The 144,179-nt window shown below is 37.4% G+C and overlaps 9 protein-coding genes, 2 non-coding genes and 2 pseudogenes across 15 annotated transcripts in view; 8 read left to right on the top strand and 5 right to left on the bottom strand.

Annotated features, from left to right (window-relative positions):
* Nucleotides 1–2,302, top strand: part of LOC121747436 (palmitoyl-acyl carrier protein thioesterase, chloroplastic-like) — a 4,652-nt gene extending 2,350 nt beyond the window's left edge. The window contains exons 3-6 of the mRNA XM_042141470.1: nucleotides 1–53; nucleotides 1,173–1,350; nucleotides 1,681–1,749; nucleotides 1,837–2,302. The exon at nucleotides 1–53 is cut by the window's left edge and continues 61 nt beyond it. Coding sequence (XP_041997404.1) covers nucleotides 1–53; nucleotides 1,173–1,350; nucleotides 1,681–1,749; nucleotides 1,837–2,097 — 561 coding nt within the window. The 3' untranslated portion in view covers nucleotides 2,098–2,302. The remainder of the gene's footprint in view (nucleotides 54–1,172; nucleotides 1,351–1,680; nucleotides 1,750–1,836) is intronic.
* Nucleotides 2,303–19,398: 17,096 nt separating this feature from the next.
* Nucleotides 19,399–21,316, bottom strand: LOC121746908 (heavy metal-associated isoprenylated plant protein 7-like). The gene is made up of 5 exons (XM_042140864.1): nucleotides 21,161–21,316; nucleotides 20,903–21,077; nucleotides 20,586–20,794; nucleotides 20,413–20,500; nucleotides 19,399–20,130 (listed from the first exon to the last, which is right to left on the bottom strand). Exons 1-5 carry the CDS (start codon nucleotides 21,167–21,169, stop codon nucleotides 19,649–19,651), a joined length of 963 nt encoding a protein of 320 aa, XP_041996798.1. The 5' UTR covers nucleotides 21,170–21,316; the 3' UTR covers nucleotides 19,399–19,648.
* Nucleotides 21,317–58,912: 37,596 nt separating this feature from the next.
* On the bottom strand, nucleotides 58,913–60,823 carry LOC121746551 (truncated transcription factor CAULIFLOWER D-like). Of its 3 annotated transcripts, none has more exons than XM_042140433.1 (8): nucleotides 60,509–60,821; nucleotides 60,353–60,431; nucleotides 60,225–60,286; nucleotides 60,038–60,137; nucleotides 59,852–59,893; nucleotides 59,731–59,772; nucleotides 59,514–59,595; nucleotides 58,913–59,255 (listed from the first exon to the last, which is right to left on the bottom strand). In XM_042140433.1, exons 1-8 carry the CDS (start codon nucleotides 60,739–60,741, stop codon nucleotides 59,209–59,211), a joined length of 687 nt encoding a protein of 228 aa, XP_041996367.1. In that variant the 5' UTR covers nucleotides 60,742–60,821; the 3' UTR covers nucleotides 58,913–59,208. The 3 variants fall into 3 exon arrangements, with proteins under 3 accessions (XP_041996367.1, XP_041996368.1, XP_041996369.1); XM_042140434.1 differs by having other exon boundaries at nucleotides 59,514–59,589; nucleotides 60,509–60,820; XM_042140435.1 differs by lacking the exon at nucleotides 59,731–59,772 and having other exon boundaries at nucleotides 59,514–59,589; nucleotides 60,509–60,823.
* Nucleotides 60,824–74,047: 13,224 nt separating this feature from the next.
* Nucleotides 74,048–78,214, top strand: LOC121747167 (CBS domain-containing protein CBSCBSPB1-like). Its single transcript, XM_042141163.1, has 15 exons — nucleotides 74,048–74,283; nucleotides 74,357–74,568; nucleotides 74,897–75,071; nucleotides 75,144–75,276; nucleotides 75,349–75,519; nucleotides 75,595–75,670; nucleotides 75,802–75,915; nucleotides 76,021–76,087; nucleotides 76,178–76,283; nucleotides 76,478–76,536; nucleotides 76,668–76,771; nucleotides 76,846–76,976; nucleotides 77,186–77,271; nucleotides 77,350–77,439; nucleotides 77,914–78,214. The coding sequence occupies exons 2-15, from the start codon at nucleotides 74,387–74,389 to the stop codon at nucleotides 78,094–78,096; spliced, it is 1,677 nt and encodes a 558-aa protein (XP_041997097.1). The 5' UTR covers nucleotides 74,048–74,283; nucleotides 74,357–74,386; the 3' UTR covers nucleotides 78,097–78,214.
* A 47-nt stretch (nucleotides 78,215–78,261) lies between these two features.
* On the top strand, nucleotides 78,262–85,747 carry LOC121749163 (annotated as a pseudogene).
* A 316-nt stretch (nucleotides 85,748–86,063) lies between these two features.
* On the bottom strand, nucleotides 86,064–86,145 carry TRNAS-UGA. Its single transcript has one exon. It is a non-coding gene; the product is annotated as a tRNA-Ser (tRNA).
* A 1,730-nt stretch (nucleotides 86,146–87,875) lies between these two features.
* On the top strand, nucleotides 87,876–91,494 carry LOC121746938 (nuclear transcription factor Y subunit C-1-like). 2 transcript variants are annotated; one of them, XM_042140900.1, is made up of 2 exons: nucleotides 87,876–88,675; nucleotides 91,234–91,494. In XM_042140900.1, exon 1 carries the CDS (start codon nucleotides 87,967–87,969, stop codon nucleotides 88,657–88,659), a length of 693 nt encoding a protein of 230 aa, XP_041996834.1. In that variant the 5' UTR covers nucleotides 87,876–87,966; the 3' UTR covers nucleotides 88,660–88,675; nucleotides 91,234–91,494. The 2 variants fall into 2 exon arrangements, with proteins under 2 accessions (XP_041996834.1, XP_041996833.1); XM_042140899.1 differs by having other exon boundaries at nucleotides 87,877–88,661.
* Nucleotides 91,495–91,935: 441 nt separating this feature from the next.
* On the bottom strand, nucleotides 91,936–92,009 carry TRNAI-AAU. Its single transcript has one exon. It is a non-coding gene; the product is annotated as a tRNA-Ile (tRNA).
* A 1,538-nt stretch (nucleotides 92,010–93,547) lies between these two features.
* LOC121748228 (acetolactate synthase 1, chloroplastic-like) lies at nucleotides 93,548–95,816 on the bottom strand. The gene has a single exon (XM_042142458.1). The coding sequence runs from the start codon at nucleotides 95,751–95,753 to the stop codon at nucleotides 93,798–93,800; it is 1,956 nt and encodes a 651-aa protein (XP_041998392.1). The 5' UTR covers nucleotides 95,754–95,816; the 3' UTR covers nucleotides 93,548–93,797.
* A 5,116-nt stretch (nucleotides 95,817–100,932) lies between these two features.
* LOC121747447 lies at nucleotides 100,933–101,747 on the top strand. The gene has a single exon (XM_042141483.1). It carries the CDS (start codon nucleotides 101,114–101,116, stop codon nucleotides 101,576–101,578), a length of 465 nt encoding a protein of 154 aa, XP_041997417.1. The 5' UTR covers nucleotides 100,933–101,113; the 3' UTR covers nucleotides 101,579–101,747.
* A 270-nt stretch (nucleotides 101,748–102,017) lies between these two features.
* LOC121746436 (elongation factor 1-delta-like) lies at nucleotides 102,018–104,446 on the top strand. The gene is made up of 8 exons (XM_042140265.1): nucleotides 102,018–102,155; nucleotides 102,245–102,361; nucleotides 102,753–102,869; nucleotides 102,946–103,036; nucleotides 103,263–103,389; nucleotides 103,485–103,598; nucleotides 103,772–103,933; nucleotides 104,206–104,446. Coding segments are annotated over exons 2-8 (699 nt in total). The 5' UTR covers nucleotides 102,018–102,155; nucleotides 102,245–102,275; the 3' UTR covers nucleotides 104,208–104,446.
* Nucleotides 104,447–105,821: 1,375 nt separating this feature from the next.
* LOC121749162 lies at nucleotides 105,822–108,236 on the top strand (annotated as a pseudogene).
* A 4,204-nt stretch (nucleotides 108,237–112,440) lies between these two features.
* LOC121746534 (SWI/SNF complex component SNF12 homolog) lies at nucleotides 112,441–115,675 on the top strand. Of its 2 annotated transcripts, XM_042140416.1 has the most exons (4): nucleotides 112,441–112,817; nucleotides 112,998–113,039; nucleotides 113,297–114,856; nucleotides 115,311–115,675. In XM_042140416.1, the coding sequence occupies exons 3-4, from the start codon at nucleotides 113,310–113,312 to the stop codon at nucleotides 115,381–115,383; spliced, it is 1,620 nt and encodes a 539-aa protein (XP_041996350.1). In that variant the 5' UTR covers nucleotides 112,441–112,817; nucleotides 112,998–113,039; nucleotides 113,297–113,309; the 3' UTR covers nucleotides 115,384–115,675. The 2 variants fall into 2 exon arrangements, with proteins under 2 accessions (XP_041996350.1, XP_041996349.1); XM_042140415.1 differs by lacking the exon at nucleotides 112,998–113,039.
* The last annotated feature ends 28,504 nt before the right edge of the window (nucleotides 115,676–144,179 follow it).

The raw sequence follows: 144,179 nt of genomic DNA, 5'->3' as shown, positions 1-144,179 counted from the left end.
GACTGGATTATCAGAGACTACAAATCCCAGAAAATTATTACAAGAGCAACAAGGTACTACTAGTAATCAATTCACATTTGTTGAGATAATTGGTTTTTGTTTTATTATTACTGTGATACAAAGATATACTAACCGGGCGTAATACAGCCCAAATAAAGAATGAATATAAAAGTACAATAAATTGAATTGAAATAATAATCAAAACTATAGACCGTAAAGATGTAAGCCGAGTTGAGAAGTCATCTTTCCGCAAGACGAGATACGTCCCGGTAGTGCTATCGGATTGGCGTGTCGTCCCAAAGATAAAACGGCTTCGTCTTGTTCGTTGCTGCACCGCAAACATAACAAGCTCCGGCGAACTGGATGATGGTGATGGCAGAGCTTCGACGGAAGACTATGCAGAGAGAAGAAGAGAGCTATGCAAAATGATATGCAATATTATTGTGTAGAGAATGCAATGGATGCATGTCTATTTATAGGCCAAATCCACTCATGGGACATTGATGGAGTCAACGGCCATTATGTGTGCCATGATGACTTGACTGTAACCGCCGGGGTTACAAGCCGTTACGAGAGCTGGAGAGACATGATGCATCTGGACACGCTACACAATGGTATTCATCGTGGACCTTTTGACACACTATGCGTCGGGGTCCATCAGGGACCTTTTGGCACCCGCTATGCATCGGGTCCATCGTGGACCTTTTGACACATGGCACCCAGCAGACGGGGCACGGGTCATGGGACACGGTGCACTGAGCACGGGTCACAAGACATGGTGCACATAGCGCGCTCTACCATTCATCTTAGTTCACGATAATTATTACAAGTAATAATTCATCTTATTAAATACATATTTAATAAGGATCTCTCCACCAATGTGGGATAATTAACTTTTTTAATTAATCCATTGGTTTTATCTCGTAGCTCATTTATAGCTCACAATTGTGACAAACTTTAATTCATAATTTCTCACTCACCGAGAATCGGTTTGGAGAAAAGGAATATATCACGGCCATCCACTCCGAAAGTAGATCGTCGCTATTGTATTTAATTTTACAAAATTAAATGTCTCGTCACATTTTTTATTGGTCAAAGACTCAAAGTCCATTGACCAAACACGATTTCAATAAGATATGACTAAATAAATTTGATTGGATGCATATATGCAGCACATGGGCAATAATGAATAGAGAAACAAGAAGACTGAGTAAAATCCCAGATGAAGTGAGGCAAGAGCTGCAGCCCTTTTACCTTGATAGGGCAGCTATTGCAACAGAAAACATGGACACCCAAAGCATCCACAAGCTTAGTGATCAAATTGCTAATCGAATTCGCACCGGCCTGGCTGTAAGTTACTACTCCCTCCGTTCCATAGTAATGAAGGCGTTTCTTTTCGGTACGGAGATTAAGAAAAATTGTATTAGGTGAGTTAAGTAAAGGGAGAATAAAGTGAAAAATGAAAAAGGTAGAGAGGTGAAGAGAGAGTAAAGTAGATGTGAAAAAATGCGTTGACTTTTACTAAAAAAAGGAAATGAATATATTACCATGAAACGTACCAAAATAACAAAATGACTCTATTGTTATCGGACGGAGGAAGTACTAAATTACTAACTCATTTCTCATCATTAATTCATGTAATGTTAACATTAATTAATTGCCTATATTTATGTTGTGGAGCCTCGATGGAGCGACATGGATGCCAATCAGCACGTCAACAACGTTAAGTACATTGGATGGATTTTGGAGGTATTATAATTATTTGCCATTTATACGCATGAGATTTGAAGGCAAAGCTTATAAGATTAGTGATGGAATTATTATACATATGTGCAGAGTATGCCTGTAAATGTGCTGGAAGATTATAAGATGAAGAACATAACTCTAGAGTACAGACGCGAATGTCGTCAGAGCAATGTGCTTGAGTCCTTAACAACCATCAAACCTATCACTAAACAAGAAGAAGAAGATGATGATGATGATGATGCACAACACTTAGAGTGCACATCTCTGCTTCGGATGGAAGGAAGTCATGCTGATATTGTGAGAGCTAGATCACTCTGGCACTCCAAGAAACAAATCTCTCCCTCACTTTGATTTAATCAACTAAAAACTTATTATTGTGCTTATTTAAACTCAGGTTTTGGAGGATTTTGTGTGGAGTTATATCTATCATTTGTTCCTACCTTCTCTATTAAACTCAAACTGTGAGAGAATCAGCATGGCATAATTATTCACTAAAATTCTTGATTGTCACATTATTAATTACTTTAAAATATTACTACTAGTGCATACTTGATTACTTTCACTACTAGTACTATAAATGTCGAATCACTTGAATTTGTTCGTGAGTTTAATTTTACTGTGCTAATCATACCAAATTGAATTTGAATGTAGAGTGGAACTAGGATCCAATTTGGTTCATCAATAAAATCTGCCAAATTCTTGAAAACTGCAATTCTGGAAAAAGGAATCACGTGGGTGGTGGAATGAGAGAAATCCAAAGCTCATCGTAACTTGTGGCTACTACGTTTATGTCCTTTTCTCTACTAAATTTCTCTTATTAATGTGTAATTTACTGACTCGAGCATCAATGAGTGTATAATTAATTTAGCTAATTTGAGCGATAGTTATTTGTCCTCCTGCCTTTCCTGTTCTACCCGAGAGTGATGCTAAATGGTCATAATGTGGTCGGTCATAAAGAGTTAATTTAGTCCATTTAAATGTATAAAAAAATTGGAATTACTGATATAAACTTATATGTGTGTGAATGGACTTGTGAGTTGATACTTATCTTTGAATTCCATTACGTAAAACACATTAATATCACGAATTACTGTATACGTTGAGCAACAATCAAAAAATGACAGTAGTAATAAGTTGAGCAAAAACTACGAAAGAGCAACACTAACATGTTGAGCAACATATAATCAAGATGATATAAAAGTAAAATCAAGTACTATTAAACTAAAAATTTGAAGAAAAAAAAATCAATTTTTTTATTATTTAATTAATTTATGGCTGGCCATAATGTGGTCGCATAGCTTTATTCTTTACCCAAACTATCAACAAAAATAAATTTGCCTCTCTGTAAAATATTTACTAGGTTATCTTATTTTACAGTTGAGTCGGTTGTAAATAGAATAATAATCTTAACAACAGATTCGAATTAATCATTTAAGACCAATTCACTGTTCCACAATATTTTCAACAAGTCATTCTGGAGTACTAATGCAACTAATGTGCTTCGGAAATTTATTTTTACATATAAAATAAAATAAACAAAGAAAAAGTTGAACTTTTTTAGTGGCGATAATGTGTAGCATTGCCATTGCCGGATTTAAACCATTTATATCAGAAGTTTTCAAAAATCAAAATTTAAAACATTGATGGCCACCTATTTTGCTGGCGATTTTTGTGTGCCACGTGTTATGTGCCATGTTATTTGGAATTTAACTTTATAAATTTGAATCCACTTTTTTCGATTTAATAATATTAGAATTACTATAAAAGAATGAGAAGCTTAGGTTCAAATCGATTGAAAGGTTTATTTAAGAGTGATGTTAAACAACCACGTTATGGACAATCGCACAAAAGTAAATTTGAGTGTTAATTATATAATAAAATATTAATTGCAGTTAGTGGATAAATTAAAAATACTTTATTATTCTTCAGCCTATTTTTTTATTTTTTGTAATCTGCATTCTTTTCATTTTCAAATTTGAATTAAAGTTACATGCATTAATTACATTTTATAGTTCAAAAAAAAGTAAAAAATCAATACACAAATCTTGAATATAAGTATTGTAGAAACAACCGTATGACAAATCGTTAATTTACAATAATTTGAAATAATGTTGCTATTACTCCCATAGCAACCACCATATAGCAATATTCTGAAATAATATTTGCTATACTACTACTAGAAGTTAAAATATTCATATACTTGAGAATTTCCATAAAGTTTAGCCGATTTTTTGGGAGAAAATATTCATATACTAATAATAATTTTTATAACTCATTTCATCATAAAAATATGAAATAAGATGCCGATAATTTCCATAGCTCATTTCATCACAAAAATAATTTTCATAACTTAAACCAGTAATTTCTTGATTCTTAACTTTCGCAACGTTACAATCAAACCTCGATGTAAAAAATAATCACACAATTTTAACTCATCTATATAATATTTTAAAGATATATTAAATAATATTTTCTTCATAAATGTTAGAGTTTTTAGATCGATTTACTTTAATACGCAGCAATATATTATCAAATAATTATTAAAGTTATAAATTGCTAAACCAACCATATATACTTAATTATTATTAGTCTCTCCCAAATAATTTAATCAAACAATAATGTTATAAGTCAAAAGTTTGGATGAAAATAAATCAATGATTGAATTTTGCAGTATTAGTTCTCGAGCACATTAACAAATCATTTAATCAAATCACTAATTGATCTATCTATTTTGCAACATTAGATCTAAACAAAGACTAAGATGTCATAAGTATTTTTTCTCACAAACCAAATAATTAGATGACAATAATTCAGTAATTAATCAATTTGTTTTACAATATTAAAAATCCCAAGCACATTAAAAATTATTTGATCAAACATTAATGTCATGGAATTACTTTTACAAATAAAATACGTAGTTAAATAAGAATAACTCAGTGCTTGATTTAATTATTTTTCTGTCATAATATATAACCGAAATAAATTTTAAAAATATTTAATCAAACATTAATTCACTACAATTGCTCCAATAAGTCAAAAGGTTGGATGAAAATAAATCCCTTGTTGAATTTTACGATATAAAAATCCCTAGCGCATTAACAAAATATATGATTAAATCATTAATAAATCTATCTATTTTGCAAAGTATGTATATATACTTACCTTATTAGTACTACTATTATCCGCTAATCGACAATAACCATGTATATTTTCTTTTGTACTCGACATCTTGACTTAAAAATTATGAAAGCTAATTAAAATTAGGGAGTGTATGATATAGTTGAAAAAATATTGTAAATAGTGATTTACATTAAATTATTTTATTATTAGACAATCTTATAATTATAAATTATAAAGTCAACAACATATATATAATTAATTTATTAATATTACTATTCAACTAGTTTATTAAAATTGTCGATTAACATTTTGTGTACTCGACATATTGAGTCAAAATTACGGAATATAATTACTTATACTATATATTTATTAGTTAATAATAATATATTAAAAATAGTCATTCACATCCGGCTATTTTATTTGTATTAGTTCTTAAAATTATAAAATCAACCACATTTATATATACCTAAGTTATTAGTTACATCTTCCGACTATTTGATTTTTATTAAGTGATTTCCTTATCTACAACTGTATATGTTTACTTGAAAATAACAAATCATAATTAATCAGATACATGAAAGTATAAAAAAATAAATTGTGAATAATTATTTGTATCCAATTATTTAATTATAAAGTAATTTTAAAAATCACAAATATAAAATTGACCACTTGTAAACATACTTAAGGAAGAGATAATGATTAATACTCATATTTCCTTACTATAAAAATACTCATCTCTAAAAGTAAATTAAAAAATATTCACATAATATATTTTTGGATAATTAATGAAAAAAGAACAAACTAAAGAATTAAAAAAATTAAAAATATAAAAAGATAACACAAAAGAAAAATACTTAATCATTATAACTATATTATCTTATTATCTAATTCACATTTCAATAATTAAAATACTTAATTATTTTTCATAGGCTAAGATAATGGATTTTATTGTTACTGCATTAATGATTTATACCTCACCGAAATTTAGTTTAAAATATATACTTCTTAATAAAGTTGTAAATTTTTTCAAAACTAAATACTATCATAATTAATTTATAATTTAAAGTAATGATATTTACTTATTATGCTAGTGTAAACAAATTATAGACTAAGATACGCTAGTTATTAGATTATATTCTAATGATAGAACTAAATTAAAGAGTAGAATTTTGCAAAAAAAAATGATTTAAAATTAATTTTTCACTGTGAATAAATATGGGCCGTAACTATTTGTGTGGAGAAGGAAATTGGAGAGAGGGATAAAATGAAAAAACAATGAAATGAGAGAGAGAGAATAAATATTGATAGTTGAGTTGGGAATGTAGAAATAATTAATAGTTGTAATTTTGGAGAGAAGGAAATGGGAGAAAACTGAATAAAGCAGGAAGTGGGAGAGAGGGAAAAACAAAAAATTAGGCGCCATTTAAGGAAGGGGCGGCATTTTTACTACAAAGGACAGAAAAGTAACTTAAGTTGTTATTAAACCGGAAATAATAAATAAATCGGTTTTTTTTGCATTTAAACCAGATTATGGTTGTTCGTAATGTGATCACCTAGCTTTTCCGTTTATTTATTTAATTCATTGGAAACATCATTTACACATTCCGAGGAAACGTACTACCGCATTTAATTAACTATTGTGAAATCATTTCGAACATGAATACTAAGATCCATGTGATTAAATAATGCAGATGTAATATTATTTCTCTATTTATTCTGTATTAGATTAAGAGTCTCCACAATAAGTCTATAATATAGGCATAGGCGTGCCGGCTGCCCTGGAGGGGGCAAAGGCGGCGTGGTCTATAATGGGCGGGACGTCCGCCCTGAAGCGGACAAAAGAAAGGGGCAGAAGGCTTTCTGCCGAGAAATGTGCGAGGACGCACCAGTCGCCGGGCGGCGGGGCGGACGATTTTTTGTTTTTTTTTTTTAAATTCAATTTAATTACCTATAAATATATTCCATTTTACTCATTATTTTTACACCATTCCAATTCTTCACTCATACTTTCTCTCACTAAAATTTGTGAATTCCATTGATATTTAAAATGGACGATTTATGGAACGAGGCGTGGAATTCTCTGATTCAAGAGGTGCAGAACGACGCCGACGCGGAGGATGCGGCGCGCGCGGCGGAGATCGCGGAGGCCGCGATCCCTCGTGCGATTACTCGTCGTCGGACCATCCAACGAGATGGCGCAGTGTGAACACCATCGTGATGTTCAATAGATTATTATTTCGTTGTATAATTTTTCCAGTACTTTAATAATAGTACTAAGAAGTTTTTTGGTGGAAAGCTGAAAAACGTACGGAATGAGATGAATTCAAAATTGGAAGGCTAGTCATAATAAAAGATAAAACTGACAACACCCACGTCCATGACATTAAAGGATTACCCTTTCCACTTACTAGTAATAAACTAATCTTACGACTATTGTTTTTACTTTTTAGTTTTGTTTTAATACGAATTGCAAATAAAAATATAAAATCAAGCGACCAAGCTAGGATATGAATTTCACGCATCCTATGTATCTCCAATTCCTGAGGTAACAAAAATAAAAATGAAAAACAGAACAATTATTTTGGAATCTTGGTCAAATCCTTTTGCATTTCAATAGTAGTACAACGTATGGTGTTTACTCCATTGTGAAAAAAATAGAGTTTTGTACATATTTTATTATAGTATTGAGATTTGGAACTTAATTCATTCTTATTGATTAACAAAATTGATTTTTAAAATTAAATGGTCCAACCTGATACTCCAACGTAAACTTCAAATACAGCTACCGTAATGACAGCTTCAAAATAGTTAATTTCGCATTTAACCTTGATTATCACGCGCTACAGTTATACTAGTATGTATTTAAGTGGATGCATACCATATCCCAACCTGATATTTTATGGCCACTTTGAAAATAATTTCCATCTTATTCACAAAATAATACTCCATGATAATATTACAAATAAAAGGCAAAAAATTATCACATGATCAATGAGATTAGAGCAATCACAGTGGAGAGGCTGGGTGCGCCGTACCATCCGTCGTATCTGTAGAGAGGTCAATTCTGTCAAGCACACTATACTTCTTCCGATTCCATAGCACACCATTAAGACCATCCACAACGCGTCTCGCGCCGGGCTCGCGTCTCGTCTCGGAGAGACGAGACCCCCGCGAGATGCATTGCAGCGCCCATCTCGTCTCTATCTCGCGCCCGTCTCGTCGCGTAGCTCGTCTCGGCGAGACACGAGACGAGATGGCTCGTCACGCGCCAGGGACACGTGGCACGTCCCCATGCGTGCGTGACGCCCACTCGCTGGCCCGCGAGTGGGCGTCGTCACTGATGACGCAATAATTCATTTTTTAAAAAAAATCGATTTTTAATTAAATTTTTTTTCAAACGGTAATATTACTGTTAAACTTTTATTTTCATTTTTAAATTTTTTTAATTTTTTTACTCTATAAATAATTCTATTTCATACTCATTTCAAACACAAACACACATCTATTCCTCTCAAATCCTCTCTATCACTCCAATTTTCATCTTCAATCAACTCAAACAAATGGATCCTTTTGAGCAAATGCGTCAATTAATGGAACAATCACTCGAAGAAGATCGACGACGAGAGGCGGAGGAAGCCGCACCACCCCCACGACGCTCCCGGAAGTACATCAATCGGAACCGGGAGGAAGCCGCCGCACGGTTAGTCCGCCGCAAAGTGGAGCGCATCCATCTATACAAGAACGGTTGGCTATTCGGGCAAGGACACGCGACTCTAGCGCCCACACCCAACTCCAAGAGGATCTAATTGAGCACTTTTGGGAAAATTTTGGCGGAGAAGATTAAATTATGTCATTTTTATTTTTTAGAATTTTAATTATGTCTTCGTTTTTTTAATGTTAAGTTGTATTGTTGTTTTAATTTTAATAAAGTGTGTTTGTTTAAATTGAATTGGGTTTTAAAAAAAATTTATAAATTAAATTGAATGAATAGTAATTAAGAGACGGTTAAGAGACGGAGCGTTGCAGGTTCCGTCTCTTAGTTAAGAGATGGAGGAAAAAAGGACAGTGGGGCCCTCAAATAGTGCTCAAATAGTAGTTAAGAGACGGTTTAAGAGACGGTATAGAGACAGCGTTGTGGATGGCCTAAATCATTCTATAGTATGTCTAGAAAATCAAACGCATACATAGTAGCTGATAAAATAAATAAAAATGATTTAGACTGATCATTTTATTCTAATTAGTGTAATTCTAGCATTATAATAAACAGTTTTGTATAGATTGAGAAAGATATAGCAATAGATATACCAATTTAATCAGATTATTTTTATTTTTTTTATAATTAAGCATAACTATGTAATATGTTGTTGAAGACTTATTAACAATCCGAAATAAGTGACAAAGTATACTGATTCTATTCTTTTCTTTGCTATTCAGGCCACCCGAAATAAGTGACAAAGTATACTGATTCTATTCTTTTCTTTGCTATTCAGGCCACCCGCAACGCGTCACGCGGGTGGCCCGTATCCCGTCACTCAGGGACGGGACGACGGTGTGACGCGTTGCCGCGCCCCGTCTCGTCCCCAGCCCATCACCCGTCCCGTTCCGCCGTGACGAAACGCGAGACGACTCGCCACGCGCCGAGGCGACGTGGCGCACTCCCAGGCCATGCATGATGCCCACTCGCCGTCCCGCGAGTGGGCATCGTCACGCTGACGCAATAATTCATTTTTTTTAAAAAATCGAATTAAATAAAAAATTAAAAATTAAAAATGTGAAACGGTAATATTACCGTTAATAGCCATTTTTCCTTTTTTTACTCTATAAATACTCCTAATTCATCCTCATTTCACACACAAGTACACATCTATTCTTCCAAAATCATCTCCATTTCCTCTCCAATTTTCATCTATCCTCTCATCACAAAATGTCCGGCGAAGGGAACTCTGGCGGTGGCGGCTCCGGCGGGTTCGACATCAACGCGTTCGGAGACTGGGGGCATGTACAATATCCTCGGTGGTGGTTCCGGTTCGTCGACGCCGGGCACCCAGGGTTTGTCGACGCCGGGGGGGTACCAACCACCCAATGTTGATGCATACGCCCGTCCCTCCGCCCCACGGTATTCGCAAGGATTATCCCATATTCGGGAGGATTATCCGGTTCAACCCACTCCGGAAGAAGGCCGAGGCAGGGGAAGCTCCAAGGCCGAGGCCGAGGCGGACGAGGAGGATCTAGGCCGGCATCCGTACGACCCCAAAGAAATGCTGGAGGTGTACAACGTATGGATCAGCGTCTCGTAAGGTCCCATCGTCGGGAATCAACAACCCCGGAAGTGCTTCTAGGAAAAGGTCACTGAGGCCTACCACGAGATTAAGTCGAAAAGGACCCGCTGCCGCACATATAAGATGCTCTGCGCTTACTTTGACCGAGTCGACAGAGAGGTCAAACGATTCTGTACCATCCACAAGAATGAAGCGGCTCATTACCAAAGCGGAGCCACGGGGAGCCGACATTCTTAGGTCGGGTTTGCGGGTCTACTTCGACGACACCGGCAAACAATTCAAATATGTAGATGTTTGGGAGGTTGTCAAGGACGAGGAAAGGTGGGCCGGAGGTGTGCGGTCCAGCAAGGGCTCGACGTGGAAGCGCACGAAGCACACGACGAGTGGCCAATACTCGTCTGGTGAGGGCGGTTCGGGCAGCAGGCCACAAGAATTTGCCTCGCAGGAGGTTGAGACCCCGGCAGACGATGCCGGGGGGATCCTCCCGTGGGGGCCATCGGCTGCAAGGGAGAAATGCAGCGAAGGCGGCTAGAGAGAGGAGGGGCAGAGCCGAATCAAGCCAGGCGAGCTCGGAGGGACCCCCCAACTCCCTTATGGCCATGTACATGACCGCCACAATGGCGGACACTTCCCGCTTTACGTCGCCTAATACCAAGCCAAGCTTAACGGAGTTGCGTTTATGGCAGCACAACTTGGCATTCCGCCTCCTCACGGCTTCAGTGCACCTCCACCGCCTCCAGGGAAAGATTCGCCGGCGGAGTAGTTTTTTTTATTTTCTATAAAATTGTATTTTAAATTATGTCATTTTTATTTTTTAGGATTTTAATTATGTGTTTTTTTATTTTTTTGAATTTTAAGTTGTATTTTTATTTTATGTTGTAATTTTATTTTATTTTTAATGAAGTGTGTTTTTTTTATTGAATTTGGTTGGAAATAAAAATAAAAAATGAAATTGAATTAATAGTAATTTAAGGGACGGTTAAGGGACAGAGTTTTGCATGTTCCGTCCCTTACTTAAGGGATGGAGTAAAAAAGTATAGTGGGGCTCGCGAATAGTAATTTAAGGGACGGTTTAGTGACAACGTTGTGGATGACCTCATGCTTAAATAAAGACATTTTGGTGTCGGACCAAATATCCACGTCAAGTGGACGTGGGTGTACGTAAGAGCATCCACAATGGCTTTCGCACAGCCATAGCCCAGCCACAAACTCCTCTTGCCACATAATCAGCACTAAAAATCCTCCTACCACATCATCAGGACAAGTAAATAGCCCAGCAATAGCCTAGCCACATCACTCCTAATTATATAAAACAAATAATTGACAATCACACAAAATACAGAATTAAATTTACGACACAGATACGGGAAAATTCAATAATATTATTTAAATTAAAAAGTACATTAAAAAATACATTAATTTTAAAAAAAGTACATTAAAAAAATACATTAATTAAAAAAATTACATTATTTTAAAAAAAAACCGACCTCCGCCTCACTCCTCGTCTCCGTCGCCCCCTCGCCACCGTCGCCGCCGCCTCCATCGCCGCCGGTACCCCCCCTTGCCCCCCCGGTCTTCAAATCGTCACGCATGCTCACGAGCAATGCGTGAAGAAAGCTCTTCTCCTCGGGGTCCTCTGCCGCCTTCCAATCGGCTAAGATCTTGACCATCTATGCACGCGTTTGTTGACGCGTGAAGGATTTGAGATCCTTCGTCGACTGGCCAAGTGGGGATGCCGACTGGACCTCCTGGGACCCCCCAGCGCCCCTCACCTCCCGTTGCGCCCGCCTTTGACCAACCGGGCGAGTTCGCGATGGAGGGGACGGGAGCTCCTGAGCACCCTCGGGGAGGTCGTGGGAACCACCGCTGCTACCGTTGTAATCACCGGTATAGTTCAGACGTTGCTTCTTCGGCTAGCCAGCGTCGACACATGCCCGGAACTTCTCGGAGTCGTTCAGCACCTCATAGCAGTTCCAGTAGGTGAACTCCTTATACAACCTGGGCTGGGGGAAGGCTTTCTCCGCTATCCTCCTGCAGTCATCCTCCGTTTGGCCACTGCTCTGCATGCAAAGAGCGTTGGCGTACCTTCGTTGTTATTCTCCATTTCACGTTGTTGATCTTGTACAGAAATTAAGATAGATAGAGTACTCGTTAAAACAAGTGGTGGAAATGAAAATGACGTGCAATGGACGTATATATAGTGTTTCGAAAATTTAAAAAAAAATTCGCTCGCTGATCGCTCACCGGTCCGGAGCCTGCAATGGCGGCGAGCGAACCGGCGAGCGCATCGCCCAGCGCTCGCGAATCGGCGTGCGCTCGCCGATTTTTTCGCCTAAATGGCGCTCGCCGGTTACAATGGTTCGGCGAGCGAACCGGCGAGCGCCTGAGATCGGCTAGCCTGTCCGCTCGCTGCTATTGTGGATGCTCTAAATTAAAAGCAGAAAGTAATTAATAGGTTTATTTTCGTACTGATTAATTCCTCAAATGATTTGGGTTTCGAATCACCATGTATAATTAGACAATACAAACCAACAAAATAAAGAAATCATGTCGGCAATCATGAGTCGTTTCGAAATAATTACCCTTTAAAAGTATCAAATTTTTAATTTGGTGAGGTTGGTAAAGTTAGTTTCCTTTACTAAAAGAGAAAAGAATAGGAGTACAATAAATCAGATGTGTGCAATGTGAGAATTGAAGAAAATTAAATTTAGATAAACGGAATCATATATGCTTTTATTTTAATTAATTTTGACATAAGATTCCTTTTCTCATGTGGAAAATTGGGGCATCAGTACGTTTGGAGAATTTCTTAATAACTTTTTTACAACATGGAGTAATAGTTTATGTGAATTTGTAAATAACGTGAACTACTAATGTTTAACGGAATGGTACTATTTTACTATTCAAATCATATGAGTGTAGATCAATTCTAAAAATAACGTAAAGTTTTATGTGAAAAATTACATAGGTAATAAAAAACGGTTCATCCACACACGGACGGGGGAGAGCCACTCGCCCCAGCAACTACATATCGGGCGAGTGAAAGGTGTCTATGTGATTGGGCGACTATGAGATTGGACGAGCATACATGCGTTTGATTTTTTTTTTTAAAAATTTGTTGATCATTTTGTTAAACATTCCTCTAACTAATTTTTTTTCATTTTCCATTTTTTTTAGAATGTAGAAATTGAAGTAGTTAATGATGTGTCACCACTTCATCATAGGGAAACACCGTAGTGGGTGACGTAAGAGCATCCACAGTGGACTTCCCGGCGGACTTCCAAAAAATACATCCTACCACGTCATAAGGACTTCCCACTGCACTGGCACGTCATAAGGATATCCCACTGCACAATGACGGACATCCACAAGCACCTCCTGGAGAACATCCACAATAATAAAAATTCACAAATTCACAAATATGTAATTTATGGAATTAAAATTTCGACACGAATATGAGGAAAATGCAACGATTTTATTTAAATAGTAAAAAAAACATACATAATTATTTAAATATATATATATATGGTTAAAAAAATAAAAAAATCGGGACGTCCGTCGTGGCACCGCAATTGCGGACGTCACGACGTACGTCGTCGGAAAGCTGCGGATCCGCGGTGTCCGCAGCTGACGTCTGCGTCCGCCCCTCGCACGCCTAATGGCGGACGTCCGATAAGCCGGTCCGACGTCTTCCGTTACGGATGCTCTAAAGAACGTTATTAAATCGTTCTTATTAAATCAATTAACAAAATCTGTTGTCAAAAAAAATATTGGTAATAATAGAAGAAGCGATAAACTACAGTAGGTCATCCCTTAACCGTCCCTTAAACTACTATTTGAGGGCCCCACTGTACTTTTTTACTCCATCCCTTAACTAAGGGACGGAACCTGGAACCCTCCGTCCCTTAAACCGTCCCTTAAATTACTATTAATTCAATTTCATTTTTATTTTTATTTCCAACCCAATTCTATTAAAAAAAACACACTTCATTAAAAAACACACAACATAAAAAAAATTTACAACTTAAAATTTTAAAATATAAAAAACACACAATTAAAATCCTAAAAAATTAAACGTTGCATAATTTAAAATACAAATTTAAAAAAAATAAAAAACTATTCCGCCGGCAAATCATCCCCCGAAGGCGGTGGAGGTGCAATAGGAGGCAGAAGGCCAAGTTGTGCTGCCATATACACAATTCCGTTCCACAAGGCTTGGTATTGGGCGGGCGAGAAGTGGGAAGTGTCCGCCATTGTGGCGGTCATGTACATGGCCATAAGGGAGTTCGAGCCTCCCTCCGAGCCCGATCCCGAGGCCGCCTGGCTTGATTTAGGAAGAATAGATGTGTAGTTGAGTGTGAAATGAGGATGAATTAGGAGTATTTATAGAGTAAAAAAATTAATTAAAAAACGGATATAAACGGTAATATTACCGTTTACAATTTTTATTTTAAAATTCAATTTTTTTTAAAAGATTTATTGCGTCAGTGCGTGACGATGCCCACTCGCGGGCCGACGAGTGGGCGTCACGCATGGCGCAGGGGCGCGCCACATCGCCATGGCGCGTGGCGAGACATCCCGTCTCTTGTCTCGCAAGGACGGGTCGCGGGACGTGATCGTGACTGGCGCGAGATGGGCCGGTGTGTCGCAACGCGTCGCGCGAACGTTCTGTCTCTCCGCGACGAAACGCGGGACGGTGGCGCGCCGCGCAGTTGATGGCCTTAGATTCTCCCAAGAGATAGTCCAAATTAGAAAGGTTGCAAATCTTGGCGGGAGATGTAACGGCTACGGATGCAGCCTCTCATTATAATATAATAAATCCTGTAATAAATGTCAGGATATCTCATTCCTAACTATGCATTGCATTACCTAGTGACAAGAATTTGGTCCAAATCTCTCTTCTATTATTACAAAAAGTGTCTAAATAAAAATGATTGGATTCCTTTAAATCAATAAATCAATAAATCAATATTCCCATGTGGGACCCAGAATGGGGGCTCATTCCATCTTTACTAGTAGTATATGATAAGATTAAGTGCATGTGACGATAATTAAAAGATGCAGTACCTTCTCAAGAGTATTAAAATTAGGAATAATTAATTAATAATTTGTGCCAATGTGATAGTAGTACTTTGTAATTAAAGAAATCAATATATACCACGAATTTTCTTTGACCGGAGTATTATGTTAATTATGATCACACAAATTACAAAAATTCAAGATGCTAGACCAATAGGTCAAATTTTAAACAAAAAAATAGTTATACGAATTTAAATAATCTAAAATGCGACTGCTTAGATTAAAAGTGGTACAGTAAGATTCCATAGCAAGTTGGATGGGATGCATAAATATGAGCGCACATGCTGTGGTACAAGAATAAGTTATGTACCCCATTAATAATGGCATGAGAAATCATTGAGTAAATGAATTGTTGAATCTATATATTATGTCACATTAGTTCAAAAAGAATATTGAATGGTTTATGAATCAGAGGTAATCAATTGATAAAGTTGGCCAATAAATTTGCGATTGGTGATCCTCTACATCTCGATCCCGATCTCCCTCGTACCTATATTATACTCCCTCAATCCCCAAATTAATTGTCACTATTTTCTATTTCGGTCTGTTCCTCAATAATTATCACACTTTATTTTTACCACAAATAGTAAGTAGGTCTCACAATCCACTAACTGACTACACTCACATTTTATTATAAATCCAATTTAAAAAAGTGGGTCTCACATTCCACTAATTTTTTCAATCAACTTTTCTTGACATTTCTTAAAACACGTGCTCGGTCAAAGAGTGATAATTAATCGGGGACGGGGGAGTAATTCACGTACATTATTCCTTGTTTGTATGCTTTAGTATACACATCACACCTACTGAAATTGAAAAATTAGCTATGACAAATTTAATTTTATAAAAAGTGGTGGAATTTTGTTAGATAAAACTTTATACCTTATGGGAAGTTCGGTTACTCATCGAAGTTAACTCTTTCATTGAGAGAGACTAAGATTAATAAATTAGGACTATTGCAATATGGTCCTTCTTGAGATTAAGTGTTGAAGTTGTAACGGCCCAACTTTCATATTGACGATCGTCCTCACATAATAAATAAGTATTCTTAACGGAGGGGCAGATCTTGCTGCAATGAGCCTGGGTTCGAATTCCACTGCTGTCGTGTAGTTGCTTCCATCTCTCAGGCACAAGTGTGAGGTCTTGGGAGATGGGTTTCTGGCAGCCAGTGGGTTAAGGCCTCCCCCTTAACTGGCTACTGCGTACCCTGATTGAACCCCCTCACATGAGATCAGGCTGGAGTGTGGGGGCCGCCAAGGCGACGGAATCACCATTTTTGCTGCAATAAGTATTTTCTAACATGTTTTGTCCTCATTCATACACTTTCTAAAAAAACTTCTCATTAGTCACTCATTTCATAACTGTAACAAACTCACAGTATAAGCACGCTTAACCTTAATATTCTTATGAGATGAACACTAGAAAAGAATATAACTTCTTACTGAAAATTGAAATGAATGACATCTATCAAATCTATTAAACTCTCATGTAGTAATACTTTGTATATTCTTGTAATCCCTCTGATTCTAGTGTGTTTCATTTTATTAATGTTTCCACTCACTTTAGAAATATGAGTCGCTCATTGCACGTGTCTACGCACCAACAACCATTCACTACATCTATATTAATTAATCATATCCGATCTATTAAACCGAGCACCCTATAAATAAACTCAGTACATAACTACTAATTAGTACTTGTATCATTTTAAAGTTTAAATTTGTCTGAAAAACAAAATGTTCGAAAAAAAATTTATTCTAAACATTAAGTGTGATAGCTTCTGATCCGAAATAATATGTTTTGATCCATATTTAACGATTTCGTCAAAAAGTTGACAATCAATAACATTGTGACCATATTAAGTGCAATTATACGAAGCAAGTATTTCAAATGATACACCTTATTTGTAAATTTTGATTCCAGATCTACCTTCTTAATTTAATGTTACCAAACATAGTCAATATACAATGGGTGATAATATTCACCAACTATATGTTATGTTGCCAAACATAGCCTAATTGATTATTTACTGGAGGAGGTGAAATGGAGTCTAGCTTTTCTTCAAACTCATAATTATTTATGTAAAATCTACCCAAAACAATTAAAATATAGTCCAAAGCTCATAATTGCTTCTCCACTTGCGCAAAATTACATAATGACAAGGTAAGTGCAGCATATCAGACGTAACAAACGTAGTGAAACTCCAAAGTTTGAAAGAGAGACATCTCCCATTTCAGAATATCCCACCATCATCAACTACTTAGGTGCCATGTTCTAAAATGAAATATCTCCATCTCATAAATGTTCAATGCATCCATTGTATAATCACATGATACTCCACCTAATTTCTAACTATGCAATTAACCAATTTTACTATCAAAATACTTATCTCTTTACATAAAGTAGCACATAAGTTAAAATCGGTTACCAACCATTGTTTCCCTATTTTTTTTATATATAACCGACTCGTCGGATAATTCAATCTACCTAAATGTTGTCACTATATGTCACTAGAGATAAATATTTGACGTGCCACAATGACACAGAACAACCGCACACCATTCAGTTCTATATTTGGATTGTGTGGCATTCAATTCCTATTGTTTTCCCCGCATTAATTCACCTTCACAAATTCACCCATTATATCTACCAGTCAGTTTCATTTTATGACAATTTATCCTCTTTTGTCCTAGTTTTCCCCTTGCTTTTAAATTCATCAACCCTCCAATGATAATCCCTTAAACAGAGCTTGTGAAGTCGGACAACGTTGCTGGCATCTAAAAGCAGAATCGGGATGAAATATCAAAGTGAACCTAAACTCCTAAAGGCTAGGGCAGAGCTGTCGCACCATGGGTCTTGATGTGGGTAGACGATAGAGTTGGTTGTGACCCCAACCCCATCTGGATCTGTCATTGCAACATGATCAATCTTAATTTGTGTTTATCAATACCCAATTTTAATTTTGGGGTTAATTACTTGCAATTTAGATCAAATCGTTATAATATGGAGTAGCAATATACTCAATTTTAACAATCTTAGCAATATAAATTTACCTAATCTTATAGGCGAGATTAGAGTTGGACAATATAATGAGTTAGCTAACAGTCCAGGCACCAGTTTAAAATTATTTAATCAATTTTGAGTTTTAATATAAATAGAATATTTAAATCTTGATCTCGTATTAAAAATTAGTAGATAGGATCTTCATAAATGAATTTTAAACAATTGGGTCCAAACCAAAATTAATGTTAAGATTGGATCTTCATTAATAAATTTCAAACATTGGGTACCCAACTTAAAGTTGAGTTTCCAATTTATACAGTGAAGACATTTTAGTCTATCTTGAAGTCTAAAAGAAACGATAAATCGAAAATTCAAGTTAAATCGGAAACCATTGTTTATTATTTTTAAAAATAAAATAAAAAAGGCGAAAAGGGCCACCAACAGAAAGTCATGTAAAAAGACTAGGTTGGTGTTTAGAGCATCTCCAATGCACGGATGTCCCACTCAGACATCCACTAGAACTTCCCAAAAATTACTCCTGCCACGTCACTAGGACTTCCCATCCCACTGCCACGTCACTAGGACTTCCCCTACACAATCCGCCCTTCCTACTAGGACTTCCCGCATTAAAAAAAATCATAAATTCACAAATAAAGCAATTTACGTTTACGGAAATAAAATTTCAACACGAATACGAACGGAAAAAATTAACAACTTCATTAAAAAAAACATACATGATTCGAAAAAAAAATTACATAGTAATAAAAAAAAATTAATCACATCAACGTCAACCCCTCCGCGTCCAAACCTCTTCGATAATATCGTGCTGAAGTCGAACATGAGCATCTGTTTGCCGTATATATAGAGTTTTTTTTTAAAAAAATTAATACCGGACGTCCGACCCACGCCACAATAGCGGATGTCCGCCCGCCTGTCACCCGGACGTCCGAGGACATCCGACGTCCTTACGGGACGTCCGTATCCTAGTTGCTTCGTTACAATGGCGAACGTCCCGGTCGCCCGTCGCGGATGTCCGACCGGACATCCGCCATTAGAGATGCTCTAACAGATGATGATTTGGCCAGTACTTGAATTAATTAACATATAGTCTTATTATGAGTGTTGTTTCAAAAGAAAGACAAAAATTACATAAAAAACTGCAGAAAGGCCATAGGTTAAACTGTTTAAGTATATTATATTGTATAGTAGTAATAGTAGTAGTAGTAGTATTGATTGATGGGTATGTAATAAAGATTAAAGAAAGTTAAAAGTAAGAATTGTAGAGAGGGAGGGGGGTATGTTATGTAGATTTAGAGGGCAGAGAGACATGGCCACATGAAGAGAGAGAACAACATATTAAGATGGGACAGTATACCCATGTGGCCACCACTATAAGTTGAATTCCCGATAATACCCCTGTATCACATCACACTACATGCTGCATTCGGATTCTCATCGCTAAACATCTGCGGCGGTGGATATTCAAGCTGGTATTCCTGCATATATCTCTGCTGCGGCGCCTGCTGCTGCTCGTAGTTGTAGTAGTAGTAGTCGTTTGGGTTGTAATAGTACTGCATCTGCATCTCGTTCTTCTTCAATTCCACCACCTTCGTCTCTTCCCCCTCCACCGCCGGAGCTGCCTCCGTCTTTGCTGCCGCTTCTCCACCGCCTTCTTCCTTCTTCTCTTTCTCTCCTCCTTCTTCTTTCTTGCCTTCCTTCTCCGCTTCCTCTGGTTTCTTCTCTTCTTTCTTCTCCTCCTCTTTCTTCGCCTCCGGTTCCACTTTCACGACGGTGGCGTGCTTCCCGGTTCTCTTGTGCACGTAATCCGTCAGCTTCTCCGCATCCAACACTCCTTTCACTGTCACTTGTGAGCTCTTCATGTCTGGCTCTACACTCTCCACTCCTGCAATTTCATCCTTAATTCTATTTTACTAGTATTAATTTTGTATATATGTCAAGATCTAATTAACTGAATTGACTTTGGGATTAATTCAAAGGGAATCTTGGACATATATTTTTTTTTCTTTTGAAACCAATCTTTAGTAGAGATGGATGGAAAAGGAGATAAGGATGGGAAAGGCTAATAGAGATGAAAAGGGAAACATAAAGTATATCTATTGATAAAAGAGGCAAATTGATTAGTCTCTTTTCTGAAAAAAGAGAATTTGGCAAAAATCAAAATCACCTTTCATTCTTAGGATTCTCTTTTTGAGCTCTTGAGCACAGGCCTCACAATGCATGTACACTCCCAACACCACTGTAATCACAGGCGGCTGCACACAAATCACATGATTTACCAATCAACATTCTCAACTAATCAACACCAAATTAAAAAAAAAAGTAATTAATTAATGAGACCTCCTCTTTCATGAGTTCAGGCTTGGGCGGCTCTTTCTCCTCAGGCTTCTTGGCTTCCTCGGGCGCAGGAGGCGGCGGAATTGGCGAGATGAGCTCCACTTGGCGGTGGCTCTTCCGCTGAACCCTCTCCAAAACCTTGACCGGATCTGCTTTCTCTCCCTTCACCACCACTTTACTCGTCCTACAATCCGTCATCACATCCTCCACTCCTGCAAATTTTTACAAAACAACAATCAACAACTCGCATGCACTATTAAAAAAATTAGATTTTTAAACAAATAAAATGAAAGATCTAATTAATTAATTAATGTAGTTACCATCGAATCCTTTGAGGCAGCGGCGGACTTTCCGAGCGCAGCCCTCACAATGCATGTAAACTTTGAGGACGATTTCCTGCGGAGGGGGCGGCGGCGGCTGCTCCTTGGGGGCATCCACGGCTGGCTTGGGCGGCTCCTCGGGCGCCGGCTTGGGCTCCTCCGGTTTCTTCTCTTCCTGCTCAAAAAAGGGAAAACATAAATGAGGAGGACATTGAAAGCAGGGAAAGAGAAAGCGCGGGAGGGGAGAGAGAAAGAGACCTCTCCCATTTGCAGAAATCAATCTCTAGCGGAAATGTAGAATTTGAGCTTTGGTGAGTGTGTTATGTAGTATTTAGAAAGAGGAATGGGGTAGGGGGAATTTAAAGGTGGGCGGATGTTTGGGGGTAATCACCTAACTCAACTTTCATTTAATTCTATTTTCTACAAATTAGTATCGACAATTTTTAAAGCCGTACTGGATATGCCTCCCCACATTTGAGATAATAATTTTCGAATTAAATAATAACGGAAAATTTACACAAAATTATATAACATGGTGTTTGGCTAGTTAAGTAAATAAAGAAAAAACAAAAAATAAAACTATAATTCTTATTAAAAAATTGAAATGGCTCTTTAATTTCTCAAAAAAATATGAATAACTTAATACGGGGGATAATATAGATTAATTAACAGTATTTTGGAATTTTATATGTATAATTTATGAAAATTACATTAAACATTTTAAAAATAAATTCAAAAAATTTCAACTGCGACTAAATATATTAAATTAATTATTCTAGGATAGTACGAGACTAAGAACATCCACATCCCTGCTCTTGCCATCAAGTACGGATGTTGGCCCGGCCCCACTTTTTCAGTCTGCTTTTAGGCAAGAGCACAACACTCACACCCGTGCTCTTCCGCAAGGACGAGCACAAGAGTCCCACCATTCTATTATTCAATTTAAATAAAAATATTTTCACAAAATTAAAATTCATTAAAAATACCCGGAATAATATTACAAATTACAATAAAATTTAAAATTACATAATTAAAATCCTAAAAAATGAAAATTACTTAATTAAAATACTAAAAATAAAAATTACATAATTAAAATCCTAAAAAATGAAAATTACATAATTAAACTACTAAAAATAAAAATGACACAATTTAAGCGTAAAAATGCCCCCGGTGAAGACTAATCATCATCCGGCAATACCCCCAATGTTCTTTGGAGACCCCGTATCATCGCCACATGTGATCGAAGTTGCTCGGGGGGGTCATATTGGACCTATCGGCCAAATTGAGTTGGGCCAAAACACCCCACAACGAGTTGGTGGGGGGTTGAGGTGGCACATAGGGAGCGGGTTCGGGATCGGGGGCGGATGGAGTCGCGGCGCGACGGCGGTTGGCCGCCGCCTTCTTCCTTCCTTGCGGTCGGCTTTGGGAACCGCTCGGGCCGGCGTCGGGGCTACCCAAGTTGGCTAGCCACGTCTTCGGAGCCGGCTTCGGATAGGGATACCGACCTTGACCGTTTGGAGGAGCCGCTAGAGGAGGATGTTACGCCTCCCCTATACTTCGGATGCGACCGCGTCTCCTGCCAAATGTTGAGGTACTTGAACGGCTTGTAGTTCATGGATTGGTAGGTCGACAAGGCGGAACTGATGATGTCGACCTCGCTCCAACCACTCCCCGCCGACCGTTCTTCCTGGAGATAATACCCCTGGAACTTTTGAATTTCTTCGTTGGCTCTGTATATGGCGTTGCGCACCATACTCTCGTTGCGTTCGATTGTTCCAGCCGGCCGGTTTTCATTGTACCGGCGACAGATGCGCCACCAATAATGATCGCCGGATTGGTTCATGCCAATCTCTGGATCTTCGGAGATTGACAAGAACGCTTTGAACAATTGCTCCATCTCCGCTGGAGTGTACGGTGTGCGGACACCGCGAGTAGGAGAAGTCCGAGTTTGGGAGGGGCAGCTCGACCTCGCTCTAGGCTCGGGTGTCCACCCGTATTGCCCTTCGGGGGCATCTTGGTCATCGATCGGGTAAGGCCGGTAGCCATCTAGAACTTCCGAACCTTGGGTTTGAGGAGGGGCCGAATATTCCGTTTCCGAACTAGGAAACGGTTGTGAACCGAACCAATCGGGGTTCCAACAGTGGGAGCCCAGGGGTGATCGCCGTGGCCGGACATTGTTTTATTGTAAGAGTAAGAGTGAATGAAAGATTGGATGAGAATTGAGAATGGAAATGAGAGAATTTGGATGATAATTGTGTAGTGTGGTGTAAATTTTTGGTGTGGAAGTGGGGGTATTTATAGATGAAAATGTGTATTTTTGGGGGAAAAAATTGAAAAATAAATGAAAAGTGGGTAGAAAACGGATATAATTATTTGGGAAGTGGGAAAATATATATTTTTTATTTTTAATCGGATTTTTTAATTAAAATCTGATTTTTTTAAAAAAAATAAATTTAAATTGCCAACGGCTATGCCGTTGGCCAATCACACGCTGCCACGTCGCCTGCTCTCTGGCACGGACGTGCTCGATGCATCGAGCAGCGCCGTGCCAGCGGCGGACAGCGTCTCCGTGCCGTCATGCTCGCCGTTGTGGATGCTCTAAAATATAGTACTACGAGCATTACTCCATGATTTATTCAACATAAAAATGATGTATTTAGCCAAATATATGATGAATTAACTAACCTAAACTTAATTAAAATCTAACTAAGCAAATGTTGATTTCTCAATTAATCAGATGGCCAATTATTTAAAGATTGTGAATTTAGACTCAACATTTTATTTATTTATTTATTCAATAAGATTGCAACGGTGATTGGTGTTTTATAATTTGATTTAATGATTTTGGAATTAGATAGTTAGGAATTTGGGTTTTATATGATTTGCATGAATTTGAGAATGAAGATTTATTGAACTTTTGTTCATTATAGTTATCTCTAATGTCTAGTAAAAGTTTTAAAGCCATTATATATAGTATAAATTAAATTTTTTAGAACTATATACTATAAATTACAACATCAACTTGTATAAATTTATAATTTCGTCACTGTATAACATAACTAGATATAATCAATTTTAATAAATGATCGCAAAACAAACTCATAAACAATACTTAGAAATTTTAGAAGAAATGAATTAGCATGGGATAAATAAGGATATGATCTCAATTCTCAAGTAATTAACTAATGAAGTAGCAATTGACACATAGTATATATTTGGACCATTAGTATCGAAGTCTCACTCCGTCTTAAAATCAAACTACCACATTCCACTTCTTTAGGGTGTCCACTATAGGGGAGGCGCGCCAGCTGCCCCATCCCGCCTCCGCCCCGCCTTGCTATAGTGGAGGAACGAACTGCCCCGAGGCGGACGCCATTTTTGGGGCAGAAGGCCCTCCGGCGAGTTTTGTGCGAGGACGTGCCGGACCGACCGCCCCGAGGCGATAGGCGGGCCGGCCTATAGTGGGGCGGTGCGAGGTGCGGCAGTTCCGGGTCGGGCGAATTTTTTTGTTTTTTTTTTAAATTCAATTTAATTTACCTATAAATACACCCCATTTCTTTCATTATTTTCACATTATTCCAACTCTTCACTCATACTTTCTCTCACTAAAATTTATGGATTGACATGGACGATTTGTGGAACGACGCATGAAATTCCCTGATTCAAGAGGTGCAGCACCAGGCCGACGAGGAGGATGCGGCGCGCGCGGCGGAACTGGCAGAGGCCGCGATCCCTCGTGCGATTACTCGTCGGCGGACCATCCAACGAGACCATAGCGGAGCGCACCACGTCTAATGGCGGACTACTTTGTGGATAACCCCCGTTATCTATCCGAGATTTTCCGTCGGCGATTCAGAATGTCGCAACGACTCTTCAACCATATAGTGACGAATTTGGCGGAGCGGTACCGGTGCTTCACCCTCCGGAGTGATTGCACTGGCCGGATCGGGCTGTCTACTCTTCAGAAGTGCACCGCTGCAATCCGGCAGCTTGCCTATGCCGGACCAGCTGATATGTTCGACGAATACCTACAGATGGGTGAGACGACTAGCCTAACGGTTCTCAGGCAATTTTGTAAGGGGATCCGAGAAATATTTGGTCAGGAGTTCCTACGAAAGCCCACCCCTGATGAGTGCCAGAGACTGCTAGATATGCACGGTTCGGTTCACGGTTTCCCAGGAATGTTAGGAAGCATCGATTGCATGCATTGGGAGTGGAGAAACTGCCCGGTGGCGTGGAAAGGCCAATTCACTACTGGTTTCAAAAGCAAAGGTCCATCAATGATTCTTGAAGCCGTTGTTGACTATCGTTTGCGGATCTGACATGCTTATTTCAGTGTTGTAGGTTCGAAAAACTACATCAATGTTCTTCAGTCATCGCCTCTCTTCATTGATGAGTGCCGGGGGAAGGTCCAGAAATCAGCTTCGTAGCCAATGGCACGCAGTACAGTGGGAGATACTATTTGGCAGATGGGATATATCCTCGGTGGCCCGTATTCGTCAAGACAATTCGCCAACCGGTTGGACCGAAGAAACAATATGTTGCGCGAAAACAAGAGGCTGCTAGGAAGGTTGTTGAGCGAGCTTTTGGTGTCTTCCAAGCGCGATGGGCCATTATATGGTGCCCGGCATGAGTTTGGCTCGAAGATGATGTCGCGAATATTATGTTAGCATGTATCATATTGCATAATATGATAATAGAAGATGAAGGATTTGCTGCAGAGCGCTGGGCACCGGAAGATGGCGCAAGTACAAGTAACGGTGTTGCCTCCGCGCCGATCCAGATGGGCGTACCACGGAGCAATGAATATTTGCTCCAACGTTTCACTGATATGCGCAGGAGTACAACACATACCACACTCCAGGACGATTTGATTGAAGAAGTTTGAGCACGTAGGGGAGGTGGCGCAGTGTGAACACCATTGTGATTTTCAACAGATTAAATTTTCGTTGTATAATTTTTTCAGTACTTTAATACGACGAAAATTTAGTGTTTAATTTTAATTTCTTCACTTATAGCCTTTTTTTCTAATTACGTATAGTCCGATAATTTTAATTATAATTGAATTATAATAAATGAAAAAATGGGGCTATTGGAAGTGTCCACCTATAGGGGCGGACAATTTTTTTTGTGGACGCGGACAAATAAACTTTGGCTGTGAACAAAAAATAGGGCGGGGCTATTGGAAATGTCCGCCTTATAGTGGACACTCTTATATGCAATGTCAACATTCTACTCAATGTATTTATAAACGAATGTGATCGTATAGTTTGTTGAATAATCAAAAAAATGTGACGAGTAAATTAAATTTTCTTTATGTGAGTTCATTATACAAAAATTCTAAAATTATAGAGTATATGCTTTCATTTAAGATAAAGTTACGTTTGGGTGATTTCAGATAAATTTCACAATAAAATACTATGTGAATTAGGACATGTGTTGTTATTTATAGGTGGTATCGCATTTGTGCCTTTCGTAGCAATTATAGTTTGGTACTGACCAATGTTTTAAAAACCGGACCGGACCGGCCGGTTCGACCGGTTCGACCGCGAACCGGTCAGTGGTCCGGTCCGGTTAGCACTATAAAACCAGCGACATGTTCAACCGCCATGAACCACCGAAACCGGCCGGTCTGGCCGGAAACCGGTTCAAATGCTTTTCAAAATTTTATTCTAAAATTTTGGCCTTGATAGAGGTCGAACTCAAGACCTCCCGATGAACTTACCAACAATTCTACCACTACACCACAAGGACTTCTTGGTAGTAATATGAACATAAATTATTTTCATATGTTAAACACGAAATATTTATCTATATAAACTAATAATTCGTGTTTAATACGTATATATGTATATTAAGAATATGTGATTAATTATATTAAAAGTTTACTACTATTTGATTATACACTAGGAGTATTTACTAAATGTATGTTTTTAATTTATGTTTATTCATATATCTTTGTGTATAATATTATTTTGCCGCATTACTTTTTGAAAATAATACTATGAACTTATTTATTTTTATACATAAATATTTATTTTTTTATTTACAATAACTTACTACTAGTATAATTTATATATTTAATTATATTTGTTGATAAAAAAATAATAAAATTCTATCATTCACTAAAAATATATTCTTTTTAATTTTATATTCTTTTAAGATAATTCATTTTAATTTTATATATTCTTTTAAGAAATTGTTAATTTTAATATATTTCTTATATTTTAATTATACTTTTACAATAACTAATGTTTTATAATATAGGAGTTTATAATTATACATAGAGTTTAATACTAGCTTTAAATATTGTGTATTATAATTTATTATTGTATTTAAACTTAACGTCATTAAATATTCTAATATAGTAGTACAAGACTTGTTTTCTATAATAATAATACTATTAAATGTATAATACTATAATATTTATTGATAAAACATTTGATTAAATTTTATTATTTACTACTAAATAAATAAATATATATATAAACAGTATTCCGGTTCAACCAATGGTTCGACCAGTGAACCGGTTGAACCAGTGAACCAATAATGACGCCAGTTCGCTTGCCGGTCCGGTTTTTAAAACATTGGTACTGACAATACAAACTCTGCCTATACGTTGTAGGTGATATATTAAAAATAACGAATTTGAATTGATTTCTCACGAGCTTTTTGAAATTTGATAGACATTCAAGAAATTTCATTTTGTTTCTAATAATTTCTTGAATTTTATTTTGTTTCTAATAAATTTTATCTGATAAACAATTTTGATGAGATAGAAGTTGGGTTGGAAGCTTGAAATGTCAACATAGACAACATATTCGACAAATTAAATTAAACGATATCATAATCACGAGTTCATCTAACACACTTACATACTCGGACTTGAAACCTTAATTTGCACATCTGTCGCAAATACTCACTAAGGGCATCTCCAACCATTTACATAAAACTCAAACTAATTTTTGAGTGTATGTCACAATAAAAAGTAATTTTTATTGCAACCATTTACACCAAATTCAAAATTTACACAATTTTTTAGTTTTTGTTTCACAGGATTTTTGCAGTAACACCATATTTGGTATTGTTTCACAAAAAATTATAAAAAATGAGTTTGAATTTGGTGTATGGTTGGAGAAATTTCTACACCAAAACTTATTTTCGGGATATGATTAGAGATGGTCTAATACTCACCAGACATACACATCTGATTTTAACAAGTTGACCAATTTTTCCCATTAATCATCCACTTCGTGCACACAATAGCCACTTCAATTTGATTTCACCGAAAATCTAAGTTGAGTAAAAAACCTAGGAATATTGAAAATTCTTTGGTTCTCATTCATATTTTGAAAGATACTATAAAGTATAGTACTACCAAATTGACATTTTGGGTAATAGTTAGATCCTTTTAAATTACCCCCTCCATCCAGCAAAGATTGTCCCATTTTTCTCAATAGGTCCATCCCATTAAATTTATCTAATTTCATTTTTTACCATTTTTGGTAGTGGACCTCATATTCCACTAACTTATTCCTACTCACATTTAATTAATAAAATTAATATATAAAAGTAGGATTCACATTCCACTAACTTTTTCAACTCACTTTTCATTATATTTCTTAAAACTCGTGTCCAGTCAAAATGAGACAATCTTTGTGGGACAGAGGGAGTATTCTATATTTATTTTGATATAGTATACCACTACTAATATTATTGCCGATAATTTGTCATTAGTCGAAATCTCTCATTCGAATTTTGTAGCCAAATTTCTAACTTCTAGTACTATATTTCATGAAGAGCAACAAAGTTAATAGTACTACTTAATACTATATGCACACATTTTCCCTCATCACATAACCCTCTGTTTGGAACTGTAATATTTAGGAAGTTAAAACGAGCTTAAACAGGATAACAAAAGGTGTGAGTATGCAAGGGACTTGGCAGTTATGGGCAACCGTATTTTAAGCATATATTTTCGTCTCTGCTCATATTCCTGCGTTATCTTACGTGTCTTCACGTGCTCCTCTATTCATCCATCTAATTATTTTTATATTAAGCTGCAATACTCTCTTATCAGATTAAAACTGCTTAATTATTTTCACAACAATACCCATAGATAAAACCATGCGTAGTCACATGTTTGATGCATCATACATAATTAATTACTCTGTTTGATGGAGTAATGGTAAGTTATATAAAAATTAAAACTCTTTTTATTTTGTTCTATACCATATAATATATAAATAATCCGTCTATTTTTAGAAACTTTTTTTTTTCTGATGGATTCCAACTCCAATAGCAATATTCTAAGTTTTATTCTCACTTCTATTTTATTTATTATATATTAAAACATGAGCTATTCTAAAAGACATACATAAAAAGGGGATGGGATCCCCTATTATGGTGGGGACCACAACAGGGACTGCACCTCAGAAAAAAATTAATTTTTTTTTTTGATAATTCAAATTTATTATTAAAAAAATTGTATGTGAGAGGGCAGCAGCGCCCGCAGGGGATCCCATCCCCATAAAAAGCCAGTAGGATACACTAAAGAGTTGCAGATATTGGAAAAATCTATCTACGGAGGAATTTTGTGCCCAATCTCTATACTTTATTCTTTAAAAATAAAAGGAATCTAAGCTCGAATTGCTAACCATATCTCCAGCCAAAACCAGTTCAAGGTATTACACCTATGACCTATGTATTATACTCGGATATTCTATTTATTTATTCCAAAAATAGTCGTAATTTATCATTTTGATTCATCTATCAAACTTTGTCTATTTTTATTATTAAAAAAATTTCACAACATGTCACACTAATATATATACTAATAAAGATCTCACTATTTCCTAATATTACAATTTTTTTCTCTCCCATATGCTTTAATGATTTCACATTAAAATCCATATAATACAGGAGACCAATGAAATATTATTTAATAGTAGTACTAGTCTTATTTTTAGAAATGAATTTGAGTTGCAATTAATTTGATTGAATCAATATCAGCTGTGGATGACGTCGTTTTTCAGTTTTAATAGCCAAAAGACAAAAACTTCCATAGCTAACATGACGAAATATATTGTAAGAACGTCCACAACGGTGCTCTTCCGCGAGAGCAGTCGTCGTGCTATGGCACTACAAGAGCTAGCCGTGCTCGCCGCTGCGCTCTTGTTGTAGGTACGGACGTGCTCTTGCATAAGATCACTGCGGTGCCGACGGCAAGAGCACGAGCAGCCGACGTGTCATGCGCTGGTTGGCCGTTGATTTATCATTTTCTTTAAAAAAATATGAAAAATTCTGAAAAATTCAGATTTAATAAAAAAACACTCATTTCAACACAAAAAAATCACACTACATCAAACAACTCTCTCAATATCAATTTTTAGGATTTAAATATGTAATTTTTATTTTTTTAGGATTTTAATTATGTAATTTTTAATTTTTTAGTAATTTGTAATAGTATTTCGGGTATTTTGAATGCATTTTAATTTGTGGAAATGTTTTTAGTAATTGAAGTATTTAAATTGAATAATAAAATGGTGAGACCTTTGAATGGTGTAAGAGCATGTTCTTGCGGAAGAGCATGAATGTGAGTATTGTGTTCTTGCGGAAGAGTAGAGAATTAAAAATAATACATGTGGGTCCGGGCCTACGTCCATGTTCTATTCCATAGTTAAGTGATGTGACAAAACGTTCAATGATGGGAAGTAATAAAATATTTTCGGTCTTCAAGCAGAGTATACCGTTCACCTATCCATTTAAGAAATTCTGAGAATATCTGGTATTAATCATTGCAACATCAAAATAGATTGAGTGAAAAACATACTATAAATATTGAATGTTCATCCTATTTTTAGTGACATTGAGTATAAATGTCTCCATTATTAAATGTCTCCATGATTAAGAGTGTCCAATATAGGCGTACAACCTCAATAGTCCAGCCATTTTTTTTATCCACAACCCCAGTTTATTTATCCCCACCCATAAAAAAAATTATCCGCCGCTATAAGGTGGACACTTTCAATAGCGCCAAAATTTTTAGCCACTTATCATTTTATTTTTTTTCCGTCTATATTAAATCAATTAAAATTATCGGAATGTAAATAATTAGAAAACGAGGTAGTTGGGACCGGATATTCGTATTATTGGAAACGTTAAAATTATACAACAAACATTTAAAAACAATACAAATAAAAAACCGCCACCGTCTACTCGGTGGCGGAATCGGATTCCTCCTCCTCTTCTCCGCGGCCGACCCCGCCAGTACAATCCTCATCAGACAAGCCTAGCCGGCGCTGGATCTCCCCTATGAGTTTCCGGTATATACCCTTGATGACCGGGTCGGTTGCGGTCTCGTAGAAACGGCAGTTGTCATGCAGTTGTTTCAACAACTGCACATCTAGGTTCTCCCTCAAAACCTTGTGGGGACCAGGGGCCATGGGATGCGGGATGCGCGATCCCGACGCGGCCGACGATAGGCGGGAAGAACTTCCAGCCACTCTAGCGCTTCGGATAGAAGCCTGATGTCCCGGAGGGCGTGGGCGCCTAAAGTGTGTAGCGGAGTCTTCAGTTTGTTCGTCGTTGAGGTCGAATGATTGCGAGCCGCTGCCACTGCTGTAGTCCCCGGCTATGTTATGTCTAGTACGCTTCGCCCCAGGAGCTCCTGCCCGCTCTTGCGCACAGATGACCCGGAATTTCGGACTGTGCTCGAGAACAAGATACTCCTCCCACATGGTGAACTTCATGTTGAATTGGGCTATAGACAGCTCCTTCACGTCGGCTTTGCTTCAGGCACTCTCAGCACTGAGCAGGTTGTTCTCGTATATGGAGTTGAACCGCTTGGTGGCATGCAGAATCATAGACCACTTTTTGCGGAGATGTTCCCGTCACGCGGTTTGGCGCCTCGAGGTTTGAATTCGTTGTATGCCAACAGGACACGCTTCTAAAAGCTCCCCTCTGTCTGATCGGTGCCCACTATGGGGTCCGATGTGACAGCATCCCATGCCCGCGCCACAGCAATGGACTCCGCTTTGGTGTAGTGCTTGGCCCGTCCATCGCCGGCTACCGCCGCCGCTGCCCTCACCGCCACCGCCGCTGCCGCCTCCACCGCCGCTGCCGCCTCTTCCGCCGCCCCCGCCGCCGCTGATTCAACCCGCCCCACCGGACCCACAGACTCTCTTCGGAACGAGCGTATCCACGCGTGCAAACGGCCGACATCTTCGACGAGTATTTGCATATCGGTGAGTCCACTGGAATCCTTTGTCTAAAGAATTTTTGCGAGGGCGTTCGTTCAGCTTTCGGGGATGAATTCCTTCGGGCACCCAGCACCGATGATTGCCAACGGTTGCTGCGTCTTCACGAATTAGTCCATGGCTTCCCCGGAATGCTTGGCAGCATTGACTGCATGCATTGGAGGTGGAAGAATTGCCCGAATGCTTGGAGGGGGCAACACTTAAGCGGTCACAAAGGCAGCGGCCCAACACTTATCCTTGAGGCGGTCGCCGACTACCGCCTATGGATTTGGCATGCATATTTCGGCGTTGCCGGAGCCAACAACGACTTGAACGTGCTCTATTCTTCACCACTCTTCAATGATGTGATGAATGGTGTAGCACCGGCGATCGACTTCACCATCAACGGAAATACATACCACATCGGTTACTATCTCGCCGATGGTATCTACCCAAGGTGGTCGACGTTTGTGAAGACGCTCCACAACCCGCACGACCCGAGGCGGGTTCTTTTTGCGCAGCGTCAAGAGTCTGCGCGGAAAGACGTTGAAAGAGCCTTCGGGGTCCTTCAAGCCCGATTTAACATTGTGAAGGCCCCGGCTCGGCTGTGGTACGTGAATAATATCGCCGACATCAAGTTCACGTGTATTATCTTACACAACATGATTATAGCCGACGAAAGGCCAAGGGCGGCTAGCTTCTACGACGAGGATGAAGCCGGAAGCTCAACAGCGAGGTCTCCCCCACGCCGAGGTGAGCATACGACGGTTGGCCAGAGGATCGAGACAAGGCACACAATGCGCGATACCCGAACCCACATTCAGCTACAAGAAGACTTAATCAAACACATGTGGGCGAAATTCGGCAACAAGTAGTGGTTTTTTTAATTTTTAGTATTTTAATTATGTAATTTTTAATTTTTAGGATTTTAATTATGTCGTTTTTTATTTTATTTGTCATTTGTAATATTATTTATGTTTTTTAATGAATTTTTGTATTTTAGAAATGTTTATGTTTAATTAAATATTAAATTAATTGTGCTCGTCCTTGCGGAAGAGCACAGTTGTGGGTGTTGTGCTATTACCAGAGAGCAGACATGAATAGTATTGCCCGGGCCCACAACCGTGCCGCTGGCAAGAGCACGGTTGTGGATGCTCTAAGGAACAAGAAGAAATTGTTTTTAGCCGGCACGCACTCATTATTATCAACTTCCCATTTCATTACTGACACATTCACTTACACCAATCTTTCATCACACCATGATTATAAAGTGAATACATATTTAATTTAGCAAAATTGAACAATTATTATATGTATATATATGCATTTATGTATAGTGAATATTGGACATTGAGAGAAGAACAAATAATTATACTTTATCCCAAGATAGATGAGTCGTATTTCTTTTTTATTGTCTTATGGTAGTTGAGTCGTATCAATTTTTAGCAAAAATTGATATTTCTCTCATATTTTACTCTTTTTTAATTTATTTCTCTCTTTCCATTTACCAAAAAAAAACTCAACTACTTTAGGACGGTTCGAAAAGAATACTTATTCAATTATCTCGGGACAAATGAAATATAAAATTAACGAACCAATAAATTAATAAATTTTCATGAAAAATGTGAATTATTTTTATCTACTTGATCACAAGATTCACGACTCACAAGTTATACGTTCAGTTTCCAAGCGTCATTTTCACTGATTGAATACACAAAAATGGGTTCGAATCTGGAATCCCTTTAGGAACAGAAAAGGTGAAAACTATATTTGATCGTTCATTTCCTGTTCATATTCCCATTTTTTTACTAAAATTAGAATTCTCTTTGAATGTATGCATTAAATATATAATTGTAATCGTATAAGATAATAACCATTAACTAATATGAGACACATAATATGAAAATCTAATAGTAGTAGATAAAAATAATTTCGCGTGATAATCTTATCCAAATAATTTTATTTTAAAAGTATATTTTAATAATTTTAACACAACATTTTCAATTTCACGTAATTTTTTTAATATAACTTATTTGTTACAAAAGGTATATATCCAATTTTATTGAATTCTAATGAAATTCTAAATGCATTGGACGATCATATAAAGATACTTTAAAATAATGTGAAAATTACATATTTAGGTATATATTTTCTGTAATTTTTGCTACAACTAACTTTTTACATCCATCTCAAAGAAACTTTTCAAGTACTACTATAAACTAACAGTTTCTGAAAATGACATTGACATCAAAATAAAGATATACTCCACCAAATAAAAACCATAAAGTATATTAGCAGGTTTAAATTTGTAATGGAATGTGATTCTGACATCTCTTTGAGCCCATGTGAATACAGCTCTTTTCATAAAATTTTGCCAAAACATATGAAATGGAGTACAATAGTTGCAAATATAAAACTGCTATAACTATATATTCTTGAATTTATATTATGTTTTTCTAAAATATGTATTGCTTACATGCTACAAATTATATGCATTTAAGTAGTATGACACCAAATGAAAATGATGTCATTAATAGTTTGGTATTTAAAATTAATAAAGTTGAAAATTAATCAGTAACATCCGACGTCAAGTCTCAAGATTATAAAGGATGGAAAATGGATATGATATTTTTATAGAGTATAAAACTTAAACTTTTTAGATACTATTATAATAATGCAGATACAGTTTGGAGTTTAAATTGATAACCTTTACTATATCATTCTAAAAATGCTGTGAAACGAGATGAGCTAAAACTCTTACTAATACTATATATGGGCTATTGTTCGTTACTAGGAACTATGATCCAAATTTCAGATTTTTTAAAAGAATTTAAAGCTTGATTTAATAAAATCATAAACTTCGATCGGATTTAAGATTTCTCACAATTGACGATTCTGATGAAATCGAATCATATGTGAAGAGTCAGATAATCTGGGTAAACTAATCAGACAGGAAAGGAAAGCCTAGAAAAGTGCAGGTTAATTATCATTTTTTATTATCAATATAATTGATTGATATTCTTAATTTTAATCTTAAAAAAACAAGGACAGCCTAACAAAGCATCAACACAATATCACTCTTCAAGCAACTCCACATCCCCGGTTCTCCCATCTTTACCAATTCGAAATGTTGTTCATGTCTGATTTACTGTAATTGGAGTCATCAATCGTGGAAAAATCCAAACTTAAAAGTTTATAATTTTTACAATTATGTATTTGAAGGTAGTACAAAACATCGAAATTTGAGTAATAATAGTATTAATTTTAATAGTAGTTTAACTGTTTAGGCCATCCGCAATGGGCGGACGATGGCACGCCCGATGGCGCGCATCGTCCGCGCCATCGATCGTCCGCGCCCATTGCGGATACGGACGATAGGTCGCGGACGATCGTCGCGGCCGATACTAAGGGCGCGGAGGATGGCGCGCCCGATGCCTATCGTCCGCGCCATCGTCCGCCCCATTGTGGCGTACACGGACGATGGCTGCGGACGATAGGCATCGGGCGCGCCATCGTCCTCCCCATTGTGGCGTACACGGACGATAGGTCGCGGACGATGGCACGCGGTTTGGTTGTTTTATAAATAGAGTTCATTCGTTTTACATTTCATTTCACAATTTCACTTTCGAAACTTACATTTACATAATACCTCCGAAACTTACATTTACACAATTTCATCGTCCTCCCTCAAGAAGTGTACCGACCCCGACGAAGCCGAATACCTCCGGGCATTGATAGATGAACTGCGTCGGAAGTTGGGAATTGCACCGACTTAGTTTTTTTTTTTGTAAGTTGAACGGTGTAACTTCTTTTTTTATTAATGTGTCCCCGTTTGTTATTTCGACCTTTTTATTTACTCGTTATTAATTGTTAGTTGAAAACATTTAAATCAATTAAACAAATAAATAAAATGATGATGTGGCGCGCCATAGGGCGCGCCTTAGGGCGCGCCTTAGGGCGCCCCACTGCAGGTGGGGAGGTAGGAGGATAAAACTGCTGACGTGGCGCGCCATAGGGCGCGCCTTAGGGCGCGCCTTAGGGCGCCCCATTGCTAATGCCCTTATATTCCAAAGTGGGGATGAAGTACAACATTTAATATCTGGCTGAGGTGTGCCAGGTTAGGAAATATTAAATGCAACTAATGAATATTGCAGGTATATAATTGGTGGTCCATCATAAATATTTGAGCAGAAAAATACAGAAATTATAGGCAAAAAAGTTAATTCAGTAGATGGTGCTGATTTTGTTATAAAGAGGACCACCTCCCAATTCCACCAATCGGATTTGACTACACGGCCCTTGAAATAATTACAAATGCAGTTATTGTATTTTGGTGGAAATTAAGATGCCCTCATTTATAATAATAATAATAATAATAATAAAATAATGCTTAGTCGTCCAAAACTAATCGATGCATTTCACAATTCGGGCATTACTGCTTGGTAAATGAGTTATTTTTTTTATTTTTGGAAAAACTAAAATTTTTATATTAATTACTCTATTTTATTACTCTCTCCGTCCCTTAAATATTGGCAACATTTGGTTGACAAATACGCGATTGTCATTAAAAGAGAAGAAGCATTATTATAAATGTTGAAATTGCCAAAATTTCTTTGTCCCACATCGGTGGGTATTAGGGAGTTGGGGAGAGTGGCTTCCTATAAAAGGAGCACTCCTCCCTCATTTGTAATGTACCTCAAATATTGTATTCTCTTCTCCGTCTAAATATAAGCGGGCTCTGCAGAGGGTGCTCGGAGACGTAGGCAATTTGGCCGAACTCCGTTATCAAAGTTTCGGGTGTGTTCTTTCTTTATTATTTATTTTGTTCCGCATTTATTTCTGGGTTTATTTTCTGTTGGGATATTGTATTCAATATTATTTGCGGGTTTGGTAGTAGTGTTTTGTACATCGACTGATAAATTCTATTGGGAGTCTGGTATTTAAGAGAGGACAGTGTCCCCACCAGTCTTTCCAAAGAATTTATTTTGAGAAGTAATTTTATCGAGTAGACCCCATTGGGTTAACTCTGAAATTACTGAATCGGTTCATTTCACTATTTGAGAGAAAATTACCCGGTTTTCTCAACAAGTGGTATCAGAGCCAAGGTTCGTCCTTGGTTCTATTTGTTTGTAATATTGAATACTTTATTTTGAGTCTGTAATGGCGGGTAATGATCAAGAAAACAAGGCTAGTTCTTCGTCATCGTGGTCGAGGTTTCCACTGTCAAATATGAAATTGACGGTGGAGATATTTGACGGTACTGGCCATTTTGGTATGTGGCAGGGGGAGGTTCTAGACTCTCTTTTCCAGCAGGGTCTTGACATTGCCATTGAAGAAAAGAAACCAGAAGATATAGATGATAAAGATTGGAGTACCATAAATCGGTTAGCTTGTGGAACAATTCGGTCGTGTCTGTCCAGGGAACAAAAGTATGCTGTCAAGAATGAGACTTCTGCACATAGATTATGGAAGACACTGGAGGACAAATTTCTGAAGAAGAGTGGTCAGAATAAGCTCCTTATGCAGAAAATGTTGTTCCGATTTGAATACCGACCAGGTACCACTATGAATGAACACATTACTTTGTTTAACCAATTAGTAGCAGACCTGCTAAATTTAGATGTGAAATTTGAGGATGAGGATCTGGCATTGATGTTGTTGTCGTCTCTACCTGATGAATTTGAACATCTGGAGACCACATTACTCCACGGTAAAGAGAATGTGTCTTTAGATACTGTATGTTCTGCTTTGTTTAGTCATGAATTGCGTAAGACAGATAAAATGAAAGGCAAAGCAGTTACAGATGAAGTATTAGTGGCAAGAGGTCGTCAACAAGGCCGATCAAAGGAGAGAAGATGAAGGTCCAAATCGAAAAAGCGAGCTGCCAAAGATGAGTGTGCTTTCTGTTATGAGAAAGGACATTGGAAGAAAGACTGTCCAAAGTTGAAGAAGAAAGAAAAGGCTTCGCAAGATGCAAATGTTGCTGAATGCAAAAATGATGCGGAGTCAGATTGTTCTTTGACGGTTTCACCTTCAACATCGCATCCAGACGAGTGGATATTGGATTCAGGTTGCACCTATCATATGTGTCCCAATCAGGGAGTGGTTCTTTGATTTCGAAGAACTCAATGGCGGACTTGTTTACATGGGGAATGACAGTCCATGTAAGACAGCCGGGATAGGCTCAATCAAGCTACGGAATCAGGATGGATCCACCAGAATTTTGAAGGATGTGCGGTACGTGCCCCAGTTGAAGAAGAATCTCATCTCATTGGGGGCCCTAGAATCTAAAGGCCTAGTTGTGATGATGCGAGATGGAATTCTTAAAGCAACTTCAGGAGCATTGGTGATGCTGAAAGGTGGGAGTAAGAACAATTTGTATTACTACCAAGGTAGTACAGTTGTTGGGACAGTAGCAACTGCAACTTCGAGTAACAAGAAGGATGCAGAGGCGACGAAGCTTTGGCATTTGCGATTGGGACATGCTGGTGAGAGATCATTTCAAATTCTCGCCAAGCAAGGTTGAAAGGTACGAAGTCTTGCAAATTAGAGTTTTGCGAGCATTTTTGTTCTGGGAAAACAGCGAAGAGTGAAATTTGGCACTGCAATCCATAATACGAAGGGAATTCTGGATTACGTGCACTCAGATGTGTGGGGACCTGCCAAGACTCCGTCACTTGGAGGTAGACACTATTTTGTCACTTTTATTGATGATTTTTCCAGGAGAGTTTGGGTGTACACTATGAAGAGCAAAAATGAAGTCCTTGGGATTTTTCTGAAATGGAAAGCTCAAGTTGAAAATCAGATGGGGAGGAAGATCAAGGTTCTCCGATCTGACAACGGTGGAGAATACAAGAGTGATCCTTTCCAAGATGTATGACAGGAGTGTGGCATAATTCGGCAATTCACAGTGAGAAATACACCACAGCAGAATGGGGTGTCAGAGCGTATGAATCCAACACTAGTGGAGAAAGTTCGTTGTATGCTGTCTAATGCTAGGCTAGACAGGAAATTTTGGGCTGAGGCCATCACATACGCTCAACACATTGTCAATCGTTTGCCATGTTCTGCCATTGATGGCAAGACTCCTTTAGAGGTATGGTTCAGTAAACCTGCAACTGATTATGATTCTTTGCATATTTTTGGTTCTATTGCATATTATCATGCGACTGAATCAAAGTTGGATTCACGTGCAAAGAAGACTTTGTTTATGGGTTTCAGTGCTGGTGTTAAAGGATATCGGTTATGGTGTTTGGAGTCTAAGAAGACGATTGTAAGTAGGGATGTTACCTTTGATGAATCTTCCATGTTGAATAAGGTAAATCCAAATAGTAGTGATACTTCGCAGCAGGTGGAGTATACACCGAAGCAGGTGGAGTTCGAAGAAACAGTTGTGATCCCAACTACGAACACCACAAATGACTCTCCTAAGGAAGAAGAAGAGTCAGATGATGAAGAGGTTCCACCCCAAGAACCTTCGCAGCAATCAGAGCCAATTGCAGTCAGGCGAACGAGGCGGGAAAATAAGAAACCTGCTCGATTTACGGATATGGTAGCATATGCGCTTCCAGTTGTTGGTGATGTTCCATGTATCTTTTCGAAAGCTATTGAAAGTTCAGGTTTTGCAAAGAAAGAGGGATTTCCTAACAAAGATGATGTTCGCTACAAAGCAAGATTGGTAGCTAAAGGCTACGCCCAGAAGGAGGGAATTGATTACAATGAGGTATTTTCTCCTGTTGTTAAACATTCCTCCATTAGAATTTTGTTGGCTTTGGTAGCGCAGTTGAATTTGGAGCTAGCTCAACTTGATGTGAAGACCGCGTTTTTACACGGTGATCTGAAGGAGGAAATCTATATGACCCAACCGGAGGGATTCAAGGTTGCTAGTAAAGAAAATTGGGTTTGCAAGTTGAACAAATCGTTGTACGGATTGAAGCAGTCTTCAAGACAGTGGTACAAACGGTTTGACAAGTTTATCAAGGATCAGATGTACATAAGAAGCAAATACGACCACTGTGTGTATTTGCGCAGACTTCTAGATGGTTCCTACATCTACCTACTCTTATACGTTGATGATATGCTGATAGCATCAAAGAGCCAAGTTGAAATTGACAGATTGAAGGCTCAGTTGAGTAAAGAGTTCGAGATGAAGGATTTGGGGGAAGCCAAAAGGATTCTCGGCATGGAGATTACAAGGGATAGAGAGGGAGGCAAGCTTTGGCTGACACGGAAGCAGTATTTGACCAAAGTACTACAGCGTTTTGGTATAAATGATGATTCAAAACCTGTAAGTACCCCACTTGTTCCTCATTTGAAACTTAGTTCTCAGTTATCTCCAAATACGGAAGATGAACGAGAATATATGGCGAAGGTTCCCTATGCTAACGCAGTTGGAAGCTTGATGTATGCAATGGTGTGTACAAGACCAGACATTTCACAGGCCGTTGGTACTGTGAGCAGATACATGCATGATCCAGGAAAGGGTCATTGGCAAGCTGTGAAATGGATTCTGCGGTATATCAAAGATACTGTAGATATTGGTTTGTTGTTTGAGCAGGATCAATCACTTGGTCATTTTGCAGTTGGATATTGTGATTCCGACTATGCTGGTGATTTGGATAAGCGAAGATCTACTACTGGCTATTTGTTCACTTTAGCGAGTGCGCCAGTTAGTTGGAAGTCTACCTTGCAGTCAACGGTAGCTTTGTCTACGACAGAGGCAGAGTACATGGTCATTACTGAAGCTGTAAAGGAGGCAATTTGGCTTCATGGGTTGCTGAAAGAATTGGGTGTTGGTCAGAAACAACTTCAAGTATATTCTGACAGCCAGAGTGCTATTCATTTAGCAAAGAATCAGGTCTTTCATGCAAGGACGAAGCACATTGATGTTCGCTATCATTTTGTGCGGGAAATTCTCGAAGAAGAGGAAATTGTCATCCGAAAGGTTCCGACTTTGGAGAATCCTGCAGATATGTTGACCAAGGTGGTGACGAGGGCCAAGTTTGAACATTGTTTGGACTTGGTTAATATTCTGCGATTTGGAGCTGGCGCTTGACTGCGCCAATATGAAAGCACCGCGAGTCGTCTGTTTGGATGGAGAAGATTTGTGTTCGGTGGGATTTGAAATTTTGTCAAGGTGGAGATTTGTTGAAATTGCCAAAATTTCTTTGTCCCACATCGGTGGGTATTAGGGAGTTGGGGAGAGTGGCTTCCTATAAAAGGAGCATTCCTCCCTCATTTGTAATGTACCTCAAATATTGTATTCTCTTCTCAGTCTAAATATAAGCGGGCTCTGCAGAGGGTGCTCGGAGACGTAGGCAATTTGGCCGAACTCCGTTATCAAAGTTTCGGGTGTGTTCTTTCTTTATTATTTATTTTGTTCCGCATTTATTTCTGGGTTTATTTTCTGTTGGGATATTGTATTCAATATTATTTGCGGGTTTGGTAGTAGTGTTTTGTACACCAACTGATAAATTCTGTTGGGAGTCTGGTATTTAAGAGAGGACAGTGTCCCCACCAGTCTTTCCAAAGAATTTATTTTGAGAAGTAATTTTATCGAGTAGACCCCATTGGGTTGACTCTGAAATTACTGAATCGGTTCATTTCACTATTTGAGAGAAAATTACCCGGTTTTCTCAACAATAAATTTATACTAACATACAAAATCTTGCTTACAGAATGTGATTTCTTATTATATTCTTATAACTTGGTACTATATAAAAACACTAAACATAAAATGATCGATGGTATATGTACAAGGTGATACATAACACTAATGACGTCTTATGAACTAGACATTGTTGGCTGTGATTCAAGTAAGATAAGTGAAAAGATATCATGACTTTTTGCTAAAAGTTAAGTATATGAAATGGATGTACACACTTTGAAGATAAAAGGCAATTATAGATACAGCTTTTTCGATCAATATTATCAACTCACTATTTGAAGAAAAGAGGTCTTTGATGTTATAATTCTCTCTCACAACTTAGCAACACCTACAACATAATAATGCAAAAGCCAAAAAAATCCAATGATTCACTAATTCAGTTAGGGATTACAATTATTTTTATTTATTTATTACACAATTATTTAAGTACGTAATGGAGTAGTAGTTAACTATTAAAGCCAAATTATCCATAATTAGAGCATATAATATCTTACAGAATCTTTATAGAACAATACAAAAATTAATAGTGAAAACTAAAAATATGATTAATATCAAATTTAGTTTGTTTATGAAAAGGAGATGTTTTATATTGCCTCAATAGGAGTAATTAAATTGGGAGGCACAAGTGCGGTTGGAGATGGAATACCATCATTCATTTCAGTCAATATCATTGGCTGATTCAAACCATATTGATTTCTTATCAGCTAATTAGATAAGGATTGTACAATGTTTGGATAGAGAAATTAAGTGAGATGCCTAATTTAATATTTTTTTATAATGATTGTAAGAGCATCCACATTGGGGCGTCCTAAAGCCCGTCCGATGCATCGGACGCGCCTCAGGGCGCCACTGCAGCTCCACGCCCTATGCGATTTCCTTCCTCCGCGCCCTATGCATCCTCCGCGGATGATGAACCATTTTTTGCATCCTCCGGCCTATCCTCCGCCCCATTGCGGGGGGTAAGGAGGATAGGTCAGGACGATGCACACATTTTCATTTTTAATTTTTTTTTGTATTTTCTTCTATGTATATCACCAATTTTTTTACTTCATTTCACACCTTTCACTCCACTCTCTTCCCCATCTCAAATTCTCTCTAAATTCAATAATGAATTCCGTCGATTTTCCATATTTGCAAGCATAAAATATAAAAAATAAATACTAACAATAAGATTTGCCTTTAATTTGTGGTGTTTTTATGTTTATTCTTGCTAATTGATATGTTTGCAAATATAAAAATTAAATATAAAATAGGAGTTAAAATTATACGGCGGGTTATAGGGCGTCCCACTGCAGGTGAATGAGATGGAGGATGAAATGTTGATGTGGTAGAGGATAGGATGCCCTATAGGACGGGCTATAGGACACCCCATTGTGGATGCTCTAATGTCTAATCAGGTGTACTAGATGCAGTACTGTTAGAGGTTTTACATACATTATGCTTTAATATTTAGCAAACTACAAATGAGATTGTAAGATTTATTGATTCTTTCATCCCATAATGTGCGGATCCAATGTATTATAGCAGGAAGGGACATAGCCCATTAAATTTCCCCACATATATATTTGATCTTTATTTTCACTATTAGAAAATAAAAACCAAAATCAAAATGCCACTAAATTCTTGTTAGTGGGCGTGGCGATGACCGATGCAACTTACTCGTGTCGAGTAGGCTCCCGTGATTGGCCATTTGGCCGAGAGGCCGTGCGAACATGCTCTCAATCCGCTGCCCGCCCCTGCGATCCGGTGCACCGTTGCAAATGCCTCGAGACGAAAATGTTTTTCCTATTCATACGTTCCTAACTCTTTATCCCTTTTCGGCAGCATCAACTTCATCTCCATTTGACATTGTGCCAGAATTGTTGTCCTAGCCCATTCTTTTGTGGTGATTGTTCTATCTTCATCTTCAAGATTAACTTTAAGCAAGGATTGAATGACTGTTTTGTCCGATCCAAATTAAACTCATTAATATTATATGGGGAGTGAAATGACTGTAACTGTATGATATGATTAAGATTCTATGAGTAAATTAATATAGTAAAGAAAATGCAGGAGGAATAGTGTTAAATCAATGATAGGTCATGATGCATCACTGAGGTATATTCAGACATACTAATGCATTCAATTACCATCCCCTCTCTTCCTCTATCCATGTGATTTTGTCTATCTAAATAAACAACATCTTAAATCCTTAATATCTGTTATATTTGTACCAAATATATACTCCTCGTTCTTAGTTTCGTAACACCATATTTTCAAACCTTTTCTATTCGGATAACAAAACTCATGAGATCCATGACACCAGATCCGAGTGCCTACATATGAGACCTACAAGATTGCTTTTCCAACACATTATGGGCACTTTGAATTTCTAGTTATGCCCTTCGGTATCGCTAATGCACTATCCACAGTTCAGACAACCATGAAATGCATCTTTCACCCTCACTTGCGATCACCTTTGCAATGTATTGAGTAGTTTAGTTAAAAATTGTTTCTATGTTAAGACGTCTAATTAAAGGGATATTGGCACCTAATATCACGGAACTTTCAAAAAGTTGGATTTTTCCCACGAACTTTGAAATTGACAAATAATATCACGAACTTTACACTGTGTTTGCTATTTCCCACCATTGAAAAAATTCTTACTATATTAATAGATTGAAGAACAAATTTGGAGGGTGTGATTCAAGAAAAACTATTCTCAATGACTGAAAATCTTGAAACTCTCGAAGTTGTTGTCAAGAAATTACGAAAAAAAAATCTGTATCATGATATTATTTGTCGGAATTTTTTCATTGGTGGGAAATAACAAACTCGGGGTAAAGCTCGTGATATTATTTGCCAATTTCAAAGTTCGTGGGAAAAACTCAACTTTTTAAAAGTTTCATAATATTAGGTGTCAATATCCCCTAATTAAATTGTACTGATGCCGAAGGAGCATTTATATGTCTTAACAATACTTGCATAGAATGAATATGAATTACCGACATTATCAATATAACAATAGACTTTTTTGGACCCCTTTCAACTTTGAGTTCTAAATGATCACACATGCAGACATGCTCATTTATTGCTTAGTAATTCGTTGTATGGGCAGCCTTGAACTAGTTCTAACATTTTGTCATGTGAAAAGCTTTTGAATGAATAGTTAAACCAAAACTTGCGTGGTAGTTAAACTGCACACGATTTTTGCTTCTTAAATTTTTAATTGTTTATATCCTTCATAAGTCCTTTGGCATTAGTTCTTCTTAATTATTGAGGTCCTACCTGCTTTTTGTTACATGTGATTTCTTGTATTACCAAAGATTATGATCAAGAAGTTACATGAATTGTCTAGGTGGCATAAACCACTACAAGGTAACATGATCATTAAATTTGGTAATGATGGTTTGTTAATGTGGAAACTATGATGACTTCTTTTCCATTCCTCTGGGTCATGCAACAACAACTGGATTCTCTTCAACCATAAAAAATCGTCTAACATTGTTTTGATTTGTAAAAGTTAATGTTGATGTGGCGCATTATATGTTTTAGACAAAAGTTGATCAAAATCGGACACCCAACGTGTGTTGCTAATCGCAACGCTGTAATTTAGTCCACGTCAGTAATTTTGATTTGTTTTTTATATTATTTTTATCTAATTAGGACTTCTGTAATTAATTAAGTTTACAAATTGCATAAAAGTGAAGTCATATTTATTATTTCATTTATATTATTGAAGTTAAGGTCAATGGAATCAAATCGAACTTTGATGATCCTATATAATTGTTTGTGAGATGTTAGAATATAGAATTAATATGAAATGTAGATATTTATGTGAACTAAATGCTAGTTGTCAAAGAGATGAAAAATCGCATAAATTTTGAAAATAATCATCAACACACTTGGACTCTGCATGTAATGTAAGTAGTACTATTAAATAGTCAACAGTCAAATACATTTAATTCGAATGATATTTGGATTTATCACGACATCTGAGTACTATAACGTCTCTCATTTTAAGTCATCAAATGTATACGTTTGCTTAATTGTATATAGGGATGTCAATGTAGCCCGTAACCCGTGAGTTGACCCAAATAGTCCGCCAAATTTATAGGATTAGGGCTGGAAATTTCTAGCCCGATAAAATTAAAACCCGATTAGCCAGCACCCGATTAACTCGCAACCCGTTAGGGCCAGACCTGAAAATTCGATGGGCTGGCCCGAAAACCTGATAAAATTTCTATTATTCTATTTTTTTACTCCTAATTCGACACTTAATAGATTAATTTTATAATATAGATAACTAAAAAAATAACTTTCAAATTTATATTAAATATACAAACTATATATTTAATTTTTATTAATATAATAATTGATTAATAAATTAAAAACATCATATTCATTAAAAAATATTTAAATTTCTAAAACTAGCATTAAAATTCCATGAAATATCTCAAATATTAGTATTTGATCATGTTTATGATTGAGTTTAAGCATATATCTCAAATATATCATAATTAAATGTTTTACATTGTATGAATATAACTAATTTTAATTATTATTTATTGGATTGATCGAATGTTAATATTATCTAAAGCAACCCGATTAACCCGTTGGGCTAGCCCGAAACCTGAGCTTTTAGGGTTAGGGCTGAACTTTTATAATCCGAAAGAAATCACAACCCGATTAGCCCTCACCCGATTGACCCGCAACCCGAGTAGGGTTGGCCCGAAACCCGACGGGCCGGCCCGATTGACATCCCTAATTGTATAGTAAGTTATTTCGTTAAGTTATGTTTATAAGTAATACTTCTTATGTCCATAAAAATACGGGTAAGAATTATTTCTATTTTAGTCCGTCCCTTAAAATTATAAACATTCTATTTAGGAAACTTTTTTCTCTCTAATGAAGTAAGGCTCATTCTCCACTGACCATACTTCAATCACTTTTTATTTTATTTTTCTCTTAGTTTATCAATTGTTCACTAAGATCTGTACCCTTCCAAAGTTTATATATCTAAAGACAGATGGAGTATCTACGTAATACAATCGCTATTTATATTAACAAATTGACCGCTATTTATATTAACATATTGACGTGCACTTCGTAGTCAATAATTTATTTTGCATCTACTCCTTTTTTTTATAAATTATTGATTTAGTAATTCATCTCAACAGACAAAATTGCATCTATAGTCATACGATTACGGTATCATTAATCAATCATAATTATATAATTGCATATATAGTCGTACGATTGTGGTATCATTTATCAATTATAATTATGTATATGTATATGTATGTCGCCTATTATACTCCATAAATAAGATTCCGGATTTAAAGAATATATTTAATGCTACACAGTCTTGGCAAATTAACATGAATGTCATAATTGTAGGACTATAGACCGACATACCATGGTACAATTATTTTTATGAGGATACCTTTGTGGAGCCAAATAAAAGTTAAAAGACCCACAAGGAACAGCCAGCAAAACTATGCTTTCATCCCATGCAATGCACGAAATAAATCAAACATTGAAATGTAATTATTTATATCTGATGATGCCTTTACGGAATAAAACCCCAAGAAAAGAGAGACATACATCGGACGTGACACTGCAAATTCCACAACGTTTTTATTTTTTATTTATTCAAATAAAAATAAGTAAATCAGTTTTACTATATGCTTTTCGAGTATTTGGAATTACTTTTTTACTTAATCCCCTATAAAGATGCCAAAAATATTCTTAATTAGTAGGAGTAGACATGCAACATTTCTGATCAAAGTTGTGAACTTAATAAAAAAACACATTTTATTAATAATAATATTTTGGAAGCAAACCTATCAAAGCGCAACCAACAAATAAGATGGATTAAAAAGCCCACACATAAAATAATACTACTACTCATATTCATCTTTCTTTCTTTCATTTTAAAATTTTAATTGGATAGAAGGGAATCGAGATTCATTATAACTTAATCTATTATTTTAACAGAAAGAAAAAATACAATGTAGGTACAATGTTCGGGATCGAACAAATTATAGGTGTGGAGAAATTTATTTACATGTTGTAAGATGCTTTTACTACTGTCAATTTCTCGTGACAAGATTTGGTTCCATGATTTTAAACACTTTCCTCAAAATCATAATATTAAAGTTGCCGAAAGATAAGATAGCTATCAAAGCAAAATTACATCAAATAATCAATCATGGAACTCTTTTTCTTGATCTATTATTGGTTCTAGGTCGAGTAAATAGGAGTATCAATTATGCGGAAATAGTTATTAGGAGAAAAAAACAGTATAATAATGGATTTATGTTTTATATCTTAATTCTCCTTCTTAAGTTAAACACAATTTATATGTTTCCTTGAACCATGTATCAATCAGCCCTACGTATTAAACACTTGGAATTTGCAAGAGCATTATAGTTATACTATATCGCATGAGAGCAATGGCGGATCCAGAAACTGGAATTCGGGGGGTCGGACATAGTAAACAATATTTTATTATTTCCAATTTTATGGCGTCTTTTCGTTGCTTCCTCCTTCGCCTTCGCCGTCGTCCTCATAAACCCTACTAAAGTAATCAAACAACGTGCTGTAAATATCATTGTCGTCGTAAATACATTTTCATGCTTGAATATGTTGTCTAAATAAGTAGCTTAGAAATCACAATTCGCCTTAAACAATATTCATCCTTTTTTTAAACTTCATTTACAAAAATTTAAATTGTCAAATTTCATAATTTAATAATAAGTCTTTTAGACAAAAAACAATAAAATGGATAAATATTTCGTTATTGAAAATAGATATTTGACATTTAATTAAAATTAGATAAAAAAAATACTACTCCTGATGGTCTAATAATTAATTAAAAAGTTATGAAATTATTTAGCACAACTTTTTATATTTTGAAATTATCTATTTTAATTACTTTTTATTAAAATATGATAGATATGTATATATAGTTACCAATCCATTATTTTTGAAAAAAATACTTACAGTATTAAATGTTATAGGTATTAATTTAGTATTAGTAGCCATTACAGTTAATTAATTACTTTAATTAGTAGAAGTATTCATTTATTAGTGATCTCAAAAGTTAATTAAATGAGTTATCAAAATTGAAAATTAAAATACGCAATCAAAAGATATAAAAGTGATTCATATAACCAAATGTGTGGGTCCCACAATGAGTCATTTTTTCCTTTTCGGTTTCATCTTCTTCTTTCCCTATTCTCGCCTGAAACTCTATTTTCATTCTCTGCATTTCAGTTTTTTCAAATTCTTCCTCACATTTATTCAAACTTCCTACTATATAAGAACAGTGACAACTCTCTTTCCCGCTTCGGCGCACCGTGTGGTCGACGGTGACTTCAAAGGGCGGAACTAAATGGAGTTCGGTTGGCCCCGCTCGACCCCACCTGGATCCGCCACTGCATGAGAGGATTTTAATTATAGTCCTACTAAATATTGTGCACCGTAGACATTTTTTTCAGAATAGACTATAATGTTAAAAAAAATCCAAATGCATAACCGAATTTCGGTGGGCAAAATAACCGAAACCCGAATATCTAAACGAAATCAAGCGGAAACTTAAAATTCGATTGGTTTAATTTCTTCAAATTTTCGATTCGGTTCGGATTAAAAAAAACTGAAAAAACCAAAACTATGTGTTGATTTATAACAAATGTAGTAATATTAGATTTTATAAAAATTTTAATTGTTTGGATATGTTAATTGGTTGATACAATATATTTTTTGTGTTAATTATAGAAAAATAGTTTTTGAATTTTTTGAATATATTTATGAGATTTGGAATTTTCGGTTCAGTCCGGTTTTAATTGTTCCGATTTTGGTTTTTAGGGTTTTATTTTCAAATAATTCAGTTTGGTTCGGTTCATTTTTTAAAAAAAATCAATTTTTCAGTTCGGGTTGACCTAAAAACCAAACCAAAAACCGAATATTCACTCCAACCAAATAACCAAGCACTGAAGTCATTTTTAGATAGTTTTAGTTCATACGAGTTCATATTACTCGTATGAACTAAAACTATATTTTTAGCCATACCCTGTACTTTTTTTTGGGTTTTAACCACCGGTATTTCGAATACGCCTCCGGCGGAATCAGATTAATCCCACTCGACCGGGCTTGCGGATTAAGGCCGGAAGTCTCCCAGCGGGTGGTGGAATTTGAACCCGTTACCTCAAGGTCACCACAGCTCCACGCAACCAACCGCGTTAGAACCCGTTGGTTACTATCACCCTGTACTTAAATACAACTATATATGACTAACTGATGTGCTAAAGTAGATTCATCAATGATGAGTTGGAATTTGATTCATTACTGTGCTCTTGTATGATTTACTATTATTATTATGCGAAAATATTACAAGCGGGTTTTGAACCCAAAACAGAACATCCATCTAGACTCTTAGGTTGTAAAAGTGCGAAATGAATAATGTTGCAAGGGACATGGGCTTCATGATGAATTTTGGTTTGGGATTATTTAATCAGTTCTCAGTCTTGTTTGATTTTTCATATCCTCTTAAATCTCCAAAGCCCAATTCTAAAGCCCAATATAAATATGGGTAATTTACTAAAGAAAAATAAGAGTGACTCTAATTATAGTTCGTAACTCATTATTACATCTATTTAAAATAATAATAACAAAATAATACTATTATATTTGCTATTGTATCCTATAAATACTATAAAAGTGGTGTCTAACAATTATAAATAAAAATAAACAAATAGTATTTAAATAAGTTAAAGACTAAGACGAAGAAAAAATCACAAATACACAAACAAAGCTAACCAAACCACAAGTATTTGTTGTCGATTTTCAATCATTTAAATATGTCTTATGTTGCGTTAGTTGAAAACTAATAAGTACTAATTTAAAAGCAAGATAATTTAGCTAATTTAGCAGAGTAACGCCTAAGATTGGGAAATGTCATGCATGTGTGTGTAATCAAGGGTTTCCTCCTTATCTTGATCTATCATATAACGCCTTATCTTCTATCCTTAACTCCTCCATCTCTTCCACATTACCATAATCACCTATTCTAAAAAAATGACCCTTGTAATCTAGCCAATGCAAGTGCATGATCAAGTGATTTAGGCATGAGCAATCCAACTGCTTTTCGTATACTCCCTCTGTCCCTGAAAAGTATGAACTATTTCCTTTTTAGTTCGTCCCTGAAAGTATGAAGTTTCTAATTTTGAAAACCCATTTCTCTCTAATGAGGTGAGACCTATTCTCCACTAACAATACTTTAAAATCTTTTTCTTTCTATCCCTCTCTTACTTTTTCAATTATGTATTAAAACTCGTGCCGAACAAAATTTTCATACTCTTTAGGGACGGAGGGAGTATGATTTTTCAATTCAACTCACAAAGATACTAATGGCATAATGTTCTTCGATATCCACCTTTTTTCCAATTACGTTCTGAATCGATTGCGATAATCAAAGACCTTACATGTTTGTGTTATGCTCCTTAATTTTACCATTGGATCGAAAAGATCCTAAATAAATGGAGCATGAAAAATTCCCACGATGAGCCAAATGATTGATCAAATTGGCTTCTTGACAAATTAGACCCAAATTGATAGAAGTCATTCCAATATTGCACTTGGAAACTATTAAATTTTATGCAAATCCACTTTGTACTTTATATACACCATCATATTCATATATATCAATGTTTAGTATGGAAGAAAAGCCTAACAGATCCTTTCATTATTCGGATGATATATTTTAATTCTTTTCTAGATCGAATTATTTTGAAGTTCTGTTTTCTGCTTATTTGTGAGAAGTTGGGTTAGGTCTAACAAACATACCTAGTTTTGTTTAAGGAAAAGTCAAAAACTAGTTATATGGAGTATGTGGCAATGAACTGTATTTTGCGTATTGATATAAAACAGTTATATACAGTGCAAAAATAAATTAAACTCAAAGAAGAGGAAACAAAGACAATTGGACACTATAATGTTGTGTCTCAATTATTAAGAATATAACAACGCAACTTGGCTGTGATATACCTGACTTCGAATAATGATCTGAAAAGTTAAAAAATGTTAGACGTAATATATATCACCTTTTTAGTACTTTCTTCGTTTCTTAAAAATAAAAACTCTTCTCTTTTTGGACAATTTCCTAAAAATAGAAACATTCTATTTTAGAAAAGTTCTTTCTCCCTATAAAATGAGACTCATTTTCCAATAACACACTTTTTTCTTTCTATCTTATTCTTATTTTACCAATTTTGCATTAAAACGTGTCGTTCCAAAACTTTATATTTTTAGAAAACGGGAGGAATATAATTAGAGAAACAAAATATAGCACCTATTAACGTAATGCTCCATCCATCTTACTCTAAGTGGAGCATTTCTAATTCGGCACATGATTTTATGTAGTGTTGTTTTGTGATTAAATTGAAGAGAATAAAGTAAGAGAGAGGGAAAAAGTAGAGAGGGTGATGTTTATATATTTAGATTTTTGTCATTTAGAGTGAGACATAAAAAAAAGAAAATGTGTCGCTGAAAATGGGACAGAGGGAGTACTAATTAGCACCATACGTATATCACATTTTTGGTTCAATTATAAGAAACTTGTAAGTTCATAATTAGAGAAACAAAACACAGACACATAATTATTTCATCATTTCATGTGTGAAAAAGCAAAAAAAATCACACACACACACACTTTCATGTTTAAAAATCGATCATAGAAAAGCCTTAATTACTTTGCAGAAAATACATCACGATCCTATTTCAAATCAATCAAGATCTATGAACTAAATTGATTTCTAATTGATGGAATCAGGAAGGTTTCTATTTTATACTTTCCCATACACGGTCTACAGCTATACAATATTATTAAATGAAATCACTGAATCTTAATTAAAAGTCGAGATTTTAGCTGACTGGGAGAAATTAATTCTATTGGCATAATAGGATATTCTTAGCATTTAAAACAGCGTAACACAATTTCTGACTTATGTTTTGGATAAATATATTCATACGCCCGATTGTCTCTAGACTCTACGTGGAGCACGACGCCTTCCCCCAATCAATAAAATGAGACATTTAATTTTTTTTGTATGCCATGGAAAACTAGATGCAGAAAGAAATACACAAAGCATAATATAATAGTCTGGATTTGCTACCTATTAATAAAATTCAATTCATTATGTTTTAACACAATTAACATTTAAAAATATCATGTCATATGCATACAATTAGACCCGTATATAAACAATTGAACATACACATAGGATAACATAATGAGAAGGGCCGGGGAAACATATTCTACTTCTTTGTTTATCTATAGTGTAGGGGTGTCGAAACGGGTAGCGGGTATTGGGTACCCGCACACCCGACCTGTTACCCGTCGGGTTTCGGGTACCCGCTACCCGACATAAGCGGGAACGGGTATTAAGTTTCAGGTTTTTGCGGGTATCGGGTATACCCGATACCCGCTTATATACCCGTTTAAATATAAATATTGTATTAAAAATTTTAATTAATATCCGTTTAAGTCTTTTGTCCATTACCGTAATTTTAATTAATACACGTTTTAGGATTAACTCTGAAGTCTTTTGTCCATTACCCTAAATTGTCTACTCTTCACACCCGCGCTGCCACCCGCACCCGCCGCCCGCCACCACCCACATCAGCCGCCGACCCCTGCCGCGAAGAAGGTAAGGGCTCAAGTCAATAACTTCCAGATTGCTGCCCCAATTCCTAAGAAACTGCGTTGGAAATTATTAAAACTGAAACAAGATTTTGTTCGGTGTTTACAAAATATTGCATACTCTTTCATGCAACCTCTTTATGCATTAAAATATAGATTTAGGTGGCAAGTATTTGGGGATGAGTTTTAGAATTATAACACGTAACCTATGTGCTGGATGAGTATTTGATAAATTAATTTTTTATCAAGCTGGTGCATGGTGAGTTGGTTGTCGCAATTGATACTATTCTGTTAATATAAGAATATATCATGGGAAACTATAATATGTGTTATGAACCTCGGTGTTATGTATATATTGATTGATTGGGTAATATTATTAGTGAGAAGTTGTTGGTGCTAACTTTGAATTTCAGTTTTGAATGAGGTAGGATAAGTGTTTGGGCGAATTCAAATCTGAATGATTTTTAGGACAACGTGATGAATATATTTTAAACGGGTCGGGTACGGGTACCCGCCTGTCGGATACGGGATACCCGTACCCAACAAGGCGGGTACCCGTCACTGTGCGGGTTGGGTAACGGGACAAAGATTTTGGCTACAAACGGGTACGGGTACCCGGTTTTCCGGGTACGGGTACCCGCGGGTACCCGTTTCGACACCTACTACTAAATTAAATTTAAATACAAAACTATATATACATTTTAAAACAATCAAGTATAAACAATTAAAATGTCTAATAAAACCTTTCCGAACACAATTTCACAACAATTTGCGCTTTAATTACAAAAGACACCCTCATATTACATAATTACTGATGTTCCCAAACTGTTAATCACTATCAATATCTAACAATGAACAAGAAAAGAAAACATAAAACATAACATACAAATAAACAATTGAAAATGTGAAATTAATAGTGAAAACTCTTGGGCAGCCAAATTAAATGCAAGAAACAAGTTTCACAAATATGTATTTTCTTAGAATGATAAATATAAACCAGTAATTTGATATTTCAGTTTTCATATTCGAAAAATGGCTTTCTCCACTCAATTTTCTAATAGTATATATTAAGCACGCACATAATATATATTGCATAGTACTATAAATTAAATTTGCCTAAATTTAGTCATCGGAGGTAACATGAGCAAAATAGACATGATATTGGCACGGCTCAATCAAACTAAAGAACCCAAATTCTTGGGAGATTTGATTTGATTGAGTCGTTCCAACACCATAACTAGCCAGTCACCGTCCAACAAAATAATCAATACAAAAAATGAAAATAAAGCAGAAAAAATTGGGGTGATTTCTAATACTTAAATTGTTACCTCCACTGCATCCCGATGCAACATGTTCATTGCATCTCATCAGAAATTAGATTTTTGAAGAAGGGATCTTCTTCCCCCCAGAAACCCTAATTATATACACTGAAAAAGAGGATATTAATTTGAGAAATTAGTTGTGTGTGTGTATGTGTGTTATCATCAAAAGGAAAAGGCGAGAAATATGGCAGATGAAAATATTGGCCTTCGCCTGATTTTGATCAGAGATATATACAAAGAAAAGGGTTTATCATTATTAGGACTTCAAATGAAAACATATATAGTGGTTGATGACATTTTTGCAATGACAAAAATTATGTCACTTTCTCCGGAAATTTCAAAGAAAATCCATTAACTACATTAGGTGACTTGCCAGCTTGGACAACCAACTTTGTACCATAGTTAAATCATCATTAGCATCATCATTATGTCATAGACTTAATCAGAATCTAAAACAAGAATTACAAAAAAAATGGACAAAATGCTTGTCTAAGAATAATCAAAGCCTGATTTTCTTTTGTAGCATACTTTTATGGAGCAATACTACAAGAGGTATGATTTTTGTAATATATGTGTGTATGTATATATCTTCACTTTCATAATAGTTTCAAATTTTCTCCTGAAAAGTTGCATTTTAATAGTATCAAGTTATTTTGGGTAGCTATATAACAATCCAACTGAATGTTTATATTTTTTATTAGTAATTAAGCATTTTGGACAAGTACTACTGTCATTTTTATATCCCATACCTACAATTGGAATAATATTTTGATAGCCTATATAAGCCTCATATGTGCTTCTAGTAGTCTATATATACAAGTACTGGTTTCTATCTCTTAGTGCAATATATCCTCCAAATTGGTTTTAGGGTTTAGATTGGACAGATTTGTAGTTTTTAAATTTTATTGAGGATAAATTGTTTGCATGACTCTGAGGTTTATTATAGTCATGATAAATGAAGTACGTTTTAACTTCTACTCCTATCAAATAATAAAATAAAACAAAACAATATATAGTAAAAACTTGTTTAGTTAGCAAGAAGTGATAGTATCACATAAGAAAAAAATTAAAAGGAAATATTACTTATAAAAGAAAAAAAATACTATTAACATTATTAATAATAAATAGTACTAGCAATCATCTAGGAAGAGCTGTAATCAAGTTGGGTGAGGATAGGTTACAACAGTATTATTATACTTTAAGAGAATTATTGTAAAGTTTCGACATCATTATGACCATTTCAGTTAACGAACTACTGCATTTTTCGAAATAACTAGATTCTAATATTGTAGATAAAACTATATTTGGAGTGTAATGTAGCTTTAAAATGCCTAAGTGGTTGGCCAATCAACATTAAAGACAAGAAGAAAACAAAGATTCCCCAATATATTACAAACATATTTGCATTACTCTGTTGCCCCATTTGCTACATAAAAGTATATCCTAATAAATGGAATCGAATAAAAGAGCGTCTGCACACGCTTTCATTTCAATTTAATATTTTGAACTTATAGACTTAGGTCCGAAAATATACCTAACTTTTGAGATACACAAAAGGTTAGAGAAAGGGTCAATTGCACGAGCACCACGGCAGGTCGTGCCGGCTGCTATTAATTTTAATTATAATATTTTATTTGAGGTTGATCATATGGAGTAGTATTTATTATTATTATTATTTTAAAAGAAGAACATATTTAATTTTTAAGCGATCGCTCAATAAAAAGTTTCATAACTGAATCGATTGGTTATAGTATATATTGAATATTGATTTATTTGTAAAGTGCGTGTTATGTGATGTGGTGGTTGGGAAGGGCGAATGTGGTGATTGGTCATGTATATAATCTTGTAATGATGGTGTCCAGCATATAAAGTAAAATAAAATTATTAAGATGGAAAGTATATTCGTTAAGATAAGGCAATTATTGGAACAAAGATATGGTGCTTCGACCAATATCAAATAACTACACTAATTGTTTTGGTTTCTTCCCTCAAAGTATTGAATTTGATGGGTGAGTATGGCCATATTCAAATCTGCAATCGACTTTCTAATTGGTTTTGTTTTATTTTTATAACTCCACTCAGGAAATATAATTTTGTTGCACGAGATTAGAACAAAAACGGAAAAAGAAAAAGGAATGTGAATGTGAGATTCCATTCCTATACACTTTCTCTTGATTTTGTTATTTTAAATTTTAAATTATGTCGCACATCCTGTTTCTTATTGTATTTAATTTCAGCCATAAAAGGAAATAAATCTCCAGGTATATGTGGATTAATCCCTTTCATCTAAGAAAGTTTAGGACTATCTCCTAGACTGTGACAAAGCTGGAAAATTCATGCTACGCAATCCAAGAAGACATTTCGTATCTTACTCAGTATAGTTTTTCTTGAAATTTAAGTTCTATTTTATTTTAATAAAAACATATAAATATATAAAGTATGGGGTGCGTTAAAATAACAACACCTCTTAAAGTGACATTGTGACACCACATAGTCTGCAATATTATAAACGCTACACTGCAATAGTATATAGATTGCAGTCTAGCATATTGGATATTGCAGACAGGCAAAAATTGCAGTCTAGCGAATTGGATATTGCAGACCGAGAAAATTTACCCTTGAGCGTTTTCTATGATTACCACATGGCAGCTGATTATTCGTCCACGTGTACAAATGATTGGCTAGGAATGGTGGTATGATGTCACTTTAAGAGGGATTGTCATTTTAACACAAACCGTGTTACTACCAAATTATAATTATTAACCAAGGCCGGGTTTTAGTATTGTTAAAGTGGTCGCGATTCCCCGAGAGGCTTTTTAGCGCGTAAAGATGTTGGGCTGATCCTATTTATATTTATTCAATAGATTGAGTTTGATGTGTATTTTCCGATTGCGCACTTCATTACTATTTTTAACTTTAAGCCCAAACAGAATTAGTTGCGAGGCCCATATAAAAATGAGCCCACCTCCATCTTATATCTGTCAAATTGCAACGATCTCAACGAAACATATATAGGCAGATACTGCACTTCAAAACAGGGTAACATAAAAAAAATCTATTATGCTAAATTCTAACTATACCTAATTTGTCTCGTTCTTTATGTTTTAATGTCTGCATATTTAGGACATACTATGTGAATACAGTTCATAATTCTGTTTTTAAGTCGATATTCATATGTGACGAAGAGAAAATAGGATCCAGCCTATTCCTATGTGAGCCTGGGATCTGGATTTATAAATAAATATTAGTTAAACAACTAATGAAGAATTTTCAGGAGAAAACAGGATCCATCCCATTTGAGAGACCATAAATTCTACACTTCCGATGGATGTACCACATACTAATCAATACTTGGTCCAACGGTTCACCGATATGTGGAGGGAAACAACACATACGACACTGCAGGCTGATTTGGTTGAAGAGCTCTGGGCACGTAGGGGAGGGGCCACATCGTGATATGCGTTCGCGTTGTTGTTTGTGTGATGTCGATAATTTTCGTTGTATAATTTTCCTCTTTCTATAATACAACGAAGATTTGGTTTTAATTTTTTAAAATTAAATTATGCGTTTTTTTTCTAATTATTATAGTCTGATAATTTTTATTCTAATTAAATTAAAATGTACCAAAAATTAGAAAAATAATTAGATTTGTAGTTTGGGCTTGTCCACTATTAGGGTGGACAAGTTTTTTTGATTGCCCTAGACAAGTTTTTGTGGCTTGGGCTTGAGCAAGGTCTTCTTATTGTGGACACCCTTGTATGCTCTTTGGTCTTGCATTTTTTCGTTGGACTTGGCTAAATTTTGTTCTTTTAATTGTGGTGTTGTTGGACTCTTACTATTTTGGTTTGAACCTTTAATTTATTAAATAAAAAATGACTAGTCACCAAAACTGCTGATAGAGCCCTTTTTTATAAATAATAAAATAAAATAAAAAAATTAATCATAACAACCTTGCACTTGGTAACTATTTATTTATTTATTAATTCCATTTTGTTGTTATGACAGCTAAAATTAGCAAAAATAAGAGTTACTATGTTGTTAAAAAATAAAAATGAATTTTGTTAATATAAAATCATAATAAAAAAATTGTAAAATATGATATACAATTAATAGCAAAATCATAATATATCGTTGGATATACAAGTTCGAGTCAAGATCCACAAATTGATGATAACACTCCTGAATTCTACACTTCTGAGTCCAGACTAAAATAACACATTTCGACTTAATTCCCATAGAATTATTTACAAAAGCTGCTGAATAGACTGGTTCTTCTAAAATAGGAAAATAAATGGTTTAATAAAGCTGGATAAATGATATAAATAGTAGATTTACAAGATAACCGGCACATCGCTTCATTGCATCAGCATTTCTTCCCAAAATAAGTAGAACAAAGCTTAAACAGTTGAGATATTCTTGGTGACAACATTGGTATTATTCAGTCCTATATATGTCAACAAAAGAAATTGAATTTAGTCACACAGGAGTACTACTATATATTTATATGTGCTGACTCGTCAAAGTCACATTCTAAGTAATCACTGAATATTTATTTTCATAAGATTCTGTTCCCTATCTCTGAAAAGCAAACTATATTTTCAGTGTTGTCACGCTTACCCAAATATAATATTATTCTATGTACAAATATATGAGAAAAAGTTAAGAAAATGGAGTATAAATATCGTCTATATAATATTCGTACCTCCAAATTGGATTGCTCTGGTGGGATCTGATGCCAAAATGATTGAGCTTGTGCTGGCTTCTTGAAGCTCGTGAAGCTTAACCTCGAACATAATTAAACAAAATCTTTTAGTTAGTACTAATAATAATTAATAATGGTGATAAAATAATAGTATGTTACAACAATAACTGAAGCAAAATCTTTAAAGTAGTGGCTGTTTTAATTAAAAAATAATCACCTTCTTTTGGAGATTACTGTTTTCTTCTTGAAGATCTTTATGCTGGACATAAGATATACGTTTATGATTTTTATTTCTCATTAATTTAGTGAATGTAATACAACAGGTTTTAGAATCATACCTTTTTCTTCAGATAGTTTATGTGTTCCATTATGATTCTTCTCTGTTGAATAATGTATTATACTACTATTAATAAAAAGTTCATCATTGACTAATGAGATACTAATATATACGGAGTATCAAAGTGGTAAATGAAAATTTTGAATAATAACCAAATACTAATTGATTTCAACATTAATTATTATACCTTCTTAGAGCGAATTCGTTCGACCCCAACTCTTAATTGGCGCTCTAATTGCTTCAATTCTTTCATGCCTAATCCAGAGAGATTTTCTCCAGCAAAATGTCTATAAAGTAAGATAGAGGTTGATTATTGAAATTGTGGTTATCAATTTGTTTTGCTAAATCAAAATGATAATGGTATGAATGCATACTTCTCTCTTGCTTCTAGAGCCTCAATTGTTCTACTCAATTCCTCAATTTCATTTCTCCACACCTGCACAGTACAAAACCAAAATAGGGACAAAAAATGTGTAATTTAAAGCATTAAATAAAAAATTACCTCCATGGATGTGATGCCTTGTTCGTCAGTTTTAGCTATTCCTAATTCAATCTTGTACCTTGTAATCGTCCTTTTTATCCTGCATCCACAAAACGACACGTGTCATTAAGTTAATTAAATTGAAAAATAGAGAATGAAGAAGAAAAGAAAACCTACTCATGACTGGAAAACTGGTAAGCCTTTCCAGAAGGAGAGAAGATGATGAGAGCAACCTCAGCATCGCAAAGCACAGAGAGTTCGAAAGCTTTCTTCAACAGACCATTTCTCCTCTTTGAGAATGTGACCTGCCTATTTGTCGGATTCTCAATCCTCTTCAACTCTACTTTCCCTCTCCCCATTTTTTCTCTCTTTGTCAGAATGTGTAGACAAACCAACCTTCTTCTACACATGATGTTCTCAATCTAGTCCCATGCATGTTTTATAGCCACTGAGAGACAGAGAGCACTTGCTTTGATTTGGAATCAAACAACGTAGGGTGACGCAGAGTCTCACCATATTAAAAAAAAACTAGGGTTATGCTTTTGGGTGGGACATTGTGTCCTTCACAACAGTCCATTCATTTCGTATACTATTGTTCACTAAATCAATCAAAAACTTAAACACAAATCATAATATTTTGTTGTTAAAAAATATCCCAAGTTCACCTTCAAAACCTCACAACATTTCTTTTGTATTGATCGTATTTTCACTAAAAAAACACATACGGATACAAAAACCAAGACACAATTATTTGCTTAAGAAAATTTTAAACAATAACAACAGTTTAGGACGCAAAAGAAAGTGTTCTTAAATTAAGGACAACTTAATCTTTTATTTTTTGGGACGCTTTGAAGCGTTGGTGGTATATTTAAAAACACTAGTGACCTTAATTGTATTAAAAATTGTCCTTCACGAGTTTTTTTGTTGAGTGTTTGAAAGTGTTGCATATAGTTTTCATTGATCATAGCAAAGCATAAGTTCTCCTAGTAAAGTACGTTTGTTTATTTATTTATACACGTCTGAATATTCATATTTCAAATAAGACGATGATGATATTTAAAGCTGGACTTTTGGCCTTAAAGGTCCATCGCACTAGTGATGGTGATCACCACTTAGGGGACAAAATAGATAGCTTTAATACAATACAAATAAATACAGAAACAATTAATCAAGACATGAAAGAGTACCAACTCTTTAAGTCTATCTTCATATGTAACTCTCATTTAATACAACCTAACCTAATCCAATCGTATAATAAAATATTTAATTCTCTCCCATCTATATACATAACCATCAACTTAATGGAGCAGGAGTATGATTTTTACTCTCATACGTGACTTCAATACATTCTAAAGGTGTTTGGTTGTTGGCTTGTTGCATTGGGTGATATTGTGCATGCTCTTATGTACTAGAAAAAGGAAATCTGAACTAAAATAATATGTTTATGCAGATTATTACCTTTAGAAAAGTTTGTCACCACTATCAAATAGAAAGTCTTGATTGGCATGATTATAAGCACACTTATTGCAGTTGAGTATATATGGAGTTACGACTTTGGTGCCCTTAATACAATTGAGTATATATGGTGTCAAGACTTCGGTGCAATAATGATGAATCCAAGACCTTGGGAGTAATCTTTTACCTAACCTCAAAAACCCAAAATCTATAGATTTCGGTTGACAAGATTATATTTCATGGTTGGATACGTATCGTGTTTGATTCATAGGATTTAATCTCACAACTTAATTATAAATGGATAGTCTTATTATAATTAGTCATAGCCACCCCATTCAGCTAAAATAATCTCACAACTTCATCCTAAATGTATAATCATATTATAATGAGTCATGACAACTGAACGACACCTTAGTGCACAAAAATCTTTTCAAATTTTTACTTTATTATAGCAAAGAAGTAGATGGGCGACATGCAATTTTTCCTTATACACAAAATATAGATAAAATTCATTAAACTTTCCATGAATATGCAGTATGTATATACTCACAATTCCTCTATTTCTGGGACCAAAGACCAACATAGGTAATTTCATCAAGCATTGTGAGCAATCACACACTTTTCATGTTCACTTTAAAGTAATCAAGATATGTTTGCGCTAACAATATATTTAGAATCCGATGAATCACTATCATGTCACGAAGTATTCATACGATAAATTTGAAAACTGCATATGGAATAGAAAACTACTGCCATTTTTGTTGCATTTATATTTTACGTTTTATGTAAAATTACTGCATATGGCATAGAAAACTGCTGTCAAAGGTACCGTAGTATAAATATAAAGAAATAATAATATAACACCTCAAAGCCAAAACAAATTTCACAAATTCTTCAACGTTCGTTGTGCATACTATTTATCGGGAAATTCTAAGTAATTTAAAGTTTAAAATGTTATTTACCGAAAAGTTTCAATTTTAATTTCCAAGATAAACTGGACAGCTTAAGAAGTGTAGGTAGCCCATTGTTGATAAAAAAAAATACCCCAAATATAAGATTTATATAATAATTTCAGTTATATTTATATACCGTTGAGGTATTAATTTTTTAGACCAAATATATTGTTGACTCAATTAAAAGTTTGGCCCACAATATTTGGATATCCATTTTGATATTAAAAGAAGTTCATTGGATTTTAACTTCAATTCTAGTAACTCCTTGAACTTATACCAATTCTTGTTTAGGTTTTGGTTGTTTTATTTGAGAACATATTCATCCAACCCAAAACAGTAATACCAAGATAAAGCTCAAAATAAATCCTTAAATTCAGGGTTCAAATTTCTGTGGAAAAACTACAATCTTTATAAATAACTTTATAAATATAAAATGAGTTCAACACCAGCAATGAGAAATCGAAACGTGGCTAAAAAAGGAAATAAGAGCCACCGATAGGATCTCAACACGTCTCACAATTCATGATCTACTCATTGATTGATTGATGAGAGGTAGGATTGGACGTGTTGGATGCCATCGTAATTTTTATTTGACTCACTACAATAAACATTAAACAATTACTACCATTTTTTTGTCGTGACTAATAAACTTGGTCAAATTATTTGGTTACACTTTATTTGACAAACAGGTTGGAGCATTTTGAGTGGGGAAACCAACCCTAAACCCTCTAATAAACTTGGTCAAAATTAGGAGAAATATTTGAGTTGACAAGAACAAGAATTATGTTTAGTTACTTCTTGGAAAACCGGTTAACAATTCTTCTCCATTACGAGATTATTATGTTAGAACCTTAGTATCATATGTATATAACGATTATTCTAAAAAGGAAAATTATCATTTAAGTAAATCATGGAGTAGTAGTCACTTTTAGTTCTTCCGGTCAATCCCACAACTTATAATATCAGTAGATTAAATCATACCTTTTGTATATTTCTCAATTATCTCATACTCCCTTCGTCCCATAAAAATAGGTCATATTTCCTTTTTCGTTCGTCTCGTAGAAATAGTCCATATCCATTTATGGAAATCTTTTTTCTCATTCTCTTTTACTTTACCATTTATAGACCCACTACACAATTTCAACTTTTTTTTCTCATTCTCTCTTACTTTACCAATTACGCATTAAAATCTGTGTCAACCCTAAATGACCTATTTCTATGGGGCGAATGGAGTATTATTAAAATTTTGATGAAATTTGTTGTGACTTTTGTACTTTTCATCACCATATTTTCATCAATTATATATAATCATCTATAAATAGACCTTCATAATGTAAAACAATGATAAATTATCTAGAAGTTAACTAAAAAATTACTACAACTATAATTTAAATAACAAATTTCATCAAGATTTTAATTGATATAATGATATTATTTGATTACTACATATGTTTAACCTTACGTAGATATCAGCGTAGTAGAAAACTTTATTAGTACTAAAGTCGGATTTCATAGCTAAATAAAGGGAATTATCATAACCAATTTTGACGTTTGGGCCGTGACCCGTGAGGCTGGCGGATGTATGGAGTCGGATGTGGCTTGGGCTGAAGATGCATGTGTGGAGTCGTGGGCTGCTAGAAGTGGCTCGTGTGTATGATCGCCTAATTTTATTGAATTTTAAGTAAGAACGAGGCGTGAAAAACTTCAAATTTGGAGGGATCATCGGCTAACTGAACCGAACCTCATCACTCCTACAAATCAACTACTACAAAAAAAACGTCTTAAATTAAAACTTTGATTCGTCAAATTATTCGTCGGTGAATAAGACCTTGACTTTTCAGTTCGATCTCTAATGATTCGTTAAAATAATACTCGTATTGATTCTTCACTCACCCCACCCCCTACCCCCTCTCTTACTCTCACTCATTTATTTTTTTACTACTACTACTACTACTTTTCACTTGTTACTTTTATTACATTTATCACATTACTTTTGCTACGAGATCGACACGATTGTATGTACTAGGTCCCTTTTGAGTTTTAACACGCCCCTCACGTGTGGGCCGGAATGACACATCGGACTTCCATCACGTGGATAGACAAGAGAAGAGATAAAGAAATAAACTCCATCATCGATTTGGGTCCACTCTGATACCATATTAGAAATGAGCCACTCACCCCTTAAAAGAGGTTATAAGAAGGGGTTATCCACACTTATATAGAGGAACTATGATCATCACCAAGTCGATGTGGGACAAGAATTTAGAGTTTTAACATAGCCATTATCAATCCACCCAAAATCTGATGCATAAAGTTCCCCCATTCTCGTACTAGATTCGTCTTTGTTTTATATATTCCCAACTCATTTTTATAGTCTTTTATAAAACAAAAGGCATAACGATAATTACTATTATTACCATTATGGGATTAATTAAATAGATTAATATAGCTTGTTTGGAATGATCCAAATTAGAGATGATAAGATATGATTTTGATAGTGGATGAGCAACTTTGAATATAAAGGGTAAAACATGTCAAACAACTTTGAATTAACCAAAATCAGGGCTTAATTCGATGATTTTATTGGAGATGGGAATTCAACTCCACCTTGATTACATGAGAAAAGACTTGGTCGTGGTGCATATTAGTCTGCTTTGCTCATCCACATCCATTAATGTTGTTGGAATCAACTTTGCTCTTATCCCACTTCTTTTCTAAAGTTCAAATATATTAACTTCACAATATTCTTAATATTTCTATGATTAAATTAAGGATATAAACCTAACTACTAGATATTTTTTTGTTAAGTTAGGGTGTGTACAAATATCAGAAATATATTTTATAGTTTATCATTATTCTTCAGTATTATAACTAACATTTTTTAGGATAATTTACGTGTTTCTTAATTAGGACATCCACACAATATGGACATCCTCGCCATTAAAGTATTTGAGGAAGTTAAAAGAGAGAGAAATATTTGAAATAAATATTTTCTACTGGTATTTTTTTTATACTTCTATTAGATAAAGAAGCTCTTTCAATGGAATCATCCGGTATTTCCAATTTGTATTTGACATATCATTTTCTTTACTTCAACGTCTATTAATCTATCTTGATTGTCGACAATCTAAAACTAATTTTTTCACTTTTTTAGTTTTCAGTTCGATATGACCAAAAGATCAAATAAAATTTTATCAAGGAAAATATAATTAGATAAACGAAATTTGAGCGGTTTCCTTCGACTATGCGTTTAGCAATTAAAGTGTTTGATCTTTGTTTAATTTCTTTTCTTTTCTTTTTATTTCAAAATTTATTTTCTTTTCTACTTTTTGTCGAAATAGTCTTGAAACTTTTCAAGCCCATACATAGTGAGCTCGTCAATTTTTTTGTGCAATCATTTGTAGTCCAGGCCTCAATTTTGAAAAATAGACTCCATTCCTCAAAGCCCATCTTATCACAAATAAAGAGCTTAATTGGACTTTATTAATTTCAGCTTTGTTTGAATCATATTAACCTTTGTCGACTTATTGAATCATCATTTCAGCATTGTAATTTAGATTTTATTATTTTAAATAAACGCACTTAAATAATTCAGTGATTATGATTCTATATAGTACTACTACTTTTAATAATTGACGATGAATCTTTCAAGAAATTACATTTATATCCCATAATAACACATGCATCAGGTGGATCTTGCCGGAAATAGAATTTTGAATTTCAACAAGTGGTATTAGAATGTAGATAGTGATTAGTGAAGATACATGCTCGACCATATGTAATTCAAAGAAAGCAATGCCACATTGCAATCAAGACTTGATTACAAAAAAAATGAATAAAAATGTGGATTAAAGAAATAGGGCTAGCCCATGTATATATGAAGACGTAGTGCCATAATAAGAATAGTAAAAACTCCGAAAAATATGAGAGTGTGGATCATCACAGCCTTGCCGTTGGTGGTGAAGTTCCCGAACTCGATGGGTCTGGAATTGCCCGGTATCTGAAATAGGATGCCCGGAGACAGAAGAACGAAGAGGAACAACCCGATTATAATCGGACCCCAATCCAACATCTTCGATCAAATTCTTGAAAACGATATTTGTGTTTACTGTTTGATCACTTGATTTTATGGTGCGTTTGCTGCCGTTTTAAAGATTTTGAAAAGGGGGATTTTGTGTCTTTAGCTGGAGGCAACGGATCTTGATTGCTTTGGATCTAGGGTTCTAAGATGCTTTGCATTCTTAGTTTAAGACAGGTTCACCTTTTGGCTTTTATCCTTGGGAATTTTAGAGCATCCGCAGCGATAGAAGGACGGCGTCCGTCCGTCCGTGCCAGCGGCACGGCGGAACGCTGCTCGCCGCTGCGCTCTTGCCGCTGGCGCGGCGCTGCTCTTAGCTATGAGCACGTCTGTGCCAGCGAGCAGTTGACGTAGCGGCTCCTGATTGGCCAACGGCAAATCCGTTGGAATTTTTTTTTTTTTAAATCAGATTTTAATTAAAAAATCTGATTAAAAATAAAAAAAAATATTTTCCCACTTCTCAAAAAATTATATCCTTTTCTCCTCACTTTTAATTTATTTTTCAATTTTTTCCCCAAAAATACACATATTCATCTATAAATACCCCCACTTCCACACAAAAAATTTCACACCACACTACACAATTCTCATCTAAATTCTCTCATTTCCATTCTTACAATTCTCAATCTTTCTTTCACTCTTAACAAAAAATGTCCGGCTCCGGCGATCACCCTCCGGCTCCCACGGTTGGAACCACGAATGGTTCTGTTCACAACCATTTCCTAGTCCGGAAACGGAATTTTTGGCCCCTCCTCAAACCCAAAGTTCACAAGCTCCGGGTGGCTACCGGCCTTACCCGGTCGACGACCAAGATGCCCTCGATGGGCAATACGGGTGGGCACCCGAACCACCCGTACCTAGAGCGGGAGGGAGCGGCGGCACTCAAACTCCTACTCTTCCTACTCGTGGTGTCCGCACCCCGTACACTCCGGGGGAGATGGAGCAATTATTCAAAGCGTTTTTGTCTATCTCCGAAGATTCGGAGATTGGCACGAACCAATCCGGGGACCATTTTTGGTGGCGCATCTTTCGCAGGTACAATGAAAACCGGCCGGCTGGAACAATCGAGTACAACGAGAGTATGGTGCACAATGCCATATCAGAGCAAACGAAGAAATCCAAAAGTTTCAGGGGTATTACCTCCAGGAAGAGCGGTCGGCAGAGAGTGGCCGAAGCGAGGTCGACATCATCAGTGCCGCGTTGGCGACCTACCAACCCAACACTCCAAACCGTTCAAGTACCTCAATGTTTGGCAGGAGGTGTGTGGGCATCCGAAATATAGGGGAGACGTAGCATCCTCCTCTAGCTTCTCCAGCAAACGGTCGAGGTCGGTATCCCTATCCGACGCTGGCTCCGATGAGGTGTCCACCCAGTTCGCCGGAGCTAACTTGGGTAGCCCCGACGCGGCCCGAGTAGTTCCCAACGCCGGCTGCAAGGAATGAAGAAGTCGACGGCCAACCGCCGTCGCGCCGCGACTCCATCCGCCCCCGCTCCCGCTCCTGCTCCCGCTCCCTTTGTGCCATCTCAACCCCCCACCAACTCGTTGTGGGCAGCTTCCATAAATACAAAGGAAAAAATTAACTCCTATACGAAGGAGGAAATTATAAATAAACTCATATACTATAAAAAGGAAGAACTTACAACTAATGTTAATAGGGCTCGAACTCGGCACCTCAAACAATAATGTCTAAGCTCCTTGCCGATAAGACAAATGCTCTGGACTAAATACATAGGAAACTTGTAGATTGACAAATTGCAAAGCTAAGATTATTTTTTTATAGACGGGGAATATTTTTCTACTGGTAATAGTGATGGTAATATATATATTTATGATATGTTAATATCTAGTTTGATTCAAAATACAATGGTAATAGTGATGGTAATTGTTGGAAAAAGGAATCATAAATTAGCCGCCCCTCATTCATTACAGTGGAGTTCCTAGAACATATTTAATAGTGTAGTGTTCCTAGTTGTGGTGTAGTTCCAATACTCATTTATTGGTGTACTCCAAGAGACTCAAACCTCCCTATAAATACTAGGGAGAAGAGCATTTCAAATACACAACAAAAACATTGGAATATTTATCTATACACTTTACTATCAAATGTCTAACCAATCTTTCTTTACCTCTCTCGATTACCATCTTTAAGATGGTATCAGAGCAGGAAATCAACAAAAAACCTCAAATGGAGGTCAGCCAAATACACACTCTCGAGCTATTGATCGGGACAATCTCAAATCTAATTGATTTGTATAAAGCCAACCCTTATCAAAATCATATTTCCTACCAGCCGAAGAACTCTGTCTTGGAGTCTAATCCTACTGCTGCAACCGCCACAAGCCCATGCCTTCCTAAAAAATCCTCATTTCTAAATCTAGCCACTGTTCCGAAGAAGACCAACGGCGGCGAATTCAAACCTGACGGCTCAATGGAAGAAGCTGGCGGTATCTTCAGCCTGAGTAACCACCGCAACGGCTCACCATCCGATCGACTCCTCGAAGTGTTCAGTCAGCAGCCAGCGGCGGTGGCGCTAGAGCTCGGGGAGGGTGAAGGAGTATCGGCGGATTTGCGGTGGGGAAGGACGAAAAATCGGCAGAGGCACGGGGCCAACACACTGACGAACAGCGTCGATCCACCGCCGCCTTCCGAAAAGAGCGTCAATGGCGGCGGCTCTGCGGTGGGGAATGAGGATGAAGCGAAGAAGAATGAAAGGGGAGGAGCTTGGATCAAGGAGTGGTCGAAATTGGGGGAGTTTAAAAACTTTTCCTCCATTTTGCAAGTTAACCCCCCAAGTATGGAAAAATCTCAAAATAAACCCCACCACAAAATTTCCTCCCAAATTCTTCCCCAGCCAATTCCGATATTACGAAACATACCCCATTTTACCGAAAAATTGCATAAAAAACCCTCTTTTGTCCGTATTTCCAAGAATACACCCCGAACTTTCGACAAAAATGGAAATACACCCCGACATTTTGAATGTCAGCCTTCCATTACTTGTACAAACAAATTCCAAGCTTTAGCGTACTCATCTTCCTCAAACATAGGACCTAAAGACTACCATTGGATTTTTGACTGTGGGGCAACCGATACCATGTCCTTTGATGCATCGGACTTCCTCGATATTTCTCAACCCACAAAAGTTTTTGTCCAAACAGCTAGTGGGGAGTTAGCACAAGTAGAGGGGTCGGGAACTATATCTATATCACCAACCATTCGCCTCTCAAATTGTCTCTATGTTCCGTCTTTGTCCCACAAATTGTTGTCAGTGAGTCACGTCACGAAAGAACTTAACTGCAAACTCCTAATGCAACCTCGTTTTTGCATGTTACAGGATATCAAGACGGGAACGATAGTTGGGCGTGGCACTGAGCGACATGGACTGTACTACGTAGATGAGATTGCCCAACACAGTACTGCGCTGCTAACTCATGGACTGAATGAAAGACAGGTTTGGCTCTTACACCGTCGGTTAGGGCACCCATCTATAGGATATCTCCGTCTACTCTTTCCCAAACTTGTTTCTTCTTCACTTGTTTTGAATTGTGAAACGTGTGTTTTGGCCAAAAGTCATAGACATTCCTTCAAGTTGAACAAAACTAGAGAAAAATCTCCGTTTGCTTTAGTTCATTCTGATGTTTGGGGCCCTGCTCCGGTTACAGGGGGTCAAGGATTTCGGTATTTTTTGCTATTTGTTGATGATTTTTCTCGTATGACTTGGATTTATTTTTTAAAATCAAAATCAGAAGTCTTTGAAAAATTCACTGAGTTCTATAGCCTTGTCCAAACCCAATACAACACCAAAATCCAAGTCCTTAGATCTGATAATGGGAGAGAATATGTGAACTCTAGAATGAAAACCTTCTTCGCCGAAAAAGGTCTCATTCACCAAACAACATGTGCATACACGCCTGAACAAAATGGGGTGGCTGAGCGGAAAAACCGGTATATCCTTGAGATCACCCGTGCACTTCTAATAGAGTCCCACATCCCGAAATCTTTCTGGCCTGAAGCCATAGCCACATCCGTTTACCTTCTAAATCATCTTCCCACGGGGATCCTAAACTTCAAAACCCCTTTAGAAATATTCTCTTCAAAACACTCAATTCCATCTTCTCTCAATCTTGAACCCAAAGTTTTTGGTTGCACTGTCTTTGCTCACATACCCAAACATGATCGCGATAAATTCTCACCATGTGCAGTCAAATGTGTTTTCTTGGGGTACGGGAAAAATCAGAAAGGGTATAGATGTTATGACCCGTCAACAGATCGCATGTATGTCACTATGAACTGTGACTTTGTTGAGAGTGAGTACTTCTATAGCCAATCTAGTGGTCAGGGGGAGAGAGAGACGGAAAATCCAAGCAATGACGCACTAAATTGGCTACCTCTGTGGGGAGAAACCATTCAGGGGGAGGATATTCAGGGGGAAAATAACCAAACTACCCTATCAGACCAAAATCTTGTCATAGAAATCGATCCAACAGAGGAAGTTAGCAGTACCACTGGGCAGTCAAATCCACAGGAACATAACATGCCGCCTCAGGACACTGCCAATCTATCTGACCAGTCGTTGAATCCTGAGGTAAAAGCTTCTGATCTCAATATTGGTACCCTACTTGAAACCACTGACAGTGACAGGGAAAACAAAAGTGATACAAATGAGCCACCGACGGAACAAGAGACAGGGCACGACAAATTGCCCCAAAGAAGTACAAGAGGCATTCCTCCTCGGAGATATTCGCCAGACTGGAAAGGGCGGAAATCGAGATACAGCATTGCCAATCTCACCCAGGGACACCTTACCGAAATGGCTAGGGCGTTCGAAGCTGCACTTTATGAAGAAGAAAAGATTCCGCAGTCCTTCGAAGAGGCAATGAAACACAAGCACTGGAGGGAAGCCATGAAGAAGGAGATTGATGCCTTGATAAAAAATGAAACGTGGGAAAAGTGTACTCTACCTCCGGGAAAGAAACCAGTAGGATGTCGGTGGATCTTCACCATAAAAAGACGTGCAGATGGTTCAATCGAGAGATACAAGGCAAGATTGGTTGCTAAGGGATATACTCAGGTGTATGGAGTAGACTACGAAGAAACTTTCTCCCCTGTGGCCAAACTAAATACAGTAAGAGCGCTTCTATCTGTAGTTGCATGTAAGGAATGACCATTATACCAGTTTGATGTTACAAATGCCTTCCTTCACGGAGAACTTGGGAAAGACAAAGAAGTCTACATGGAGGTCCCCCCAGGTTTTTGTGAAGAATTTGGAAAAGGACAGGTATGCAGATTGAGGAAGACTCTTTATGGGTTAAAGCAATCCCCCAGAGTGTGGTTTGGAAGATTTTGCCAGGCAATGTTCAAACATGGCTTCAAACAGAGCCACTCAGATCACACACTATTCCTAAAGAAGAGGAACGACAAAATGACATGTCTAATAATCTATGTTGATGACATGATCATAACAGGAGATGATGCCGAGGAGATCCAAAATCTAAAGGAGAATCTTTTCAGGGAGTTTGAAATGAAGGACTTGGGAGCTTTAAAGTACTTCCTAGGAATTGAAGTATTGAGATCCAAGCACGGAATATTTCTAAGGCAGAAGAAGTATGTTCTTGACATGTTAGCAGAAACGGGCCTACTGGACTGCAAGCCTGCTGAAACGCCAATGATACCCAATCATGGATTGAAGATTGTGGATGGAGCTAAGCCTACAGACCGTGAAAGATATCAACGGTTAGTAGGTAAACTTATCTATCTTTCTCATACCAGGCCCGACATCACATACGCAGTTGGAGTTGTCAGTCAATTCATGCATCAACCTCAGGAAGACCATATGGATGCTGTCATGAGAATTGTGAGATATTTAAAGGGAACAGCCAGCTATGGGGTATTCTTAGAAAAGAAGAAAGATCTGGAGATTGATGGATACACCGATGCAGATTGGGCAAGCAATCCATTAGATAGAAAATCCACTGGAGGGTATTTTACCTTTGTTGGGGGAAACCTAGTCACTTGGAGAAGCAAGAAGCAGAAAGTTGTAGCATTATCAAGTGCAGAAGCAGAATTTCGAGGGATCAGAAGTGGTCTGATGGAGATACTTTGGCTTAGGAGGTTGTTAACAGAAATTGGCTTCCCCCCTTCACGAAGAAGTCAACTTTTCTGTGACAATAAAGCGGCAATCAGCATTTCAGAGAATCCAGTTCAGCATGACAGAACGAAACACGTCGAAGTTGATCGTCACTTCATCAAGGAAAAAATTGAAAGCGGCATCATCGAATTTCCATTCGTCCGATCTGAGGAACAACTTGCAGACATACTAACCAAGGCATTGAGTCCTAAAGTCTTCAAAGAATTTCTGGGCAAGTTGAGTATCGGAGATACCGTTGCTCAACTTGAGGGGGAGTGTTGGAAAAAGGAATCATAAATTAGCCGCCCCTCATTCATTACAGTGGAGTTCCTAGAACATATTTAATAGTGTAGTGTTCCTAGTTGTGGTGTAGTTCCAATACTCATTTATTGGTGTACTCCAAGAGACTCAAACCTCCCTATAAATACTAGGGAGAAGAGCATTTCAAATACACAACAAAAACATTGGAATATTTATCTATACACTTTACTATCAAATGTCTAACCAATCTTTCTTTACCTCTCTCGATTACCATCTTTAAGAGTAATATATATTTATGATATGTTAATATCTAGTTTGATTCAAAATACAATATTACATTCGTTTAATTATAGTTGAGTCATTTTTTCTACTCATCTCGTTATACTTGAGTCATTTTCTTTATAAAAAATTCAATACATTTAATCTCTTTTAATAGTATATTTTGTACTTACTTTATTTTGTTGCTTTTACTTATTTACTTTATACTCTCTTTTTTATTTTATTTTTGTATTTGCGTATCCGAAGGAAAAGCTTAACTATGGTCAGACGAGCAAACAAAAGTGTTATTTAACAATGTAACCTGCATATTTGTGTGTAATAAAAATGTTTTATAGAAAAGACAAAATTTGAGAGTCATATAAGTAATCGAAATAAAAAGGTCTCCGCCAACTTTGTTGCATAAATTTATAGCCAACTTTCAGAAATTGAGATTAAATTGTCCAACATTTTTCCAAGAATTCAACGCACTATTTTGTTTTAGATACCAACATTTTTTGTAATTTAAGAAAATCCTTCTCCTTTCTTTCCAAGAAGACACAAAACAATGGATGCAACTCCCAAATCAAAGAAAACATCATTATAATTTGAAGGCTTGAGTTCTCCTTCTCCATTCATTCCCTCTCCATCTCCTCATCACATCCCAACAATTTCCAATCCCATAAACAAAACAACCAAACTAATTCCCCATAAAAAAACACAGAAATAAAAGAAGAACAATATTCACCAACAAGCCTGCCTGCCCCTTTGGGTCGAAGCAATCGCCATTTCACGGTGGTTAATACAGCTTGCTCACACCTGGTAATTTCAATCCAATTTTGCATGCATGCGTCCCGATTTCCTTAAATTATTGGTTTGAATTGAATGAATATAGGAGGAGGTGAGTTATTGTTAATCGGAGGAAATGACGACGAGTCAAGGGGGATTATCAGCCTCCACCAAGAGAAGCTTGTCGTCCTTGATTATGCATTCTCCCTCTCAAGGCCGGAAGAAATCCATCGCCGCCTCCGAAGGCGCCGGATCTTTCTTGGGCTCTCCCTCTCACCGCAAATCTCAATCTCTCTCTCTCGGCACTCCCCGCTCCATGTATCTTCTCTAATTTTTTATTTCTATACATTCAATTCCTCTATTGTGTTTTCCTCAAAATGACAATTGATCAAATTTTCGATTTAGGAATATGTTTCATTTGATATTGAACCTGCTGCAATTTCGATTGTGATAGTGGTCAATGAAATAATTCCTTGAGTGTTATTTGTGCTTGAAGTTTTGATTAATTTCTATTTTATGGAAATGAATTTCATATCAAGCATTGAGGTAGGTTTATGGTCTAAAAGATGGATATTTGGTAGTCCATTTGAAGAAGAACAATAGTTTTAGTATAAGTATTAAACTATTAAAGCATTGTGTTTGATAGAAACAGGGGATTATCAGGGGAGAGGACGGTGAAGAGACTGCGTCTGTCGAGAGCCGTGACAGTACCTGACACTACGAGCATTAAAGAAATTTGTCAGCGGATGGCTGCAAGAAGAGTTGATGCTTTGTTGCTCACTGATTCTAATGCATTGCTCTGTGGGATCCTCACAGACAAGGTATCATCATCATCATCATCATCAAATTTATTCTCCTTTTCTTTCATAATCATACAGTATATGTTAATCAAGGATATAATTACAAGAGTCATAGCCCGAGACCTTAACATAGAAGAAACACATGCTTCCAAGGTTATGACCAGGAACCCCGTGTTTGTTCTCTCCGATACTCTTGCCGTTGAAGCCCTCCAAAAGATGGTTCAAGGTGTAGATTGGCCCGAATAACATTTTTAAATTCATCTTGCCATCTAACTAATACTGTGACACTTGTTGACAGGAAAGTTTAGACACCTACCTGTTGTCGAAAATGGTGAGGTGATTGCGCTGCTTGACATTACAAAATGCTTGTATGACGCCATCGCCCGTTTGGAGCGTGCAGCCGAGAAAGGGAAGGCCATTGCAGCTGCTGTTGAAGGTGCTGAAAAGCAATGGGGCCCCTCAGCCTCAGGTAATTAGTCTTTCATTTCCGTTTCCCTATTCAACTGTATAATTATAATTGATATGATGTTTCAACATTTTGCAGCTCCCAACACGTTTGTTGAGACACTTCGAGAGCGATTTAAGCCCTCCCTGTCTACCATAATCTCTGAGAATACAAAGTAGGTAATATCTTCACTTGTACTATTATTAATTCATTACGTCCCATGTTACTCCCACTTTTCATTTTAGTATAATAGTATCACCTTTAATCAGAAGATGAAAATTTTCTATTTTTGTGATGATTAATTAGGATTGCTACAGTTGATCCAACTGACACGGTGATAGTTGCTGCAAAAAGGATGCACGAGCAACGAGCAAGCTGCGCTGTCATAACAGTTGATAACAAACCTCAAGGGATACTAACGTGAGCTACATGTTCCAAAATAATGACATTAATTCACTTAGATATGAATTAGTAGTAGTATAAGTTATGTGGTTTGACTCTTTCTTGCAATTTTTTTCCTCTTAGTTCAAGAGATATCGTGAGGCGAGTCGTAGCTCTCAATCTTCCAATAGAAACCACTCTAGTGGAGAAGGTACATAAATACATTCTTTATACTTTTTCACTTTGTTCCAACTGATGAATTAATCAACTAGTAATTTGAGTTGTAAGTCTTTATGTATAGGTGATGACTGCAAACCCAGAATGTACTGTAGTTGATTCTTCTATAGTCGAGGCTCTTCACAGCATGCATGAAGGGAAGTATATGCACCTTCTAGTTGTTGATAAAGGTAGACACCCCCTCCTTGTTTTGATCAAAGCTTACATGAGTACTTTTTTCGATGTGTCATTGGATAATTGCCGAAATTGTTCCATCTAACAACAAATTAGATGAATTAGACCACATAATTTAAAATATCCAAACAAATCACCCAAAATAAACCTTCTGTTTAGAGACTAATAATATCTGATGGTGATGATGCAGATGGGGTACTTGTAACTGTTATCGATGTGCTCAACATAACGCATGCGGCTGTAACCACTGTAAGTCAGGTTTGAATTACACTAATGCCAAAAAACACGAGAACTTAACTCTTTTGCATATCCTTTAAAACTTGAATATCCTTTAAAACTTAACTCTTTTGCATATCCTTTAAAACTTGAATTTTTAACAGGTTGGTAGTGCTGGATTTAACACTGAAGGTGCAAGCAGCATGATCCAGAGTTTCTGGGACTCTGCAATGGCGTTAAACCCCGACGAGGACGATGAGATTAGGAGGTAGGTGCATTGTCACCATCGGAGCTTATATCATTCTTGCTGTTTGTTGCTGATTTTTGCATATCTTTTGTAAGTGTGGCTTCGTTCAAGATGCAGTCTGAGGGGGGCGAGACTGCTCTCTTCCTTCAGCAAAATTCTTCCACTGCGAACGTTTTTGCTTTCAAAATCCAAGACAAGAAAGGAAGAATGCATAGGTTCATTTGCGGTGCGTTTTTCCTTCTACTCCTCTACAAAACAAAGTAGATTAATTTGTCATTGTGCAACATCACTTGTTGCATTGATTTATACATAGCATTGTGAAATAAGTAGAGAGGAAATGCAATTAAGAATAGAGGATCTTGTATGCTAGATAGTGCAACGATCATCAATTCGTATGGTCCTAAAAGAAATTTGTGTGTGCTGTTCCACATTCAGATACATACAACATGACTGAGCTCATGACAGCAATCCTTCAGAGAGTAGGAGCTGAGATCGATCGCAACAACCTTCCACAGATTCTGGTACACATTAGCGCCACCCCTCACTACGTCTTTCTAACTTTATCACATTTCAAAAACTCTCATTCTCATCTGTGGCAGTATGAAGACGAAGACAAGGACAAAATTGTCCTCGCATCCGATAGCGACCTTATTGCAGCCGTGCACCACGCAAAGCTAGTGGGCTGGAAGGTAATCCCTTGTCGTTTAATATATTTTGTAGCGACTAAGGGTATCTAAAAATAAACCTATAAGGCACACCAACAAAATTGTCTAATAGTGACATAATCTTAGTGTCACCAAGACAAGCATCATAATAAAAATTTAATTACATCCACAAATGTACTTTTGTTCCATCTGAGAATACACCCTCAAATGTACTAAATTTTGTAGCACCAATGCACCATAAAGTTATTCATCACAAGATGTCACAATTATAAGTGACACATGAGTCTCAGAATTCTATAAAAATTTTGTCACTAATAATTGTGACATATTGTGACATTGTGAGTCTGTATGGGTAAGTTGGATGATGTACCGTCGCGAGTTGATATGAGCATCATGAAACGATAATGTGGCGATGCAATTTTTCATTTCTAAATTGCATGTTTTTCTTCGCAATGTAGTATATATATATACTAATGAACTCTGCATTCGTGGAGGCAGGGACTGAGGCTACATTTAGACTACTCAGGCATGCTGCAGCATCGGCAAAAAGTGTCCGACTCAAGAAGCATGCAGTATGCTCAACGCGATGCATCATCTCAATCGTACGGAGGCCTTGCAGCTGGGGCAGTGCTAGTCGCCGTTTTAGGCGTGTACGCGGTATTGAGGCGAAATCGGAACTGATAAAGGTATCTACTTGCAGGCAGGAAAGAAATCAAAACTGAGTTTATATAAGCAGCCTCATTCATATGGAGTATGATATTTTGTGATGGAAAATTTTGGATGTAGTTAGATACGTATCTTTTTTGTAGTAGGGAGTTGTCTTTGAATGTGAGAATTGGAAATATCATGGGATGGCTTCCAGCCCTCATAGTAAACTGGAATTGGAAATATCAATGCAATTGTGAATTGGGTTTTTTTGCTTATTAATCTTTGATTCCTATACCAATGCCTCTGTTTTGAGTGCATCTTAATTTCCCTTTTTCTTTTTCTTTTTTCTTGTGCTATGCTCAAAGCATATTGAAAAGGCATGACGAAAATATTTCAAAGGAAAAATCAAAATAAAAGGCAAAATTGATAGCATGGCATTATTTGAGATTGAATAATCAAGAAAAAGGAGGTGGGGAATTTCAACAATTATCGTCTTTATCACGTGGTGTGGTGTGCACTGATATTTTTTTCCTTCATAAGCCAAAGAATTTTATTTTTGTCTCTACAATACTTTTTTGTGTACTTTCAACTTATTACTACACCTTAATTCTGATTACAATCAATGCAGTTACCAAACGATTTGTATGTTATTCTCGTAACAGTAACAGCCTAATTGTACAATTTGCAATAGGCTTATAAAAGGCTTATAAAACTTATAAGACTATTACATGGAGTACTAGTAATAATTAATCTAAACAAATTACATTAACGCCCAGAAAAAATTCCCTAGTCCATGTATACCACATGACAATCTTATTTTGTATACCTCATTAATAAAATCTTGCCAAATGGAAATGTATAGCATACATGGCCAAATGATTATAATGACATAATATGATGTTTTAAGGAAATTTTTATAATTTTCATATATAAAATGATTATCATATTGGTTGCACTAAAATGATTATAATATTGCACCACCAATTTATATCGAGACTGTTATTCTTTTATATTGATATATAAAATATAAATTATATTTATTTATTTAATGGGAACTTTTATCCTTTTTATCGATATATACATAAATTATTAAATTTAATTATATTAGCATCGCACACAATAAGTTTAATATATGAATGACTATGCAACGAGGTTCTATTTTTTTATTTTATCATTACACATAAACTATATAATGATTATATGTTAAGTTAAAATATTAATTAAGATAGTTAATAATAATAAAATGATATGATGGATCTTATACAATAGACAATATGTGAATAAAATTTAATATGAATTTAAAGAAATTAAAATACTACAAGTATTTATTAGGGTATTCAAATTAAGGATTACAATCTTCTATAATGTAATTAAAGTAAGATTATCTTGATAAAGGAACATCAACTACAAATCTAAGAAGATGAGACTTTACTAGTCATAAATATGTCTGTTTTTAATTTATATTTACTTAACTGTAAAAAATAATTATAAAATAATGAAGATAAAAATTAAATATATATAAAGATATAATCAATAAATTATAAATATAGTCAATAATATATAACTACTTGACTAAAAAAAGACCAGATTTTGATACATACGATTCTAGAAAATTATGTGATGAAATATAAAAAATGAATAAATATGTACTCAAGTGAAAAAAAATACAAAGGAAAAAAAGCATTATACAAAAAGAATGTGCTCATCAAATCTCAAACGACTTTAGTTCTTTACTTGAAATGAACATTTAATAATTTAACATATTGTGTGTGTATATGATTGTATATATTATATATGGGAATTATAATAAATTTCTTAAAATATCATATTATGCCATTATAATTATTTGGCCATGTATGCTATACATTTTCATTTGGCAAGATATTATTATTGAGGCATACCAAATAAGATTCTCATATGGTGTTTGGGAATTTTTTATCCCATCAGTGTCGAAATCTAAACTTTGGGCTCCCACCATTGAAACCACGAAATTCTTTATACTCCATATTTTCGCATATCTCTGTTACCTTTGTCTTTATAATTTCTTGGCGATTTGAAAAACGAGCACTAATCCAGAACATTCTCCATTAAAGCTCCCTTCTTTACCAAATACTGCCGCATTCCATCCCACAAAACTAACATTGTTTACTGCCATCAATACTATTGTTCTTCATTCCATTCTTTCCAAACTCAATGAACAACACAACAATGAGCCACATTTCCTTCATTCTGTTGATAATCTCATCCATCTTCCCCTAATCCCAGCAGCAGCAGCAGCATCCAATCAAAAACATAGTAATCCTAGTAATGGAAAACCGATCATTCGACCACATGATCGGGTGGATGAAGAAATCCATCAACCTAGGCATGCACACGGTTCGAAAACCGCCGGTTCACTGTTCAAAAAACCGGCGGTTCCGGTTCCGGTTCAAAAAACCGGAGGTTCAAAACCGCCGGTTTTTGGCCGAAACCGCCGGTTCGTAAAAATTTTTTCATTTATTTATTTATTTATTTATCTATGAAATGTGCGTAAATAAAATTCAAAAAATCACGATGAAAATTGCAATTTTATTGAGATTACAAGTTACCACAATTACAAATCACAAAAAACTTGAAGTCTTGAAGTCTTAAACAAAAAATTTAAATACAACGAGACTACTAGTCTACAACGAAGCTAATTACAAATTACAAAAAAGACTTGAAGTTTTGAACAATAAATTTATAAATAAATATACTCTTAGTCGGCGAAGGAGATGTTTCTACATAACTAAATTGAGGACACCTTTAGCAATTCAACCTTAAATATTGAGTTTAGTCTAACAGTCAATAATTATAGTAGAGTTGTCAAAAGTTTCCCGGATTTAGCTTTATAGAGAAATCTATTTCACCGACTAGAGTATATACAAATACAATTATTTAATTGTATTTGCATATTTTTAAAGTAGAAACAAATGGAAAAAAAATAAAGGAAAAAAGACTTGAGCTCGGCTTAAATTTAAAATTTAAGTTGATGTGCCTATGTATCCCCAATGCTCATTTGCAATAGGGAATCAAAGCCCACGTAGTTCTCTTACCTTACTTACCTATTTGGGTTGGCCGGCGGTTGACGGTTGGCCTACAATTCATCCCCGGTGAATTCTTCTTGTGATTCCTCCTGACGATCATCCCAATCATTTTCTTGTTCTCTGACGTCAGCTTTGGCCCAATCATCATGTACTTCTTGATTCATCCAACACACGTGATCCAACACTGAAAGCGGACTCGACAGCGATAGTGGAAGCCGGAAATGAAAAAATCTCCTTGGCCATTGACGCAAGTATGGGAAAATCTTTCTCGTGTGTTCCCCACCAATCGAGGACGTCGATTTGGGCGGGAGGAGTAGGACCTTCATCACCAAAGGAAAAGAGTGAATCGAAATATAAATCTAACTCGCTTACCATACCTGAGGACGACCTTCCGCCGGTGTTGTAGCTGTATAGGTCGGCTAATTGGGATTGCGCGTCGGGTCATCATAATCGATTTGAAATGCGAAGCCAAAGTTATGTTGTTGAGGAGGGGTAGGTCTTCTGACTTGGTGGGTACCGTTATACTTGGTTTCATATTCGGTGTAGAGAGCACGCAAGTTAAACTCGAAGGTTTGTTGGATAATTGACCGGTCCGGGAGGTTTATTTGAAATGTTTCGGTTAGGTTTATTCCCCATTGGTCATTGGTATCCGCTTCCAATGCTTGAAGTGGAACAAGATCAATAGAACTCAAATTGTTATAATAAAAATCTAAAATCCTGGAGGTACATGCTAATTTCCATTTTGGATCCAAGACCTTTGCAATCAAAAACACCGTTGGAATCTCACTGAAATACTTAAGCCATTTTTCAATCATATAATATAAAACACACATCAATTTAGGAGAAGAGGAAGCATTTTTCATCGCAGTTTTAAAACCAAGTGATATATACATGCAATGCTCTAAAACACGAACACCAGTGCAATAATAAACACCCGATAATTCAACAGTCGCATTTTTGAAATATTTGAACAATTTAAATAAAGCCACGCTATGATCCCAACAACTATGCGACATATATAAATCAGAAACGGGATAGGTTTTAAAAAAAATCACATAAAGAATCTTTATGCGTCAAAGTAGAATTCAGACAATCATATGTCGAATTCCATCTATGAGACGCATCCATGGTAAAATTCGTATATCTTACCTTCTTTTGATGGCAATACTTCTTCCAAGCTTTGCCAATAGGCGGTTTTTGATGGATTAATCTAACTGCAGTTCTAATAGGACTAACATGCTTTTGCCATAATTCAAGCGCATCTTGTACACATAAATTCAAAATATGACATATGCATCTTTGATGAAAATAATTACCACCAATAACCGGAGCACAAGCCGCAATCAAGTCATTAATACTTGCAGTGTTAGCAGTTGCATTATCGAAACCAACAGAAAATATCTTATTGCATAATTGAAATTCATTCAAAACTTGAATAATTAAAGAAGCAATTTCGGGTGCAGTGTGTGGTGTCTCAAATTCTCTAAAACCAATCAAACGCTTGTTCAAAGTCCAACTATTGTCCACAAAGTGAACCGTAATGCCCATGTATGAATGTCTATTAAAACAATCAGTCCATACATCTGAGCAAATGTTCACTTTGTGTCCCAAGTTGAGTAAATAACGAGATAATTCAACTTTTTTCTCCAAACATTGTCGAATGGTAGATCGTTGAACAGTCATTCGACCTACTCTTTTGACAGCTACGTTCAAACCACTTTGCATAGTAACCTCAATTTTTTTGTCATCATAAACATTAAAAGGAAAATGCTTCATTGCAGCCCATCTAGTCATAGCGTCAGCAAAATTTTTAGGATCATATTTAAAAAGAGGCGTACCTGACGAACCTGAGCCACCAGGTTGGAAGTTTAGTTGGGTTTGGGTAGAGGCAGTGCCACATTCTACAGGATGCTTTGTCACCAAATGACGACGGAGGGTGACATATCCCCCACCACTCGCAAATTTGTCATGAAACGCCGATGTCTCTTATTGAGAGAGCGGATCATTAGGACTTGGAATTACCATCGAGACCTTCTTGTAGTGTTTAACAAAAATATCAGATTTCAATGTTTTTTTAGTGGGTGGAGGGGGAGGCATGTCCTCATTTCCCCCGGTGCTAGACAGAATATGAGAATGAGATCTATCATCATTGTTGTCCGAGTCCGACGATATAGACATGTCGTACTCGTCATCTTGTTGTTGGGAACTACCACCGCCCCTCCCCCCCACCTTGATGCATTTTAGCGAGTAGCATGGTCATCCTATGATCTTCTTCTATCTATAAATATTATATAAGTTGAAGTTTTAATTAGGAACACACAAAAAAATTTAAAAACTCAATCTTATGAAATTATGAATTGTAAAAATAATTTTATTTTTTAGAACTTACTTGCATGCATTTAGCCGCCACTCGGGAAACCTTTTACATAACTTCTCGACGACTAGGCCGCTTTGATCTTTGGGGACGACTACTTTGATCTTGGGCAATTCCTTTGCCCCGATCACCACACCCCGGTCCACCACGAGAAGAAGATATAATGCAAAATGAAAGTAGTATGAAATATGAAGCATTGAATAAATGGTAAATTACGAACACAACAACAAATATAGTAGTAAACAACTTGAGCAATTAGAGAGAATGAGGATAGAGAATAGAAAAATTGAGATTGAGAGGGAAATCCTTGTTAACACAAGAATGGGGTGAGTAAAAATGATGGGGGAAGTGGGGTATTTATAGGAGTAAAATTGGAAGAAATAAAAAAAATCAAATTTCAAATTTCGACAGGTTTACTTCCTGAACCGACTGTTCAGTCCACGGTTTCTGACGGAAATCGCCGGTTTCTGGCCGAAAACCGACAGTTTCTGACCGGTTTTCAGGCCTATACACTGCCACCTATACGCTTCCACCTGAAAAAGGTGTTGAACCGTCGAAAACCGGCGGTTTACTTCAGAAAACTGGCGTACCGGCGATTTTGAACCGCCGGTTACGGTTCACGCTTTTTTTTGAACCTGAACCGGCCCGCCGGAACCGCCGAACCGCCATCCGGTTCGAACCGCCGGCGCCGTTTCCGGCTTGTGAACCGCCGGTTAACCGGTGGTCCGGTTCGATTTGTGCATGTCTACATCAACGGCATCACCGGCAACGAATGCAACTCCCCCTCCTCAAACCCCTCCCAAAAAATCTGCTTCTCCTCTGACGCCCACTACATCGATCCCGATCCCGGCCACTCCTTCGACGCCGTCTCCCACCAGATCTTCGGCTCCCCCGCCTCCCCCTTCCCCACCATGTCCGGCTTCGTCGACCAAGCCCTCTCCATCTCCCCCAACCTCTCCTCCACCGTCATGAAAGGCTTCTCCCCCCTAAACCTCCCCATCTACTCCGCCCTCGTCCAACACTTAGCCTTATTTCACCGCTGGTTCTCCTCCATACCGGGCCCCACCCAGCCCAACCGCCTCTTCCTCTACTTCGCCACCTCCCACCTCAAGAAGCTCCTCGCCAAGGGCTACCCTCAGAAAACCATCTTCGACTCGTTGCACGAAAACGGCCTCAATTTTGGCGTCTACTTCCAGCACATCCCCACCACTCTGTTTTACCGCAACATGAGGAAGCTCAAGTACATTTGGAAATTCCACGATTACGATCTGAAATTCAAGAGGGATGCAAAGAGAGGGAAGCTCCCGAGCGTGAGCGTGATCGAGCCGAGGTACTTCGACCTCAAGGGGATGCCGGCCAACGATGACCACCCCTCCCACGACGTGGCGAATGGGCAGAGGCTGGTGAAGGAGGTCTACGAGGCGCTGCATGCGAGCCCCAGTGGAATGACACGCTCTTGCTCATCACCTACGATGAGCAATGCGGCTTCTACGATCATGTCCCCACGCCTTATGTCGGTGTCCCCAATCCCGATGGCAACACCGGCCCTTCGCCTCATTTCTTCAACTTCGATGCCTTGGCGTTCGTGTTCCCACCATCATGGTCTCTCCTTGGATCAAGAAAGGAACCGGTATGTCAGAGTTGGCCTAGTGAATAAGTAGTTGATATCAGAATGAATTAGTCATCGCTTTTGTTATTATGGTGCAGTTGTGAGCAAGCCAAATGGGCCTACTACTAATTCAGAGTTTGAGCATTCATCAATCCCTGCTACAATAAAGAAGATGTTCAACCTCTCATCCAACTTCCTGACTCATAGAGATGCTTGGGCTGGCGCGTTCGAGCAAGTCTGGGGCGAGTTAGCTTCTCCAAGAACCAACTGCCCGGGTGAATTTTGCTTCACAAGCTCTTGCTGATGTTGTTTTGTTATGGCATTGATGGATTTTGTTGTGTGCAGAGGTTTTGCCGGAGGTGAGTCCTCTGAGGAAGACAGAGGCGGATGAGAGCAGAGTTTCAAGGGGAGGTGGTGCAGCTGGCTGCGGTGCTGAACGGTGAGCATCGGTTGAGCAGGTTCCGGGGGGGTGATGCAGGGAAGAAGATGAGTGTGAAGGAAGGGGAGGAGTATGTGAAGGGCGTGGTCTCGAGGTTTATTAGGGCGAGCAAAGAGGCTGTCAAGATGGGTGCAGATGAGTCTGCCATTGTGGACATGAGGTCTTCTTTGACAACTAGATCCTCCATTCATAACTAGATAGTTAGATAGTTAGTTAATTTATAAGTATATGTGATGTGCATATGAAGAATATTTGAGGCTTGTGTTAGTGTTTGCAATAGACTAGACTATAGTTGCATGGTGAATATGACATGAGAGTAGTTTGTCTCTAAGGGAGCAAAATATGTACTAGTTTATTGGCCTGTGTTTGCTGCATTTGGAACTTCCAATCCAATCTTGGTGTTGAGAATGATAAATGTACCTCTAGGTCACTTTATAATAGTGAAATCATTTGTTTGTTATAAATATGAAACTACAAATAAGGATGCAAAAAATAAATAAGTGAAATTGGTTCGATCAACAGCAGGGTTTGAACCTGCGCGGGCAAAGCCCAACAGATTTCAAGTCTTTCTCCTTAACCGCTCGGACATATTGACGATATTGAATGATGTGATATTAATCATATAATCATTAAAATAATATCCCTTTTGGTAATATAATTTCTAGATTTCTTTTGCTTACTGAGAAGGATAATGGATTTGCTTCATCATTAAAATTTACATCGATATTCTCTAAATCGTCGACAACATTATTAACTTTTTTAAAAGTTGTTCGCTTATTTGGTTCTACTCAAAAAATTTGTAAGCATAGTCGTTGCTTCATGAACAAACATTTTGCCAGAGATTTCTTCCATATCTGCATTCGTATGCTTCCTGACTTCCCACAGCACTTTATCTCATCTTATGTATTATTGCCCTCGTCCATCACAAGTAGATACTTCCTCCGTCCCTAAAAAATAGACAAACCGGTATATATAACACGAATTTTAATGTGCAATTGGTAAAATAAGAAATATAGAAAAAATAAGAAACATAGAGGAAAAAATAATAGAAGTAGTGTTAGTGAATTGTGAAATCCACAATATTAGTTAAAAACTGTCCATATTTAGATTTTGTCTAATTTTGGGAGACGAGCAAAAATGGTAAAACTATTCTAGTTTTTAGGGACAGAGAGAGTATAATAGTGTATGATATGTGTTTTAATATGCAATTGATAAGTGAGAGGGAGGAGAAAAAATTAAGAGATAAGTAGTGTTAGTAAATTGTAGGGTCTACATTAGTATTTAAATGTTTAAATCTTTCCACATTTAAAAGTTAGTCTAATTTTGATGGATGACTCATACTAAAACTGATCTATATTATTGTGGATGGAGGTAGTATATTTTATCACACAAAATATGTAAGACAATTTTACATAAGTTATAGTAATAGTATATTAGTACATACTCCTTCTGTTCCACAATAAGATTCATATTTTGTCATTTCAGTTCGTCCCACAAAAAAGAGTCACACTTCAGTTTTACTATAAATGGTAGTAGGTCTCACATTACAATAACTCACTTCACTCACATTTTATTATAAAATCAATATAAAAAAGTGGATTTCATATTCCACTAACTTTTTTAATCTACTGTTTTTTACACTTGTTAAAACTCGTGCACATATCAAATGTGACTCTTATTGTGGCACATAGGAAGTATTAAAATTAGAGTTGAAACCAACTTTTTTATAGTCACAATTTTTTAAAATAAATAAAATAAATAAAAACCTTGATTTTTAGTGATACTACTATTAAATACTACAGACTTATTCTTCATTGTTAATTGTATGCAGCAAAACCCTTTTCCATTAAAATATGTCCCATCATCCGGGTCAAAATCCACCCACCAATCATATTGCATCTTCATAGATAAGATATTAACCATTGGTTCATATTTTATTCTCCTTTCTAAAATATCACTTTTTATTACTTACATAAAATATATAGGAGTACTACATAATAAAAACAAAAGTTACAAATTAAAATATTACCGCACTAACTTCACAAACATAAGCATCGAATTTTCAATAATATCACGATGCTCATATCCTCAAAACATACTAGTGTAAATATACATAAATCTGACATAAATCAGATTTCAATTTCAAGTCGATTAATGGAACTTTTTCCAATCAAGTACACAAAAAAAAAATCAAAAACACTATCGCCACTCCCATTCAAGCCAAATCATTGTACCACATGCATCCCATAGTGTACATTTAGCTGGAGCAACGAAATCACACTCATTCCACACCTCTATATATGAGTGTATATGTTATGCAGCTCCCTTTCCAACAAAAGAGAGAGCAAATAAATAGAGAAGAATTCCCAATCTCAATTTTGCATCCCCAAATTAGGCCAAGAAAATCGCAGAGCCAATGGAGAACAACCCGCAGCAGAGCGCCACGCCGCCGTACCCGCCCGCCGTAGCTGCGCCGGGGTACCCATCGCAGCCGCCGTACCAGCACCTATTGCAGCAGCAGCAGCAGCAATTGCAGATGTTCTGGAATTTCCAGCAGAACGAGATCCAGAATTTGAACGATTTTAAGAACCACCAGCTGCCCCTCGCTCGGATCAAGAAGATCATGAAGGCCGACGAGGACGTGCGAATGATCTCCGCGGAGGCGCCGATCCTCTTCGCCAAGGCGTGCGAGCTCTTCATCCTCGAGCTCACGATCCGCTCCTGGCTCCACGCCGAGGAGAACAAGCGCCGCACCCTCCAGAAGAACGACATCGCCGCCGCGATCACGCGCACCGACATCTTCGACTTCCTCGTCGACATTGTGCCCAGGGACGAGATTAAGGACGAGGCGGCCTCTCTGGGGGGGATTGTGGGCCCACCTGCGGGTCCTGGTGGGGTCCCTGTGGTGCCCTACTTCTACCCGCCCATGGGGCAGACGATGATTGGGCGCCCCGCCGTGGTGACTGGTGTGGATCCGGGGGTTTACGTGCAGCCTCCGCCGCCGGCGCCGTCCCAGGCCTGGCAGTCGGTGTGGCAGACGGGGGCTGAGGATGGCTCGTACGGGAGTGGTGGTGGTGCCAGCAGCGGTCAGGGGAACCTTGACGGTTGAGGGTAACTCAATTATGGTCATTTTTTTTCTATTTTGTGTTGCTTTTTGTTAATTCTTCGGTTTGTTACATAGATCTGGAGCTGCTCTTGGTTATTTTCAGAACAGATTTTTGTTTAGGTTATGTTTTTAGTTGATAATAATACGCTGTATATTGTAATTCAATCAATTTTGTGTTGCTGGTGATATGTGTGAAGAAAGGCGTTTTATTTCCCTAAATAAACTTTTTATTTTTCACCCTTCCTAAGTGTTTTTAATTCTGATTTCTTATCTGAATAATTTAATTTCCTCTTTGAATACTACTGTGTTTTGGTTTGCATACAAGTGACATGGGAATACAGTGTATATTGGTTTGAGCTCTACTCACGTTCAAGGGAATTTCTAATGTCTTAAGTTTTTTTCTGGTATTATAATTTGTTCATACTTCATAATGCTTTGCTTAATTCGCCTTGAAAATGTCTAGGAGTTGAGCGGAAAACGGTATTCTAGTTCAATGCATAAGATGATAGTCATTACTTATGGAGATGAGACATGTTTGACACTTTAGAAATCATCAATAGTAGTACTATTGTAGACGAAACATGTTGACATTTTAATTATTTGACATCCATATCTTGGTGAATTCTGTTCACTCGCATCATCTCCATAAGTAGGTTGCTACAGTAAGCTTTGTTAGTGGGTAGGTATCCTTGAATAATCGCGACAGCAGTTAGTGTGTCCTTATGTACGTCGACATAACTTATCATGGTCCCAGAATTGACAAAGTCTCAGAATTGTTATGCGTTTTGAGGTAGATATGAAAGATTTTTGTCTGTTAAGGGCTTCTATTGTTATAACTTCAAGGTCATCCTGATGTGATTCTTTAGTTCTGAATCTTGTAGTAGGGTTTCTATTGCTGTATTGCACCTTTGCTGTATATGTAGCTACCCTGTAAAAAAAACTTTATCTTGTGGAGTTGGTACTATCCAAAAAATATGAATATTTAGTCACTGAAAATTCTCAGTGGCTCATAGATCATGAACTTCCTTACTTTGACCACCCTTTGTTTAGGTCAATTTAGTGGCAAGCAAGTTAGCCTAGGAAAGTAATACCTTTAAACCGGAAGCCATCAGTCAAAAGACCTGCAGGAAATCATCTTGTATGCTACTATAAATTATTTCCTTGAACTTTGAAGCACATACTATGCTCTTAAGAGGTGCTTGGTATGATGGAATGGAATAAAGGTGGGTAAAATGAGGATAGAATTGGATTGGCTATTTTCATGGAATGAGGAAGGAATGACTAAGACTTGTCTAGTAAGAACGGTTATTTTTAAGAAAGAGTTGTACTAAACAAATGAGTGGAAATGGAGGTAGGACTCACTATCCATTCCCTTCTCTATTCCACCATACCAAGCACCCACTTAATGTCTGCATTATTGTGCATTTCGCCCATAATTCTTGTTCTAGCATTACTAGTAACTTATGCAGTCGTACTATAGTTTCCTGAATCATAATTATCCATTTGATGTTTTTACACAATAATATTTACATAATGCAATACTGTTATTTAACAGGCTTCTGCTCAACCTTCTCCCATTTGTTGCATGTGTTTCTCATGTTCCTGATATGTCTAGGCATCACGGAAGCAATTTCTTCATGCAAAACTCATTCTTTGCCTGTCTGTCAGCTCTTTCTGCATATGATTTAAGCCCTTTGCACCTATTAGAATCCAAGCTTTGATTCCACATCTCAGTTTTTCACTCGCCATCCATGCTATGTTTAAATTTTATGAGTAGCAGTTTATGCCAACTCATCTGTCTCAATCACCTTCCTCAACCTGTATTCTGTAATCCAGTTGCACTACATAATAAATCAGCTGTTTGTACCTGGACTAGATATCCCAAAAGACAAACCTGGTCGAAATCAGCAAGCAGTAATGGCTATTGGTGATTTTCCTTATTTTGCATAACCTGCCATCACACTCGAGATATTTTTACCACATTTTTTGTGTATTCCTCTAAATTCATCTGAAGAAACTGAACTTGATGAATCATTATGTGAGGATAAGAAACATTAAGGTAAAAGTGTTGTCACTGGGAAAATGATTTGTTTCCCTAGTAAAGGAAAATCGTTTTATCTGAAATTCCCTAATAATGATTCAAGAAACTTTATCAGGAACTGATACTTGCATAGAATGCTGCCAAGAAGGATACTGGAGATTTTGATAAAGTTCATACATCATAGGAGCAGCGCTTGAGTTGGTGGGAGACTGCCCATGATGGGGTTGTGGGGGGATTGGCCTTGCATAGTATAGTAAACATGAGATATAAAACATGAAATTTATCGACATCGTTTGCTGTTCCACTAATATTATTTTCACTGCCTGATCGTTATAATAGATATTTGGCATCCTCATTACTAAGATGCTTGTAGATCTGTGTCTTTTGCAGCTTCACATGATTGGTATTGATTTCTTTAAACTAGAGGAATGTTTGCAGTGCCTACCTAATAATCTCGTATTCAACATACCAAAGTTATTTTCTTTACTTGTTTTTTGGCATGAATCATGTGCTGACGGCACTCTTGTTTGATGCAGTTGAAAGTAATGGTGAAGTGACAATGGAGAGTAGCGCGGTGGTCACTTGCTTGGAGGGAAGGAATTTAGGTTATCATCTATAAATGGGGGTTGAATTCTTGCATAAAAGAAGATGTGGTTGTAGGAATTGTATAAAACTTGATCTTGTGTAGGGACCAGAAACCTACCAATGCAATCAAAAAACATGTGCAGAATGTTTCCAGTGCGATGATACACTGAACTCATAATTATTTTTTGGTCGAAATTCGCCACTTTGCTCTACCTGTCTTTTACCCATTTGATTGATATCCTCTTTTTCCCTTTCCCTTGCATATCTTGTTTCATCACAGATATCTTGGAACTGCTGCATCATACATACCCTGTGTGTGTGTGTGTGTGAGAGAGAGAGAGACTGTCTTTGAACGTATGAACCTGTAGTTTCTCAATGGAGGGCATAACAGAATGATAGTATAAGTTGTTTATTTTTGTTGAATAAATTTTTCAATGATCAATCTTCTTTCTAATTAAATAAAGTGTTTTGATTAAGATTATTACTTGCTCATAAAAAAGCTTTGAATTGGAAGGAACTGCAAAACAAACATATTTTTATACTCCATAGTTATTTCGCGGCTAAACGAATTATGAAATTTAAAGTGTGCTAATCACTTATTAATAAACATGCGTTAAGGATAATAGAAAATTTTAAATAAAATATTAACAAAGTGGCCCATGCAGGTTTCGAACCTGCGACCTTCGCGTTATTAGCACGACGCTCTAACCAACTGAGCTAATAGGCCATCTTGTTATAATCATCAGTATATTGGTATTACACAATCATATATTTTGCTTTTTTATAAGTTACCACTTACCACCGCGCCTAATTGGAACTCAAATGATTTTAGTTAATGCTCTAGTTGATTTCTTTTAAACCGATCATATTCCAACAAAGAAACACGAATAAATTATTTCATATGCCACCACCAACAAATACAGTGAAACTAAATAGTATCGAAATTATATACCTTATTTCACACTTTTGAAATAAATAGTATCGAAATTATATAGTTCAAAATTGATAATTAAAATTTGAAATTACAAATACCTAATTAATAGATATGCAAGTGTTTAATGTATAATTCATTTGTAAATCACATATATCCATTCGAATTAGTTAAAATCGTTCGCCTTTAGATTTTACCATCCCCATTTGTGGGATCGAGAAAGATAAATTGCTACAAGAAAACATTGATTATTGAGTAATAATTATGTAAAGTAATACTCGATATATTTATTGCTACTTTAACATATTTTATGTTACACGGAAATTATCTAAAATTTCTTTAAAGAAAAAACATGTTATCCTTTGAGAGATCCACACGTACATGTTATGATGAGATAGTCCAGTAAAAAGAAACATAAAATCTGTTTAAAACTCGGGCTAAAGCCGGCTAATATTACTATGGTTTATCTTTAAAAATAATTTATTAAAATAAATAATGATTTAAGACAATAGGATTGACCAACTAAAAAGAGAAACGAAATGAACACTGAGACTCATTAAAAACCAAAAGCCGAGTGTAAACACAGTGTTCACGCACTCTGCTATATTAAAGATGGAAAGTACTAACACAAATTGGAGTAGGTACAGATTTTATACTCATTGGAGTCTTCTCACCTTTTCAAAATGCAAGATTACTTTAATGGCCAAAAAATTTGTTACAACGAATTCCAAATCAGTATTTCCATCTCACCATGTTAAGTGCTTTTGATAAAGAAAGAAATAAAAAAAATTCTATTATTGTCTTATTATTTGTCACACGAAAAGGATATAACAAGAAGAGTTTGGCTTTATAGGGATTATACTCTCGTCTACGAAAAATAGTCTAATTTTATCATTTTGGGATGTCCACAAAAAATAATCTTTTTTTTTAAAATGGTAACTTTCTATTTCATACTTTACCTATTTTTTCTCCTTCCCTCATACTTTACTTACTTTTTCTCTATATCTTTCTTACTTTACCTACTTTTTCTCATTTTCTCTTACTTTATTAATTTTCCATTAAAACTCGTACCTTACACAAATGAGATTATTTTTTGTAGACGGATGGAGTAGCGGTAACTAAAATTGCCCAAAGTGATACTTCGATGTTGTGCCTAAAAAACCATCAACAAATTTCTAGATGGAACCTAATTGAAAATACACCTATTTCAGTGTCTCCTAACTCAAGTAAAACACACATTGAATCTTACATACTACTACATGATAGTAAAACACATTGAATATAAATATATAAAACACACACACATTGACACACATATGAAGATAAACCATAGATTACTAAACTTGACGCATTTCACCATATATAGATTAAAAACAACCAATCCAAGCATTGCTGCTCCTCTAAAATCTTACATACATGATAGTAGCATTTATTACACCCTACAGCCAAAGTACATTATACCATAATACTTGATGACAACATATGTGTTTCAAGTTTCAACCTTTCCAACTCACCTAAATACAAAAACACTACAACACAAAATAAGTAAGATCAAAGATGCTACGAAGCATATCCTTACCGAGCTCAATATTTAGTTCTTCCATCGCCTTCAGTGATCACATCTTTGAATGCGCCCCCACTGGGAATCATAGGCAACACGTGCTCTTGATGAGGGACAATCACATCCAACAAGTACGGGCCGGGGGTATCCAGCATCTTCTGCAACGCCCCCCTCAGATCTGCCTTCCTACTCACCCGGGCTGCTGGTATGTCGCAAGCCTCTGCGAACTTGAGCATGTTGGGGAATATCTGTGACTCATCTGCCGGGTTTCCTAGATAAGTGTGAGCGCGGTTGGCCTTATAGAAACGGTCTTCCCATTGGACCACCATGCCCAAGTGCTGGTTATTCAACAGCATTATCTTGATTGGAAGGTTCTCCACTCTTATCGTGGCCAACTCCTGTACATTCATCATGAAACTCCCGTCACCATCAATGTCCACCACCACGGCATCAGGTCTCGCGACAGCAGCTCCAATGGCTGCAGGGAGGCCAAATCCCATGGCGCCAAGACCAGCCGAGGTCAGCCACTGCCTCGGCCTATTGTACTTGTAGAACTGTGCAGCCCACATCTGGTGCTGCCCCACGCCAGTGCTAATGATAGCATTTCCCCCCGTCAACTCATCAAGCATCTGAATCGCATATTGAGGGGGAATTGCTTCTCCAAATGTCTTAAAACTCAAGGGGTGTTTGATCCTTTGCTCCTTCAACTCATCTCTCCACGCTGAAAAGTCGAAACTAACACCACCACCCTTCACATTCTCCCCAAGTATCGAATTCAACCCTTGAAGGGCCAACTTGATATCACCACAGATCGACACATGAGGCTGCTTATTCTTCCCAATCTCAGCCGAGTCAATATCAATGTGAACGATCTTAGCCCGGCTAGCAAATGCCTCGAGCTTACCAGTCACACGGTCATCAAACCTAACTCCAAAAGCAAGCAACAAATCACTCTTGTCTACTGAATAGTTTGCGTACACAGTTCCGTGCATTCCCAGCATTTGCAAGGCAAAATCCTCATCCGAACCAGGATAGGAACCGAGCCCCATCAACGTGCTTGCCACAGGGATTCCAGTAAGCTCGACGAATTTCCTCAATTCCTCACTCGAATTCAAACAACCCCCTCCTACATAAAGCACGGGCTTCTTCGAATCAGATACTAACCTAACAATCTGCTCCAACAACATCTTGCTAGGAGGCTTAGGCAATCTAGACAAATAGCCAGTCAACCGCATAGGCTGATTCCAATTCGGAATCACCATTTGCTGCTGAATGTCTTTGGGAACATCGATGAGAACAGGGCCGGGCCTACCAGATCGGGCAATAAAGAAGGCTTCCTTGACAATTCTAGGAATATCATCAACATCCAACACGAGATAATTATGCTTCGTAATTGACCTAGTTACCTCCACAATTGGGGTTTCCTGGAACGCATCCGTGCCGATCATGCGGCGGGGGACTTGGCCGGTGATGGAGACCATCGGGACGCTGTCGAGGAGGGCATCGGCGAGGCCGGAGACGAGATTGGTGGCGCCGGGGCCGGAGGTGGCAATGCAGACGCCGGGGAGGCCGGAGGCGCGGGCGTAGCCCTCGGCGGCGAAGACGCCGCCCTGCTCGTGGCGGGGGAGGACGTTGCGGATGATGTCGGAGCGCGTGAGGGCCTGGTGGATCTCCATGGAGGCGCCGCCGGGGTAGGCGAAGACGTCGGTGACGCCCTCGCGCTCGAGCGCCTCGACGAGGACGTCGCTGCCCTTACGGGGCTGGTCGGGGGCGAATCGGGAGACGAAGGCGTCGTGATGGGGGGTATTGGGTTTTGGGGAAGATAGGACGCTTGAGATTTGGAGAGGGCGGCGGGAGGTGGGGAGCGTGGAGTGATGGGGGAATGGAAGAGTGAATCGGGCGGTGAGCTTGGGGTTGGGGAGGAGAGGGGTGTTGTTGGTGAAGGGTGAAGAGGCGGAGGTGGAAGCAGCGGCCGCCATTGACAGAGACGACGGATTAGTGTTTATAGGGTTCAAACTTGGAATGGTTGAGAGAGTGGCGGATGATTGCACTTGCAAGTACGATGGAAATGAAGGGCAAGTTTTAATAAGAGTGGTAATCAAATGAAATGACGTAAATGGCCTTTGTCTGATTTTTCTATACGTGATGGTTTTCAGCATGTGCGTACAAGTGGTATCCAACAATATATGATATTCATAGGAGTATATATTTGAGGTACTTCTTCAAATAAATTACATTCAAGTTATTTCAACAAAATTTAAATACCATATTCGTTCCATGTTAATAAAGTTGTTTCAATATAATAAAGTTATTTCTATCTTACTTTATTCTCTCATCTTCTTTCTTATTTTATTATTCTCTTCACTTTACATATTATTTACTCCATCCGTCCTCAAAAAATAGATAAACTTATAAAAGACACTAATTTTAATTGCAGTTGATAAATAAGGGACATAGACAAAATTAAAAGAGAGTGAGAGAAAAAAGATAGTGAGAATAGTGTCAGTGGATTGTGATCCACATTATTAGAAGTTTGTAATTGGTTAAATATTTTCTATATTTAAATTAGGTTTAATTTTGAGGGATGACACAAATAAATAAAACTAGTCTATCTTATAAGAAATGGAATGAGTATTTTTTTAATTTTTGCGCTGAAAATAAATATCTCTATTGACATTAAACGGAGTACTTTTTCACATTTTCTATCCCATTGTGTCATTTCCAGCCTCAATGGCACAATTAACATTAACTTTACATGACATGTTTGAAACACCAAATGAAAAGTAGTAGGAGTACTATACAACGAAAAAAAAACTAATTTTAATTTGTATAATTATTTATATTAAAATTCAATTATTTGTATTTTTTTTTATCGAAATTCAAGATTGTATTAGTTGATAGTATATAATTATTGATTAGATATTTTAAAAATTATACTTCATTTGTTCTCTAAAAAATAAGCTTATTTCTTTTTTATATGTTCCCTAAATAGAAATTTTCTATTTAAGAAATTTGTTTCTCTCTGATGAGGTGAGAACCATTTTCACTAACACACTTTTCTTCCAATCTCTCTTACTTTTTCAATTTTGTATTAAAATCCGTGTCATTTCAAAAGTTTTTATTTTTAGGAGACAAAGAGAGTATTTAAAAGATTTTTTTCCTTTATTATTTGCTAACGATTGTATATATTATTACTATATATTCAAATTATTATTTTAATTAAATAATAACATGATATAGATTTAAAATTTTTTGTTGTATATTATTTTCATTTAATATTGTAAATATTAATTACTTATGAAGTATAACTCTTTATTTTAAGAGAGATAAATGAAATAAATAAGAAAGAACTAAAGAAAGAAAATAGAGACAAGATAAAGAAGATAATAGAAATCATAAATAAACTGAAAGAGAGGAGAGATATAACAGATGGTACTACTTATTTTCACAAAAAAAATTATAAGTTTTAGCAATTTGAGCCGTCCACCAAAATTAAACTAGTTATAAAAATGAAAAGTTTTAAACCAATACTAACTTTACGGCATCATTTTAAATATGGACTCCACAATCCATCATTACTATTTTCACTATATTTTTCCTCTACCTCTCTTTCTTTATCAATATTCATTAAAACACGTGTCATTTACAATTTTGTCTATTTTTATGGACGAATGTAGTACCGTATAATTTATAAAGTTCGGAAAAGAGAAAAACAACTTTAGAGGTCCTAAAATACCCTCCAATGCAAAAAAAAAATTAAAGAAATGACAAAAACAATTAAAAAAATACCTCAAATGAATTAAAATATTGTTCAAATACAATATTTGTAGTTCACTTTTTTAGCACAACCTTTTACTTTTGTGCATTAAACGTTGGCGTGGTTACTTAAGGTCATTTTACTTGTATCCTTTTGATTTGTGTACATATATGATATATAATGGTGTCATATATTGGAGGGCATTATTTCCATGTACATGATTTTTAACTTAATATTTTAGAAATTCGGAATTATTTGCAATCTATTTATTTGTTGTTGCTATTATTCCCAATAGAAAATATAAAATAATTAAGATTTCATGATTAAGCTGTGGTCGTGTATGTGAAACAAATCCCTACACTACATTTCAATCCATATTCATATTTTTACTTTCTCTATTCTATGACATTGACATTAATTATTGTTTTCCCTCCATATTCCGCACATATTTATCGATTTTATGCCACTAGGATCCTTTATTTTTTCCACTTATTATTAAATATTAGTAATTGTTACTCTTTATGTTTTGTCTTTAAATTGACTAGTTTTGTCCCCGCTAAAGAAAAAACAACTACAAATATGATGTGCTGATAATGCCTTTAGCCATATATAATAATTGTGGAATTGAATTTTTAGTGAGAATTTTGGTTATTTTAGATATATTGGAGCGAAAATAAAATTCAATAATTTGAATTAATAAGAGAATTAGTAATATTTTTTTTTACTATGTTGCTATAGTAATTCAAATCCCAACTTATTAATTGGATGAGAAGTACCGGATTACAATTATTATGAATATGATTAGATAGTAGTATCATTAACTAATTAGAATCCTTATCTCATGCTAAATACATTTAATTCGAGGAAAATTTAAGTAAGAAAAAATAATTAATCGATATGAAATACGCGAGGTTGGACCCAACTTGAACGCCTAATTCATCAGGGGTAATTTAGGTAGTTCAGATAGCGTCATCGCCTATCCCTCGCAGGACTTCCTTGATTTCGACTCTATAAAAAAACAGCTCCATTCCAGTCGTCTTTGTAACAATTACTCTCATCTCAAAACCCAGATCTCGCGAGGCTACAGATTTAGTACAACAAAAAGGAAAAGGAAAATTATGGATGCTTTGGATTCAGTTTTCGATCCGCTGAGAGATTTCTCCAAGGACAGCATCCGCCTCGTCAAGCGTTGCCACAAGCCCGATCGCAAAGGTACAACTTTTCCAATAACAGAGTGAAGCCGATTGATGTTTGTTACCCTCAATTTTTATTATTTACAGTTGATTTTATTTGTGTTTGTATAGAATTCACCAAGGTCGCGACTCGAACGGCCATCGGCTTCGTCGTGATGGGTTTCGTCGGATTTTTCGTCAAGTTGATTTTCATTCCCATCAACAACATTATCGTCGGCGCAGCCTAATTGTGAGGGTTCTAATTTTACTTTCCTTTTCGGAAAATTTGATCTGAAATATGTTTAGATTTTCGACTTGATGAGTCCAATGATTGTAATTGCGAATGTCTGTTTGTGGCTTATTTCAATGTGGATTTTTTTTCTGCGTTTTCTTGTGATGGATCTATTAATAAAACCAAATTAATCGCCTTAGCTTTGTGATACCTTTTCAATTTGCTGGTGCATGTGCATTTTGCTATACTTAGGCATTCTGATTAAAAACAATGACTAATTCAAAATTCTATGATAATAATGTGGGGTGAGATTTCATTTTGCTGGTGCATGTGCATTTTGCTATGCTTAGGCATTATGTCACTGAGTTGATTTTGTTTATAACTGGTTTGGTTTGGTTTGGTTTGGTTTGGTATACTATCTTCATGTGGGATCCAGTCATTCCAGTTTTACCTCTTTCAGTGTTGAATTAAAGGGGCATATACTATTGATTGTTACTTGGTCTTAATTGGATAACACTATCTTCAGTGCATAACTTGGCCTTGATGAACTAACTTGTCACGAAGTTGTAAAATTAAAAATTAAAAGTCCTGAGGGTCCAAGCATATGCGTGTTTATGTTTTTATGCCTCATTTGCTGGTTTTATAAAAGTAGAAGCACTGACTTAGCAAGTTAGGCAGTGTGTGTGACTGAAATCTCATGGATTAGATGTGAATGCAACTTAGTATAACACTTGCTTGGCTCATAAAGCTTCAAAGGTTTGCTTGCTTTCCAAATCGTGGATTGTTTTAAGCAATGTGAGCGTTTTGTTATGTGTGTTTATGATGGGAGGGGACTGACTGTAACTCTGTTTTTTTCGTTTTTAATGGCAGACTTCCAGTTGCTACAAGAACATTGCAACATCCCAAGCATGGCAGTTCATTACTTAGACTCATTTGGCAAATTTTGTAGCACTTTTCTGTCTAGTTGCTGACAGTTATGTTACATTTACTTGGTCCCATATGAACAACCTTAAGTTTTATTCTAGGCTACACTGTCTATGATATTCTGTTCCATCCAGCTTAACCCTTTATTGAATGCAGATTTAAGTTAACCGTTAACTTTTGATCTATGCTTTGGCAGTAATGAAAGTTTATATAGGTGATGTTATTAGATAGTGGAGTATTTCTAAGATGAGGAAAGTGTACATAATACTCGTATTCATGTCCCGGCGTAAAAATTGCATACCTTTTAGGTGAAGCTAAAATTGCAGTACTTAGATCGATTTTTTTTTCTAAAAAGAAAAGGCTCAAACCATTAAAGAGTGGTGAACAAAAACCAAGTCCAAAAGGAACATTCGGACGATTAAAAAACCACCAACCATAAACAACAATCACAAAAAAAGACGATGATTTTGCCGAATCATTTGGTCATATTGATAAGACGATGATTATATGTAATATATTTATCGTTGCGATGATTTTAGTTAAAAATATGAACGTCTTATGTACACATGACATAAATATACAAATCACTCACAAATGACATGGTTCCAGTTTTATTGCAAATTATATCCAACTCGTAGACATAAAACTAAAACGATGAGACTTTCCCAACAATGAATTTCAAAACTTATTATTGGAATCTAAATTTCAATTTCACCTAAATTCCAGTTTCAAACTTGTATATAAAATTAAGAATTTAAATACTCCTAAGAAATTCAAATTAAGTCTGAATCAAAGGCTGAGTTATAAAAAAAGTCAACAAAGTTGAGACTTAATTATCAATTAAATCTTATTAAAAGCATTAAAGCAAAGATGAACAACTTGAATGTAAGTACTTAGGTCGTGATATTGATCACACAATATAAGTACATAGATGGTAGATCACACGATATTAGAAGCAAGCCATTGTTTTTTGTTCTCTCAACATAGTACACCACAAAATTATGACTTGACATTAAAAAAGCATGTTATGTTTCTCAAAAATTCAACTATAAGACAACCAATAAAATATTGGTATAACTCAGCATCTGCCAATCACTAGAGGTCCCAATAATGACCTGTTTGGTAAACAACTATAAACCAAGAGCATCAATTTAGCTCAACCTCCAAAGAACAACCACAATCCACAAACTAGCCTCCCCTTCCCTCCACACTGTGGCTTATTTAAGCACCCCAACAAGTCCAACCCTAACAACAATGGCTACCAAGACATCACAAGAGGAGCAACGAGCAGGAGCGGAGATCATCCACGGTGCAGAAGAGTGCTTCAACCACTCCCTAACACTCTTGCACGACCTCGGGTTCCCCCGGGGCGTGCTGCCCCTCAAGGACCTCGAGGAGTGTGGCCTAGTCCGTGAAACGGGGTACGTGTGGATGAAGCAGAAGGCGCCCTACGAGCATTATTTTGTGGGGTCGAACACCCTCGTGAGGTACGACCGAGAAGTGACTGCCTACATAGAGAAGGGGAAGATGAAGAAGATGAGTGGAGTGAAGAGCAAGCAGTTTCTTCTCTGGGTGCCTATTGTTGAGATGAGCATGGAGGAGGCTGCAACTCGTAACATCTATTTCAAGACTCCTATGGGAATTGGGAGATCTTTTCCTATCACAGCCTTCATGGATGAAGATGAGAAGAGCAAGTATTTGGAGCAAGTCAAGGCTTAGAAGGGCGCAATTTTCATGATTCCTAGATTATTATAATCGTGATCAACTATTTTATTTTCTACTTAAGAAAGGTTTTATGCTACTTTGTATTTGACTTTTGCCTTACACTTATTATTTCGATTTCGATGTTGTGTTTGTTAATTGCTAATCAGATGTGCTATTTCAAAAATGTCATAAATTCTGAAAGATTTCTTGCCACAATAAGAATATTTATAAGTTATTTACCAATAAGTTAGTTTATCAATTTACATTTTGTTGGACAATTTAGATGAATTAAGTTGAAATTATATCAGTTTTGCTTTTGTATTTTTTGTTGAAATCGCTAATTCACAATTCCTATAAATCGAATTTGACAAATGAAACGATTTAGTATTACTACGATTTACTACTATTTGTATTTGGTCGTTCACACATCATAGTAATACGTAACGATAAAGGGTGCAGATACCGAATACTGATATATTGAAGGGGTCAAATAGAAATAACCCGATTTTCAGTTTAAAAACCCTAGAAACCTCAGCTGCAAGCGTCTCCTTCATTGCCGAATCCTCTCACCGTCTCACGCCGCCCAGCTTCCGTAAGTCTACTCTCTCTCGAATCTCATGAATATGCACTCGGATATGGTTTTTCTGGTTTCACTCAGGGTTTGTATTTTATTTAATGCAGGTCAATCCCAAATCCGTATCGTCATCAAGCAATGGCCGTCAGTTTCTCCGACCTTAGTTCCGCCGCTGGCCTGAAGAAGCTCGACGAGTACCTTCTTACTCGCAGTTACATTTCCGGGTTAGTTTTGCTCAAGCTCAAGCCTTTCAATTTGAGATTATTAGCGATCTATTGATTGCATATACTACGCTGTTTTTTTTACTCTGAGCATTCTAATACTGTGATCTGGCTATAAGATTCGGTCTGAAACTTGATTGCTATGTTCTTGTTGATTTAGTATGTAAGCATCAGTTTATTTTTTTGAACTTCGAGCATTCTAACACAGTGATCTGGTTCTAAGATTCGATCTGAAACTTGATGGCTATTCATTGTGGGTTTCTAAAACAACAATTATTGGCTTGGGTTATGTATATTGATTTCTAGTCCCAATAGTCTCTCAGCTACAGATGTGTTGCAAGCTGAGATTCAGTTGAAAAATGCATGTTGATGTTGTTGTTTTGATCTGTTTCAGGTACCAAGCTTCAAAAGATGATTTGACTGTTTATGTTGCTATCGCCAAGCCTCCATCATCAGACTATGTCAATGTGTCACGGTGGTTCAAACACATCGATGCACTGTTGAGGATTTCGTATGTCCTTTTTCTTAGATTACCGGATTTCACAAATTTGCATTGTTAGATTGTAATTTATATGTTTGTGATGTAGTGGCGTTGCTGGTGAGGGAGCTGGCGTAATTGTTGAGGGATCAGCTCCGGCTAGTGATGTTATTGCAACTCCTCCTGCAACTGACAATAAGGCAAGATATAGTAGATCAGATTTCTGATTTATACTATTTCATGTACAATTATAATGATGAAGATTTTCTTAAATTTGACCTTCTTTAGAAGATTAGCTCATATACTTTTAGTTACTGAATGATAGTAGTGTCATTGAGTGATATATGTGAAATACTATATCTATTATAAAGCTGGTTTACAATGTGGATTTGCTTATCTTGAATTTGGTGTAATGTGTGTATTCAGGCGGTTGCTGCTGATGACGATGACGACGATGATGATGTGGATTTGTTTGGTGAGGAGACTGAAGAAGAGAAGAAGGCTTCTGAAGAGCGCGCTGCTGCTGCAAAGGCTGCTGGAAAGAAGAAAGTTGGTTAGTTCATTGTTTCCACTTCCCAAGGAATTTGATTCTTTTTTCATTTATCATGAATAAAACCTTATTAATCTTTGTTGGTTGTTATTCCTCAGTTGGGAAGTCATCGGTTGTGTTGGATGTTAAGCCATGGGACGATGAGACTGACATGAAAGTCCTCGAAGAGGAAGTTAGAAAAGTGCAGCAGGAGGGTCTCCTTTGGGGAGCATGTAAGCTCTTTAACTTGGTACTCCATAAATAACTGGTCATAATATATGCTTGATAAGACAACATTTTGGAAATTATTTATTTATGTACTTTGTGATTTATATCTAAGATTGTTCCTGTAGTGTATCACATCACATATTCCAAATTGATTATTGATATAATTTTTTATTTACAGCCAAGCTTGTCCCTGTTGGATATGGAATCAAGAAGCTACAAATTATGATAACCATTGTGGATGATTTGGTATCCGTTGACAGCCTCATTGAGGATTATCTTACCGCAGAGCCAATTAATGAATACGTCCAGAGTGTTGACATTGTGGCCTTCAACAAAATTTGTAAGTATTTTCTATTCTGATAAAGTGCATCCTTTTCCCTGTGAATATTATCTTACCCATATTAAGTTTCATGTTTAGATACACCATTTATGTTAAATAGCGATGTGTGCTAATAAGAGCATCCTAATAGAGGTAATTGAAGCATGGCAACCAATCTTGTGAATAACTATTCAACGTTGCAAGTCCTTGCTTCTTGTCGTCCTATTCTCTACTGTGCAGTTGTGAGATTGAATATTTGTACAATATCTAAGTGGTAACATTTTCTTTTGCAGAATTTGCATGGTTCATGATCGATCATATAGGTACGGAGAATCATCACGAGCAATGAAGCCTACGTAGTATTTGTTTCCTTTTGAATGACTCTGGGACGTATGGAATCCTAAATTGCTATTGTTCAAGATTTTCAAGTTTGCTTGGGCTTACAATTTTATGGTTCAAATTTTGCATATTTAATAGTGCTTTGTCGAATTCGTTTAATACTAGTATTAAATTAAAGGCTTAAATAGACGTTCATGTTTTCTGTTTTCCAAATCTATTTTCCCAACAAAATCACGTAATTTTTTTGTATCACCCTTGGCCTATTTATATCATTAATGGCGTGGCGTTCTTTTTCAAGTTTCAAATATCGGCTTTTTTAAAAAAAAAATCACCTAGTTTTAAACACGTATTTGTATTATCTCCCCTGGAAGTCCTGGAAGTCCTCAGACAGAAACTTGTCCCAATTGCATTTCTTTACGCTATGTTGAGTTGGTACGGCGCGTTTGTCCGTGAGATTTAAAAAATAGAATGTTATAGAAGTATGAAATTTCTTTTTTTTTTGTTTATCTTATCTTCATACAAAATAGTAGTACTCCAGTATTGTATTTTAGTGATCCTTGGCTATTGATGTCACCGCATTAGCAATGCTGACCTATCTCTAGAGTCCATCTCAGAGTCTCTCCAATTTTTCCTGCCACGTCAGCAGGCTCATCTCATAGCCTATCTCCCTGCAATGATAGTTCATTCCAGAGCCTATCTCAGAGCCAATCTCATTTGCATATCATAATTATTTTTATATATTTCACTTGTAATTGTTGGTGTAAATTAAAGACAACATAATATAAGACAAAAAATAAATTCATTAAAAATAAAATAAAACATCATACATTAAAAAAATAAGATAAAGATAGAAAACATAATACTCTCTCCGTCCCACTTTAGGAGTCTCAGTTGAGTTCGACACGAGTTTTAAGAAATGTAAAGGAAAATTGGTGAAAAAATAGTGGAATATGGGTCCTACTTTTTTATATTAGTTTTATAATAAAATGTGAGTAGGAAAAAGTTAGTGGAATGTGGGGCCTAATACCATTTATGGAATATTCCAACCGAGACTCCTAAAGTGGGATACCCAAAAATGGTAAATCGGGACTTCTAAAGTGGGACGGGGGAGTAAAAAACAATGGAAGCACAACTTCAGAAGCACTCGGGTTCTGGCTCGTCCTCCCCGACACGGCCATTAACCCTATGAATATGGGGCAATCCTTCAGTTGCAGATATAATTCCCAATTCGTGAAATTTAGCACACTCATACACCAGGCGTTTCCAATGCTTGCGTAGATTGACGGGCTGGTGTGTCGGGGCCCCTGCGGACTTTACTTGTTTGTATCTTTTCGTGATACGATCCCAGAAACCGCCCTCGCACTTGTTGGCTAAAATCGGGTCCTCAAAGATCCGTGTCCAACAATGAGCAAGAGCAATCGACTCCTCTATGGAGTAGGTACTTATCGTCCGCCCAGCTTCAGACGCCTCCCCGACTGTCTCCTTCTTCTTCGGCTTCATGTCGGGCATCTTGTTGTTGAAGTTCATATCACCGTGGAGAGAAATAATAAAATTGAAATTGAGATTGAAAATGGATGAATGTGAATTGATAGAGAATGAGGTATATATAATAGATTAAAAATATAATTAATTTTTTTTAAAAAATTGAATATCAGCTCCATCATCGGCCCGAGCCCCCGCAATGGAGGCCCATCGCAGGTCGATGCGGAGCCGATATGCCATCGGCTGGGGCGATCAATCAGCGCAGGGGCGGAGGCGTTGGGGGTGGAGATGGGCTCCCTCCCCACAATGGTGACCTATCCGAGCCGATAGGAGGTGGGGGGGGGGGGGGGCGATCTTATTTATAAAATGAGTGGAGTATGTTTTTCTTTTCCTTACTATTATTCCAAATATAATTGGTACGGAGTATTATTTTTTTCCCTTTTTAACTTGTCTATTTTATCTCAAGAATTATAATCTCATCAACTAGCAATAGCAATATGACCGAGAAAGTGAGTGTTTTTTAGCGTTAGTGTTTTATTGAATGACGTTATTTTGCCTCTGCATATGTTTTCGAGTGACACACAACCTCGATGCCACCCAAATTAGAAAAGATTTGGATGATTGTGAAATTTGGACACCTTTTATAGCTCAATTTTTCAAAAAATGTGTGAACAACAAGAATTTTGTAGATTTATTTAGCAAAGTGCTCAAGCGTATTAATTATGCCACATCAGATGATATAACATAAACATAATGTCACTTTTCCAGTTTTTAAATTATGTTGAGCAAGTTATACATGAATACAATATCAATACAAATATTCATTGGAATTCATTACCATTGAAAGATAAAATGAAATAGTTATTAATTGGTTAATTTAATCCATTTTTTTAGTTACTACTCTATTTGTGAATTATCCCTAAAATAAAACCGTATGCATCTTGCATCTCGTATACTACTTTACAACAATAAATTTGGGTTTTCCTGACATTGAAGTTTAAATTACATCTAGATCTAGTACTAGTATATGGTACATACAGAGCAGGGGCGCGAGAGATATGCCTAAGAGCATCCACATTGGTGCGGATGTCCCGGCTGACATCCCTGCGGACATCCCAAAAACACCTCCTGCCACGTCATAAGGACTTCCCATTGCACTGCACTGCACAGTGGTAGACATCCCCAAGGACATCTCGACGGACTTTACACAATAATAAAAATTCACAAATTAAACAATTTACAGAATTAAAATTTCGTCACGATTACGGAATAAAAATTTCATTAAATAAAAAAAAGAAATGTACATTTCAACAAAAAAAAAACGTAGAGAGAGATACTCGTTAATACAAGTGGTGCGAATGAAATGAAGTTCAACGAGCCGTATTTATAGAATTTTCGAAAAAAATATAAAATAATCGGGAGTCCGCGCGGACGTTAGTGTGGTCAATGCAATGGCGGACGTCCGCAAGACGTCGCGACGGACGTCCCGGGAACGCCGCGGACGTCCGTATCCGCGTCACCGCTGCGCAATGGCGGACGTCCCGCACGGAACTTCCGACCGGACGTCCGCCAGGACGGTCGCCATTGTGGATGCTCTAAGCGAACGACGCATACGTATTCGAGCGAGGATGCTTTGCCGGAGGGCCCCGACTCCGATCTCTTCTCTTCGTTTACTACTGCAAGCCTTGCGGCTCCCATGTCCTCATCACCGGTACTTTACCCCCCTCCTTTATCTCCTACATTGTCCTACCCTTTTTTTCCAAAGTCACATGTTTTTTTGTTTCACATAGCAGAAAAAATAAAAATATTCATGCATCTGCACTTAAGTTCCTATCTTTGAGGATTCAGGCCTAACCTGCCAGTCTGTGCTATCTTCAATCTCTGTACATTTGTATTTTGTTACATGCAAGTGCTGGAGTAATTTAAACGCTTGGCCTTAGACTGCCTTGCTGTTTCATATTTGAGATTCTGATATTTCAGTTTTCTTTTTAATGTTTTTTTTTAGTTTTCTTCTTAATGTTATATAACTAACATTTCCTCTTCCTGCTTAATGTGAAATGTGCTTAAAGTTTGTATCTGTACACTGAAGCATATTTTTAGATACACAGTTGCAGAAAATGTCCAAAAGAATAACAGACAATGCATATGTTTTGGACAGGAAGAAACATCTTGCAAGGCTGAATACTAGCGAAGCAGGAAAGATCCTCTTAAAGCGGTAATTTTATAGTTTCATATACTATAATGTATTGTATACCTTTATCGGTAATGATTGCCTAATCATTTCTCTGTTAGCAATTGAAGATAATCTAGATAGTTAATCATTTTTTCAGCTTTGGTATTTAGTAACATATTGATCTTATTTATGATGGTGCCTTCTTAATCCAGTGGTGAAGGGAAAGTGGAGAGGCAGTATCGAATGCATTGTGTGGGTTGTGAGCTTTTTGTTTGCTATCGTGCAGAAGAAGACCTGGAGTCTGCCTCATACATATATGTAGTTGATTAATTGAATTCTTAAATTCATCATTTTTGTTAAAACCAATACTTTAGCCAGATATGCAAGAAGGATCTCAGATTTTCTGAATTGCTGTTCTGTGACAATTCTTAATCTTTTTTTTCCCTTCCAATTCTCATTCTTTTTTGTCCCGGTGCACACATTTATATTTTTTCCTGCTAATCCTTGTAGTTCACTCTTTCATCAGATAATTGTTTTGGTAGGTTATTATTTGATCTTTACTCTATGGTGTAGGGGGTCTTGTGCAAGTAGCCATAGAAGTGGAAGACCGCGCACAACGTTCTGGAATCACGAGTAAGGCGATGATCCATTTCCTAGTAATGCAGTTGACATTTAGCCTAGAATTCTTAAGAAATTTTTTGGTTTCGAAATTTTCCATGGTACAGAAGTATAAATTTAGAGCTACGTTTTTCAAAATTACGATTGTCGAAATTTGTCTTTTAAATGACTTTTGACACTAATGGTTAGATGAAGTTTGCATATGAAATACTATGATTCTGGTATTACTTATTTAAACGTGGATGGGTGTAAAAAGTAATCTGTCACCGAAAGAGATGCCATGTTTACATCAATGATGCACTTCTATTGCTAATGATTGTCCATCATTCTGGTTCTTGTATGCCTGGTTGGACTGCAAGGGTCAGTTGCAGCCCAAATAAATTTGTCATATGTAAGTAATCTGAAATGAAAAGAGAGCTACATTCATCATGATGTTTGAACTCTTAACTTGGTAAATAGCTGTTAGACACCTTAACGATATTCTGCAACTTACTATCTATGCAAGTAGTTTTTTCCGAAATTGACTTATGATTCTGTTAGGAATACTTTTGTGATATCATTTTGGAAAATAATCATATTATGCCAAATCTACTAGCTAAGTTTTGTGTGCTATATATGTACTGTTAATAGTGAACCCCAATCAATACCTTGTAGTAATTCTCAAGGATCAACTTCCTGTAAAGGTACCCAACTGGGTCTTGTAATGTGCAAAAACAGGACTTTTACTATTCCCTGATGGCTGTCTGATAGTAAATGTACATGTTTCAAATATGTGGGGAACTATAGAACATAATGCATTCTATGCTTCCAAGGGTTTTGCATCTTTAACAGTGGTCTTGTGTCAATAAATATCAATTCTTTGGCGGAATTAGTTGTCTAGGATGATCCAATAATGCAAGAAATGCTTCTGCTTCAGTTTAGTAAAGGTAGAACTAGCTTAAGTATAATCCCCAAGTAAAAGAAATAGATGGATAAAGAAGAGAGTGGAGCTACGAATATTGATGCTCTCTGCTTTAAGTTTGAACTCTGCCTGCCTTGTGCATTTTTCTGGACAATGACTGTACAATTTCTGAACCAGGTGGAAGATTTGACAGCCAGGCAGCTCTACGAGAAGCTTCTCGAAGCTGCACAACCATGATACTTCTCGATGACTTGCAAAACGTACTGACTCAATAACTTCGCGACTTCAACCTCTAAATACTTGTTGCAGGTTTTAGTACAGTTCTAACTGTTGATGTTTCCTCTCTTTTTTTTCCCTCACTGTAAGAGCGTCCACTATAACGTGGAAGCGGCTACAGCCGCGAGCGGGGCGACTTATAGTGGGAAGGGTGGACGCGGCGGGTGAGGGGAGGGACGGCGGACGCGGAATCGCCGCGTGCGGGGCGAGGACGCGGCGAGGGGGCTATAGCCGCGCCTATAGGCGCGGCGCCTATAGTGGCACGAAGATGAAGCCGCGGCGCTTGCATGCGATTTTTTTTTTTTTTTTTACATTTCAATTCACCTATAAATACACCCCACTCCATTCATTATTTTCACACCATTCAAACACAACATCTATACAAATTTCTATCACTACAATTTGTGGAGAGACAACTGGAATGCTCTGATTCAACAGGTGAAACACCAGGCCGCCCAGGAGGTAGCGGCCCGTTTGGCGGAGGAGGCGGAGGATTTGGAGGATCCGATCCCTCGCACCATTACTCATCGGCGGACAATCCCACGAGACCACGTCGGTGCTCACCAACGTTTAATGGATGATTACTTCGTGGATAACCCCCGTTATCCACCCGAGATATTCCGCCGGAGATTCAGGATATCGCAGCGGCTGTTCAACTATATAGCGACGAATTTGGCGGAGCGTTACCGGTGCTTCACCCTCCGGCGTGATGCGTCTGGCCGGATCGGGCTGTCCACACAACAGAAGTGCACCGCTGCAATCCGACAGCTTGCCTACGCTGGACCAGCGGACATGTTCGATGAATACCTACAGATGGGTGAGACGACTAGCCTCACGGTGCTTAGGCAGTTCTGTAAGGGGATTCGGGAAATTTTTGGTGGGGAGTTTCTACGGAAGCCCAACCCGGATGAGTGTCAGCGCCTACTTGATATGCACGGGTCGGTGCACGGCTTCCCCGGAATGTTAGGAAGCATCGATTGCATGCATTGGGAGCGGAGGAACTGCCCCGTGGCATGGAAAGACCAGTTCACTACTGGATTCAAAAGCAAACATCCAACGATGATACTGGAAGCCGTGGCGGACTACCGTCTGAAGATCTGGCATGCGTATTTCGGCGTGGCAGGTTCGAACAACGACATCAATGTTCTTCAGTCGTCGCCTCTCTTCAACGAGGAGTGCCGGGGGGAGGGGCCAGAAATCAGCTTCGTAGCCAACGGTAAGCAGTACAGTAGAGGCTACTATTTGGCAGATGGAATATATCCGCGGTGGCCCGTATTCGTGAAGACTGTCCGCCAACCGGTAGGACCGAAGAAACAATATTTTGCGCGCAAACAAGAGAGTGCTAGGAAGGACGTTGAGCGGGCTTTTGGTGTCCTCCAATCGCGGTGGGCTATTATACGGTGTCCGGCACGAGTTTGGCACGAAGATGATGTCGCGAATATTATGTTAGCCTGTATCATATTGCATAATATGATAATAGAAGATGAAGGATTTGCGGCAGAGCGATGGGCGCCGGAAGAGGGTGCAAGTACAAGTCACGGTGTCGCCTCCGCGCCGATCCAGATGGGCGTACCACGGAGCAATGAATATTTTATCCAACGCTTCGCTGATATACGCAGGACCACATCACATAACACACTGCAGGCCGATTTGATTGAAGAAGTGTGGGCACGTAGGGGAGGTAGTGGCGTTGTGTAAACTTGGTAGTGATTTGTACTAGATTCAATGTAGTGTGTGATTTTAATTTTAATTTAGTGTGTAATTCTAATTTTAATTTTAATTTGTATTTTATTTTTATTTTTATTTTTAATTCGTATAGTCGGCTTCTTCTAATCCACTAAGAGCCCGATAAATTTGTTCTTAATTACTTGAAATATTATAAAATGAAAGTTGATTATAAAATTTGGGGCTATTGGAGGTGTCCACTATAGTGGCGGACACAAAATTTTGGGGCTATGGACAATAAAATTGGGGCTATGGACAAAAACTGGGGCGGGGCTATTGGGCGTGTCGGCCTTATAGTGGACACCCTAAGAGGCTCTTGTGTGGGTAAATGCGTCCAATAATGTTTTTAGGAAATTAAATTATCTCTTTTACTCTTTTATTATTAAATTATGTATTTTTAATTTTTTAGGAAATTATTAAATTATATTTTTTTACGAATTTTATGTTTTAAATTTATTTTATTTAATGAAGTGTGCTTTTATTAATTGAATTTGGTTGAAAATAAAAATAAAAAATGAAATTGAATGTATAGTAATTTAAGGGAATTGAATGAATAATAATTTAAGGGATGGTTAAGACATAGAGGGTTGCAGATTCCGTCCCTTAATTAAGAGATTGAGTAAAAATGTACAGTGAGACCCATGAATAGTAATTTAATGGACGGTTAATGGACGGATAGATGACAGCGTTGCGGATGGCCTTAGGCATTACTCCCTCCGTCCCCTAATAGGAGTCGCTCTTTAACTGGGCACGAGTTTTAAGAAATGTAGAGAAAAATTGGTTGAAAAAGTTAGTGGAATGTGAGACCCACATTTTTATATGGGTTTTATAATAAAATGTGAGTGGAGTGAGTTAGTGGAATGTGGGGCCTACTACTATTTATGGTAAAAATGAAGAGTGACTCTTAATGGGGACTACCCAAAATGGAAATTAGCTATTCTTATTCGGGGACGGAGGGAGTACTAAATAATGCACTGAGCCTTAAAAGAGAGAGAGACATTTCAGTGAGGGAACGCGTCGTCGTCGTGTTCTTCACCGTTATTCAATTCCATTCTACTCACTGTAACATAAAACGGCAATTTCAGAACAGGGATATCTATCTGTTCCTCAATCTGCGCATCATCTCTATTGATTTCATTTTTTTCTTTCAAATCTACGGTTATCGAAACACAATTGCCCTAATGTTCCTATGTAGCCTTCCAACATTTTTTCTGCTGCACAATTCTCACTTTTAGTTTCTAATCTCATTGTCTTTACTAAAAATCCCTCGATTGCTCCTTCTAATTTCGTGATATAACCCTTAATTCACCCACACTTGACACAAATCTCAGAGGAAATAGCACACTCGGCGACCGGAGCTGCGCACATGCTGTAGATTCAGAAGGTTTAAGGTAAATATGCGTATACGAGTTGTAATCAATTGATAGGGTACATACATAATTTCCCTTTTTTTCATGTTCGCATGCCGTAATTGAACCCACGAACGCATCTACTTAAAGAAAGTGCAGATAAGGGTTTTCTTTTTTCTTCTTCTGAATTTGCTTTGTCATTGCTGGTTTCTTTTTTTGCAGCATTTGAGATCATCTGTGAAACATCTTGCGGTCACCTTCATGGTTTGTGATAAACTTATTGAAATTTAAATGATGGCGAAAATAAAAGAAAATTCTGTGTAATAGTGGTTTCATATAGCAAGATAAGAGATGGCTTGATATTTTTTGTAGTTGAAACTTTTTTAAGGTATTGTAGACACTCTTTTTTTGAGAGAGAGTGGCTGTGTTTAGATGTTTTTTGATGTTTGTCTTAGTTTTCGACAACTGATGCAAAACAGTACTCTCTTGGATTGATGTTGCTTTGTTTTTCCATGTTGTAGGCTTGAAAGTACAATGAACCAGCATAATCCAAACAGCAATAACAATCTTATTAGAGGAAATATAAGTTTTGCAAATGCAGGGGGGGTTCAAATGCAAGTGCAAAGGCCAATGCAAATATCCATGAACAATAACCAACAACAGGTACCCCATCAGCCTCATGTGCAACATGCGGGAATGCCCTATTTCGCAGGACATTTCCAACTATCTGAAGGTCAACCTCAGACATTTGTCCAAGCCCAGCCTGGGCAAGTTCAAGCTCCTACGCAAATCTTGGCCTCGCCCCAGGGAAATGCTAACATTAGCATCTCATCCCCTCCCGTGTCCACACCGGGTTCTGGTGCAGCTGGAACGGGCAAGCGTCTTCATAAGCCTCCTTCTCGGCCTTCTGGGGGATCCTCTGGCCAGGGCACTGCTTCTCCTATGAAAACTATGGAATTGGCCCCTGCTGTGCGTAGAGGGAAGCGGAAGCTTCCTGATAAAGTAATTCCAGAAAAAATTGCAGCTATAATTCCAGAATGTGCTCTTTACTGTCAATTGCTTGAATTTGAGGCTCGTGTGGATGCTGCACTTGCAAGAAAGAAGATTGACATCATGGAATCTTTGAAAAACCCTGTCCGGGTTCAAAAGGTTCTTAGGATATATGTCTTCAATACTTTTACTAACCAAACAGATGTAAGTACAGATAAGGAAAATTCTGAGCCACCTTCATGGTCCCTTAGGCTAATTGGACGAATTTTAGAGGATGGCAAGGATCCTATTGCGGAAGGACGGTTGGAGAAACCAAAGTGCTCATATCCAAAGTTATCATCTTTCTTCAAGAAAATCACGATATACTTGGATCAGAATCTATATCCTGAAAATCACGTGATCTTATGGGAGAGTTCTCGATCACCAGCGCTCCGTGAAGGTTTTGAGGTGAAGAGAAAAGGAAACAAGGAGTTCACAGCAATTATTAGATTGGAGATGAATCAGGAGCCTGAAAGATTTAAATTGTCTTCAGCATTGCAGGAAGTTCTTGGGATTGAGGTGGAGACACGTCCCAGAATAATGGCAGCACTTTGGCATTATGTAAAGATGAACAAGTTGCAAATTCCTGGTGAAGCTTCCTTCTTCACGTGTGATCCACTACTAAGGAAGGTTTTTGGTGAAGATAAATTGAAATTCTCCACGGTTCCTCAGAAGATTACTCCACACCTCACTCCACCTGGGCCCATACATTTGGAACATAGGGTGAAGCTTTCTGAGGATGGTCCATCTGGAAATACATGTTATGATGTACTGGTTGACGTTCCATTGTCACTAGAGGGTAAAAAGGATTTTTTGACTAGTTTAGAGCAAAACAAAACGATTGATTCCTGTGAAGAAGATCTTTCTTCTACTTTGAAGAAGATACAAGAGCATTGTCGCCGGCGTGCTTTCTTTCTTGGATTTAGTCAGTCGCCTGCAGAGTTCATTAATACCTTGATAACTTCTCAAGCCAGGGATTTAAAAGTTGCTTCTGCTGATGCTGGTCGTGATGTGGAGAAAGAGCGTCGGGCAGAATTCTATGATCAACCATGGTAAATTTTTCACCCTCTCATTTAATTCCAAATCTTGTGTCGCGAATCTTTTAATTTATCCTTTAATAAACACAAGGGTTATCATGTTCCCTGTAATCTGCAGTTAGAAGTCGCCATGCATATTTTATTAATGTACTTTTGCTTATGTTTTGTGATTGATTTTCAATTTTGTTCTTCTACACATCTGTGTGCTGTCTCTCTGAAAATGGACTTTTGTTTATGGTGAAGCAGATATTATTGTTACAGCAGTATCCATTTTTCATGATTTATTAGCTGTTTGTTCTATTGCCTGCTTATAAGAATAACCATTGCTGTAATGATTTTGGTCTTGGTGCATTCATCTAATGTCAGTGTTACTTTCTATCCTGTGTCTCGGTGTATGTTGCCTCTAATTGCGTATTCTATATACAATGCTGTCGTCTCGATTTCCTCAACACTATGATTGATGATGTAGGACTGAGGATGCTGTTATCCGGTACTTAAATCGCAAGCCTGCAGTTGGAAGTGAAGCAGCTGGAAACAAGTAGTAGGTGTAACGGTGAGCTTTTTGTGCAGCCGACACCATTTAACTCAGACATCATTGAGATTTTGCAACGATGGAACACAAAACTTGTGAGTTATCAGCATTTCATAGGTTTAGATTGTTGTGATTTTGTGTTTGTAGCATTACTATGCTAGGAAGGGCAGTTATGCACATATGCTCAATTAGGAAATTTGTATCCATCTGTGTAGGCCTCTCTCTTTTATTTCTCTCATGTTTTTAGTTACCATTCTAGACACACAATTGCTACTTATGCTGCAGTTCTGTTTCAGATTTAATTCTTTTGCTTCCAAGTTTATACTCTGACATGTTTCAAGAATCATGGAATTACTTAATACTCCCTCCGTCCCATAAAATTATGCACTATTTCCTTTTTAGGCTGTCTCACAAGAGTATGTTCTTTCTAATTTTAGAAAAAAAATTTCTCGCTAATTAGGTAGAACCGATTCTCCACTAATAATTCTTCAATCTAATTTTTGTTCTACATCTCTCTTACTTTGCAATTGTGCATTAAAAACCCCCTGCTCAATCAAGAATGCATAATACTCTTGTGGGACGGAGGGAGTAGCAAACAGTAGTGTGTGTGAGAATTTAATACTACGAATTTCGGAAATGACAGATTATCATATGAAACCAACTCGGAACACATGAGATTTACAAAATACGAGTAGCAAACAGTAGTGTGTGAGAGATAATAACACTAATCATTTTGAATATTTTTTATTTTATTGTTAGTACTAGTAATATTTAACTTGTTATTCTATCTTCCTCTCTAATACTTATCATAAAGGTCTATTTTTTATACAAACAAAAAGCGTAAAATGCAATATTTTATACGAAACTTATAAATTTATACAATTTGAATGAATGCACATCATAAATTTAGCTATAAATATAAAATTATTGTTATTTGATACCCATATAATCATAAAATAATAATAATAATTTAATTTGGCAACAAAAGGCAATTTAGTTAGCACGATATTTGGCAAGAAAAGAAGAAAACTATAATCAAGGGCTTTGACCTTTTTCTTCATGACACCTTAGGCCTGTCATCTATTTTACGAGGTATCTTGAGGGCAAGATTTTTCATGCCACTTTTTTATAGCTTATAAAGTGGGATGGAGTTTGGGAGAAGTTAAAACACAAAGCAATGGTTTCCTCTCAAGTTTGATGTTTTTATAGCTTTGCATCAGTCTAGTTTTTGTTTGCTGTTGTCGGACTTTTATTAAGTTGTGCAGTGCTTACCGGGATTAAGGTGAATCCATACATTAATTAAAAAGTCCATTTATCATATACTATGACAATACGCGCTAATATGAGAGTACTAATTTGTCTTACGTAATGAGGATTTTCGATTTACAATTGGTTTGTTGTATTTTTCATTGTAACTCCTATTTCATTTTTGTTATTCTCTCCTCAGTCGTACAAAGTACTGCATCTGCATGTATACGCCTCACATATTTCTAACAATAGCAAATTGTACTCAAGCCTCAACTAACGCAGGATTAGGTCTATCAAAATTGGATCTGGAATGAATCAACGAGTAGTCGCCAGGTTCTTGGACTACGAAATGGCTCTGTTGGCTCCAGGGACGGAGATAGCATTGGCCAAGCCACCGCTTCAGCGGGGGCTTGGCCGGCGCCGGACCCATTAATATCAATGAAAGTCTTAAATTTTTGTTGTGTTTTGATATTAGAGAAAGAACAAACTGCAAAGAAAAAAATGCACATGGGTGTAGCTTTTACCAGAGGGGAGGAAGAAGAAGATACGGCTAGGTTTTTATCCATTGGGCCTTTGCTTAAATGGGCTTTGACTTTTGATTAATAATAAACGAATTTGGTTATTGAGATTAATTACTGAATTTGGTCTTAAATGACTTTATTTAATTAATGCCTTATTATATTCAACTAGTGTTATCACCCGTGCTATGTGCGGGACATAAAATTTTTAAATATTAAAGATAAATTCTAAGGTAAGTAGATTAAAAAAAGATCGTAAAAAATATAATGATGTTTATAATTAAGAATATGTGTTAATTACACTAAGTATTAAATGTACTATAAACAATAACAAAAAGAAAAATGTACTTCTCTAAACCCCTTCTAAATGAAATATTTATATTCGACAAATGATGCTACACAATTTTAATTTGATATGAGTGGAGCAAAATAAAATAAAATAAACGATAAATAGAAGATGTGCAACTAAAGATCAAATAGTACGTGTTAGTTAGAATAAGATATGCAAGTAAAGGAAAATGTGCGACTACGAATTAAAGAGGAAGAAATTATATAATTTGAAAAAATAAATAGCTCAATAATTTTAATCAAAAAATATATTATACCTAGTTATTTAAATAAAAAAATTAAGTTAATCCATGTTTCTCTCCCTTTTTTTTAATTGCATCTTCTATCCTTCTTTCCATTCTCTGTGGCCGCCTGAGGCGTCGCGGGCGACGCCAGCCAGCCGCTCACGTCCACAAAATTATGTGAGTTAATTCGAGCGCTTATCATTTTATCCAAGCTAACCCAAATACTAATTAAAAAAAGTGGTCCAAAAGAAAAAAGAAAAAAAAAGGAAAAAAAAGAAGTAAATGAGAAGGCTATTAAAATGTCATTCTGTTATCTCCTCTTGATTAATTTAACACCCCAATTTATTAAAAGGAAAAAAAATCATCACAATTTCCATTGCTCCACCATAGTATGTTGAATTATTATCAGTATAATATCTTTTTTTCTATTTCTTCTCTGTTGGAGAACCCAATTTGAAATCTCTCAAAAATTGAAATCTAACTCTAACAGGTATATGCATGATATATAGACTATTACCACTATTCAAGTTAAATTAAATGTACTACAAAAAAATTCAACATTATAAAGTACAACAAATTAATAGAATTCATGGTTTGGGGAGATATATAGAATTAATAGAATTTTTTAGAATAATATACAATTATAAATTTGTATATTTGCAATGTGTCTTATTAGAGCGCACCCAATGGCAGCATGGGAGCTCGGACCCATCCCGTCGGGACAATCCGGCGAGACCCCATTGCGGGTGTCCCGTCCCATAGAGATACTTGGTGTGGAAGGTTCTCATCCCATCCCATCCCGTAGGTTAATTTATATTTTATTTTTTATAATCAAATTCATACCAAAATTATTTATAAATATCTCATTAATAATATTATTTTTTAATCATTAGTCTCACATGACATCATATTATCATTTTTCCACATCAAGATATTTATTTTTAAATTATAAACTTAATATTACGCTTATGTTGTCATTTAAATGCATTATTTCTTGATATCAATTTAGATATTGTTGGAATATGTATATTATTAATAAAATACTACACCATTATTAATTTTAATTTTATTTAATGATTTAATTATTAATACTCAAAAAGGAAAATAAATTGTGAGTATCCATCTAACTGCTCCAAAGTTGGCATTAATTAACATATTAAAGTTCAGAGGTGAAGTGATATTATAAGTCATGTTTGGTGAGGGGTTTACTACCAAAAATAATTTTAGAGCTACTTAGAAATAATAAATAAATTAGAGATATGAAGTTCAAACTTTTTAAATATTTTCTTTTCCATATTATTAGTACCATCAAACCTGATTATATAGTTCATGATTTAAAACATGTTTTTGAAGACATGAGCAAACAAATACAAAAATCATAATTTTCACAAATAATAAATTCACTTTTATCAATACTAATTTCAATAATGCATGATAATATTCATAAACATAATATTTTGAGAATCATAAAAAAAGAAATAGAACTCAGTCATAAATAACAATATCTTAGCTAGTGGAATAAATCAAAATCAACTCAATTATAACTATGTATACTACTTATAGTAATTTAAATATAAATGTATTTCTCTCTCTCTCTATATATATATATCTTGAATGTAAATATATATTTATAAAATAATTTCAACACATTAAATTAAATTAATATATTTAAATAATTTTAAAAATATATACTATTATATACAATAACAATCCAAATGTAATTTTAAAAATGTGTTCAATTTAAAATTCTACTATATTATTAAAAGCCCATATTATTAAATACACAAAAAAGCCCAAACTAAACCCTAATAGACTAAACCCATGCCTCCACATCTACTCTCCCACCTTGAATATATATTTATAAAGTAATTTCAACACATTAAATTAAAGCAATTCATTTCACCATTTTTTTGTCCAATAGATGCTACCTTTTATTATAGATACACGCTGCCACATACATAACCCATATACATATATAGTGTGAACACAAATTCTGCAATTAATAACATGCTCACAGAATGACTAAAAGGGTAAAAAATTAGGCTTCACAGTTTCCCGCCAAAAAGGACATTTTTGACTTTTCATTAAACTGTCACTTTAGATTAGTATAGATTGGATTCACCTAAATTATATATACTATGGAATTTAACAAAACAGTTATTCGAATAACTTACTATTCGAAATACATAACATCAAACTAAAAACCAAATAACAAAATTACATCATCTAAATTAGTTTTTATTCTAATAAGTACATCTTTTTATAAATGAATTTCGATCTAATACCTCACTAAACTTAATTTTTGTTTTCTCAACATTCATGACGCTTGTTTTCTATATTTAAGACAAAATCTTTATTTCTACAAAAAATAGTCTAATTTTGTCATTTTAGGTGTCCACGAAAAGTAGTCTCATTCTATAAACAAAAACTTCGCTTATAGTACTTTATTCATATGTTTTCCTTTCTCTTACTTTTTCTCTTTCTCTCTCCTACTTTATCTATTTTCTCTTTCATATATCTTACTTTACTAAACTTTTTTTATTAAAACTCGTGCCGTTCACAAATGAGACTATTTTTCGTGGACGGAGAGAGTATTAATTTTTGGTGTGGTTTGATTTTAAAATCTATTGGAATAAAAAATCGAATTAAATAATTCTAATATATATTAAATTTTAATAATAATAATATTATTATTTTATTAAATTTCAGCACCGGCTAATTTGTATTTCTGGTTTCCTGGTTGGCTCCAAGTTGGGTTCATCATTTGTCTTTGGACATATAAGACTAAAGTTAGACTTGGCAGACTAGTTGTGATGCATATGTTGTTAAATATAAAGTGCACCTAGGATTTAATATACTCCATCCGTTCAATAAAAAAAAGAACTTTGGGGATGACACAGGTTTTAATGTGAAATTGGTAAAGTAGGAGAGATGTAGAAAGAAAAAGTAATTGAAGTATTGTTAGTGTAGAACGAGTCACACCTTATAAGAGAGAAAAGACTTGCCAAAAATATAAAATGGGCTATTTTTATGGGACAGACCAAAATGTAAAAAGAAGACTATTTTTATGGGACGGAGGGAGTAATTGTGAACATATTGTTGAAGAAAATATTGTATAGATTGTTTAAACGTATTGCGGAAGACAACGATTTGATGCAAATCAAATATTCATCTCTTACCTTGTCAAACTTTATTGGTTGTACACATATATGGACTTAATTTAACACAACATTTCCATTTTAGGGTGTGGAAGAGACATAAAATGAAGTTGGAACGAAGCCAGATTTTCCACTCGACAGAATGGAAATGTGTCTAGAAGTCAATCTGACAGAGTGACTATGAAATTTCCATGACAGAAGGTTCCACCCGACTGAGTGGAATTGTGTTCAGAATCTACTGTAGGAAAACATGTGAAACATGTGGAATTTCCAAAAGTCTAGGCTTTTGGCCTTTCACTTACTTTTGGTTTATGGTGTCCCTTAATGCAAGACCTTTGAGGTGGCCTCCCCTATCCTATAAATAGGTGGAGCTTAGGAGAGTAGAAGACACCAACAACAACAAGCATTCTCTATCTCTAGCTCTCTACATCCTAGTTCACATATAGGAGCATTGCATAGCTCGATTCTCGGAACTCCATCAAGTTCGCCGGTGCCTAGCGGGTTTGAGGTGCTTCTACACGTTAGGAGGAAGTCGTTTTATCTTTGGGGGCAATACGCCATTCCGTGAGCACTAGCCGGGGCGTAATTTGTCTTGCGGAAATAGGGCTTTCCTCGACTCGACTTATAAATTTGGTTTGCTTTATTTTCGTTGTAATTATCATTCCTCTATTTGCTGCAAGTTTCCTTTCGATTGTAATAGTTAGAGTACCGCCTGTACACGGCTTGAGAATTTCTTCCCATTATTTCTAACAGTCGCAAGACAAATTATTGTACTCTTCTAATATACCAATTGAAGTTGGAGGAAACATGAGCTCCAAAGCTGGAATGAAGAAACGAACAGTACCAATGTTCATGGGCTACGAAATGGTTAATTCCTTGAGATCTACTCTCTTGAGAATTGTGTTTATCGTTTGTCATTTGACAAGCAAGACCAATTTAGACTTGGTAGTAGTAATTGGGATGCATGGATTGTTGAATATACCAATGCACATATGGTTCAATATAATTGTGTACTTATTGGTGGAGACAATATTGTGCAAATTATTTGAACGTGCTGTTATAAACTACAAAGATCACGAGGTAGTCGCAATGGTCTCCGACGTGAACCATGGTAACAATCCAAATGAATGGTTTGTTGATTCGGGTGCCACATGTCATGTGTGCTCCGAGATAAACGTTTTTTCTATCTACAAATCTGTTGGAGGTAGAAAAGTACGTATGGGAAACCAAACCTCTTCTAAGGTGGTTGGTGTGGGTAATGTGTTCCTAAAATTAGGATCTGGAAAAGTTCTTACCCTTAAGGATGTACTACATGTCCCAGACATCCGAAATAATTTGGTGTCAGGCTCACTTCTAGTAAATCATGGATTTTCACTAGAATTTGAGTGTGAAAAGGTTTTATTGACCACGTATGGAAAGTTCATAGGTGAAGGCCACCTAGTAAATGAACTTTTTGAGCTGAATGTTACGGTCATTCACCGTGGAAAAGGAATAAGCAATAAGGAAGATAACACGTCCTCTTATTTGCTTGAGAGCTCTGATTTATGACATAATAGATTGGGACATGTAAATCTAAATGCTATAAAAAGATTAGTAAATCTTAATTTACTAAAAGTAGATAAGTTTAACTTACAAGAAAGATGCGAAGTGTGTGTTGAAGCCAAAATGGCTAAACTGTCGTTCCATTCGGTAGAGCGAAGCACAAAACCTCTTGAATTGATCCATACAGACGTATGTGATTTAAAATTTGTGCAAACAAGAGGTGGTAAAAAGTACTTCATCACATTTATAGATGATTGCACAAGGTATTGTTACCTTTACTTATTAAGAAGTAAAGATGAGGCAATTGAAGCGTTTAAAGACTTCAAAAATGAAGCTGAAAATCAACTTAATTGTCGAATTAAGTGTGTTCGAAGTGATAGAGGTGGTGAGTATGTAGCTCCGTTTGCAGAATTATATCATGCAAGTGGTATAATTCACCAAACCACAGCTCCATATTCTCCTCAATCATATGGTGTTGCTGAACGCAAAAATCGAACACTAAAAGAGATGATGAATGCCTTGTTGATTAATTCAGGATTACCCCAGAACATGTGGGGGGAGGCTGTGTTAACAGCGAATCATATCCTGAACAAAATTCCACTAAAAAATAGGGATGTGACTCCTTATGAGTTGTGGAAAGGGAAGAAACCTTCGTATTCATATCTCAAAGTGTGGGGGTGTTTAGCGAAGGTAGAAGTACCACTGAAAGCGTATGAAAGTAACAGAGAGGCTCTTTCGTACGTATGCACAGAAATTGATCAATGCAAGCGCTCGGTCAAGACACCATGCTTCTTAAGTCCACTGGAGCACAGGGTCCAGGAACTCAAGAGAACATACAGTGCTTCAGTCGTTGGACACTCTCAACTCCCCTTTCAAAAAATAATATAAATCCCTCAACCCGAATACTATGAATTAGTATAGGGAAGTGGGGTCGATCCCACAGAGATGGACTCGCAAAGTAGTGCTCAGAGGCTTTGGACAAACAAATGGCTGCTGCCACGCAAAAGGGTTGAGAATTTTAAACTAACTCTAGACCTAGGCAGGAAATGTAAATGCTAGACCTAGGACATATTAAACTTGTAAATTCAGACTTCAACAGCAAGAAACATAACCACTTCCTAGACAGTGTAAACAACTACCTAATCTAGCTAAACAGAAGATAACTGAAAGTGGGGACCATAATTCCAAAAGTGGCAAGTACGAAAAAAAAAACTGCAGATAACAAACTCTGACGCTAGCTTGCAGCGAAATGTATCCTCTCAACCGAATTAAACTTGCAGATGAACAAAACAGAGCACAAAGCGAGATTCGAACAGAATATAGAAATTTGGTCGTCGGAAACTTGCCACAAAACGGAAACACATCAGATCTGCGTACACTAGACGGAATGAAAGAAAAACTCGTAAACTAAGCATGAAAATCAGATCGAAACTACTCAGATTCACGTCAGAATACTTGATCCACTCCGGATCCAAGACATCCGAACCCAACAACCAACAAATCCAGCAAATCCAACCAAAGTTCTTCCACAATCCAACTCCAACTTCCCAGATCTGACCATTAACCTATAATAACTCAGAAAACAGCTGCGAAACGCATCCAACTCAGACAATTTAAAACACCAAAATCTCAATAAACGAAGCAATCAAACTAGAAATCAACACAATCACCATAACGGAAAATCAAACTTGCATTTAAACCAGAAACTATTTGGTGAAAACAGAGAACCGAGCTTCGAACAACGAAGCTCGGCAGAGTAAGTAAAATACGGAAAGCGGAAAATAAATTGTTTCTTCGCTCCTAACAAGAGCGGTGTTACACCATATCGGAAGCTAAGATGAAACCCGAACGTGTGAACTGAGATCTCCTCAAACTAGTATCAAGTGTGTGTGTGGGAAAGTGAACTAGGCAACAAGCTGTGGTGAGGTCTCCACCGAGAAGATCCCTCCAGCTTGCATGCTTCTGCCTTTTATAGATGCGGACATAGCCCTTGAGTCTTCGTAGAAATCCCTATTCTACCCTTCAACTCTAGAGCTTCCTCCGTCGAGCAATTCTCTTCATAATCGTTCACTAAATCGCCAGTTCCTCGACCTTGTGATTTTTTGGTCTTCTTTCTTGGACCTGGCGAATTCCTTTACACACCTGGCTTAAAAAGTGCGTTAGCCCCAGTAAAATCACGAATTAAATCCCTAGACCCATGCATGAAATTAGCCTTATCAAACTGCTCACACTTAAACCATGCTTGTCCTCAAGTATGAAAGACAAGAAAAAGAAATAAGGCGAATTTCAATGCACGGTCCCCCCAAGTACTATTCCACAAACAAAACAGGCTCCTAGACCTCGACAACTACAACACGAAACACATAAAAATCACAAAAGAAAAGAAAACACATAAGCGCATAAACTGGTATTTTCCTAGCAGCCATCCCCACAAGTTTAAGGTCAATCCAAGCGTTTACAGCCTCAGATTCCTCCCCCTCCCTTCTTCTGTCTAGTCAAGTTGTCAGTTCGTCAAGATAGCCTTTTGACTTCCCAATTGTTAGAATCACTCGATCACTCATTCCTCACCAGGGATGTTAGGATCGAATCGCTCTTAAGTTAAAGTTACACCACTGATGCGTCGGGTTATGAGAGTTTCTCCTTCCTACAATCCTCCTTGTACTTTTATTTCCTGGGTCAGGTTACTACTGCTTCCTGCCCCTTAAATTTTTTTTTTTTTTCTCTGGACTTCGTCCAGCTTATACCTCCTTTTCCTGGACTTCGTCCAGCTTATACCTCACTTTTCTCCTTCAGACTCTTCTCCCTAAACATCCAGTGGCGGCCCCCTTTTTATACATGTTAGCTCGAAGTGTTTTGGCTTATAACTCACTTTTATAGTAGGGCTGCACAACTAGGTTATCTAAGGCATCCTCTATCGTTCTTACTTCATCCAACTGACTTTGATTTATTAAGAGAAAAGGATTTACAAATTAGCATGTATTTTCTCTTCAATTACTCTCCCTAAGGGGCTTTTGCTATTTATTATACCAGTTATGCAAACACAGAACCTAAAAAAAACTGCAAACTCCTAGGCCTAACAGAATATGTACAAGACACTAACTACACTAACTGTTTCCCCCCTCCCACTTCATCCATGCTTGACCCCAAGCAATCCCAATGAAGTGGAAAACAGGACAGTTAGTGGCGACATGAAACGAACACAACAAAACACAAACTTCTCACACTCAGACCAAGCATTGGGCTGAATGGGAGAAGGGACAACATACAACACGAAACATGTTGTGACATACAACCCCTTCTCACACTTAGACCAAAGATTGGGCTAAGTGTGGAAGGGTTCAACACGTATATACAGAACCTAGCATGCTGGCAGGTATAAACAGAAATAAAAACGAAAGCACTTTGAAAGAAAAGAAAAGAAAAAGTTACTTGGGTTTGAGGGGAAATTCAATTCGGTGTCTGGCCCCCGCGGGAGCCAAACTTTGGTGGCACCGTCGGCTGGGTCACCTTTGCTTTCTTACTGGCCGGCATCTCCGGCTTCTCTGGTCTGTCATCAGTGGGTCGGGGTATGGCTGTTCTCAGGATCACGGGTCTAGCAGAAGAGGGGGTGGTGTGAGGCCTCTGCGATGGCTTCTGCGCGGATACACTTCCTGGACTCGGCGTTGTAATGTTGCCGCTAGACCCAGGAATAATTTCTGATGTATCCGGGAACTTTTTGTGCAGCCATTTCAGCATTGTCGTCATTAAAGCAACACCCTCCGCCATCTTGTTGGTTTGCTTAGTTGACGAAGCCACCCAATCGGTGATACGTCCCCTCAGGACTGCGGCCTCTTCCCTGCTTCTTCCGAATTCCCTTCGGATCTCGGTCATTTCCTTGCGTACCCCGTCGATTCCTTTCCTTACCTCCTCAACTTCTTTCTGCACTCCCTGAACCATTAGCCTGACTTCGTCCTCAGCGGCTTGATCCTTTACCTCCACACCATCGGGTTCCTGCTTAATTTGTGCCTCTGACTTACCGACCTCATAAAAACACACCTCCTTCCCTCGGGCGATCAGCAACCCCTTGTTGAAAAAGAAGTCGAAGTTGAAGACTTCCGGAGCTGAGCACATTTTTACTTCACGGCAGGCCTTGCTGATTTTGATTACAACGTTGCGCTGCAAATAGGCCCCGAGAAGATGGCACGTGTACAGATGCCTGGACGGGTTGGAGGTGACTTGATGGCAGACCTGGGCTAACCAATAACCCAGATGAACTCGTACTCCTGTAGCCATGCACCACGTAAAATATAGGTCGGCGGTCGTCAGGGCGTTGTTGGCAGTGCCCATCAAGTTGTAGCTGACAAAAGTTTGGGCGAATCGCAGGACCCGATTCTCTATATGGTGTGCCTTCGAAAAACTTGTTTTAAATTGACCCACTCTTGAGTGAGTCAAGAACTCCCACGCGCCTTGTGCCTGAAATCCTGGCGTCAACTTCGGCGGACCAACCATTCTGTCGTTCCACAGGCCCTCATCATCTTCTGTTCTCGTTAGCAAGCCCATCCGCAAGGTCCACTCCCGGATACTCATCCTATGTTCTTAATTAAAAAGCCTGAAAGTTATGGATTCCGTATCCAAGTCGGCAGTGGATTTGAACCGGAATGTGGAAAAGAATTCACGAGCCGCGTCGACTGGAACTTCGAAAGTGCTGTGCTTTAGTAACCAATCAAAACCGATTGCATCTATAAACCCCCTGAACTCATCGTTAGAGCTAATATGTTTGAGCTCCGCCGGGTGGTACATCTTACCGTACTTCGCAACCTTTCCCTCAGCACTCTTTTCCTTGTATACGGCCACACGTTTTGGATCGTCAAATTTTCTCATATCGTCTAGCAGCTCCCTTGTAACCCAAATTTCCGTCGGCTCAAAGTTCAGAACATCTTCTTCTTGCTCCTCCTCTGAATCACTGGACCTGGCAGGACTCTCGGGCTCTGTGGCGTATGGTACCTTGGCGGGTGGAGGAAGTGGAGATTCAGTAGATTTCACCCTCGCCTTCTTGGTCGAGGAGGAAGCAATTTGTTTCCCTTTCCTCTTCTTAGCCGTCGCGCGGCGCCCTTCCTCTTCACTCTCCCTACCACTCGGTCTGGGAGAGTCTTCCTGCTCAGACACGGCTGTCGCTAGGTCCAGCGTTTCCTTATCCTTTTGTTGTGCGGATTCGTCAATGTCATCAAGTATACTTCGACGTGTCCGTCTCCTTGTTCCCCTTAGATTTAGCTGCGAATCGGCCTCCTCAGGGACCTCAGTTAGATCCACTATCATGTTGAGTCCTGCATCAACAGTTTCTTGAGCATCTTCAGAATCGAGTGCTCCACCTTCCTCTGCTAATAATGGGGTTGCCCCCGCGATATAAACAGGGGTTTCCAACCCCTTAAGATTTCCTTCAGGTTGGGCATCAGTGCCCACAGACTTGTCGGGAGTCCTTCCCGCAACAACATCTTCCTCAGCAATTTGGGCTTCATCGCCCTCAACTACTTCTAGGGTTTCCCCTTCCACATCCTTCTCAGAAATTAGGGCGGCTTCGCCCACTTGAACATCATCACCATCAACAACGGCATCTTTCTCAACAGACGCCTCCAGAACAGGGGTTCCCCCCTCAACATCCTTACTAACAGTGATAGCGGTGTCCTCAACTACCGCCACAAGAACATTTACCCCCTCAACAACACTCTCCACTAAGCCCACAGCAGAAATATCATCACCTCCATCCTTTAAAACGGGGATTTCCCTCTGAGAAGCAGAAACTAACCTGGGTTCACTTACGGCCAATAAATTCAGTCCCGCGGCCAGATCTGTCTCTACTTCGCGAATTTCCGCAATGGAAGGTTCTGGAACGGCGGGTACTGTAATGTCCTCCGGCCTGGTGGTGGTTTCTGGGACTGTGTCCTGTGCAGAGGTGGTTTCTTCTGGAATAATGGTAGCAGCCTCCGGTGCGGTTTCTTGTACAGCAGTGGGCGGTGTCTCGATAGCTTCCGGTTGTGTCACGGTGGTTGTTGGACCGGCTGGCATGGTTTGTCCCATTGCGAACATCGCGAACGCCTGCATCGCTTTATCGGCCCCTCCGAACTTCTGAAATAGTTCATTCATAAACTCCGCCGCACTCTTCTCGGCGGATCCAGAGGCGCTGCTAGCTTCTTGTTTGTTATTCATGGTATTCTGCAGAAATTTTTGAAAAGAAATTTGTGCGAAATTTGCAGATTAGGGTTAGAAAGAGAGAGAGCGAAATTTGGGGTTTTTTTATTTGAGAGAGAGAATATTTGGAGAGAGAATGAGTAAAGAGAAGATAAGAATGCCAAAACCGATTATAGTGTAGGCATGGGAGAGGACATCTTTCTTTTGCAGGCGGTGGCAGGTGGTGACGCTAGCGACCGTACGCCTCCCCATAAAGTGCCATGTGAAATCCGAACCGGTGCCAATTCCCTCCAAAACTCCTTTACCCCACAATTCCTTGCTCAAGTAAATCCCTACTGCCAAAACACACTAAAAGAAAACATCAAACTAAAAAGAATGAAACGCCAAACTCCCCGGGCCTAGGATATGACAGCATCAAAATCATTCCCGATGGGTCTGGTGTTTCAAAAATATTTTTGAAAATTTTTTTTTTAAAAGAAAGCAATTAAATATTTACAAAATTTGTTTTTAAGTGTTCTCAAAATTTCCTGGATCAGGGTATGGTCAAACTTTTAAGTGCTAGACCCAGGAGATATTCTAAGAACACTTCCTTCCTAGACTGGTTAGGTGATATCAAAGAGTGCGCGTAGTGGCACTTCGTCCACTACACACAACTCCGAGCTATCCCTAAAGACCTTTATCCTATGTCCATTGACAAGAAAGGGTATGGAATTTGGTGCACTTCCCTGGATTTCAACTGCTCCGTTTGCTCGAAGTCCCACGATGATGTAAGGCCCAATCCATTTAGACTTTAACTTTCCAGGCATCAACTTGAGCTTGGATTGAAACAAAAGGACTTTCTGTCCTACCCTGAGTTCCTTGCCCCGGAGATTTTTATCATGCCAAAGCTTAGTTTTTTCCTTATACCACATGGCAGATTCATAAGACTCAAGCCGTAACTCTTCCAGTTCCTGGAGCTGCATCTTCCTCTCTTCTTCACAAGCCTGCGGGTTCATGTTGATCTCTTTGACCGCCCAGTATGCTCTGTGTTCGATTCCCACGGGCAAGTGGCACATTTTTCCGAATACCAACCTATATGGTGACATACCAATAGGTGTCTTATAAGCTGTCCTATAAGCCCATAATGCATCATCCAGTCTCTTACTCCAATCCTTCCTAGACGGGTTCACCGTTTTTTCGAGAATGGCCTTTATCTCCCTATTTGATATTTCTGCCTGGCCGTTGGACTGAGGATGATAAGGTGTAGACAACCTATGGTGGACTCCGTATTTCTTCATGAGAGCCTCTATTGTACGGTTCTTAAAATGGGTTCCTTGGTCTGAGATGACAGCCCTAGGGATTCCGTACCTGTTGAAAATGTTAGATCGCAGAAATTTGGCTACTTCTACAGCTTCGCAGGAGGTCGTAGCTTTTGCCTCTATCCATTTCGAAACGTAGTCCACCGCCACAAGTATGTATGTATTCCCATATGAAGATGGAAATGGACCCATAAAGTCCATACCCCAAACATCGAAAATCTCACAAACAATCACCGGGACTTGTGGCATTTCGTCCCTTCTAGAAATTCCTCCGGTCTGCTGACACCTTTCGCAATTCTGGCAGAATTCGAATGCATCCTTGTGTAATGTCGGCCAGTAGAAACCACTGTCTAAAACCTTCCTTGCAGTCTTCCTAGGTCCAAAGTGACCCCCACAAGCTAGAGCATGGCAATGATTCAGCACATCCCTTTGCTCCCACTCCGGAATGCATCTCCTAATTACCTGGTCAGCTCCCATTTTCCACAAATACGGATCGTCCCAAAAGTAGTATTTGGCTTCACTTTTTAATTTCATCTTCTGGGCCCGGGAAATTTCGTCGGAGCTGGGCACTTCTTTAGTGACCAAGTAATTTGCTAGGTCAGTGAACCATGGTTCTGCATTCGTCTGGCATTTCCCTTTTTCAGCACCTCCTGGACCTGTCGCTGCCATTACTTCTTCAAAATCGATAGGTCTAGGAGAATCGTTAAGATAATAAAGATGTTCTTCCGGGAACGCATCAGGTATTGCTTCATCCGTCTCACCTTGGTGAATGCGACTCAAGTGATCAGCCACCTTGTTCTCCGTTCCCCTCTTGTCTCTGACTTCCCAATTAAACTCCTGTAACAGTAACACCCAACGGATCAACCTTGGCTTAGACTCCTTCTTTGCCAGTAAGTACTTTATCGCAGCGTGATCTGTGAAGACTATCACCCTTGACCCGAGCAGATATGGTCGGAATTTTTCAAAAGAGTACACGACTGCCAACATTTCCTTCTCCGTGGTGTCGTAATTTTTCTGGGCTTGATTTAGCATTTTTGACGCATAGAAAATCACGTAACTTTTTCCGTCAACTCTTTGACCTAGCACCGCCCCTACTGCATAGTCACTCGCATCGCACATGATTTCAAACGGCAAACCCCAATCAGGTGCTCTGATGATGGGGGCAGATACTAATCTGTCCTTCAGCAGCTGAAAAGCCTTAATGCACTCCTCATTAAAAACAAACTCAACATCGTTGTGCAACAGATGAGTGAGTGGCTGAGCAATTTTGGCAAAATCCTTTATGAATCTCCTGTAGAATCCTGCATGACCTAGGAATCCCCTTACCTCCTTTTGATTTGTCGGGTGGGGCAGTTTTGATATCACGTCCACTTTTGCTTGGTCCACCTGTATGCCCTTTTCCGATACTACATGCCCTAGGACAATTCCTTCAGGGACCATGAAGTGGCATTTCTCGAAATTCAAGACCAAGTGCTTCTCTTGACATCTTTTCAGTACTACATCCAAGCTCGCCAGACATGAATCAAATGAATCCCCGTATACAGTGAAGTCATCCATAAAGATTTCAATGCAATCTTCCAGCAGGTCTGAGAAAATACTCATCATACACCGTTGAAAAGTGCCTGGTGCATTGCAAAGGCCAAACGGCATTCTCCGATATGCATACGTTCCGAACGGACACGTGAAAGTTGTCTTCTCCTGGTCCTCGGGGTCCACGTAAATTTGGAAATACCCACTGTATCCGTCCAAGAAACAGAAATATTGCTTGCCTGCTAATCTCTCCAGCATCTGGTCGATGAACGGAAGGGGAAAATGGTCTTTCTTGGTTGCCTCGTTCAATTTTCTGTAGTCAATGCACATCCTCCAACCGGTGACTAGCCTGGTCGGTACCAACTCATTCTTGTCATTCTTGACAACCTGGATTCCCGACTTTTTGGGTACCATATGTACTGGGCTAACCCATTCACTGTCTGGTATGGAATAAATGATTCCTAGGGATAGCAGCTTCAATACCTCCTTCAACACCTCTTCCCTCATATTGGGATTCAATTTGCGTTGAGGGTCTCTGCAGGGTTTCGCTCCTTCATTTAGTCGAATGTGAAGCATGCACAGATCAGGGCTAATCCCCACCAAGTCAGAAAGTGTCCAACCAATAGCGTTCTTGTTCCTTCGGATGACTTTCAGCAGCTCCTCTTCCTGTTCCTTGATCAAGTTGCTGTTGATAATCACCGGAAAAGTCTCATTCGCCTCAAGGTAAGCATACTTTAGGCCTGGCGGAAGTGTTTTCAACTCCTTCTTGGGAACATCTTTTTCCTGAGGCAAGGGGTTCTTTTCTGCTGCTCCAGTCGTCGTCCCCTTAGTCGATCCAGGAAGATCTTCCTTGCTTGCCCCATAAAGTGTCTCCCCCGATCTGGTTAGCTCGGGCTTGGTGCAAAACTCCAGAATTGCTTCTGCTAGCTCTTCATCCGACAACTTGCTCGTATTCATTGCTTGGCACCAACTGGCCACTTCCCTATCAACAGCATGACTCATCTCTGAGTTCTCAATCTGTCCCTGCATTAATTCAGTCTCGAGGTATTCCTGGACCAAGGGGTTAATGACATCTACGGAATGCAAATTTTCAACATCAAGTGGCTTCTTCATTGCCTCATCTATGCTGAATGTATATTTATCCCCATTGTAATCGAGACAGATAGTACCATCAAAGACATCAATGATAGTCTTAGCGGTTCGCAAGAAAGGTCTCCCCAATAATACTCCGCCAGACTCTTCAGACTCATTATCGCTCATCTTAATCACATGGAAGTCAGCCGGGTACAGGAAGTCGTGTACCTTGACTATTACGTTCTCGAGCACTCCTTCAGGGCAGATGCATGACCTGTCCGCCAATTGGATCACAACCTTCGTATCCACCATACCTACTCCCACTAACCTCTTGTATATGGACAGGGGTAACACATTTATGGATGCTCCCAAGTCACACATAGCATGCTCAATTTTTACATCGCCGATAGAAATGGGCAAAGTGAACATACCCGGGTCATTGCACTACGAGGGCATCCTCCGCTTCTGAATCACCGCGGACACATTCTCGCCTATTAAGATTTTTCCACTAGGTCGAGCCTTCCCAGCTATAAACTCCTTGATGAATTTGCTGAAAACTGGCATTTTCAAAGCCTGTAAGAAGGGTAGATTTATCTCCAGTTTCCCGAAAATATCCATAAGATCCACTGGCTCATCCCTCTTTTTCTTTGCCTCTCCTCGGTTCGGGAAAGGTTTTGGTCGTTTCCCGGTTCCGGAACATTCACCTGCTGAAGATTTATCAACTCCTCTGTTCTCTACCAATTCCGGCTCTGGATCTAGGAAAAAGGGTTCGATTGTCCTGGGCAACTGTTTCTCTAAATCTCCTACCCGAAGTTCATCTCTAACCGCAGGGTTGCTCTCAACCGAGTCCCTTGATTCAGTGGTTGTATCCTCTATTCCCTTATCCTTAATGGGGGTCGTGACCTCTCTGTACCTCATGACCGGCCCTTCGTACTCCTTCCCAGATCTTAGTGTGATCTGGCTAATATTGGCTCTGTCAGGTGGTCTTACTGATGCAGGAATCTTGCCCTCGTTTCCCCGCATATCACTCAAGGAAGTAGCTATTTGAGACAACTGTTTGGCCAACATATCCATTGCTGCCTTCTGTTCTTGCTGCGCATCCTGAAGCTTGTGGACCACATCATTGTTCGACTGTAAATTGTTCTGAATGTGCTGCTGGGAACTGACGAGGTCGTGAACCATATCATCAAGGTTCCTTGGTCTAGAGCTTGGCTGACTGGGATCTGGCCCTATATTCTGGATTGTTCCACTTCCTTGGCCTGGGCGAATGTGCCCTTGACCTCCTGGATTGTTGTTGAAATTACTTCCTTGACCTGGGTAAGGTGCTTTGGCATTCCTTTGATGTGGTGGTACATAAGAGTTCCCTTGATAATTCTGATTCTTGTCTCCCCAGGTCGAGTGATCTCCTTGGTTACGGTTATTCCAATTTCCTTGCCCCTCATGATTTCTCCAGTTACCCTGCCTCTCGGGCTGCGGTGCGGACTGTATACTCAATTGGGGTGCTGGCTGGCTTTGCTCATTTTCAGACCATCTAAAGTTCGGGTGATTTCTCCAGGGTGCATCTCTTTGTCTTCCTTGGTTCCAACTTCCTTCAGGATTCCAACTTCCCATCGCGTTCGCCTGGGCCTGGTAACCACCTTCCTGAGGTCCGTAATATTGCTGGAGTTGATTATCTCCTGGACCTAACATCTTAGCCGTTTCCTTTAGTGCGGCTGTATTAGTCCTTTCGATAGCATTCAGCAAGGCTTTCTCCAGCCTATCAATCCTTGCTTCAACTTTGTCATCCTCCAGCTCCCTCAATGCATTCACAGAGCCTCTTCTCACAGCATTCCTCGTGCTGTCATACGCCTTCTTGGCGTCGATTAATCTTCCCAAAATCTCTCTTGCCTCGCTTCCTCTCTTCCTTGTAAAATTCCCCCCGCTCGAGGAGTTCATCAAATCCTTAGACTCAGGAGTTGCCCCTTCATAAAACAGAGAGTATGTCTCCGCCTCTATCATCCGATGATTCGGGCACGCGTCCAGCAATCCCTTGAACCTTGACCAGTATTGGCTCAATGACTCATCGTAATCCTGCTTGCATTCCACTATCTCCTTCTTCAGAGCGTTCGTCTTGTTGGATGGAAAGAAGTAATCTAGGAATTCCAATTTAAAGTCCCTCCAGGTGCGGATAGAATCAGGGGGTAATCTCAACAACCATGTATTTGCCTCCCCCTTTAGAGTGAAAGGAATCGCGCGCAAGCGATAGTCCTCCTCTGTCGCATCATTAGGCCTCTTTTGAATGCCACACAACTTGCTAAACTCGTTCAAAAACTCGTACGGGCATTCACTCCTTCACCCAGAAAATGTTGGCAAGACGCCTAACACATTCGTTTTGATCTCAATAGATTTCTGACGTGGGTTCATCACTATTGCATGCGCTGGCTCTCCATCGAGATGAGCCGTTAGTGACCCTATTTCTGGATCTGGGTCTGCTACGTGCGCCATCTCAACTTCCTCTTCCTCCCCTGTTTCCGACTCTGTTTCTGATTCTGGTGGGGACTCCGGATCCTTTCGTCCTGAAGATTCCCAGGATTCGTCACTCAAAAACTCAGTCGGGAACGGATCTCCCGTCGTGAACCCTGATCTGGTAGTTACGGTGGAGGCTGTATCCTTGATCTTCCAAACGGACTGACCGTGTTTCCAACCAGACGAGTTACTCCGGTAGAAGCTCCTGCTCATGCACTACAAAGAAAACGAAAAAAAAACAGTAAATTAAAATTATTCGTACCAACTACTCTAAGCACTAACACAAAGTACGCCATCCATCCCCGGCAACGGCGCCATTTGAAAGCGTATGAAAGTAACAGAGAGGCTCTTTCGTACGTATGCACAGAAATTGATCAATGCAAGCGCTCGGTCAAGACACCATGCTTCTTAAGTCCACTGGAGCACAGGGTCCAGGAACTCAAGAGAACATACAGTGCTTCAGTCGTTGGACACTCTCAACTCCCCTTTCAAAAAATAATATAAATCCCTCAACCCGAATACTATGAATTAGTATAGGGAAGTGGGGTCGATCCCACAGAGATGGACTCGCAAAGTAGTGCTCAGAGGCTTTGGACAAACAAATGGCTGCTGCCACGCAAAAGGGTTGAGAATTTTAAACTAACTCTAGACCTAGGCAGGAAATGTAAATGCTAGACCTAGGACATATTAAACTTGTAAATTCAGACTTCGAAACATAACCACTTCCTAGACAGTGTAAACAACTACCTAATCTAGCTAAACAGAAGATAACTGAAAGTGGGGACCATAATTCCAAAAGTGGCAAGTACGGAAAAAAAAACTGCAGATAACAAACTCTGACGCTAGCTCGCAGCGAAATGTATCCTCTCAACCGAATTAAACTTGCAGATGAACAAAACAGAGCACAAAGCGAGATTCGAACAGAATATAGAAATTTGGTCGTCGGAAACTTGCCACAAAACGGAAACACATCAGATCTGCGTACACTAGACGGAATGAAAGAAAAACTCGTAAACTAAGCATGAAAATCAGATCGAAACTACTCAGATTCACGTCAGAATACTTGATCCACTCCGGATCCAAGACATCCGAACCCAACAACCAACAAATCCAGCAAATCCAACCAAAGTTCTTCCACAATCCAACTCCAGCTTCCCAGATCTGACCATTAACCTATAATAACTCAGAAAACAGCTGCGAAACGCATCCAACTCAGACAATTTAAAACACCAAAATCTCAATAAACGAAGCAATCAAACTAGAAATCAACACAATCACCATAACGGAAAATCAAACTTGCATTTAAACCAGAAACTATTTGATGAAAACAGAGAACCGAGCTTCGAACAACGAAGCTCGGCAGAGTAAGTAAAATACGGAAAGCGGAAAATAAATTGTTTCTTCGCTCCTAACAAGAGCGGTGTTACACCATATCGGAAGCTAAGATGAAACCCGAACGTGTGAACTGAGATCTCCTCAAACTAGTATCAAGTGTGTGTGTGGGAAAGTGAACTAGGCAACAAGCTGTGGTGAGGTCTCCACCGAGAAGATCCCTCCAGCTTGCATGCTTCTGCCTTTTATAGATGCGGACATAGCCCTTGAGTCTTCGTAGAAATCCCTATTCTACCCTTCAACTCTAGAGCTTCCTCCGTCGAGCAATTCTCTTCATAATCGTTCACTAAATCGCCAGTTCCTCGACCTTGTGATTTTTTGGTCTTCTTTCTTGGACCTGGCGAATTCCTTTACACACCTGGCTTAAAACGTGCGTTAGCCCCAGTAAAATCACGAATTAAATCCCTAGACCCATGCATGAAATTAGCCTTATCAACCACCTCCGAAACAAGTTGCAATAGGCCCTAAAACAGTCGATTGCATCTTTATTGGCCATGCACTTAATAGTAGTGCCTATCGTTTCCTAGTCCATAGATCAGCTGTGTCTGGCGTGGCTGAAGGAACAACGATTGAGTCAAGGAATGCTATATTCTTTGAGAATGTTTACCCTTGCAAGAGGCAAGATGATCGTTCTAGTGAAAGAATGATGGATGAATCCACTAGTTCTAATCCTCCAAAAAGGACGAGGTCAAGTCCTGAGGATGTTGAACCAAGACGTGGTAAAAGAGTTAAAGTTGCTAAAACATTTGGTCCTGACTTCATAACTTTTATGTTGGATGACGAACCAAAGTCATTGGCGGAAGCTCTGTCTGGCCCAGACGCAGCGTGGTGGCAAGAAGCTATCAATAGTGAAATTGAATCCATCATGAGAAATAACACTTGGGTGTTAGTAGACTTGCCTGAAGGCTGTAAGGCTTTAGGGTGCAAGTGGATTCTGAAAAGGAAATATAAGCCCGATGGTACTATAGATAAGTACAAAGCTCGCCTAGTTGTCCAAGGCTTTAAGTAGAAAGAAGGGCATGACTTTTTTGATACCTATTCACCTGTTACGAGAATCACTTCCATTCGGGTGCTTCTTGCTATAGCTGCTTTGCACAATCTCGATATTCACCAAATGGATGTGAAAACTGCGTTTCTGAATGGTGATCTGGAAGAAGAAATATATATGGAACAACCCGAAGGGTTTGTTGTGCCTGGGCAAGAGCGTAAAGTATGCAAACTGGTAAAGTCATTATATGGGTTGAAGCAAGCACCATTACAATGGCATTTAAAATTTGACAACGTGATGTTGGCAAATGGATTCACTATCAATGAGTGCGATAAGTGTGTTTACATTAAGAACACAGATAACGGCTTTGTTATTGTGTGTCTTTATGTAGATGATATGTTGATTACGGGCAGCAATAGTGCCATTATCAACGAAACCAAAAATATGTTGAAGAGAAATTTCGACATGAAAGATATGGGTTTAGCTGATGTGATTCTCGGAATCAAAATTAAAAGTAATCATGAGGGAATTGCTCTGACACAATCTCATTATATTGAGAAAGTGCTAAAGAAATTTCACTCGTTCGATTGTGAGCCAGCTAAGACTCCATTGGAACCCAACGTGCATTTGAGTAAGCACACGGGTGAGCCTATAGCTCAAGAATAATATGCAAAGATCATAGGGAGTTTGATGTTTATCACAAACCGCACCCGACCAGATCTTGCGTGTACGGTGAATAAGCTGAGCTGATTTACGAGCAACCCAAGCAAGGAACATTGGAAAGCTCTGCGTAGGGTTTTGAGATACTTGAAGTATACTCTTAACTTTGAGCTGCAGTACACAAGATATCCCCAAGTACTTGAAGGGTACTGTGATGCAAATTGGATCTCTGATTCAAAAGACTCGTTCTCGACGAGTGGTTATGTGTTCACTGTGGGGGGTGGTGCCGTTTTGTGGAAATCAACGAAACAGACGTGTATTGCTCGTTCCACCATGGAATCTGAGTTTATCGCATTGGATAAAGCAGGGGAAGAAGCCGAGTGGCTCAGAAATTTCCTAGAATGTATTCCATGTTGGAAGAAGCCAGTGCCGACAGTAGTGATATACTGTGATAGCCAAGCAGCTATAGGGAGAGCACATAGTGGCTTATACAATGGTAAGTCTCGACATATTCGTCGGCGACATAATACCGTCAGGCAATTGATCACAAGTGGTGTTATCACAGTTGACTATGTAAGGTCAGTGGATAACTTAGCGGATCCGTTAACAAAAGGTTTAAACCGTGATCAAATGCATAAATTGCTAAAAGGAATGGGACTGAAAACCACATCTTAAAAGATGATTATAGTGGTAACCGAACCATACGATTGGAGATCCCATGGGCTTGGTTCAATGGGAAAACGAAGCTATATGAATCTAGTTGTAACACTCGTAAGATTTTTAATCTTCGCCCATTCTTTAGAAAGCATTGAGTGTTGTTACCTGCATGTGGTAAGAGGCTAAGTTTTGACTTTTAATGATTCTGAGAAACCTCGAGGAGGTGGGTATTGCAGGATACCTGGAAAAGAATCACCTATGTAAGTGAAGAAGTGTGGGCCGCTTCAACATGTGAATCACTTATGAATCCAAAGTGGTGTTCCATGGCCAGTAAAGGACACAAACGTGAGAACTGATGAGTTTGTAAATAATATTGTGTCAATATTATTGTCTCGGTATACACTAAGGAGGAATGGTTCAAGGCATCACGTCCACCAGGCCGCCGGTATGCCCGATAGTGTTGACTATGGAAAGTTCAAAGCCCCAAGCTACTATTCCAAATGCAATATTGTTTCTCGAGAATTGAGCAAAGGGTCTGCATACATGCATTCATGTCTTGTGTTGGTTTGAGCTGGCAGAGCTCTAACCAATGTGGGGGATTGTAGGAAAACATGTGAAACATGTGGAATTTCCAAAAGTCTAGGCTTTTGGCCTTTCACTTACTTTTGGTTTATGGTGTCCCTTAATGCAAGACCTTTGAGGTGGCCTCCCCTATCCTATAAATAGGTGGAGCTTAGGAGAGTAGAAGACACCAACAACAACAAGCATTCTCTATCTCTAGCTCTCTACATCCTAGTTCACATATAGGAGCATTGCATAGCTCGATTCTCGGAACTCCATCAAGTTCGCCGGTGCCTAGCGGGTTTGAGGTGCTTCTACACGTTAGGAGGAAGTCGTTTTATCTTTGGGGGCAATACGCCATTCCGTGAGCACTAGCCGGGGCGTAATTTGTCTTGCGGAAAGAGGGCTTTCCTCGACTCGACTTATAAATTTGGTTTGCTTTATTTTCGTTGTAATTTTCATTCCTCTATTTGCTGCAAGTTTCCTTTCGATTGTAATAGTTAGAGTACCGCCTGTACACGGCTTGAGAATTTCTTCCCATTATTTCTAACATCTACTCGGTCTGAGTGAGTTTACACCCAACCGCAAATTGACAAATTTTCATCAGTTTTAAGTGGCGGTTTTGGGCTCTTTTTGGGGAGATTCTGAACGAATGAGGAAGAGGAAGGAAGAAAGAAAAGAGGAAAGTTCAGGCCATAATTCCGACCAATTGGACCGCTAGCAACTGTTACATATCACGATAGAATGGATTCTACGGTTTTCTTTATGTTATCTACCATATTTCTAGGCTAGGTCTTCAATTCTTCAATTGTTGCTCAAAACATGATTTAGACTTGTAATGGATGAATCCACACATATTTTATTTACGTTTTGACATTGTTGATGTGTTTAATGTTTGAATCTATCACTTTAGAGGCATATATTTTAATAGATATTTAATTATTGTTTATCGTCTCTCTGACATAGGCTTGGATAGACTAATCAATTGATGTGTTGTTGAATTTGAATTGGCTAGAGGATAATTTGATAACATATTAAGTAAGTTTATATATTAGATGACCTTTTATTCCCGCCTTTCCACATGAATTTAATATCTCTGTAAATTAGAGATGCGAATCAAATTGTTCATTTTTATTCCCCTAACTTTACATAATTTATATAGTTTGAGGCTTGCAAAAGTATGTTTATGGTGTAGGAATGAAGCTCGGATGGTGAAATAGTTGTGCAAGACTGCCCAATATGACAGACTGCCAAGTTTGCGTCGTGAGTCCAGAAAGCTCTCAAAATGAGGCACCCGGCCGGGTGTATTTTATGCCTAATAAAATACCCGGCCGGGTATGATGTTTAGAACACGAAAATTCCAGCAAGTCCTCAAAATTGGTCACCCGACCGAGTGAATTTTATGCCCAATAATCCACCCGGCCGGGTGGATCAATTATAACTGCAATATTGCAGTTAAGTGCGGCAATTTCCTTTCCCAAGAGGAAAAAGTGGCAGAAGAAAAGAGAGGGGAGAAAAAAATCAGGGGACGATAGGAGAGACGACAGAGGAGAGAAAGAGGAGGAGGAGGAGAGGAAGATTGGAGGTGCAAACATTCAACTTCCATCATCCCGGAGGAGATTTGCTACCATCTACATATCAATTTCATAAGTTCTATGGTTCTTGGTTATTGGTTGTGAATGTGTAACTAAACTCTTACGTTGCTTCTAATTTGTGAAAGATGTGAATTACTTTTGGATTCTATGGATTAATATTAATTTATGATTTTTTCTACGGTGCTTTTTACATTGAACTATAATTCCGGCCTGATTTATTGTTCAATCATGTCTTTTAGCCAATGTCTCTTTAACTTGGTTAAAAGGTGGAAACGTAGATAAAGAGTTTGGGATTCATTTCGTGTTCAGCATATGAATCTTGGATAAGTTAATTTACATGTCTTTACAATAATTGTTGGACATTTACTATGCTTCCGTAGGAATGTTCAATTGATTTTGTGAAAGAATCATGTACGTTGGAACTTAGAAGTTGGATTAGAGCTTACTATGCGTCTGTAGGAGTGATAATCCGACGAGTACGAATTTGATCTTAGTGTTCAACAAGGTTAAATTCAAGCATCTATGAACATGTTCAGTGTGAGTAGAATGAACGAGATTATTACAACTTTTATTAGATTAATCGTTAATCCATAAGTTAATTGGTCCGTTAAGTTAATTCACATCTGGAGCATATTAGGAGCAACGTTCTCTATCTCTTGAGTTTCTCTATTTTCATTTTTTAGTTTTCAATTTGTTTATTAATCTTATCAATCTCGAATTAAATAGCATACGCCTCCCTGTGGATCGACACTCGAAGTACTACAATCGGCTCTGTATTCTTGCAGATTCGTTGTAATATTAGAGTCAATTTATTAAACTTGTGTGAACTTTACCATTAATATTTGAACTCGAAAATTACACATCAAGTAGTTTATGGAACAAGTGTTCAACTGACTGTGACTATACGTCGTAGACACATTCAGTGCACACGATTATGTTGATATATTAGTCCCTAAATGTGAATTTGAATTGTGTGTTCGATGATCCATGGTATGGTCTATAGAATGTTTGGAGTGACAATTCTTCTTCTCATTCGTGAAATCTTCAGTTTAGTTTTTTTAAGCTTTCAAACTAGTGTTTTAAACCTTTCCTTTCAAAATCAAAACCAAAATTTACGCCTTCTGTTCTTCGACCAGAAAGTACTACAATTACGGTTGTAATTTATAACTAAGTTGTAATATTAGAGATAATTATTTAAATTTGAGTGCTTGTAACTCAGAGAATCTAAGTACCTAATTTACACACCACGATTACCACGAGATAGAGTCACACACAACAGTGTCCGAATCACGTTAACAATCCAAATGGAAGATATGCAATTATGTGTGCTCCAAAATGAGGGCGTTTTCCTACTTGCAAGCCTCTTGGAGGTAGAAATATATGTATGAGAAACCAAACTTTTATGAGGTGGTTAGGGTGAACAATGTGTTGTTAAAATTCACATTATACTCCCTCCGTTCCATAGTAGTGGGGACATTTCTTTTCGGCACGTGATTTATGAAAAATTGTGTTAGGTGAGTTAAATAAAAAAATAATAAAGTAAAAAATGAAAAAGGTAGAGAGATGAAGAGATAATAAAGTAAGAGACAGAACGTACCAAAATGGTAAAATGACTCTGCTACTATGGAACAAAGGGAGTATAATATTCTTACCTTTAAGGATGTGTTACATGTCTTAAACATTCGAAATAACTTGGTGTCTTGCTCATTTTACATAACTTGACATTCACTACATTTATAGATGATTACATAATATATTGTTACATTACTTATTAATATGATAATGATGAGACGATTGAAGCATTTAAAAATTTCTAAAATAAAGACGAAAATGAACTCAACTATCGAACTAAGTACATGTATGAAGTGATTATACGCATGATTCGATTTAACAGTTAACAAAAATAATCACATACTCCATCCGTTCCACAGTAGAGTCATTTTTCTATTTTGGGCATTCCATAATAGTAGAGTTATTTTCTTTTTAGTACACATTTTTCCACTCTTACTTTTCCCTCTTTCTCTTACTCCTTCCGTCCCACTAGAGATGTCACACCTGTGGGACGACACGAGATATTAGGAGGTTTTGTTTTGTGCATTAGATGGAAAGAAAAAATATAATATTTATATTATTGTGACAGAGAATTTTTTCTAAAAATAGAAATGTGACATGTTTAGTGGAATAAACTAAAAAGGAAAGTGAGCTATCTTTTATGGGACATAGAGTACTTTATTTTACTACTTTTTTTTCTCTTCTACTTTATTATCTTTTTATTTAATACATTACACACTTTTTTTCTTAATCTACATATAAAAAAGTGTTTCATTTACTATGGAACGGTGGGAGTACAAAGGATTGGAAATCCATTTGTTAAGATATATGATTCGGAAGAGAAATAAAAATCTCTGCTTTGTTCTACAAATGATTTCAATTCCATTCATTAAGTTTTTTTGTTCAAATGATCGATGAATTAGATGTGTTCAGTGTATAGCTAAATTAAACTACTTGATAAAAAAATTAAAAAAATACAAAAGCTCTTTATATGAAGCTTAAATGTGAAAGTAACAAAATATATAAAGGTACTAAATTGAATGTAACAAAATATATACAGTATACTAAATATGTAGTTTTTTCTATACATCTAATTAGTACAAGAATGTCAATTTAATTTCGAATCTTATGGGTAAAATAGATTTTATTATTTCTACACAAGTGGCCAGACTCCAACAGTCGTGCGGGCATGAAAATCTATATTGAGTTGTAGAGATAATAAAATACAATGTGGATGTTTGGTTTTCAAGATTATATCCCGAACTAAATTTGTAATGTGTTTGGTTTATGAGATTGAATCTCACAACTCAACTCAATCATAGATGGATAATCATGGGATAATTAGTCATAACTAACCCTTACGACTAAAATAATCTCATAACTCAATCCTATATTATATCTTGGTATTATTTTATCTTGGAAACTGAATACTACCAAGAAGTATAGTTTATATCTTTTGGTGGAAAGTAGTAGCCGAATGAAGTAAATAGAAAGTAGGAGTACAATTTTAAAATACAGAAAAGAATACAAAATGGATAAATCTCAACACCTTGCAAATGGTGTCTCTGCTGTTGCGGACACACGTTCCTCACACCCAACACACGTATTCACTTACTTCAACATCGGTACGGCTGTACCATAATTTCGGCACGTGCGCCCCAACCCCTCTCATAATTATTTTTATAAATTATTGCTACATACCATATGATAATTAAGTACCTTGTTTATATATCAATGACATCATCCATTTTGCTAAGTTACATCTCTCTTTCTCTCATACTATAGATATTAA

This window comes from Salvia splendens, chromosome 9 (assembly GCF_004379255.2).
Source record: "Salvia splendens isolate huo1 chromosome 9, SspV2, whole genome shotgun sequence".
In the NCBI taxonomy this organism is placed as follows: domain Eukaryota; kingdom Viridiplantae; phylum Streptophyta; class Magnoliopsida; order Lamiales; family Lamiaceae; genus Salvia; species Salvia splendens.
This window is presented reverse-complemented; position numbering and strand designations above follow the sequence as displayed.

Bases quoted from the DNA above. Each gene is read 5' to 3' on its own strand.
- LOC121746908 (XM_042140864.1), bottom strand. The intron at 20,795-20,902 runs GTAACTACATTA...AAAAATTTGCAG, and splicing joins CTGCCTCAAAGGATTCGATG to GAGTGGAGGATGTGATGACG. The intron at 20,501-20,585 runs GTCTCATTAATT...ATTTGTGTGCAG, and splicing joins CTGAACTCATGAAAGAGGAG to CCGCCTGTGATTACAGTGGT.
- LOC121746551 (XM_042140433.1), bottom strand. From the start codon at position 60,741: ATGTGTAGAAGAAGGTTGGTTTGTCTACACATTCTGACAAAGAGAGAA. The intron at 60,432-60,508 runs GTAGGTTTTCTT...TTGTGGATGCAG, and splicing joins TACCAGTTTTCCAGTCATGA to GATAAAAAGGACGATTACAA. The intron at 59,256-59,513 runs GTACGAATATTA...TGACATATATAG, and splicing joins CAGAGCAATCCAATTTGGAG to GACTGAATAATACCAATGTT.
- LOC121747167 (XM_042141163.1), top strand. From the start codon at position 74,387: ATGACGACGAGTCAAGGGGGATTATCAGCCTCCACCAAGAGAAGCTTG. The intron at 75,520-75,594 runs GTAATTAGTCTT...AACATTTTGCAG, and splicing joins ATGGGGCCCCTCAGCCTCAG to CTCCCAACACGTTTGTTGAG. The intron at 77,272-77,349 runs GTACACATTAGC...CATCTGTGGCAG, and splicing joins ACAACCTTCCACAGATTCTG to TATGAAGACGAAGACAAGGA.
- LOC121746938 (XM_042140900.1), top strand. From the start codon at position 87,967: ATGGAGAACAACCCGCAGCAGAGCGCCACGCCGCCGTACCCGCCCGCC.
- LOC121748228 (XM_042142458.1), bottom strand. From the start codon at position 95,753: ATGGCGGCCGCTGCTTCCACCTCCGCCTCTTCACCCTTCACCAACAAC.
- LOC121747447 (XM_042141483.1), top strand. From the start codon at position 101,114: ATGGCTACCAAGACATCACAAGAGGAGCAACGAGCAGGAGCGGAGATC.
- LOC121746436 (XM_042140265.1), top strand. From the start codon at position 102,276: ATGGCCGTCAGTTTCTCCGACCTTAGTTCCGCCGCTGGCCTGAAGAAG. The intron at 102,870-102,945 runs GTATGTCCTTTT...TTTGTGATGTAG, and splicing joins GATGCACTGTTGAGGATTTC to TGGCGTTGCTGGTGAGGGAG. The intron at 103,390-103,484 runs GTTAGTTCATTG...GTTATTCCTCAG, and splicing joins TGCTGGAAAGAAGAAAGTTG to TTGGGAAGTCATCGGTTGTG.
- LOC121746534 (XM_042140415.1), top strand. From the start codon at position 113,310: ATGAACCAGCATAATCCAAACAGCAATAACAATCTTATTAGAGGAAAT. The intron at 114,857-115,310 runs GTAAATTTTTCA...TTGATGATGTAG, and splicing joins GAATTCTATGATCAACCATG to GACTGAGGATGCTGTTATCC.